Source organism: Cervus canadensis, chromosome 5, assembly GCF_019320065.1.
Source record: "Cervus canadensis isolate Bull #8, Minnesota chromosome 5, ASM1932006v1, whole genome shotgun sequence".
In the NCBI taxonomy this organism is placed as follows: Eukaryota; Metazoa; Chordata; class Mammalia; order Artiodactyla; family Cervidae; genus Cervus; species Cervus canadensis.
In genome coordinates this window covers 68955849-69073516 of record NC_057390.1, presented here as the reverse complement: position 1 = coordinate 69073516, position 117668 = coordinate 68955849, and the positions used below count along the sequence as shown (strand labels likewise).

General features: G+C 44.9%; 1 protein-coding gene, 1 non-coding gene and 1 pseudogene across 2 annotated transcripts; 2 read left to right on the top strand and 1 right to left on the bottom strand.

The window, feature by feature from the left end:
• Positions 1-4291: 4291 nt before the first annotated feature.
• Positions 4292-4398, top strand: LOC122442714. The gene has a single exon (XR_006269710.1). It is a non-coding gene; the product is annotated as a U6 spliceosomal RNA (small nuclear RNA).
• Positions 4399-20081: 15683 nt separating this feature from the next.
• DPYSL5 (dihydropyrimidinase like 5) lies at positions 20082-107262 on the top strand. The gene is made up of 13 exons (XM_043469141.1): positions 20082-20369; positions 56582-56846; positions 82013-82171; positions 84209-84388; positions 85210-85278; positions 87428-87472; positions 89298-89373; positions 90267-90423; positions 94912-95053; positions 96438-96580; positions 98132-98339; positions 102103-102271; positions 104330-107262. The coding sequence occupies exons 2-13, from the start codon at positions 56586-56588 to the stop codon at positions 104413-104415; spliced, it is 1695 nt and encodes a 564-aa protein (XP_043325076.1). The 5' UTR covers positions 20082-20369; positions 56582-56585; the 3' UTR covers positions 104416-107262.
• LOC122442752 lies at positions 67870-67969 on the bottom strand (annotated as a pseudogene).
• Positions 107263-117668: the final 10406 nt, after the last annotated feature.

Genomic DNA, 117668 nt, shown 5'->3' with positions numbered 1-117668 from the left:
CTCAGCACCACAGAGAAACATGTATAGTAACCATACAATAACCTGAGAATATGATGTTACAATTTACTATCAACTTTGAGCACTTACATAGCTGATGCTGGAGTTTTTTGTTTTTTTGTTTTCCCTACTTTCTGGGTGATTTCACCAACATCCTCTTCTAACCTTTCCACTGAGTTATTTATGCTTTCACATAATTTTTTAATATCCAAGAACTCTCTTCATTGCAGTGCGCAGGCTTCTCATTTCAGTGGCTTCTCTTGTTGCAGAGCACAGGCTCTAGGCCCACGGGCTTCAGTAGTTGTAACGCACAGGCTTAGTTGCTCTGTGGCATGTGTGATCTCCCCAGAGCGGAGATTGAACCCATGTCGCCTGCATTGGCCGGCAAATTCTTATCCACTGTACCACCAGGGACCCTAGTTCTAAAATTTTTGATTCTTAAAATTGTCATGTCCCTTTTTATAATTTCTAGCTCCTTGTCGAAAATGTCAAACTTGGCTTTTATATCCTTTAACATAGTAAGTTGCTTTGCAGACTATGTAACTCTCATAGACTCGCTATGAATCTGTTTCTATTTATGGCTTCTGTTGATTCTTGCTCATTTTTTTTTCTCTTTGGTGTTGATTACACATGATTGTATGCCTGACACATCTATATGGGGAAATAATTTGAGGCCTAGAATGGTACCTTCCTCTAGAGAGGATTGGGTTTTTTTCTTTTCTACAGGTGCCTAGAGGCACTAAACATTCAGAACCACCTTCAGTTCAGTTTTAGAGCCCAAGATTTTCTGAACCACCCAGATAATTCAAAGTCAAGGAGCTGTGTAGAAATCGTTTCTCGGGAGGTGGCAGGTGGGATTCAGGATGGGGGGACACATGTATACCTGTGACTGATTCATGTTGATGTATGAAAAAAATCACAAAATTGTATAAAGTGTTTATCTGCCAAGTGAAATTAATTAAAAAAAAGAAATTGTTTCTCATTCACTTTATTCCCAACGTTTAGGCAGCCCTCCAAGGTCAATTTATCACCCTTACCTTAGCAGGCCTGTACTTCAACCTTGTCTCCCTAACCCCACAACGTTACCAAAAGCATAGCTCATTCCTCAGCAACATCCCCACAGGAAAATGTTAGGCAAAATCTGCTATTAAACTCATCTCTAGATCTCCATCCTCTCTTTGATTTTGTATCAATAATTTCTAATAATCACTACCTTGTTAGCAGTTTAATGCTTTTAAGAGCAAAAATATATTTGTCCAACTTTTTCTTTGTCTTCAGTAGGAGAGTGGTCCAAATGACTAGTGGCATAAAGTCCAGATAGACCAATGGAATAGGATGGGGGGCCTACAAGTAAACCCTTGAGTATATGGTCAAATGATTTTTGACAAAGGTGCCAAAGCCATTAAATAGGGAAAAGAGGTTTTCCAACAAATGTTTCTGGGAAAACTGGATATCCCCATGCAAAGAATGAAGTTGAAACCTTACTCACCACCATATAGAAAAGTCAACTCAAAATGGACCAAAAGCTTAAATATAAGAATGACAATTACAAAACTCTCAGAAGAAAACATAGGGAAAAAAAGGTTTTTTTAAGACAAAAAATACTAAGAAAGAAAAAAAAATAGGGCAAATACTTCACATTGGATTTGGCAATAATTTCTTGGATATGACACCAAAGGTACAGGCAATAGAAAAAATGAACATATTTGACTATGAAAATTAAGGATTTTTGTGCAATCAATAGTGAAAAGGCAGAATGAGCAAGTATTTGTTACATATATGCTGTCTCTTCAGTAGTGTCCTACTCTCCTTGACTCTACGGACTATAGCTCACCAGGCTCCTGTCCATGAGATTCTCCAGGAAAGAATACTGGACTGGGTTTATATATATATATGTATATGTATATATATATGTATATGTATATATATAAAGTGAGAATGAGACAACACAGATTGAGAAAAATATTTGCAGATCATATCTGATAAGAGATTAATATCAGAATATATAGAGAACTAAAAACAACAAAAACTTGATTCACAAATGAGAAAAGGACTTGAATAGAGGAATATGTTCCAACAAGAATGTTAGTTTTGTAATTCTAAACATTCAATAAAATATTTTCTCAAATTTTGTAATATGTTTTCCCAATGGGGGAAAAATTTGGACTCCATCCTCAATGTTTATATCCCAGCTGATAATAGCTCTTTTCATTATTGGCTGAACTGTTTAATGGGAATATACAGTCAGTTCCAAATCCCCAACCTGTAGAAGATTCCAGGAAATGGCTCCCAGAGAAAATTAAATGCATCTTGATCCAGGACAGAAACAAGAGATGTGAATTTCAGAGTCTCTGAGTGAGCTGTAGACAACTGGCAGAGTGCCCCTCCCTGGGCATTTGCTAAGTTCTGGTCGGTCCCACTCCACCCCAGCCATATGAGTCATTCTGGACACCCTCTCCAGTCTATCAATTTCAACGGAAGCAGGGTCCTCAGGGTAGGAGGCAGAGGGTCAGATACCGGATGCCAATGAAGACTGTAGAGAGAAATAATTGACATTCAGTCCAAATAATACTAAACCCCTTTGCCTAACACATGTCTCTCCAAGCCTTGTTACTTTGACGTTTCCCTGGTTTACAGTTTGCACAGAGTCAGAACTCACTCTCCTCCCTTTCATCAGATCTCGCTCATACACCCAGAGAACTGAAACCCCAACTCTGCTATTAAATAACAGCATGACTTACCTGCAGCTTTTCTGTAGAAACAGCAGCAAAGAACAGGAGGCAGCCATCAGATTGGACCCAGATGCCACCCCAAGGCTTAAGAGACAGCATAGTTAGTTAGCACACTTGAGATAAAATGAGTTTTTTTCCAAGTCCTTTCACGGAATCAGACTTACAGGTTTGGGAGTAATGGCAATAACCAGCCAGTTTTGAAAGTGAAAGAAAAGTGTGAAAAAGTTGCCTTAAAACTCAACATTCAGAAAACTAAGATCATGGCATCTGGTTCCATCACTTCATGGCAAACAGATGGGCAAACAGTGGAAACAGTGGCAGACTTTGTTTCGGGGGGCTCCAAAATCACTCCAAAATCACAGACTTTATTTTGGGGGGCTCCAAAATCAAAAGTGACTGCAGCCATGAAATTAAAAGACACTTGCTCCCTGGAAGAAAAGTTATGACCAACCTAGACAGCATATTAAAAAGCAGAGTCATTACTTTTCCAACAAAGGTCCATCTAGTCAAAGCTATGGTTTTTCCAGTGATCATATATGGATGTGAGAGTTGGACCATAAAGAAAGCTGAGCGCCAAAGAATTGATGCTTTTGAACTGTGATGTTGGAGAAGACTTGAGAGTCCCTTGGACTGCAAGGAGATCCAACCAGTCCATCCTAAAGGAACTCATTCCTGAATATTCATTGGAAAGAAGGATGTTGAAGCTGAAACTCCAGTACTTTGGCCACCTGATGTGAAGAACTGACTCACTGGAAAAGACCCTGATGCTGGGAAAGATTGAAGGCAGGAGAAGGGGAAGACAGAGGATGAGATGGTTCAATGGCATCACTGACTCAATGGACATGAGTTCAAGTAAACTCCAGGAATTGATGATGGACAGGGAGGCCTGGCGTGCTGCAGTCCATGGGGTCTCAAGAGTCGGACAATGACTGAGTGACTGAACTGAACTAAACTTACACACACATATCCATGCCTGAATCTCCTCTCCAGCAGCCACCTCCCCTCACCTCCCTGTTTTCTCTTTGGACTCCTCTATTGATGGGGAGCTCATCAATTCTCTAGGCAGCCTAGTCCATATCCTGATACCTCTGACTCCAGAAAAGTCAGCGATTTCCTCGTACTATTTCCCAATCCCCCTCATGGGGCCCATATAGGTCGTACCTCACTCCTTAGTGTAACAAGCTTTCCTGCAAGAGGGCAGTCCTGTGACAGTTCAAAGTCACCACTGAACTGACCGTCATGACAGTTAGATCAGATTCCAGCTCCTTGACTTGGAGGCTATTTAAATTTGGTCTTGTTAGTAAATCAAGGAGGAAAGAGAATTTCCAGACAAAGTCCCTCTCAGAGCACCTCTTCCTCTCCCAGGGGAGCCTCTTGACCCCAGGCCGTTGTCAGTCACTCTTAGGTCTCCTGGGGGAGAATGTGGGATGGAGGTATTTTGGGGGATAGGGGGCTGGCTTCCCAGGACCACCCTGGACTTTCGAATTCTCTAAAGAGCTTTACATGCACCCATCTGTTCACAATCTACGTCTAAAGCCAGGCTGCTTACAATCTGGAGAAAGGTGCTCGCTTCGGCAGCACATATACTAAAATTGGAACGATACAGAGAAGATTAGCATGGCCCCTGCGCAAAGATGACATGCAAATTCGTGAAGCGTTCCATATTTTTGACACCTTATCTTTGACAAAGAAGGCAAGGATATACAATGGAAAAAAGACAACCTCTTTAACAAGTGGTGCTGGGAAAACTGGTCAACCACTTGTAAAAGAGTGAAACTAGAACACTTTCTAACACCATACACAAAAATAAACTCAAAATGGATTAAAGATCTAAATGTAAGACCAGAAACTATAAAACTCCTAGAGAGAACATAGGCAAAACACTCTCCGACATAAATCACAGCAAGATCCTCTATGACCCACCTCCCAGAATATTGGAAATAAAAGCAAAACTAAACAAATGGGACCTAATGAAACTTAAAAGCTTTTGCACTACAAAGGAAACTATAAGTAAGGTGAAAAGACAGCCCTCAGATTGGGAGAAAAAATAGCAAATGAAGAAACAGACAAAGGATTAATCTCAAAATTATACAAGCAACTCCTGAGCTCAATTCCAGAAAAATAAATGACCCAATCAAAAAATGGGCCAAAGAACTAAACAGACATTTCTCCAAAGAAGACATACAGATGGCTAACAAACACATGAAAAGATGCTCAACATCACTCATTATAGAGAAATGCAAATCAAAACCACACGAGGTACCATTACACGCCAGTCAGGATGGCTGCTATCCAAAGTCTACAAGCAATAAATGCTGGAGAGGCTGTGGAGAAAAGGGAACCCTCTTACACTGTTGGTGGGAATGCAAACTAGTACAGCCACTATGGAAAACAGTGTGGAGATTTCTTAAAAAACTGGAAATAGAACTGCCATTTGACCCAGCAATCCCACTTCTGGGCATACACACTGAGGAAACCAGATCTGGAAAAGACACGTGCACCCCAATGTTCATCGCAGCACTGTTTATAATAGCCATGACATGGAAGCAACCTAGATGCCCATCAGCAGATGAATGGATAAGGAAGCTATGGTACATATACACCATGGAATATTACTCAGTCATTAAAAAGAATTCTTTTGAATCAGTTCTAATGAGATGGATGAAACTGGAGCCAGTTTCATCTTATACAGAGTGAAGTAAGCCAGAAAGATAAAGAACATTACAGCATACTAACACATATATATGGAATTTAGAAAGATGGTAACGATAACCCTATACGCAAAACAGAAAAAGAGACACAGATGTACAGAACAGACTTTTGGACTCTGTGGGAGAAGGCGAGGGTGGGATGTTTCGAGAGAACAGCATGTATATTATCTATAGGGAAACAGATCACCAGCCCAGGTGGGATGCATGAGACAAGTGCTCGGGCCTGGTGCACTGGGAAGACCAGAGGAATCGGGTGGAGAGGGAGGTGGGAGGGGGGATCAGGATGGTGGAATACGTGTAAATCTATGGCTGATTCATATCAATGTATGACAAAACCCACTGAAATGTTGTGAAGTAATTAGCCTCCAACTAATAAAAAAAAACAAAAACAAAACAAAAAAAAACAATCTGGTGAAAGAGGTGTGGCCTAGCTGAGGGGCAGTGCCTTCATTGCTTGCCCTCCCATGTGAGCACCACCAGGCTCCGCCCACCACCACTCTACCCCTGGCTCCTTTCTGCACTGCAACTGAACCAGTAATTTTTTTACAAAAATTTAAAAGTTGAGTAGATAAAGATACTCTGTAAACTACAAACCTGGTAGACTGAGTATAGAAAAAAACAATTCAACTAAAATTTACCAGGCACATTAATATATGAATGATAGTGAGGAGATGGTCTGGTAAACAGGTGGTGATCAGCAAGCCATACATGCTAACTGATGGTCCCTGGGACCAAGATCATGGCACATCAAAATCCAATTTTTGGGGAAAGTGGAGCAGCTACAAGAACTGATGACGGGTTTGCACCCACTAACCCAAGGGGAAGTAACCAGGCGGTAACCAGGCACCTCTCGTTCCCTCCTGGAGTCTAGACAGATCAGGACAGGACAGCCCCACAGTAATCCCCCATGAGGTTTTGAGGGACTTGCATGGGCCTGGGGCCCCACGGGGCTCTCTCCCTGGAGTCCCTCCCAGCTTCCCTGTTCCACAGTCAAGGAAACGGAAGCCCAGAGACAGTAAGCAGAGAAGCTCCCCTGACTCAAGTTGAGGGGACTTTGCAGGCATGAAGCTAGGGATGGTTCTTAATCCTGCCACAGAGATGGGGACAGATGACCAGCCAGGGAGACCACGGTGGGGACAGAAGGGACACAGAAGAGAGACTCAGCATTGGATTGTGGCAGCAGGCAGCTGAGTCACTCCTAGAATCCCAGGGGGCCCCAAGATCTTTGCTCTCCCCAAACCCATTCCTACCAAAAGCAGAGTCCAGCTCCTCTGGGGCCCTTGGGAGTGTTCCAGGCCCACCTTTCTATGAGGACAGAAACAGCTGAAGCTCCAGTGACCACCAGAGTGAGGCACAACAGACATGGCGGGACTTCAGGGGCCCTTCCTGTCCCCCTTCCTCCCTGCTACCCCCACCCTCACTGGTACAGGATTCTGACTTTGGAGACCCCTCTAAAATCTCCCCTTGGGCCTCTATGGGCTGAATTGTATCCCCCCAAATTCCTTTGCTGAAGTTCTAACCCCAAATATAATGTGTCTGTACTTTGGGGAGGTAATTAGGGTAGAACGAAGTCAGTGGCGTGGGCCTGAATCCAGTGTGGCTGGACTTCTTATAAGAAGAGGAAGTTTGGACCCAGATGTATATAGAAGGAAGACCATGTGGAGAAACAGGGAGAAGATGACTATCCGCAAGACATGGAGAGAGACCTCAGAAGAAACAACCTCACCGGCACCTTGAACTTGGACCTCCAGCCTCTAGCAATGTGAGGAAATAGGTATATATTGTTGTCTAATCGCCCCCCTCCACCTCTCTACTGCTGCCTGTAGTACCTTGTGTGTCAGCAAACGAATACAGCCCTCACCTACCATCTGGATCTCACTGTTACAGCGGCATCCACAGGATGACGGGCTTGTTCGACAATGGAAGTGAGCACTGGGTCCATTACAGACAGTGGGTGTGGCGGGGGGTGGGAGGCAGGGAGAGGAGGTGAAACGTCATAGCAGACCTAGGGCGTGGGCTGTTCAAGGCAGTGGGGTCCATGCAGATGAATGGGAAGCAGAAGGAATGGGTCCCTGTGTGCTTAGGTGCACGTGTGTGTGCTCGGTCATTCAGTCATGTCTGACTTTTTGCAGGCCCGTGTCCACCAGGCTCCTCTGTCCGTGGAATAATCCAGGCAAGAATACTGGAAGTGAAAGTAAAGTCGCTCAGTCATGTCCGCAGACCCCGTGGACCCACCAGGCTCCTCCGTCCATGGGATTCTCCAGGCAAGATACTGGAGTGGGTTGCCATTTCCTTCTCCAGGGGATCTTCCCGACCCAGGGATTGAACCCAGGTCTCCCACATTGCAGGCAGACGCTTTAACCTCTGGGCCACCAGGGAAGCCCCAAGAATACTGGAGCAGGTTGCCATTTCCTACACCAGGGGATCTTCCCAACCCAGGGATCAAACCTATATCTCTTGTGTCTCCTGCATTGGCAGATGGATTCTTTACCACTGAGCCACCTGGGAGTCCCTGATGTGCTTGGGAGGGAGTCCCAGAAACCCTTGGCCTTTTCCACTGGCACCTCTGGGGCAGAGGACATTGATTCAGAAGGAAAACTGTAGAACTCACAGCTGGAAGAGAGCTCTGCAAGTCCCAGGCTCACCTCTGACCTCCTGGCAGGCAAGAACAGCAGGCCTCCGGCCCAGGGAGAAACCCAAAGGGAAAGCAACCCAAGTAGATCATGACATCTGTTCAGGCATTTAAATTAGAAAATGACTGTGAAAAGAGAGGCCAAACACATTGGTAAAGAACCTTCCTATCCTTTCACACAGCTGAGACACACATGTTCTTCCTGACAACTTGGAGGGGGGTTGTTGCACACGAGGTAGTGAGATCACCAGAGTAGGAAGGAACTCAGGCCTGGCATGGACAGTCTGACGCCTGACTCTGACTGTGGCTCCATGACCCAGGCAAGCTACTCATCCCCTGTTAGCCCCACTGCAGGCTCTGGCAGCACCCACCACCCCATGAATGGCAGCAGTGGCTAGTTTCATCGTGGTTCCATAGCAATGCGTTCAGGGAGGCTGAGCAGGCCGTGTGGCAAAAGCTCGCCCACTGTCTTACACCCAAGTCACAGACTTGGACACCCTGGTACCACCAAGGAGTCTTGGCCACATAAACGAGGTATCAGCCTTAAAAATCGCCTTCACAGCCCTATTTCAGGATGGTTACATAAGAAAGGCTCAGAGGGTAGTGGCCTTGGGGTCTAGGACTTGGGTGGGGCTTAGGCGGTTTAAGCAACTCTGAAAGGTTGTCACTAGCTATTGAATAAAATCGGTCACCCTCAGTTCCCAAGCAGAGACACTAATGTACCATAACATCTCGAATTTATTTGGTGTCTTTCTGCCAAGAAGATCAAAGCACTTGAAAATAATTTCCTCTAAACTTTTCAGAGAAAGAAGCCAGTGGGGAGAAAACACATTTCACCTATGAGTTCTGTTTGACATCAATCTCTGAGCCTTCATAATTCTATACGCTCTTTTTGCACATCTCCTCAGTGGCATTCTGAGCAGTAAACAGGTGAGGCTGACCCCATTTTACAGATGGGTAAGTGGGAGCCCAGGGAGCCTAAACTGCCCTTCCTCAGTGAGGACTTTCCCATCGTGCACTGCTGCACATTGGTAACTCCGTACACTGTCATGTTTGCTAGTTTCTCCTTCCAGGGACTCCCCTGAATTCTTCCTGTATTCTCAAAGGCTTCTCCACTCTCTTTGTCCCAGGGCTCACCCTCTGCACCTCTGTCTGCCTTTTGCATTCAGCTTCTTGCTCTTCACATGGCCGTGTCTTTGAACCTGGAAAAACCTTCCCCCAAACCCTGCTGCCCCTCCTCTTAGCCCTGCTGGCCTTTCCTCTCTCTGACAAGTTTCCCCTGGACTGTGGACAGTGGTTGCTTCTATCTTTTCACCACATACTCTTGAGCCCACAGGCAAACTTTCACTTCACTCTTTGCATTGTAGCTGCTCACCAGGCACTATTCTGTCTCCTGAGTCATAATAGCCACCAAACACTGAGGGGCCCACTGCTGCAAGCGCTGTGCCATCCATCCTTAAATGCCCTTGAGAGATGGATAATGTTAGCCCAGGCTACTGATGTGGTAATGCAAACATTCAACCTATAGCAGAGTAGATATTCAGAGCAGCCCCCATACTTCTATAGGTTTTATTTCCAGGAATCCCACTAAAGTTCTCATGGTGAAAACTGGAGAAAATTCCCCTTGGAGAAATTTCTGGCATGGGATGGGAAAAGTAACTATTTTGAAATAAGCCTGGAGGGTTATTCATAATAAGGACCTTCCAAGGGCAATTATCCAGTTTTGGTCCCCTGTAGACTTTCTGTCTCATGTAAGGAAAGAATGGAAAAAAAGCTTGAGAATTGTTTCTGTAGGTCATAACCCAGGAACTCAGTCCTGCTTAAAAAAAAAAAAGTGAATGAGATTTAATCATAGGATTTTAGAACACTTACCAACACATTTCCACCACATCAACAGGCTCCAGGACAATAATGGCAGATCACAACTGAAAAAGCTGCAAGTCACAGGATCTATTTAAGAAAGGGTTCCTAGTTCCCCTTACACTGTTGGTGGGAATGCAAACTAGTACAGTCACTGTGGAGAACAGTGTGGAGATTCCTTAAAAAACTGGAAATAGAACTGCCATTTAACCCAGCAATCCCACTCCTGGGCATATACACTGAGGAAACCAGATCTGAAAGAGACATGTGTACCCCAATGTTCATCGCAGCACTGTTTATAATAGCGAGGACATGGAAGCAACCTAGATACCCATCAGCAGACGAATGGATAAGGAAGCTGTGGTACATATACACAATGGAATATTACTCAGCCATTAAAAAGAATACATTTGAATCAGTTCTAATGAGATGGATGAAACTGGAGCCCAGTATACTAACACATATATATGGAATTTAGAAAGATGGTAATGATAACCCTATATGCAAGACAGAAAAAGAGACACAGATGTACTGAACAGACTTTTGAACTCTGTGGGAGAAGGCGAGGGTGGGATGTTCAGAGAGAACAGCATTGAAACAAGTATACTATCAAGGTTGAAACTGATCACCAGCCCAGGTTGGATGCATGAGACGGGTGCTCAGGGCTGGTGCACTGGGAAGACCCAGAGGGATGGGATGGAGAGGGAGGTGGGAGGGGGGGGATCGGGATGGGGAACACATGTAAATCCATGGCTGATTCATGTCAATGTATGGCAAATACCACTACAATATTGTAAAGTAATTAGCCTCTAAAAATAAAAATAAATGGAAAAAAAAATAAAGGTCACAATGTTTAACTTAAAAAAAATAAATAAAATAATATTAAATTAGAAAAAAGAAAGGGTTCCTAGGGAAACCCAAAGATAACAGGGGAAGACAGAAACAAAGAAATTAGAGGAAACAATCTTTGGCACCCAGAATGATCATTCAACCCAGCCCAGCTTCTACACAGATTACCATAAAGCCTTGTATTGAAAGCTTAACTACCTCAGTTTCTCTCTTTTTTAAAAGATTTATTTATTTATGACTATGCAGAGTCTTCATTGCTGCATGTGGGCTTTCTCCAGTTGTGGTAAGTGGGGACTACTCATGACAGTGCACAGGCTTCTCATTGTAGTGGTTTCTCTTATGGAACACGGGTTCTAGGCATGTGGACTTCAGTATTTGCGGTACATGGGCTCAGTAGCTGTGGATCACAGGCTCTAGGGCACTGGCTCAGTAGTCGTGGTGTATGGGTTTAGTTGTTCCACGGCATATGGGATCTTCCCGATCCAGGGGTTGAACCCATATGTCCTGCGCTGGCAGACAGTTTCTTTACCACTGAGCCTCCAGGGAAGCCCTACCTCAGTTTCTCTTGTCAATGCATCATGTCGGGCTTTCAACAAATATGGTAGATATTAATCCAACTATATCAAGAGTCACTTTAAGTGTGAATGTTCTAAGGATACCAATTAAAAGACAAAAATTGTCAAAGTGAGTTAAAAAAAAAAAGACCTGACTACACGCTGTCTACAAGAAACTCATTTTAAGTATAAAGACAAACACAGATTAAAGGTAAAAAGATAGAAAAGATACACTGTGGTAACACTAATCAAAGTAAAATTGAAGTGACCATGTTAATCTTAGACACAGAGACTTCTGAACAAGGAAAATTATCAGAGATAAAGAGTTTCATTACATACTGATAAAGGGGTCAAGTTTTTTTTTTTAATGTAGCAAGACATGACAAGCAATTGTAACAAATACACTACACTAATGTAAAATGTTAATTATAAGGAAAATTCTGTGGTGTGTGTTTATGTGTTACATGTCTTGGAAGATATATGGAGACTGTACTATCTGCTTAATTTTTCTGTACCTCTAAAACTGCTCTAAAAAACAAGGTTTACTAATTTCTAAAAGGTAATACACATTGATTTTTTTAACTTGGAAGAATCGGAAAAATAGAAAATAAAAATTCTGAAGACTTTATCATCCAAAGACAACTGATATTGACAATTTGATAAAGTGCTACCAGACTTCTTTGTGTAATCTTTTACTAATAGAAATTTCTTTATATCTATATTATACCCTGTACCTTCGTCTATCTTCTATTATAGCTGTCTGTCTCTTCCACAAGGTCTTAAGTTCTCCAAGGGCAAGAACCACATCTTAATTTTCATATTTCACATGGTTCTTGCCATAAAATCTGGACATAGTAGGACTTCAACAAATTTTTATTAAACTGAATTTAATAGAGAAGAATCTTCCCCACACCAAATCTATACTTTCTGGGGAAAAAATTTACAGAATGATTAGGGGAAAAAAAAAATATACATATATATATAATGAGAAACTCTTATTTTAGAGTTTACACATTTGGATAGATAGAGATGGGCTGGAGACCTTAACACAACAGAACCAAGGAAAAAGAAACACACAATTTACCTTTGAAGACTTTTGAAGGTATCTCAACACTGTTACACTTTGGTGCTCACATTGCTCAGAGGGCTAAACCTCTGACCATGCTGTCCAGGAACCAGGCTGGGAGACTTGTAAAGACCATGTGGCTCTTCCAGGCTGGATCTGCAGAGCCCACTGTGAATGTATTTCCTCATGAGAACAAGCACCTGATGGCACTTATAGTGTTAACACCACCTGTCTGTGCTGGCTTCTGGGCAGGGACCCTATTCCTCCTCAGGGACCTACCTAGACTTGAACAAGCACACAAAACCTGTTGAGTGGATAAAACATTCCACATACAAGATTAGGCCTAGTCTTTAGGGTTTTTTCCTTTTCATAGCATGGCAAATTCTGATTTGATTTTCTCCCTTACATACTCAATATGAAGGATCCTCAAACAAGTAAATGAACCTCCTTCTCCATCTTAAGTCAGTTTGAAATTTAAATTTCCATTTTCAGAAAAAGTGGTACATTTGTCTGGAAGAATTTTCTTTGATAAACTTCGTAATTCTTTAATTTATCTGTTCTTGGAATCTAGTGGAATGACAGATTTTACAAATTATACCTGTCATGATTTCTATCAATTCAGGTGATATGTAAGGGCTGCTGACCAACTCCCCCACACACACGCCAAAAAGAGAGCAAAACCAGAGGATTCTTTGGACCTCAGGTCAAATCATAATGACAGTAATAACTGGTGTTGATATAGTGCTTTATATTCAATTCAACAAAAAGTTGGGTAATTTCATAAATGTTCTCACTTGATTAGTGCCCTAAGGTATTGTCTGGTCCCTGGGCACTTTGTCTGGATTCGAATGAGCCCCATTCCCAGAATAAAGAGAGCTCTGCTGACATGTCTCAAAGAATACCTAAATTGTAGCCAGCCTGAGCACAGGCTCCTCCCTAACAGAAAAAAGCTGGAGTGAGTCAAAGGGAAAATCGTGTGTTTGTCCACCTCCTGGTTCTGTTACCCAAGATGTAAAGCACCTACTGGTGGGCTGATGGCCATTGTTCCAATCCTCCTCTTTGGGGAGTCCCTAGCTGTGGTCCCCTGGCTCTCTGCAGGGAGTAGGGCACTGAATGGTAAGCCCAGAAGTCTTGGTACACGGTGTCCTTGCCAGAAAAGGACGGGAGAGGGGGCCAGGGGGTGGTCTGTGCTTGGATAATAATGAGAATAAGTGCTAATAATTTGTGAGCAATTAATAGAGCAGATCTGATTTATTAACTCCTCATAAGCCCTACAGAAGTAGGTAATCTGCTATAACAGTACATTTCAAATGTATGGTGTTTTACACAGCTAATTTTTCACCTGTTAGTTACAAACCATCAAATGAACACTGAACACCGTGTATAATCCATGGCACCTTGTATATTACCGCACTTGCTCCCCACACGCACCCTATCGCTAGGCCCTGAACTGTCCTCCTTGTGCAGCGAAGGGTACTGAGACTTGGAGATGCAGCATCACTTGATCTCACAGCTAAATGAATGATTCAGGCAGGTGTCCAAAAAGTGCCCCACCCTTCCAAAGTCTGGGCCTTCATTCTGCCTCTTTTGACCCTCACAATAACAGAGCAGATAATCACTGCCCTACAGTTAACGAAATTGAAGGTGGGAAGAGAAGGGGACGACAGAGGATGAGACGGTTGGATGGCATCACCAACTCAATGGACATGAGTTTGAGTAAAATCTGGGAGTTGGTGATGGACAGGGAGGCCTGGTGTGCTGTAGTCCATGGGGTTGCAAAGAGTTGGACACGACTGAGCGACTGAACTGAACTGAACAGTTGGGAAGCAGAGTCTCAGCTGAGGCAAGAGACTTATTCTGGGTCACCCAGGCATTTGACCTACTGCCCACACAGACCAAGTCCTTCTTCTACATGCTCCAGAACACTGTCAGATTGAACAGCAGGACACCTGGCTCCCTGGTACCTTACAGAGCCTCCATCGGGGCTCTTCTCCTGAAAGTGAAGAGGCAAACTAATCAAATTCAACAAAATCTCCAAGCTGGGTGGGATGACTGCTACCCTGAATATTACAATGTGAATCCAAATCACCTTTGTAGGTTTGAGAAAAGGGCAAGTGTGAACGTTCAATAACAAAGCAGTGTGGGCTAAAGGAACAAACAGGGATCCTGGAGTCAGACCTGGATCTTGAATTCAGCTCCGCCCCTTTGAGCTATTGGACTCTGGGTGAGCTCCTCGCCTTTGAGATCCTGTTTCCCTCTTCCCTTCCACAAGTGGGCTTCCCACTTCCCTTCCCACTTCCACAAATGGGCTTCCCTTGTGGCTCAGCTGGTAAAGAACGTGCCTGCAATGCAGGAACCTGGTTTGATCCCTGGGTTGGGAAGATCCCCTGGAGAAGGGAAAGGCTACCCACTCCAGTATTCTGGCCCAGAAAATTCCATGGACTATATAGTCCATGGGGTCAAAAGAGTTGGACACAACTGAGAGACTTTCAGTTTTTTCCCTCTTCCATAAAGTGGGTGTCAGGATATCTTTCTCTTAAAGGGATTAAAATATTTACATAAAATATGCAGAAAAGCCTAGATAAATGTTTGCTTTAATTCCTATTGAGAAAGGTTTTGATTAATGCAACTATAGAGGAAAAAATAGCTCAACAGAAGGGCTGGCTTCATAAAAGAGTACCAGAAAAAAAATCAGGTGAAGGCAGTAATGGGTGGTTGGTTTTTTTTTTTAACTGTTGTATTGATATTTCTTTGGACTCATTTGACACATGAAAATCCAACTCTAACTTGGTGGCTAGAGTGAGGGGATTCTTTCCAATATTCTCAGCTCCTCAGGTCTGGTCAAGGATTAATAATGCATTGTGTTGTGGAGGGTCACAGGTGGGAAACAAAAAGATGATTAAAGATCTGACTCTCAGAGTAACTCTTTTGTTCTCTGAAGGTGTTTGTATATATGTGAGTTGTGTTTCTTGTCCTATTAATCTTGCTAATAGATTGAATTTTATTTGTTAAGGGAGAAAATGGCTTAAAACAAAGCCTCCTTATCCTTACCTGTATAATGTTTGTATTGTGAGACTATGAAATTTCTAGTTTCCTTCTGGCTTGAAGAATCTTCATATGAGTGTGAAACAAATACAAATTTAAAACTGTAGATTTCCACAATGGGGCCAGGGTATTTGGAAGCATCCAATGATCCCTTCTTTAGGGTGGTTTACGATCATTCAGTTTCCAAGAGAAGACAAGCTTTTATTTCAAAACTAAACTTTGAAATTTAAAAATAAAGGGAGAGGAGTGGGAGGGGGTGGGAGGTGGGAAGGAGGTTCAAGAGGGAAGGGACATATGTATACCCATGGCGATTCATGTTGATATACGGCAGAAATCAACACAATATTGTAAAGCAATCATCCTCCAATTAAAAGTTAATTAAAAAATAAAAGAAAAGGTTTCCAAGGTCAGAAGGAAAGATTTAAAGTTTTGAAGAGCTCACCAGCATTTCAAGGGTAGTGATAAGCCACAGGAATTTACTTTGCTGTTTTCAGCTCACGCACTGCCACCCCCAGCCTCCCCAGGTCTCCTCTCCCGTGACTCTGTGTCAGGCTGGGTGGCCACAGCTCTGGGGTCTGAAACTTCCAGTCTCATTCTCCTCTGTTCCTGTTTGTTTATCTGATCTTCTTCATGCTTCCTCTGTTTTCTCCCAATGTCCATTTGTCCATCTTGCTGATGCCTTTTTGGCCCCTGCCTGGTGGCGCTGACCTGAATATGGAAATTTGACTGCTGGCTCACAATTTTTTTTTAATGGCTAATGAGTTCTCCAGAGTAGGGTTATCATGGAGTATGAGCCAAGGCAAGAGGTGGAAAGAGAAAGCAGAGGAAGAAATTTAGCATGAAGGTCCTCAGGGATGTTGGAGAACACCCTTCTCAGAGGAACAGGTGAAACTAGGAGGAACCTCTGGGTGCCAGTGACTTGTCTCGGCTTCCCCTGAGAGTCACTCATTCAGAGTCACTACAGTCTGTCACCTTCTGCAAGGAAGGGCAGGCTGGAGCAGGAAGAGCTCAGCTTTGAATCAGGTAGATGGGGCCCAGAATAACACGGTTCTGCTGCTCTGAGTCTTGGGATGCGGATCTCCTTGTCTGCAAGAAAGGAGCAGTGCTACTGCCATATGTGGGGTGGTGGAAAGGCTCAAATGTGTTCTAAAAACACCTACCTAGAGACTTCCCTGGTGATCCAGTGGCTAAGGCTCTGAGCTCCCAATGCAGGGGGCCCAGGTTTAATCCCTGGTCAGAGAAATAGACCCCATATGCTGCAACGGAGAGTTCACTTGCTGCAACTAAAGATCCCAAATGTGGCAACTAAGACCCAGTGCTGCCAAATAAATAAATATTTAAAAACCAAACAAATAACACCTATTAGACTTTCCTCCCTCCCTTTTTATGATAGTCCTTTGCATGCCAATTATTCAGAAGATTACTATAGGAGACTTTCCTGGTGGTTCAGTGGTTTAGACTTTGCCTTCCAATGCCACATGATGGGGGAGGAGTGGCGGGTGGTGTGTTGATCCCTGGTTGGGGAGCTAAGATCCCACATGCCTCAAGGCCAAAAAACCAGGACATAAAACAGAAACAACATTGCAACACATTCAAGAAAGACTTTAGAAAAGGTCGACATTAAAAAAAAAAAAGTTAGAAAAATAAACAAAAAACTCTTAGAAAAAGAAAAAAGCATGCTGTTAAGGCAATTTGGAGCCCCTAACACATTTTCTCATAAAAGCCAGGAGTCCTGAGTTTTGTGAAGGCCCTGACTCCAGCCTACCTTGCCATTCCCCTCTCTTCCCACCTCCATCCACAAACTTGACTTTTAAGCCATGATGGGATCCTCAGCTGTCTTCCCCTCAGCTTCGCTACCCACAGACTTTTACTCCATCCTGGAATCTCAGACTTCTGCTTAGAAGAATCCAGCAAGTCAATATCCGGGTGAAATTCAAATCCAGCTGATGATCTTTCACCTAAGCTGGTCATGGGAGCTTTACAATCAAAGTCACAACATATTTCCTTTTGTGATTGTTATAATGGTAGCACACTGTTCAGTATTCAGTAACCACTTTTTGTTGAATAAATGAACAATAATAGCTAAATTTTTTGAGTGTATGCTATATGTTAGGTAGTATATTATGCCTTTTATATGCATTTCCTCATGTAATTATCACAGCAAGGTTAAAAGAATGTATTATGGTCCCCACACTCAGGGCTTCCCAGGTGGCGCTGATCAGTTAAGAACCCCCCTGACAAAGCAGAGACGTTAAAAGATGCAGGTTCTACCCCTGCATCAGGAAGATCCCCTGGAAAAGGGCACGACAACCCACTCCAGTTTTCTTGCCTGGAAAATCCCATGGACAGAGGAACCTGGCGGGCTGCAGTCTACAGGATCGCACAGAGTCAGACGCGACTGAAGCGATTTAGCACACACACATGGTCCCCACACTCTGGGGAGCTAAGGCTCAGATGGACCAAGCAACTCTCTCAAAGTCAGGTATCCAGAAAGTAGAGCAAATATTCTAACCTAGAAATGTGTGAACCCCAAACCCTGTTTTCCTTCTACTTTCCAAGAGATAGAGCCTAAGTTAAAAATACATAGAACTAAAATCAACAACTAAAATCAATAACCTCATTTTTGGATGTGGCTTTTAGCAATGCCCCAGGCCAACAAATAACCTCTAGGCAGCTCTTTTCTGACCTGGGGGAGCAGGCCCAAGAAAGCAAAGAAAGTAGAAGTCCAAACGTGAGGTCCATTAAATGCTGCAAAGAAAGCTTACTGCCACTAGAGAGCTCCCTCCTCCTTAGGCAAAAAGTGCAGCCTGGCCCTTGCAAGTGGACCCACCTGCCCTGAGCCCGCTCCACTCCACCTCCCTCAAGTTCAACCCATTTTACCCTGGGACAGCAGCAGAAGTTGGCCAGCCTTAGCGGAATCCGTTGGTACTTCCCCAAGCTGGAGCAGTGGGGGAAGAAGGAGCCATTTGCCCCATGTTTTCACAACCACATTCCATCCTCCTCTGGATTAGAGATGCTTTGAGGTCGTCAGTTGAGGCTTCAATACTTTGGCCACCTGATGCGAAGAGTCGACTCATTGGAAAATACCCTGATGCTGGGAAAGATTAAGGGCAAGAGGAGAAGTGGGGGCGACAGAGGATGAGATGGTTGGATGGTATCACCTACTCAATGAACATGAGATTTTGGAAACTCCAGGAGATAGTGATGGTCTGGGAAGCCTGGTGTGCTGCAGTCCATGGAATCGCAAATGGTCGGAAATGACTTGGAGACTGAATAACTAACAACTAACAATGTTCAATGCAGGAGGTTGGGGATAAGGGGGTGGGGTGGGGGTGGGAGTTGGTCTCCCTGCATAAGTTCAGGATGTGAGAAGGAGCAGAAAAGAAAATCTTCCTCCCAGGAGAAGTGGAGGCTGGGTGGTGGTAATCCAGAAGTGAGGCCCAACTCTCAGCCTGGTGGGCTGCAAGCTCTGAGCCAACAGCAAAGGAGGACAGAGCAAGGGACCCAAGGAGACCTCACTCCGATGGGCTCTCTGGAGTCCGGGCACCCTCAGATTTTGCTGAGATGGGGTCGGGGGGTGGGTGGTTGGTGGGAAGGCCTTTGGGTGTAAAGAAGTACAGATTTGTTTGAAAATATCCTGCCGGGAGAAACATCTCTTGGGGCCATGGTTGTGCGGCTACAGTCAGGGAACTCTCCCATCTTCACCACTTCCCAGGGGCCCTGCTGGGGAGGGGCTTCTGCAACAGCCCCTTGGGGTTCCCCGGGTTGGAATGAGGACTCAACGCTACATTTTAACACTGTATCAACAGCAACGCATTAAGTGAAAACAGTCAAATTACTGAACTGTATCTAAGCTATTATTACAACTACAGGAAAGAACAGATAGCTGGGTAAAGGGCTGAGAGGCTATCTGGAAGGAGGTAAAGGCCTGGCCATCCTCCCCTCTTTAGACTTGTTGATTTTGTTAGATTATGTGTGTATGCAAAAGTTGAAGAAAAAGGGTGAAGCGAAGGTAAATTGAGTTACAAAACATTTCCAAAGGCTTCATTCACCACGCCCTGGTAGGAGGTTTAGAAATTGGACGGGCAGCTTGGACCTGAGAGCCCTGGATGGAGAAGCGGTAGCCGAGAGCATGAACTACGGGTTCGAGGCCCCAGAAGGGACAGATGCGAACTGAGGTGACCCCGCGTGGCCGATCACATTGTATATGGGAACATTTTTCTATAACTACATCCCGCCCTCTCCATCCTACAATTCCGCCGGGCGCCCAGGGTAGGACTGGGTCTTGGCGGTAATCAGGCGGCCTTAGCCCGGCCTGCAGAGAAGGGCAGGCCCGGCAGCAGCCAGCAGACAGGGAGAGGCGGCGAGGACATTGTTCCAGCCTCTCGGGTGGGGTCCTGCGGGGGGAGGGGACGCGGTAGCCGTCCCAGGGGACCCGTGCATCAGCGCGTTCAAGCGCCCGGGCTTTGTGAAGTGTCTTGAGTCACCATGGAAATACGAAGGAACGCGGAGAAGGGCGCCCGGGGTCGGCTGGTTCTCGGGCCGCGCCCTTCGTTCCCTCTCGGACCCTGGCCCCGCGGCAGGGCCTGTCGGGAGTTGTAGTCCCCAGGCGGTGGCCGCGCGCGGCGCCGAGGATGCAGGGCGCCGCCGGTCCCCGCCTCCCCCTAACCTGCTAGCGCGAGGTGGGGAGCGCTGGGGAGGAGCTGTCGCTCCCGTGATTGGCGGAGGCCTCCTCCAGCCCCCACCCAAGTCCCCTCCCCCGCTCGCGGCTTCTGACTCCGAAGCCCCCGCGCGCCAAGGCGGCGATCAAGCGAGCGCGCGTGCAGCCGCGCCGCCCAGAGCACCCGCAGCGCCGGCGCCGCGGCGAGACAGGAGGAGAACCCACCCACCGACAGAACCCCGCAGCCGCGGCATCCCGGAGGAGTGGGTGATGGCAGGGAGGGCGATGGGCTTATTCTCCCCGGGCTGGGACGTCCATCTCAGACAGTCTGTTTCTCTGGGAGGAGCACAATAGGGCTGGGGTCGGAGTGCGCCCAGAGAACCGGCTGCTGGGAACGCGGCGGGAGGTGTGGTTTGGAATTCGGGGCAGCCTTCTCGGGCTAAATTGGGACCCTAATCGGTTCCTCTTTGTAAGCCCACAGAGTTCCCGGAGCGCCGAGCGGTACCTTATTCATAGTAGGCGTTTAATAGATGCTCGTGGGATTGCAAAGAACTGGGGTGAGGAGGCTGGCTTGGTGGAAGGCGTTCGCTCCTAGCACACAGTAGACGCCCAGCCTCGTCGAGGTGCAGTGAATGGCTGGAGGGCTGGGCGGGAGCTTCTCTGGCCGTGGGCCCGTCCTACCCGATACCTTAGATCTGCGTGCGGTCCTCTGCCCGCACGGATCACCGCCAGCCCGCCCCCCCCCCGCCCCCGCCCGTAGCATACACACCCACAACCCTCTGTCCCTCTCGCCTCCGGGTTGGAGTTTGCCCAGCCTGGACCGGACCCAGCGGTCCGTCCACCCGTCCGGCTAACGGGTGGACTATTAGCCGGCCGCCTCTGGAGGCACCTGTCTGAACCACAAAGCCCGCCGTTCGCCGCCCAGCCCAGAGCGGGCGCCAAGCTGGGTCCCTTCTCCCGAGCCCAGCGCGGGAGCCCTCCCGGGGGCATCGATCTTGGCGGGAGACGCCCCAGGCCGGGGGAGGAGGCAGGAGTCCGAGTTGAAGAGGAGCTGAGATGGAGAGAGGCGGAGGCGAGGCCTCCGTTTGAGCAAAGATGCGAAAGATGGAAGATAGGGATGGGTGGGAGGAGGGGGCACTGAAGACAGGTTTGAGGAAAGAGAAGGGTCTGAGCAGGGAGGGTCGGAGCTCGGAGCAGGTGGCGCGAGGCGAGGCTGGGGCTGATGAAGAATGTGGAGGGGAGGAGGGATGCGGGAGGGTGGAGACTGCCTGGGTTAGAGAAGAGTAGACGCTGGGGAGGAGGAGACCCACGCGATGAGAGGGAGGGGTCTCCCTGGGGAGGGAGGTCTCCCGGGAAGGGAGGGGCAGGCAGCTGGGGGTGGGGGGAGGCGGGTCTCGGGCCCAAAGACCCTCAGCCCCGGCTAGGGACCCGGCGGTCCTGTGGCTGGCTGGGCGTGGCTCTTGGACCCGGCGACAGACTCGGGATGGCGGATCCGGGGCCGAGCCGGCTGTCCCTACAAGGAGCTTTGTCTCCCGGCTTGACACCAGCCCTTAGGGACTCGTTTAGGGTTTTGTGATAATCCGCAGCGCCACAGGCACACCCTTTTCTTCGCAGAGCTGAAAGGCTTGGTCCAGCGGCAGGTGATGCCAGGGAGGCGGGATGGGGGCCGCCTCCCGCCCGGGAGACCAGGAGAACAATAGCCGGCACTGGTGTCCTCCACACCACGAGCTAGGGCACCCCTAGAGCCCGAGTGTGCGGTTTTCCGGTGCAGAAAACACTCCTGGAGAAATCAAAGGGCACGTGCTCTTCTCTTGGGGTTTGTGTTAGGGCAACAAACCCCGCTGGTAATTCTCTGATGTGAGTCGCGCATCCCCGCCCCCCAGACTGTGGGACCCGCAGACAGACGCCGCCCCTGGCTTTGGTACCTTCTGGTTGCGGCGCCGCCCCCTGCCCCTTGCTGCTGACCAACCACCGAGACGGTCGGGGTGGGGGAAGACCTGTGGAGGTCGCCTCGGTGCTGAGCGGGCTCCCTGAGTAGCCGGCTTTGTCTGACGAGGCGGACGCGTGTGCTGTGCGTTCTGAGAGGGGGCAATCAGGGCTGGTGCGATTTGTGATAGAATGGAGAGAAGCAGTCGAGGAGATCACCCGCCACGGGTGTAGCTCCTGGACTTAAAGCCGGCAGCTAGGGGACCAATGCTTGCCTTTGCCGGTGACCACACCCAAGCCAGTGTATCCATCCTTTGCAAATTTCACTTGTAGTGTCTGCTGACCTAAGAGAGGGACGACTCTGTGATAGGAGGCGTCTTCTTGCCCATGGGAAAGCAGATGGACAGAAATGGAAACACAAAAAGGAGCTCAACAGAGCTTTCCATGCATTCAGTCTTGCTTGCTGTCTAAGCATCTTTCACACCAGGCTAGCAACGTCTTAACATGTGAGATGACAGCCAGAAACCAACATTCAGTTTTACAGGTTTTCTTTGATGATTGTTCAGTTGATATTAAAGGTGACTCTTTAGCATAGACTTATACTTTTAAATGGTCATTCATTTTATTTTTATTTTTTTTAAATGGTCATTCATTTTAAAAAGACAAAACAAACAAAAAGCAAGCCAGAAGCATTTTTATTCCAAGAGTGAAGGAAGAAGCTTGGCTCGATGACAAGCAGACCATCATAGGAAAAATCGCTGTGACATATTTGGCCTGAAGTTGACTGATGAGCCTTTGGGCTCTCATAACCTGGCTTTGAAACCTTAGGATTTTACTCGGGTTGATGTATAAGGTGAGGGACTGATGTGACTGTCGCCTATTGCCCAGCACATATGGTAGCTGCCAATGTGAATTCTTCCTACCTGGGCTGTACCCAGCAGTAGCAACAGTAGGCTCTGTCCTGATGTTTAAAGGATGATGTTTTGCAGATGTGCCTCTCGGAATTTACAAAGGACTAGCTGGAATGTTGTTCATTGGATGTATTTAACTAAAATAATAGACCGATCTATCTCCAGAGTAAGTGAAAACCAGGAATCTCTATATTGGATCCCTGGTGGCTCAAAGAGTAAAGAATCTGTCTGCAATGTGGGAGACTGGGGTTCAATTCCTGGGTCGGGAACATCCCATGGAGAAGAGAATGGCTACCCACTCCAGTATTCTTGCCAAGAGAATTCCATGGACAGAGGAGCCCAGAGTAAGTGAAAACCAAGAATCTCTATATTAGAACACCCAAAATCTGGTACTAAAGTTTTTTTTTCTTATGAAAAAACTCCCAATGAGACATATTTTGTTAGCTTGTTCTTCTTGAGAGAATTTTATGGACTTAAGGGTGTAATCCTATTATTTTAGAGCACTGTGTGAACATCCAATCCAATTTTTTCCTCGTGGGGAGTCAGTTCATAGATAAGGAATATTAGTATGACCTGCCCATTTCTGCAAGGAAGATAGAAAGCAGTATCCTCCTACCTGCCCTGTGAAAATGCCTGGGAGACAGATAAGAGAGGCAGGTGGCTGTAGAAAAGAACCTTATGTCCCTAGAATTCTAGAGTGCCCACATGGGCAGCATGTGAGATCTTAGTATCCTGACCGGGGTTGAACCAACACCTCCTGCAGTGGAGGCGTGGAGTCTTAACCACTGGACCACCAGAGAAGTCCATAGAGTGCCATTCTTAACTCCCATCTCCCTGACTTTGGGAACCTCAGCTAGGTATACAAAAGATGTTTGTGGGACATGAACACTTGGCCGTTTTCAGCATAACCTCTTCAGATTTAAGTCAGGGTAATAGTATTCTAAATACACTGCATGTTTCCACCACTGGAAGCAGTTACCCAGCAAGGCAAGTGTGTACAATTGGCCAAAATCAGGTTTGAGGACTTGGTATAGGCTTCATCTGTGGTACCTCTACCTCTTCCTGTCTTTCTGCCATGGATATCTGAGAATTCTCCCTCTTTGATAACAGCTCCTTTGACAATTCAGCTTCAGGGAATGGAACTGTAAGCCAAAGGCCATCACAACTGTGGATAAATTTCTGGAGTAAATCAGAATTTAGTTTAATATTGAGAGCCAGGGGAGTTGGTACTATTAGAAAAGAGTATGTAAGACCCAGTCTATCTTTCTGGTGTCAAAGCTAACCTAATTCTGATAGAAGCTAATTCTGATAGAATCTAATCCTGTTCACACATTTTTGATTTCTGAGCTATAAGAAAATATTTCAGAAAAGTGTTCTAAAGACTTAATTGACAGTCACCTAGAGAAGAACAATGATACAGGAAACCTTTGTCAATGTGAAAACCTGTAAGGAGAAGTTGGTATAAAATGTAATCAAATGAGAGTAATCAAGTAAGAAGGTATTTGATTTTCTTGTACTGCTAGTGAACAAATAAGAAATAATTTCAAGATCACTTTGTCTTAAATTTTTATATGAAAATGAAAGGTGCAAATACTGTGGTATGACTTTAATGAATGTTGATATTTATGTATAAAAGCAGACACATTATATACTTAAAAGAATTTCATGAAAGAATATTGTATATGTTCTACTTCAATTTTGGAAATTTCTTCCATCTAAAATAAATGGACTTAACCATAGCATCCCCGACCCTCTCATGCCCTCTGATCAATCACAGCCCAGTTCTGTGCTGTTCCTTTGCCTCCTCCCACATGGACTCCCTCTTTACAATCCAGACTCAGAGGCAATGTACACAGGAAGGAGAACCTGGCTCTGAGCCAGAAAGCTGGAAGTTGAGTCCCAGCCCCAACACTTGCTGTCTGTCCATCCTTTTTTTTTTTAAAAGATAGCCCTATGTTTTACTTCATATCTGTGTCATCATAGCTCAGGCATGTCCGACTCTTCGTGACCCCATGGACTGTAGCTTACGAGGCTCCTCCGCCCATGGGATTTTCCTGGCAAGAGTACTGGAGTGGGTTGCCATTTCCTTCTCCATGTCTGTCCATCCTTAAACGACTAATTTTTATCTTAAGGACTCAGTTTCTTCATTTATTCAATGAGGTTTATATGAGTTAACGTATGTATAGCCTGAGAACAGAGTCTGGCCCCTAGTAAGTTCTCAATAAATGTCAGTTACCACCATCAGCACCATCATCATACTCTCACCCCAGAATGTGTGCCCCTAAAAATATTTTGATTCCTTGTTTAATCTTTCATCCCCAGAGGTCAGGGTAAGCTGCTATAGGGTTATCAATAGTGGGAATAGAAAGAATGATTAGGACTCTGTTCTGAAGGTCCCACTCTGTAAATAGTAGGAATAGCTCTGTGTTGACTGTCAGCCTCCTTAAGCACAGCTGTTTTGAGCAGCTGAGGACTTGCAGAGTTAAGAATGTTCCAGAACTGCTCTGACCCAGCTTTGCCAAAACTTTCCTGTGTATAGAGTTGGCCTGGCAACTGCTCCTGCTCCTCCATCATCTAAAGAACAATTAGGCATCCTTAACTGGTTGAGACAGCTGTTCTGAGACTGTTCTGTTGGTGTGGGAAAGAGTGATCATGTTTGGTTGATGGAAAATTCTTGGGAATAAAAATATCTCAAGTTTTCTACCTAAGAAATAAACTCAGCAGCACAGAATTACCCATTTAACAAAAACTTTCAAAGTACTTGCTCTGTGCTAGGGGTTGTTCTAGTTGCTATGAGTTGAGTACAGTACTGTTATTATCCCCATTTTACAGATGAAACAAATGAGAAGTGACAGAGAAAAGCTTTGCACCCACGGGCTCTGCTCAGAGCCTATATGAGTCAGAGTTCTCCAGAGAAACAGACCAATAAGGATTGGCTTATGAGACTGTGGGGGCTGGCAAGTCTGATGTATGTAGGGCAGGCTAGTGGGCTGGAAGTTTTCAGGTGGGAGCTAATGTTGCAAGGACCCCATAATGGTTAGTCTTAAAGCAGAATTTCTTCCTCTTCTGGGAAACCTTGGTTTTTCTCTTAAGGTCCTTCAGCTACATTCGACTACATTGTATGAGGCCCACCTACATTATTGGGGAAAATCATAAAGTCAACTGGCATAACCATACCTATAAAATACCCTCCCAGCAACACATTTAGATGTGTTTGACTGGATGACTGACTACGGTAGCCTAGCCAAGGTGACACACGCACAAAAAAACTATCACAGGGTCCATGCTTTTTTAAACACTACCCCAAGCTAAGAGCCTTATTTGCAATAAACTAAAGAATTAGCAATGGCCTATTTATCCCACTACAAAATGCTGCCCCTTACCTTGTTGAAAATACAATTTGGATCTCTCTTTTTCATCCATGTAGCTTCTAGCACAAATTGTTGCTCACAGCAAGCATTTAAATAGATAATATTTCATTTGACTCAAGTGAGTTTGAGGTTTTACTAATGACTAGATTCTAGATTCTCTTGAATCAAGGCAGGAGAGGTACTTCCCTGGCAGTCCAGTGGATAAGACTCACTTCCCCAGCAGAAGGCACCAGCAGGAGGCACAGGTTCCATCCTTAGTTGGGGAACTAAGATCCTGCATTCAGGACCGGCCAAAAAACAAAACAACAAAACAACAGGAGAATATCTGCATTCTGAATTAGGCATTGTGTCACTCTTCACCTCCCAACATCTGTCCATTTTCATTGGCTCGGCAAAGAGTTTGGGGTCTGTCACTGTCTCCACTCCTCGTGAAAGTGTCTTGTACAGAGTAGCAGTGCCTAGGACTCAGTCACACTACCTTCATGTCCATTCAGTGTCCCCTGACAGGCATTCCCTTTGTTGATTTCAAATCTGCCATGGGCTCCCTCCAGTTTCTCAGGCCTTTCGGTCTTTATTCTCCCTGCCTTTGTCTGGTTCTTTCCTTCCCTTTGTCATCCCCCAGAGCATGACCCACTATTGATGGAGAAGTCGCCTCCTTTCTCATTTTTAGCACTTTATCCAGATTTATGTCTTTGTGGATCGATACATTCATTCTGTTGTAAAATTCAAATGTAGCCCCCGATTTTTTCCTTTACTGCTTTTTTTTGTTCCTTTACTGCTCTTTTTCAACAGATGTGAAACTCAGCTTTAAGGAAGTTACTCAGAATGTTTTAAGTTTGGCATGTTGCCGGATATATGGGCCACACACATACATAAAATGGTAGTTTGGGGGTGCTGAGCGTGTATTTTTAAAGTATTTTCATTTTTTAAACTTTTTAGTAAAGTGTAACAGATATATAAACCTGGAGTGCTGCAGTCCATGGGGTCGCAAAGAGTTGGACACTGAGCAACTGAACTGAACCGAACAGATATACAGAAAAATATACAAATCATAAGTGTATAGCTGACTGAATTTTCACAAACTGAACATGGCCATGTAACCTCACCTGATCAAGAAACAGGTTACTAGCACATACCCCAAAGCCCCCCTTCAGTCGCCTCCTAGTCACTACTCTTCCGGCGTCTCTAACCACTATCAGCATAGATCAGCTTTGCCTATTTTTGAACTTTTTACAGATGGACACTTATACTGGGTACTCTTTCAGAAGGTGGCTTCTTTTGCTCACTGTTACATTTGCTGCATTTCATATGCTCATTTTCATTGCTATATAGCATTCCATTGTGTAAATGTACCGCAATTTACTATGCATTATGTTGTTAATGGGTCTTTGGCTAGTTTTTGTTTGATGCTACTGTGAATAGTTTCATTGTGACTATTCTAGCACACATCTTTTGGTGAACAAACATGTGTTTCTCTTGGGTATATATTTAGGAATAGGATTCGGGTCAAGGATATGCATATGTTATGTTTTAGTAGACTGTGCCAAATAGTAAGACTAATGGTGAACTTTTTAAAAAAAGTCAATCCCAAGGCATGCAATGCTGTGATTAAACTGTTTTTAGAAGCCCTAAATGCTGGCATGATTTTGTGGTTTGATCAGAGATTGGTTTTAAACTCTTACTCTTCAGTAAAAAATAGAACTCTGGCTATGTCTGACTCCACAGTAGCTGAAATGAACATTTAAAAATTAATGGTTGTGCTTGGGCTTGCTACAGCTACTTCCTTACTTCTGTTTCTTAAGGAAAAGCTGAGAATCAGGTTATAGTTGCAGTGTGGGTCCAAAGATCATTTAGGAAATGACTAGTCATATTTGAACAAGATTAACAAGCGATTTTTATTCTGTTAACTTTTCTTGTATTAGGTCAAATTGCAATTTTGAATTGTGTGATTTTGGTGACTTAAAAAATTCCTCAAAAAGTACCAACTTGGAATCAGAAAGTTCAGATATTTTTTTTTATTGTAACTATTTTTTGGTATTTTTCTGTTTTTCTTTTAATTTTATTTATTTATTTATCTTATTTATTTGGCTGTGCTGAGTCTTCATTTCTCTAGTTGTGGCAAGCTAGAGGGGGTTACTCTCTATTTGCTGTGCTCAGGCTTCTCATTGCGGTGGCTTCTCTTGTTGCAGAGCACAGGCTCTATGTGTGCAGGGAGAAAGTTCAGATTTCTTACTTGGAAATAAGAATTATAGCATATATCCCATTTTTGTGCGTTTTTAAAAAAGACTTAAACTGCACAATTTGGGGGAGGGGGATGTTAATCTTATTTAGGGTTTCTCTGGTGACTCAGGTGGTAAAAGAATCTTCCTACAATGCAGGAGACCTGGATTGGATCCTTGGGTTGGGGAGATCCTCTGGAGAAGGGAATGGCTATCCATTCCAGTGTTCCTGCGGGGAGAATTTCATGGATAGAGGAGCCTGGCAGGCTACAGTCCATGGGGTCGCATAGAGTCGGATACAGCTAAGCAACTAACACTTTCACTTTTCACTAATCTTATTTATTTACTTTTTTCTCTCTTTTTAATTCAAGTATAGTTCATTTACAATGCTGCGTTAGTTTAGGTATACAATAAAGTGATTCAGATAGATCTCTATCTGAATATATATATATATAACATACATATATATTCTTTTTCAGATTCTTTTCCTTTATGGGTTATTAAAAAATATTGAATATGGTTCCCAATGCACATTATTTTTACAATAGGATTATAATGGAAGACATGAACAGTAGCCTCCAGATTGTGGATATAGGCAAATCCATCTCTTCTCCATAGCCAGTCTTCACTGTTGGCCCAGGAGAGATGGCAATGATAAATGTGGCCAATGCAGATCAAGGGCAGTAGTTTAGGTACAATTAGAGGATGGTGGTAAGAAACCTTTGCCACCAAAGGAGTGTGACAAGGTGGTCATGAACCCCTAACTTGCCTGGTTTTTTACGACACTCATTCACAGCCCAAGTTGTTCCTGAAAAAGAATTTTCTCTTGCCATGTAGCCTGCCATGTTTGATTGGTCCTCATACAAGCAAGTGAGATCAGATTTATCCACTGCTTTAAATATAGATTTACTGCTTAATCTCTAAGTCCCTTAAAGACATGGATATTTTCATATCTCTTTTAATATAGGATTTAGTTTCACACTTTAAAATGTATACTCCTCCAATATTTAATCAGTTATAAAACCACTTATAGACCATTTTGCTGGTACAGCTAGTGAAATGTTTGCTTGTTTCATCCAACTCTCATCCATATACTCAACATAATTTTCACAGAGTTGTAACCACAACATGAATCCACTATTGTGGATACTGTATTTTGTTCTTTCATTTGACATGAGAAAAAAACTTTTCTGTGTCTCTGCCTAATTTAGAAATGTAAACTTTCAATGACTGCCTATTGTTTCATTGAAATGGGCTATATTTGAGTGTTTACTTATGAATATTTAGATTATGGTCGATTTTTAAATTTTTAGGTAGTGTTTACATCATTGTGAACATCACATACATGATTTTTTATCACCCAGCTGATAATATGTTTTTGAGAATCAAGATTCCCTTTAAAAAAAAAAAAAAAGGAGTGATGTGGGAGATGCAATTTTAGTCATAATACCGGATAGTTTTCACGTGAGGAGAAATGCATAAATGCATGTTAATTCCTTGAAATGCATAATACATGTCACAGAATTCCCTGATCAGAGAATGCCTTCTAATTAGTCTTAGCTGGCAAGTTGTTTATCAAAGAATTTGTGGAAAGGTAGGAATAATGTAAGAATTTGTAGAGATAATCAATCATTTTACAAACAGTACCTGTAATAATAATTTGGAAGACAAAGGACTCCAAGTAAAGCCAATTTTACTAATAAATTCTATAAAATTATATTATCTTTTAATAGCAGATAGCACCAAAAGTTGGCCATTGTGGAAGAAATCAAATGGTCACCAAGTTGATAAGAGATGAAACAGTTGTGAGAGGCATCCAATACTTTGTTAAATTCTAAATATCTGCCAGTAGAGTGCAAATAGCCAGGACCCAGAAATGACTGTTGGAACAGCCTGGCAAGTGAGAGGTTTACTCACAACCCAGTAACTGGACTTAAATTGCACTGAGCTGTTTTGGAGATGGGCTCAAACTTCCTCTCACGTATTTTCGTAGTGCCTGCAAGGAACAGTGCAATTTCCAGGAAGGAGCTTGCACATGGGAGAGAGATGGAGTTTGAGTCCTGACTGCTACTCTCTAGACACGAGAGACCTTAGACAAAGTCACCTGATCTTCCCAAGCCTTGGTTACCTTGTGATTTAAAGATCATAGCTTTATGAGGAGGACTCAGGGGAAAATATGCAAGGAGCCTCGGGGTCACATCGTAAGTACTCAGTAAGTGGAGCTAATGTATTCTCCGGATGCTCAAGTTAGGTGCTTTTAGATACATAAAGATATATAACAATATTGTCAAAGTACATGCTTGTCAAGTGAACAGGCTGGACAACATGATAACTGGTGCAGAGGGAATAGAGAGCACCTGAGAAGTTCAGCCACAAAGGCTCAGTTCCCTCCTCTGTTCAGTGAGGAGGTGGAGACTAGATCCTATCTGGCAGCTCAGATGTTCTGTGCCAGCCATACTGTGCTGCTACTGAGACCTTCGTGATTCCTTCCCAACTCAAACTAGCAGACTTGCAGCACCATCTATTAAAACGAAAACTGCTTACACCCTTTAACACAGCAATACCGCTTCTGGGAATTTATCCTAAAAATGTATAAGTGTATGTGCACAATGAAATATAGGAAAGGATATTGTTGCAGCATTATTAGTACTAGCAAAAAATAACTTAGACCCAACCTAAATTCTCAAAATTGGAGAGCTAGTTAAATACGTCATGATCCACCCTTACAAAGAAATTTTTTGCCCCTCCATATGTGGGATCTTTGTTTCCTGACCAGGGATCAGACCCATGTCCCCTGTGTTGGAAAGGCAGAGTCTGGACTACCAGGAAAGTTCCAAGGCAGATAATTTCTGATCTGATAAAGAACAACCTCTAGTACGTATCACTGAATAGGAAGAAAGCAGGCAGACCAATATTAAATGCATGTTGCCATCTGTGTGAAATGTATGTATATATGGACTTCCCTGTGGCTCAAATGGTAAAGAACCTGCCTGCAATGCAGGAGACCAGGGTTCAATCCCTGGGTTGGGAATTTCCTCTGGAGAAGGGAATGGCAATCCACTCCAGTATTCTTGCCTGGAGAATTCCATAGACAGAGAAGCCTGGCAGGCTACAGTCCATGGGGTCGCAAAGAGTTGGACATGACTGAGCGACTAACACACATGTAAAATATATACATATGGGCTTCCCTGGTAAAGAACGTGCCTGCAAAGGCAGGAGTCATAGGTTCAATCCCTGGGTGGGGAACATTCCCTGGAGGAGGGTGTGGCAACCCACTCCAGTATTCTTGCCTGGAAAATCCCATGAAACAGAAAGAACCTGGTGGGCTACAGTCCATGGGGTTGTGAAAGAGTCAGGGGCAACTTAGAGACTAAAAAACCACCACCACCACAGTGGGCCAGGTGTCAGCATAGGGTATTAGGGCTAAAAAGAACCATAGACAACACTTAATCATTTCACAGAGGAAGAACCTCCAGGGCAATTTAAGTCCAGTGAGCTGTGTCAGTGCAGACAGTTTCTGATACTCTTTGGTCTCCAGTGACAGGCTAAGAGACCACTGGATCCTCCTACGGAATTAGTTCCCTTGTGTAGACTGTTCGTTTCATTCTGCTTTGCATTCTGGTTACCTGTGGTCATGTTTTCTCTGTAAGGACCATAAAGGCAGACTCCTGAATTCACACCTTGGTGTGGTCTCTTCCTGTGACTTGCTTTTGACCAAGAGAACACTGTCAACATGATGGGGATATCATGCCATGACTGTTATATGATTTAAGACCCCATCTTGTGAGCAGACTTGCTCTAGAGACATGACTTAATGAGTAAGTGGCTGTGCTGGGAAGGCCCGCTTGGCAAAAAATTATGTAGCCTCTGGGAGCTGAGTGGCCTCTAGCTAGAAGCCTGTGTCCGTAAGGAAATGAATTCTGTCAACCTGAGTGAGCTTGCAATTGAGTTCTTCCCTGGCAGGCCTCCAGATGAGAGCACAGCCTGTCCAACACCGTGACTGTAGCCTGTGAGGCTCTAAGCCAAGAACTTAGGACTCCTGACCCACAGAAAGTGAGGTAATAAATAGGCGTTGTTTTAAACCACTACGTTTATGGTAATTTTTAAACAGCATAGAAAAATAATTCACAGCTCTCCTGTATCCCTGTTTCTAGTCCATGTTTTCTTCACCCATTTTACCTCCTATGAATCCACTGCTTTTTTATCATTATCTTTCTGAGTCTTTGCTCCCCGCCACCCCACCGCCCCATGCCTCCCTCCCCCACCACATGTGGAATCTTAGTTACCAGACCAAGGATTGAACCCACGCCTCCTGCATTGGAAGGCGGGTTCTTAACCACTGGGCCACCAGGGAAGTCCCTTTTCAGTTTTAATTGTTGACATTTTTTCCTTTCTTTTTTAAAAATTAGACTCTCCCCTCTCCCATTTCCTCTCTCTTCCTCTTCTCCAACTAAATACCACCTCCTCACCCTCACTCATGTTTCATTCCTTATACATTACTGTGTATAAACATATGCGTGCCTGTGTGCTAAGTCATTTCAGTCATGTCCAATCTTTGTGACCCTAGGGACTATAGCCCACCAGGCTCCACTGTCCATGGGATTCTCCGGGAAAGAATACTGAAGCAGGTTGCCATTTCCTTCTCCAGGGGATCTTCCTGAACCAGGGATTAAACCCCGACTTAAGTCTTCTGCAATGGCAGGCAAGTTCTTTACCACTAGTGCCATCCGGGAAGCCCATATTAGTATAATATACCTAGGTATTTTTCACCTTTGTTCATTTTGCAAGAAGAGGATCCTTTTATGTTTATGTTTATGTGTCGATATCATGGATACATAATTTTTATTGGTAAAATATATCATCTATACAACTTGTCTTATTACATCTTGGAAGAACCTTTAAGCCAATTGGTATAGATCTAACTTTAAAAACTGCATTATATTCTATGGTGTGGATAATATGATATTGTGATATAATAAGAATATTTGGTTGTCATTCCTAGCTGGCACAGAGTTCATAAAACTCTTAATTTTCTGAGTGATTGGGGTGAGAGGAGTGTCTTGTTATTCATAATAAGCCCCTTTCAACCTTACCTGAGTTTATGCTAATAAGGTAACTCTGAGGCTGGGAGCTGGTTGTCAAGGGAACCAACTAGGTGATTGATAGCTGGAACTTTCAGTCCCACCCCTCAGCCCTCACCCCACTTCCAGGGAGAGGAAAAGGAGCTAGAGATTGAGTTAATCACCAATGCCCAATGATTTATTCACTCATGCCTTTGTAATGGAACCTCCATAAAAACCCAGAGGAGTTTAGAGAACTCCCGTATGGCTGAATGCATTGAGGTGTTGGGAGGGTAGTACACCAGTGAGGGTATGGGAGCTCCAAGTCCCTTCCCCAGATCTGGCCCTGTGCGTGTCTTCCATTTGGCTGTTCCTAAGTTATATCCAGTGCTCTGCTGTGCTGTGGTTAGTCGCTCAGTCGTGTCTGATTCTTTGTGACCTCATGGGCTTGCAGCCCTAAAGGCTCCTTTGTCCATGGAGATTCTCCAGGCAAGAATATACTTAGTTGTAAGTTAAGTGTTTCTCTGAGGTTTGTGAGCTGTTCTGGTGAATTAACAAGCTCGAGGAGGGCATTGTGGGAACCCCAGATTCATACTGAGATGGTCGGAAGTACAGGTGACAACCCAGGGGACTGGCGTCTGCAGCTGGAGACAATCTGATGGGACTGAGCCCTTAACCTGGGGAGCCTGCACTAACTTCCCGTGGTTAGTGTCAGAAGTGTTATAAGTAGAGACACAGTTTTCCTTTGGAGAGTACCTCAGATTTTTCCTCCATTCCGCACTGGTGGGTATTCAATTTGCTTCTAGTTTTCTAGTTTCACCCTACCAGCCATGCTGCAGTGGACTTTCTGTACATGTCTCCTTGCGTTCTTGTGCTTTTATTTCTGTGGATGGAACCCTATGAGTGAAGTTGCTGAGTCAGAGATCTTTTTAAAACTTTAATAGAGGCTTTCAGACTATTTCCCAAAAGCATGTAATAATTTACATTTCTATCAACAGTGTCTGTCCAAGCTCTCCCAGCCTGCACCCTCTGCCCCGAAGTCATCAGGTATCACCCTGGATTTTTTGCCAGTTCTAATGAATGTGAAATGATGCCTTATTGTGGCTTTTATTTACATCTCCTTGATTACTAGCGAGGTTGAACATCTTTTTATATGTTGTTGGTCATTTAGATTTGCTCTTCTATGTCACTTACCCATATCCTGTGGCTATCTTTCTCTTGGTTGTATTTTGCTTATCAATTTGTAAGACTTATAGTTGTCATATGCATTCCACATGTTTTCTCAGGCTATTTACTGTTTATTGACTTTATTTCTATATCATTTTTATATCAAATTATATCATTTTCTGTAATATCACATTTAAAAATTTTTATAAAGTCAGAAATTGACTTTTATGGCTTCTTGGTTTCTAGATTGATGTAAAAGGTCTCCCCTGCTACTGGGTTGTACATGTATTTTCCTGGCCTTCCTTCTAATATTTTTAATTGCTTAATATTTTACATTTAAATTAAAACCAGATGGATTACAGATTTGGATATATGCTGTAAGGTAAGGGAGCCTGCTTAATTTTCTTCCAGACAAATAGCCAATGATGCCAGCCCCATCTATTATCAAGTAAATCATTTTCCCCCTGCTGAACTGAAATATCTCTTTTGTTGGATTTAATTGAAACCTGCTACCAAGCACCTTACTCTGTTCCATTTATCTGTCTCATCATATGCTGATACCATACAGCTTTAATTACAGTAATTTCATATAGTATCTTTTATTATTCCAGTGAAGTCCTTTATCTACCCCATAGTGTTTCTTTTCACAATTTTTTGACTCTACTCAATTCCATTATCCATTTCAAAATAAACCCTTTGGGAATTCTAATAGGAATGTTGCTACATTTATCTATCATTTTGCAGAGAATTGACATTTTATAATATTAGCTTTTCCTGTCTGAGAATATATTTGTTTCATTTTGTTTAGATCCTATTTTGTGTACTTTGAGAAGTTCTATAGGAGTCTGTGCCTTAGTTTTTTTATTCTTGGTCTCTTTTTGTGTGAATTTGTATTGAGATATAACTTGCATACAATAACATTCACAGATTTTAAGTGTACAATTCACTGATTATTAGTGTATTTAAAGAGTTACGCCACCATCAGGCAGTTTAATTTTAGAAAATTTCTATCACCCCCCAAAAATTCATGCCCATCTGTATTTACTCTCTTTCCCACCCTCAACACTGGGCAGCCTCTGAACAAAATAAATACAAACAAATAAAATACTTTATATTTAGATTTGCCTTTTCTCAACTATTCTCAGTGGTTTTTTTTTTATGCTTAAGGTTTTCCAATGTTTTTCACTACTGTGAACACAACATTTTTTCTTATTTCTGTTTCTAGCTGGCTGGCTACTAGCATAGGAAATAATATTTTACTTTTATTATATTTACCTTGTAATTGGTTATCTTACCAATTTTCTTAGGCTTTCTAGGTGTACAATCATAGTATGTGTGTGAAGTCACATCAGTCGTGTCTGACTCTGTGAACTCTCCAAGCTCCTCTGTCCATGGGATTCTCCAGGCAAGAATACTGGAGTGGGTTGCCATTTCCTTCTCCAGGGGATCTTCCCAACCCAGGGACTGAACCTGCAGCTCTTAAGTCCTGTGCATTGGCAGGCAGATTCTTTATCACTAGCGCCACCTGGGTACCACATAGATTGTATGATTCTAGGTATACAATCATAGCATAGCTTACCTCTTTTTCCATGTTTATCTTGACAGTTTAATTATCTTATTTGCATTTTTTAGGAAATTGCAAACATCATTCAATAATTGTGGTCAGAGAAGGCATCCCTGCTTTTTTCCTGATTGTAATCTATGTGTGTGTTCGTCACTCAGCCATGTCCGACTCTTCAACTCTATGGATTATAGACCACCAGGCTCCTCTGTCTGTAGGATTCTCCAGGCAGGAATAATGAAGTGGGTTTCCATCCCCTCCTCCAGGGGATCTTCCCAACTCAGGGATTGAACCCAGATCTCCCACATTGCAGGCAGATTCTGTACCATCTGAGCCACGAGGATAATGTTCCTTCATTTTGGAACAATAAGCTGAGGGGAGGGAGGTGGGGAGCATGAACTTTGTTTAGGGATGGCTGGGGATGGGATGACCTAACTAGAGGAGCAATATTTAGATATCTTCCTTACCATTATCAGTTGGAGGATGTCCAATATATATTTGTATTCTCTTTTAGTGTAAGTCAGAGCATCAGATGTAAATTTATAATTGGACTATATCACTTTAACCTTCAAAGAAATGTCATTGCTAAGTTAAAATTTAATAGAATTTCCCCAGCCTTTTATTGATGTTTGCTCTATATTAAAAATGGCCATTGGGAAAATATTTCTGCACCTTCTGCAAAACTGCAGTCAAATACCTCTATGCTTATTTTCCTCAGAGTAATCCAATAAATTCCTTCTAGAATTATCTACATAGAGAACAGAACTGCTTTCTCTAAAACATTCTGACTGAAGCCTTCTTTTGACTGTTCCATTAGATAGAGGGGAGCAATAAATTATTGGGGATTCAAAGTGTCTTTCCTGGTGGGTGAATCAGAGCTGCCCTTTTATTCAATAATAAGAGTCTTCACCTTCCCTCCCAAACCATTTCCCCAGTTACTTGAACTGCCAGGAAGCTTGGCATTAAATATAATTCCTACTAAATTACATCTCTTCTTTTTCTGAGTTCCCTTTAGCAGTCCTTTTTTTTTAATGTGTTTTGTTGCTTTTAGGGTAAGTTTGCTGAGGTGTAATTTATATGCAATGGACACAACCATTTTTAACATTCATTTAAGACATATTTATGTACCTGAGTAATCACTACTACAATTGAAATATGAAATATTTCTATTACCACCCAAAGTTTCCTTATGCCTCTTTTATATATATGTATATGTATATATACAACTTTTGTAGCCATACTGCATGGCATGTGGGCTCTTAGTTCCACACCAGGGATTGAACCCATTCCCCCTGCGTTGGAAGCAAGGAGTCTAGTCACTGGTCCTCCAGGCAAGTTCCCCCTTGTGTCTCTTTCTGTTCAATCCCCTTCCCCTTTCCTCCCCAACCAGTGACGTGCTATCATTGTAGATCTGTGTTTCTCTACCATGGGAGTGGAGAAGGAAATGGCAACCCACTCCAGTATTCTTGCCTGGAGAATTCCATGGACAGAGGAGCCAAGCAGGGGGCAGTCCATGGGATCACAAAGAGTCGGACATGACTGAGTGCCTTACTCACACACTCACTCACTCACTACTATGGGAGACTTTGCCCCTTTAGGGGCCATATGGCAGTGTCTGGAGACATTTTTAGTTGTCACAGCTGTGCATGTACCATTGGCATTAGTGGGTAGAGGCCAAGAGTACTGCTAAATATCCTACAATGCACACGGTAGTCCCTATAGCATACAATTAACCAGCCCCAAATTTCAGTTGTGCCAAGACTGAGAAACACTACTAAATCTATAGATTGGGCACACAAATGATAGCCCACTGCTCAAATCTAGTCTCATTGCCTGTGTTCATACAGCCCATAAATTACAAGTGGTTTCTGTATGTACTCCAGTATTAGTACTGCTTTCAATAAGCATGATGTTTTCAAGGTTCACCCATGTCTTATCATGAGTCAATATCTCTTCTCTTTTTATTGCTAAATAATGTTCCATTGCATGGATTTGTGAAAATAACGCTGCTATAAACATTCTTGTGTAAGTTTTTTTGTGTGTGTGTATGTGTAAGTTTTTATGTGGACATATCTTTTCATTTCTCTTGGGTATAAACTGAGAGTGGAGTTTCTGGGTTGTAGGGTGATTCTTTGTAACTTTTTGAAGAATCACCAGATTGTTTTCTAAAGCAGTGTATCACTTTACATTTCTACTGCAGTGTATGAGGGTTCCAACTGCTCTCCACATCCTTGCCAACACTTGTTATTATCTGTCTTTTTTATTATAATCATTCTAGTGGGTGTGAAGTGGTATTGCACTATAGTTTTGATTTGCATAGCCTGATGGCTAAATGAACATCTGTTCATGTGTTTATTGGCCATTCATGTATCTTCTTTGGAGAGATATTGATTCAGATCCTTTCCCCATTTTTAAACTGGGTTATGTCTTTTTATTACAGAGTTGTAGCAATTCTTTATATTCAGAATTTTCTTCCATTCTACATAAAAAATTAGTAGTGTTTTCATGATTTGTTTGTCCATTTACCTCCTAGTAGACACTAGGGTGGTTTCCAGTTTGGGGCTATAATGAAAAAAGTTACTACAAGGATAAGTCTTTGTGTGCACATATCTTTATATCTCTTGGGCAACTACCTACAAAGTGGGCTTGCTAAGCACTGTGTTAACTTTATAAGAAATTGCCAAAATATCTTCCAAAAGAACTGCACCATTTTAAATTTCCACCAGCAATGTACAAGAGCTCCAGTTGTTCCATATCCATTCTAACCTTCATATTATTGGTCTTTATAATGGGCAATGATATTTCATCATGGGCTTCCCTGGTAGCTCAGCTGGTAAAGAATCCGCCTGCAATGTGGGAGACTCCGGTTCAATTCCTGGGTCAGAAAGATCCGCTGGAGAAGGGATAGGCTACCCACTCCAGTATTCTTGGGCTTCCTTGGTGGCTCAGCTGGCAAAGAATCCGCCTGCAATGTGGGAGACCTGGGTTCTATTCCTGGGTTGGGAAGATGCCCTGGAGAAGGGAAAGGCTACCCACTCCAGTATTCTGACCTGGAGAATTTCATGAATTGTATATAGTCCATGGGGTCGCAAAGAGTTGCAAATAATATAAAAACCTTCATGTTATTGGTCTTTTTAATGGGCAATGATATTTCATTATGGTTTTAATTTGCATTTCCCTGATAGTCAATGATGCTGACATCTTTTTATGTGCTTATTTGCCATCTGTACCTTCTTTGTGATGTGTCTTTTCAAACCTTTTGCTCATTAAAAAAAATTTTTTTTTAAATTTATTTGGCCACATTGAGTCTTAGTTGCAGCACATGGGATCTTTGTTGTGGTACACAGACTCAGTTGTGTAGACAGACTTAGTTGTGGCACATGTGCTCTGGAGCATGATAGCTCAGTAGTTCCCTCTGGCTTAGTTACCACTGCTGGCAGGGAACCCAGGCACATGGCAGAAAACAGCAGGTAGAGCACAGTGACCGGAGTGTGGGCATAGGTGGTGAGAGGAGGCAGTTGGTGGCAGGAGTGTACCAACGGGTGGAGGGGCCTCAGATGCAGATGAGCAGGCCCCAACTCCCAGATAAGGTGATAGGCAACAAGAAGGATGAATATGCCAACCTACTGGGAATGAGATAGCGGGCCCTTGACCAAGCCAGACCTGGGCACAGGGCATTGAGTACCTAATGTGGAATCTGGGGTTCTGACCTCCAGCAGCAGAAGAGGTGGAGCACACAGTCAGGGCTTGTCCCGAGCCAGGTGTCCTAACTGGGTGCATTAGCATGTTCAGCTCCAGTCTTTAGTCCCCAGAGGTAGCCAGGGACCGGGAACCTAGGGAATCTGGCCAAGCCTTCTGGGAAGGAAGGGGGGGGGAATAAATTGTGTTTATAAAGGTAATTGGGCATCTATCATCCATTCCAATCCCTCCTCTTTTCTAGTAGGAGCAGGTGAACAAGAAAAAGAGGAAATGCTGTCATTCAGGGTGAATTAGATGGGCAGACAACCAGACTTCTATTACTCCCGTTTATTTGCTTTCAGAGATACAGACTTATTCATCCCTTTTGTTGGCAGTTACTCAGCAGGTGCTCCATAGCCCCAACAAGGGCTGAAGGAAAAGCTCATTACCTCTTTTTGTTTAAGTGAATGAAGGTATCTCTACTTTTTCAGACTCAGCCACCAGGAAAAGCTTTTGAACCCCAAACAATCCATCACGCCCTCTCTCCAACTGTTCATTCAAGAAAGGCAGCAGCCAGATGGGCTGGGTTAGAGAGGGTATTCAGCTCCTATTTTGCAGCCATTTGAAAAGATGCTGTCTTGTCTGGGGCCCAGGTGAAAAGAGTGAAAGAAGGGGGCCATTCGCTACTGCCTGTGGAGGTGGCCCCCATCTGCTCACCTCCCTGAAGATGCTGCCCCTGATGCTGGCTTGTCTTTCAAGATGGGGTGTCTTTCACTGAAATGGGGACACTGGGAGAGGAGCCAGGTGCCAACAAGAGTGTTATGAGTTTTAGATGCGATGAATTTGAAGGGCCAGTGAGACATCTGAGCAGAGCAATCCCATAAGCCACGAGATACTGTACTGATGAATAGTAGTTGAATAAATGTACAAGAGATGTTGACTTGCTCACGGATTGCCTACCCTGGCACAGACTTCCTCTGGTGCTACTGCCCCCTTGACCAGGGCTATCATCGATTCCACAGCTAGTTTTTTATTTCAAAAAATTTATAATCAAATAGTACAAAGAGATTGAGTCCTGATACAATTCTTTTTCTCTAAGACTGCAGCAGTTAATAGTGTTTTATGCAAAAAACTCATGTGTGAGTTTATGTACATATGTGTAAATATTTCATGAGATTTCATATATATATATGAAATTTCATTTACATGTAAATACACAAGTAAATAACGTACCATGGTCCTGTTCTATAGCCTACTTTTCTTCACTTAATGTTGGATCATAGACAACCTCCCCTGTCAGTGTTTAGAGATCTACACAGTCCTTTACAATGGCTGCACAGCCTTCTGTTGTGTGAATATGCCGTTATTCATTTAAACAGCCCTCATATTGACAGACCTTCAGCTTGTTCTTAAAATATTTGCTATTATAAAAACAATGCAATGAAATACCCACATAACACATTTTTGTGCGATGGTCCAATTATTTCCTTAGAAGAAGTTTTTGGATGTGGAATGCACATTTCAAGTTTTCATATAGATGTTCAGATTTCCTTCTGGTAAGATTGTACCAATTTGAACTGCTGTCAGCATGCTTTTCTCATTTGTTCTGGGCATTGTTCTCTCTTATTTATAGTAAGTGAAAAATATGATTTCATTGTTTTAACTCACATTTCTGTGATTATTAATAAAAATTAGCATCATCTGCTTTTTAGCTGTCTGTATTCCCCCCACTCCTGTGGGTTACCTATTCATATCCTTTGCCTATTTTTTTTATACTGGAATATTTGTCTTTCTCTTAAGATTTATAAGTGCTCTTATGTATTATAGTGTATTATAGGTATCCTTGATTATATGTTGCAAACATGACATAACCAGGTTTTATTTGTCTTTATCATGATATCTTTTGCTGAAACACCGTTTTTCATTATTTTAGTCATATCCATATCAATCTTATGTTTTATAGTTTCTGGCTTTGAATTATGCTAAGAAAAGCTTAACCTATCAAAAAATTTATAAAAGTATCTTTCTGTATTTCTTCTATTTTATACTTTTATTTTTTATGTAAAATGCAAATATAATGATGTCACTTCCTTGCTTGCCACATCAGCAAGTCTTCCTGCTGCCCTCAGCATCTAGTCCACCCTCTTGGCATAGCCCACCAGACGGTGGATGATCCGGGCTTTGCCTCTTCTTCATCCTCATACATCACATATATCGACCATCCCAAATGCACCTCTCTCCTGCTGTTTGGAATACGCCTGCTTGTCTTCTCCCCCACCTTGCTGGTGAACTCCTAATTAGCTATCCAGACTCCCCTCAAGGGCACGTCGTCTGAGAAGCAGTCCTTTATCCCAGGCAGTGTTAAGTGCTTCCTGCCCCCCACCACCGCACGGCACTGACACAACTATCATCTTAACTCATATTGAAATTATCCATTTATGAATTTTTTTTCACTACAGACTTGTGAGCTCTGGGATTGGGGGGTGGGGTTCAGCATCTGGCACTTAATACAGTACTATTTAGCAGGTGCTAAGCCTGCCCCTGTGATGTGATTTGCATCTTAGCAAGCTCAGTGCACCAACAGTGTGAAGGCTGGGGGACCAATTAGAAGTATCCTGGTAACAGTGATGTCCTATCCAGGTAGCTGACAAGGGCTTGGACTCAGGGGGTGTGTTTGGAGAAAAGAGGATAAAAAACAGACTTAATGGGTAGAATGGACACTGAGTAGAGTCTTTTGTTTGCCGTGTCTCCTAAAAGTTCAACACACAAGTGATTAAAACTGCTAGCCCATTAGCATGACCCATACCTTTTGACTCTAGTATTTTTCGGTGTAGATTTACCCCTACCCCAATTCCTTTCCATGAAGCTGTGTCATCTAAACTAATCATCCCCTCCAGTCTGTCTAGGGAGGTAGCCTATCATTTCCAAGGGCAAGTGTGACATTGTTTTAATTAAATGCCCTGTGTTAAGAGCCTTCACATCCCCTGACACATAGTACTATTGTTGCCGTTCAGTCACCAAGTCATGTCCGACTCTTCGCAACCCTGTGGATTGCTGCATGCCAGGCTTCCCTGTCCCTCACCATCTCCCAGAATTTGCCCAAGTTCATGTCCATTGAATCGGTGATTCCATCCAACCATCTCATCCTCTGTCACCCTCTTCTCCTTCTGCCTTCAGTCTTTGCCAGCATCAGCACTCAGTAAATACAAACTCACACTCTGGGCTCCTCCACCTCCTTACCTTGGGTGATTGGGTCAGCGGCCATCCTCTGACTGATCTAAGAGATTCCTAGAGAGAGAGGCTGAAATCACTGTTTATTATTGTTTCCACAAAGCACAGGCGTGCCCTGACAGCTGAGCTCCATCTGTCCGCAGCTCTCTGCTCCCTCTGTTTGCCCAGGCTGCCATTCTTACTGTCATCCCCACTCTGTTTTCCTTTTCCTCCAGAGACCCAGCATGTGGTCCTTCCCAAGCTCTGCTCCTGCCTCTTCTATTCTGTGAACATCTTGTAATTAACCTACTGCATCCTCATGCCAAAGTCACCAGCACTGTCACTGTTTTCCTAGCCTCCATTTAGCCTGTGACAGGTAAGAAGCAGGAAGACCAGCCCCCACAAAACATGGTTCTATCCCCCTACTGTATTTGTCATCCTTCTCTGAAGGCTCCAGGGCCCCCCAGACCCCCCAGGGCCCCCAGGTCTCATTCAGAAGCCAGAGCCTCTTGCTCTACACTGTGACTTTACACCCTGGCTCTCCAAGCCGCTTCCTCATCCCTGCCTAACCTCTCGGCCCCAAGGCAGTTCCCCAAGTGCCATTCCCAGCCCATCCTTGCTTGCTTCTGCCTCTTGTCATTTTTTTCACCCCAAAGAATGCCTGCTTTGTTCTTCTGCCCCCAGGCTTGCACCAAACACCCTCACAACCATCACAGAACTCTCTTTTGAGACCCTTCCTTGCCATCGCTAGCAGCTGGTTCCTGTGGCTAACACTTCATACTTGTAAAATGCTTTCCCACCACTATCTCGTATGACCAATCCTCCTGCTTTCCTTCAACTGGCATTTAATGATCCCGCTCTGCGTTCCAAGCCCTGGGAAGGATAAAATAAGGTATAGGCTTTGCTTTCAAGGCGCTCTAGTCTAGTCCATTTGAATTCCAACCCAATTTCCTCCGCCATAAAATGGGGATGATAATGTTTAATGACCTCATAGGATTGTTGTAAGATTTATATGAAATTATGTGTGAGCCTGGCACAAAAAGAGCTTAATAGCGCTGGTGTGGGGGTGGTGCTGATGGCCACTTTACAGCTGGGAAGAGGTTCTTGGAGCAGTGAAGGATGTGCCCACAGTGACACAGCTAGAGGGACAAACCCAAGTTTGGTGCTTGTGGCACTGCTCTACCCCTTCCCCACTCCATCTCTTCTTCATACCCTCCCGGCTTCGTTTGTGTCCCACTCACTCTCAGTTGCTGGTCCCTTAAACAGGTCTCTGAAATGAGGACACAATCAGGTTAATGGGATCACTCCCCCCATCAAGGGGAAGCTGGTCATGTTCACCCCTAGTCCTTTCTTTTACCCCCCTAAGTATGCCCACTTGGCCCAACACGCCTAGTGCACGGTGCTTCCCGCAAGTGCCCAGCTGTTTCACCCATGTGAGCTAGTCTCCAGCAAGGAGTTGGTAAGCTTGCAGTGGCTCACGCACCCTACTGTGCTCATCTCTGCAAAGCTGCGTTCCGTCCACAAACACTGATGAGATTTTCTTCTCAGGCTCCAGGAATTCTGGATCGGGGTAGAAATATCCATTTGCCTCATGATGGTGATGAGTCGAGTCCATGAGAAGGCAGCTGGCAGAAGCAGGCACGGGAGGGGAGAGCTCATTGATTGAGCGGAAGCACTAGAGGTGTAATTCAATGGCTGGTAAAAGCATTGCGTTTGGGAGAGAGGGCTAGAAGCACACTTTATGTTCAAGATGGAATATCTGACTCCTCTTTAAAGGAGTCAGAGAAAAGAAGTGTATGTCCTTCTGAATCTACTTAAGAGTCAAAATAAGGAGGAGACTGGTTTGTCCTAAAGCCTGGTCACTTTAGGCTTTAGGTGGCAGAAGGTGGCAGGTTGATGGCAAGACTTCCTAAAAAGAGGAACTTTTTCACCTTATGTCAATCTTTTTCAAGCAATACAGAGGCTGTTGTTTTAAATTATCATATTTATTTTTCATTATAAAATTAATATGATATTATATAGAAAATTTGAAAAATTAGAAGGGGAAAATCACCTATAATCCCATAACAAACCTTGTTGTTTATTTTCATCTGGTCTATTTTTTGTATGTATATTTTCATCCAGTTGTAATAATGCTTGATATATCATTTTTGTGTACTAGCATGCAGTTCAGTTTTTTTTTTTTAATTTTTAAATTTTTGTGAGATACATCCAGAAGAGCACAGATAATACATGGACAGTTTAAAGAATAATTTAAATTGTCTTAGTTCCCACCCTAGTAAAAGACTAGAGTATTTATAGCTTTCAAGAAACCTTGTGGTTGTCCCCACACATAGCCCCTTCTCCAGGGGATCTTCCCCACCCAGGGTTAGAACCAGCATCTCTTGCATCTCCTGCATTGGCAGGTGGATTCTTCATCACTAGCACTACCTGGGAAGGATTCTACTACTATTTGCCTATAAATCATTTTTGCCTGTTTTTGGATGTCAAGTGACCGTACTTTATGTGTCTTGCATCTTTCCTTCTTTCCTTCAATTATATTGCTTTCAAGACATTGTATGTGGCCGTGGTTAGTAAGAGAGAAAAGCATTTTTATTTTCCTGTTCTATTTCTTTGCAAAATGCAGACTTTATCGGGTAGCCCAGGTCTGTGACGCTTTTACAGTTGGGAAAACTCATTCCTTTCCTCTGTTTGTGTCTTTCCCCTCCGCCGCCTGAGAATCTTGGTCTCAGTGAGAAATGCACTGCCCCCTTCTTCTGGCCATGGACCTGGCCCTCTCTGCCATTTGGCTGGCGTTCTAGGCAGCAGCCACTCTGTGGGCCACTAACTCCCTTAAGCTGCAGCTGCTGTCCTTCCACGGGAGCTGATGGAATTATTTCTGGGGACTGGGGACAGCTGGTGAGAGCATGGACAGCACAGCAGGGCTGAGGAACCTGCCAGAGAGGGGCGACCAGAGCCGGGAGGGTGGTGGTGGCGGTGGTGACTCTACTGTTCGTGAAGAACTAGGTGTTCTCTGGCTAAAGCCTCAATCGGGAGGCAGGAAGTCATGTCTCCAATGTGTGCGCCCCTTCCTCTGCCCTTCTTCCAGGGCCCTGGAGCAGCTGGGCTCATGGAAGGGAGATTTTACATATACTTACTGATGTTTGCTGATGTTTAGCCTCCCAGGATCTCATATGAGCCTCCTGACCTCAGTGAGTCAGTGGGTGCCTAAAAGGAGCTGGGTTTTTGCCCAAATGCAGAGACTGGCCATGCCAGGCCAGGATGCCCACAGCAGGCACACGGAGAAGCCCGTCCTGGATCAGCAATACACACACTCACATGCGCACTCGGCTCTGCCTTCTAACAACTGCTCGATTCTCGTAGCTAATCTCGTTGAACAAGTGGCCTGCGGCTCCATTTCTTACCACCCTCTCATGGCTAATCCTTTGGAATTTCGTTTTTGCCCTCTTATGCTGCTCATGGTGCTTGCTCAGTAAGCCCACCCCTCCGGGCCAGGCTGGGCTGATGAACCCATGGGATTAAAAGCATTTACTTGATCTTAGCTTGTTAAGGACTCACCCCTGTTGGATTCATATATGCCGTCCCAGAAGCCAGTCCCGCCCCTTGGGCTCCACTCATGGTACCTTCCTGGTCTAAGCTGGTAGTTCACACTTTCTCAGGAGCAAGCCCTTCCTCGGTCACCACATTCACCTCCATCACTTGACAGACTGCTTATTGAAGAGGCTGCCCTGGTGCTGGGCTCTCACCTGTAGTCTTGCCCTGTCCTGCCCTACCTGTCCCGTGCCACCTTCTCTACCACATGGTGACCAAGGTGGTGGCAGTATCCCAGATGCAGATGCTTCATGGTCCCCAGTTACAAACATCCTGTTCCAGCTGGCACCTGCCACCCAGAACCTAGATCCTGCTCAGCCCTTGGGTTATAGAGCCCCTGGGGTGTTAGCAACTTCCTGCCTGACCAATTAGATGCAGAAATAGTGTGTTGCTGCTGGATGAAGGATCCAGTGTGTCTCGGGGGTGGGGGTGTAACATCGGCCACAACCACTCTAGCCTCTGCCCTCCCTGTGCTACCCCTCAGACTCACTAGCTCTTCCTCCTGTCCAGGCCTGGAGGACCCAGCCTCCAGGTCCCCACTAGTCTTTGATGAGCCCCAGATGAGAGATGGAGGACCTGCCCTTTTACCTTTCCCAGTTCTTCTCCCCATGGTTGGCTTCTACTTCCAGAATCCCTCAAAATATTTCACACGAGACTCTGAGGTGCACACCAGCCGTTCTGAACACTGGTACTGGCCTAGGTTGGAGAGGAATCCAGAAGTCCCAGATTTCTGGATGGGTGATGGGAACAGTGCAGTTGGTTTTGAAGTGATTGATGCTGCCTTGGGACAACTCAGCAGAATGGTCCAGTGGGCCTTTGGATGATGTTAAAGTGCCCCATGTGTGCATGCTCAGTCACTTCAGGCATGTCCAACTCTTTGTGACCCCATGGACTGCAGCCTGCCAGGCTCCTCTGTCAGTGGAATTTTCTAGGCAGGAATATTCAAGTGGGTTGCTATACCCTCCGGGAATCTTCCTGACCCAGAGATCGAACACACTTCTCCTGAATCTCCTGCATTGCAGGCAGATTCTTTACCCACTGAGCCACCTGGGAAGCCCTAAAATGCCTCACTCCTTTGTTACTAGCATAGTGGAGGTTCTCCGATTTCTGCTTCAAGCAGAGAATTAGGTGGTAAAGGAAGCAGTCAGAAGTAGGTGAAGCGTGACTGCGGGATATGGGAAGAGGTAGTCATAGGGTGGGAACATCTGTGATCTTGTCCTTTTTTTGTTACTTGTCACCTGATTGTTGTTAGTCATTAGTTCATACAAATCCACTAGAGGAGTAGTTACCTCCGAGGAAGGGGATGTGAGCTGGGATGAAGGAGGTACCAGGATGAATGGTAATGATGATGCTGAGTTCACTGGGGTTTGTGTCATTATTATTTATATTAATACCTTACACATAGGTTATAAAATTGTTTAAAATCTACCTAAGAGTTTATAAAGCCAGTTAAGAATTAGTTATAAAATCACACTGCACTTTAAGATTAGTTAAGAATTGTTTAGTGCTTTACTACATAGAAAGCAATTTACTTTTTAAAAAAATCAAACTTATTAATGTAAACACTTAGCTGTTTCCCACTCACCTCAAACTTCCCTTTTTGGTTTTTGTGCTGTGTTGAACCTTTAATTTGTTCTCATTTTTCAACGCCAAGAGAATCCCCTTTCAGAATCATCCCAGGATGCGCTAAGCACAAACACCCCTCCAGGGATGGCTGTCTCATTAGTCTGTTTCTCTTCCCCATGTGCTGATCAGAAGAAGAAAAATAGCTGCATAGTTTTCTTTTATTTTCCAACCCCCTGACTTATATTACCTTTTGATCCTATAACAAATGTTATCAGCTTGGAGCAAGGGACCAGCCATCGCTGTTCAGCATGTCCCCCATGACCTGAGTGGCTTCACCGCCCTTCCAGCTTCCACCCCAGGTTGCTCTTAGGGTCGGCTTAAATGCACAGGACCTTCATGTCACAGGGCAGTTGTGTAACTCTTGCATATTACTGGCTGTCGCAGTGACCAATTGTCTCTAAAGATCACATGGTTTCCTGTGGATTCTACCCAAAGGGGAAATGTGAGTCTTCGACCAATGCCTGTTAAGAGGGAATATACATCTTAAACCAATACCTGTTGGGTTAGTTTCAAGGTCTTCCTGTAAGAAGTGTCCCTTTGCGGTGTGTCTTTTGACTCGGATGTTTGTGCCGAGAGCTGGAGCCACTCATCTTCCACCGGCTGAGCGGCTGGCAGGAGGCAGCTGTGCCGGACAGACTGCCGCTCTCCTCGTCTCACACCTCCCTGCAGGCTCGGGGAACTGTGGAAGGTGTTGACAGAAGCAGGCAATTCCAAACGCAGTGTTGGGGTTGGCATTTCCTTGGCAGGACTTACATTGTGCACGTTCTAGGAGTGTGGGGTGTGTGCATTTCATGAATGAAAAGCAGAACTGCTGTAACCTTGACTGTCCAGTCGGCAAAGTGCCCCCCCACGCCTCACCCAGCCATGCATTTCTTTGCTGGAGCTGTTCAATGACAAAAACTGCAGGAAGGTGGGCAGTGCAGGAAATTCACTGTCATCCCGCAAGATGGTTGTGGGAGAGCAGATAGCAATAATTGTTACTATTTTAAACACGAAGAGGCTTTCTTAAGAAAGACTTGGCTTCCAGCTCACAGCGTTTTTCCCTCCCCACCCGGAAGTCCCTCTTTCCCCAGCCAACATGTCATCTTAACTCTGACCCACTACTGGTTCAAGAACACAAGGACTAGGAAACTGGGAAGATATGAGCTGTGTACACTTGGATAAATCTTTGCATGTTGGAGGTATCCACCGTCATTCTGAGGAAGACATCATTGCTTACCTGAATATACTGTAAGATTCTTAAGATCCCTGATATTTGTAGCAGAACACCACCCCTTTAGTCCTGGACTGGTTCCCTTCGATTCAAGGTCCCTGTAGGTAAAGTCCAGCACTGGAGGGAAAGGCAGGGTCCACTTGATGAATCTGTGTAGCTCTATAATTTTATACCTCTGAATTATTTTTTCTAATAGCATTTAACTATCTGGCATTTTCCCTCATTTCTTCCTGGGAGGACAGAGATGTGATGTGAATGTTTTTGTTTCAATAGAAGAGCTGTATGATCAGTTTTTGGTTAAACCAATGGGAGTGTAGGATATAGCCAGAAGTCTTTAAGGAGGTGTATTTATTTTAAGGCCCAGTTGTTACTTAATGATGATTTGACTATAATGTTTATTACTATCTAATGTGGTATCTTAGTCACCTTGAGCTGCTATAATAAGAATACCATAGACCGAGTGCCTTAAGCAACAGACACTCCTTCCTCATAGCTCTGAAGGCTGAGAAGTCCAAGATCAATGTGCCAGCCAATTCAGTTCCTGGTGAGAGAGTTTCTTGCTTGTGGACAGTCTTTTCTCTGTGTCTTCATATGGCAGAAAGAGAGATCTCTTGTGTTTCTTCTTATTAGGAAACAACAAGATTGTCATGACCTAAGTAGCTTCCAAAGACCCCAGCTCCAAATACCATCACATTGGGATTAAGGCTTCAACATATGAATGTGGGAGAGGTGAGCCTAAACATTCAATCCATAGCGTGTAATAAGCCAGTGGGCCAGACTGGCTCTGTATATAGTTATGGGGCTTCCCAGGTTGGTGCTAGTGGTAAAGAACCCACCTGCCAATGCAGAAGACATAAGAGATGTGGGTTCAATCCCTGGGTCAGGAAGATCCCCTGGAGGAGGGATTGGCAACCCACTCCAGTATTCTTGCCTGGAGAATCCTATGGATAGAGGAGCCTGACAGGCTACAGTCCACAGGGTCGCAAAGAGTCAGGTTTTGGAATAAAATCAGTGACTCAAAGCATCATAAATAAATAAAACCAATCCTGACCTTTTTGACTATGACCACTGATAAGGATGTTCTCTGAATATGCTGCCCCAACTAGAGCAAAGGGAAAGACCATCATGGCCTGTAGTATTTGCACTTTTTAAAAGCATGAGTTTCAACAACTGTGCTCAAATCCTTTCTTTTTGAGGGGACTCTCCTAGGAGGTCCGAGGTATCTCCCCATTCACACACACCCCTTGCTTTGTTATGTACATATACACATAGTACACGCACAGACAGCAGGGACACTATGGGGAAAGATGCCAGTGTGTCTTTCTTTTAGCAAAGACTAGCAGGAAAAACTCTAGGAATGAGGTGCTAATGAGGTTACTGGAGGAGGTGAGAAGCATAATGAACCATCACACAAGTCAACAGCAAGGGGGGACCAGGAGGGATGAGACATCTTGGTGATGCAGACCATTTGGAAATATGGAAATGTGTGGGAGGACACTGGTGTAACAAAAGACACCCCTCCCATCACCAACCTGCTGGTCTCACCCAGTCACAGCTCTGGCATCTGGTACCTGGTGAGAGACACCTAGTCTAAATCAAGTTAGATTTAAGGTCTTTAAGCAAGAAGTGTCCCCTTGACACTTTAAAACTTAGTAATGCAATTATTTGTGTCTCTCTCACTCACTAGACTGAGTTTCTTTTCTTTTCTTTTTTTAATACTTACTATTTATTTATTTGGCTGTGCTGGGTCTTAGTTGTAGCATGTGGGATCTAGTTTCCTGACCAGGGACAGAACTCGAGAGCATGAAGTCTTTGCCACTGGACCACCAGGGAAGTCCCAAGACTGGGTTTCTTGAGAGCAAGTCCTGTGTCCTTTCAGAGTTGTCTCCAGTGCTTGACACTGGGAAGGAATGAAGTTATAGAATATTTCCTGCACACAAATATTCATTTTTAAAAATATAGTCTCCCAAAACACCTTGGGCAGGGAGTTTAAGCAACCATGCTATATTATTATCCAAACACACCCGTCTAGGACTGGAGTGTTCCAAGGCCTTGGTAACCCCCAAAACACTGAAGATTTTCAGGTAGCTGTGATGACAACACCCCCCAATCTGAAGCTGTAAGTCTGCCAGAGGGTTGGAGGGAGCTGATGATTCTATGTCAATCAGACCCATCAGTCGGGCCACTATTTACACTGAAGCCGTTATTTACAGGATTGGTTTCTGGTGGGGACTCTTTCTGGCTGGTAGCTGGCTGCCTTCTCTCTGTGTCCTCACATGACCTTTCTTCTGGGCATAAGCACGGTTCACGGGGGTGAGAGTGGGTAGGGGAGAGAGGGAGAGCTCTCTGATATTTCATCTTATGAGGACACTAATCCTATTTGATCAGGGCCCCACCCTTATGACTTCGTTTATCATTAAAAACTTCCCAAAAGGCCCCATCTTCTAATATAGCCACTCTGGAAGTTAGAACTTCAGCACATGAATTTTGGGAGGACACAAACATTCAATTCATAACTACTCTAAACAGGATGGTCTGGCTTTCAAGCCCCACTCTGTTATAAGCCAGCTGTATGACCTTGAAGAAGTTCCTTTAACTTTTCTAAGCATCAGTTTCTTTATGGTAAAACTGGGGGCAATAATAGTATCTATCTCAGGGCATTGTAAGGATCAAAGAAGATAATGTATATGGTGGGCATTGGGAAGGGTCCAGAATATAGTAGATGTTTGCTAATTGTTAAGATCATTATTAGAATCCTCTAAATTCTGAGAAAGAGCTTCCTCTAAGGTAGTCCTAGGAGTCTAGTCCAGTCCGGACTTCCAGGACTAAAGCAGGTTTCTGTGAATGGGATCCCCCAAGCAGAGAGGCTGCAGGACTCCGCGGATTTGTGGGAGCCCAGCCTCTTCAGAGCCTGGTTAGCCTTCAGGGATTTCCAACGAAGAAGTGGAAAACAATAAGGTGAGTCATGGTGGCAGTCCAAGTGTTCTAGAGAAGGATTCAGTGTTACAGCTGTCGGGAGCAGGCCTTTTTTTCATCTCCTTACATAGAGGATGGCAGAAGGAGGGACTGAGCCCACTGGACATTAGTGAAGGGTCATGTTGGATTCTTCCTGGCTTCTTGTAGCTTAAAAAACCTTCTTAACACAACTTTTTAGATTTTAAAAGGTAATACAAGTTTACTGTATAAAATCTGAAAAATATAAAAAAACTGTCAAGAACATAAAAATCATCTGACACCCTTCTACCCAGAGTAACTCTGATAACCTTCCCTGTAAGTCCCAGACCCTGGAGTTGTATGACCTCTGATGGGTTACCTGTTATTTCAAAACCTCTATTTCCTTCTCTTAAAATAGGTCTAATACTTCCCGCCTTGTTCTTACTTCTTGGGGTTGCTGTGTGAATTAAATTCCAGGCACAAAGTGTTAGCTTACTAAGAGCCTTGTTACTATTGAAGAAGACACCCTTGGCTTATGATGATTCCAGCATCACAGCTCAGACAAGAAAGCCTGGTAAATCATTTTCACATCATTCTTCCAGGGTCTCCACCCTCCAGGTGTGTGCTATGAGTATGTGTTGTGGATTAATAAGCAAATCAATATTCTCATTTACCATGCTGACATAATGACTGTGCAGCAATTTCCCAGCATAAATATTCCTATTTTCCATCTTACTTAAAGTTCTTTTCAAAGGTGAGGATTACATATTTGCACAGAGGGTTGTGCGTGTCTTATCACCATTATCTCTTGCTGAGAACTTGCATCTCTCCTTTTGTGGCCACTTCTGGCCTTGGAAGGAAGAGATTGCATCTCTGAAGGCTTTTGAGGCTTCCTTTGGCCAGAAAGATTTTGTTCATCACCTAAGAACCAAATTCATTTCCTGATTATTGTGTATTAAATTAAAATTCTAGCTTTCAGATTTTAGGACAAAAGTTCTCCTGACATATGTCAGCTTTATTCCAGCTTCAAACAACGGGCTTATTGCTGTGACAGTCCTGGTCTCCCCGTCCCTCTGGCCTCTCCAGTTCCTCCCCACTGCCTCTACCCAGTTCCTTCCACACTAGGGGAGGGATCCCTTCTCCCCAAAGGTCAGAATGATGCCTGGCAGGGACCAGATGTTCATGGGAGACAATGTAAGGAAAGGAGGCTTACTCCCAGCCACCTGTCTTATTTTCCAGCATCTCCCAGCAGCAGACCCCAATGGACCAGCCTCTCCTAACAGCAAGAGGACCTGACAGTCTAAGCTGAATTCAGACTGTAAACTTTCTTGGTGTGGAGATTCCATGCACTCCAGCCTGGTCAATTTGACAAAAAAACAAAACAAACAAACAAAAAATAACTGCCTAACCAAGTGAGTTCAGGAGAGCAGGCTAAGCTCTCCAACTGGCTGGCTTATTTCCTTACAAGAGTTATTCCTTCAACAGATTGTAAGACCTTTTCATGCTGGGACACAGGCTTCCTGTACTTTGGCTGGTGGCAGGCAAAATAAAATGATGAGGATGAGAGATAAGAGTGTCGCTTTCTTTGCTCTGTTCACAGTGATGTGCTGTATTGGAAGAGGGATGAAAGTTGAGCATTATCCTATATACAGAGTTGCCAAATGTCCCAGACAACACATGTGGAATTGGCCTACTGCTTTAAGCCATTTGATTGTGGGTGCACAAGTATCAATAGAGGCGGCCATTCATTCATTTTTTTTTCACAGTTTGAATTTCCTGTACTGGATGCTGGGGGTGAGGACTGGGCTGATACAGTGCTCACTACTATGCCTTTAACTTTGAAGACTTAGTCCAGAGGTGGAGACAGATTCCAGTGCCATGAAGTCAGTGAAGGTACAGAGGGAATCAGGGAAGGCTTCTCAGAAGAGGGGACAATTGATTGGATCCTTAAGAATAAGTTTACTGAGTAAAAATGTTGGCTTTCTTTGAGCCCACAATGACTTTGCAGTGTCATTGTGGGAGGGAGGTATATCTCCCTCTGCTTGGTCAGATTTATATTTTCTAAATCTAAATGAAAATCATTTCTATTCAGATATGGAATGGTCAAGAGAGTTGCCAAAATCGACCTGCATTAAACATGTGTATCAATTAGGGGAGAACTGACATCTTTACTGTGTTAAGTCTTCCGATCCATGAACATGGAATGTCTCTCCACTTATTTAGATCTTTGATTTCTTTCACCAGCATTTTGTACTTTTCAGCATACAAATCCTATATGTATTCTTAGATTTATGCCTAAGTATTGCAATTTTCTTGAGCATCTATGTGTTCATTGCTAGTATATAGAAAAACAATAGCTTTATGTATGTTGATCTTATACCTTGTGACCCTGCTGAATTCACTTGTTTGTTCTAGGAGATTTTTTTGTAGATTCTTTGCGATTTTCTGCATAGCCCCTGTCACATCACCTGCAAATAAGAACAACTTTTATATTCAATTGATACATCTTTCATTTCATTTTCTTTTGCCATAGTGCTAGCTAGGACTTTCTCTATTGAATAATAGTGGTAAGAGTAGACATCCTTGGCTTATTCCCAGTTTAGTGGGGAAAATGTTCAGACTTTTGTCATTAATTCTGATATTAGCTACAGGTTTTTTGTTGATGTTCTTTATCAACTTGAGGAAGTTAACTTCTATTCCTACTTTCCTGAGAGTCTTCATCATGAATGGGTGATGTATTTTGTCAAGTGCTTTTTCTGCATCAATTGATATGATTGTGTGATTTTTCTTCTTTAGCCTGTTAGTACGGTGGATTACACTGACTGATTTTCAAAAATTGAGCAAGCTTTGCATCCCTTGGAGGTAATCCCATTTACATGGGTGGGGTTTTTTAATTCTTTTACATACTGCTAAATTCTGTTTGCTGAGGTTTGTTAGAAATTTTTGTATCTACATTCGTGAGAGATATCACTTTAGAGGTTTTATTTATTTATTTATTTTTGATACTGTCTTTGTCTATCTTTGGTATCAGGGTAATACTGACTTCATAAAATGACTTGGGAAGGTTTCCTTCTCTATTTTCTGGAAGGGATTGGTGTTAATTCTTAAAGTGTATGGTAGAGGTCTGTGGCTTTTGAAAAACAGATTCTGGGGGCACAGCCTGAACCAAATAAAGCTGAGTCTTAAGGGGTGGAGCTTGAGCATGGATGCTTTTCAAAAGCTCCTCGGATGAGTTTATCAATATGCAGTCAGCTAGGGAGCTTCAGTGTAGTAGTGGACTTCTTGATGCAAACACAGGAGGGTGAACTGCCACAGAATCCATCTGAAGAATGGCATGAATTAAACAGCTGTGAGGCTTGGAGAATTTGGCCCTCTGAGACACGCCCCAGGAGCCTCCGATATCTCCAGAACCATATATGGTTTAGTGGGGACATTCCTCATGTAAGACCTCTGGGTTTGACTTGGCTAGTTAGTAGCCATAAATTGCTTAATAGCAATTTCAGTTTTCTCATCTGTGAAATGCCACTTCTTGGACTGTTGTAGTAATAAAATGAGAACCCAGGTCTCCCACATTGGGGGTGGATTCTTTACAGTCTGAGCCACCAAGGAAGCCCAAAATGAGACAAGATATATGAAAATTCTTTACAACCCCCACAACATCTTGAGAAGCTGAAAACTGATGTTTCTTTGGGTTCTCAGCTCAGTTCAGTTCAGTTCAGTCGCTCAGTTGCGTCCGATTCTTTGTGACCCCATGAGTCGCGTTTGGGTTCTAGCTTTACCTTAATTGCTGCAGTGTCCTGATTCCCAAGTAGTCCTGCTGTGAGGTTAGTGAGAGGCCTGTGACCCCAGCTGGCTGTAGGACCCGTGTCCTCAGGCTATGGAGAAATTTCTTCCCCATCCCTGCTCCCTCAACTCTGCCCATTGATTTTGGGCTCTCACAGGAAGGGGTGGGACCTTGGTGACTATGAAAAGGGACTTTGACCAATGCCCCCCTCTCACCTTTCACAGGAACATGCTTGCCAATTCAGCCAGTGTGCGGATTCTCATCAAGGGAGGCAAGGTTGTGAATGATGACTGCACCCACGAGGCTGATGTCTACATCGAGAATGGCATCATCCAGCAGGTGGGCCGTGAACTCATGATCCCTGGAGGGGCCAAGGTGATTGATGCCACGGGGAAGCTGGTGATCCCTGGAGGCATTGACACCAGCACCCACTTCCACCAGACCTTCATGAATGCCACGTGCGTGGACGACTTCTACCATGGGACCAAGGTAATGCTTCTGGGTGCTGAACTCCTCGGTGGCTTCCTCTGTTTCTGGGCCTGCTCTAGGCTAGATTCTCATGAACAGGGTGCTCCCACTGTATTGCTCAAAGAAGAAATTTGGCCTTGAAAGGGGCCACTGTGGCAACTAAAACAGGAAATTTTGGGCTAAATGTCATAGATTTCCATGATTATGGAAAAAGGAGGCATTTAGGCCCATTTTGCCAATCTTATCACTTAAGTGAGGTACCGAGGCCAGGAACTGATTTTATTTTTATGTTCTTATGTCGTGTAGTGCTGATCTAGAGGAAGAGAATTAGTTTTGTTTGTTATTGTGCATGTATGTGGGTGGTGGGGGGAAGGGGGTTGGTCTAATGGAGTCCTTTATGTATGATAAGCTAAATTAATTTCCCCCAAGTTGTGAAAAATAGATATGCTTCTTCTAGATGATTTTAATGGTAGAAATTATGAAACAGACATAGTTAGCTATCTTTCCTAGCTTGTTATTTTTAAAAACAGCTTGGAAACCACTGGTGGTGGGCCCTCTTTCCAGAGTGAATTATCATGGACAATATTTAAGATTTACTGAGCTGGGCTGGAGCTACTTCAATGCAAAATACAACAATTCAGACCAGTGAAACAAATAAATCAGGACAAATTAACGTTTTCTCAAAAGCATCACAAATATGTTTTTTTCATCACTTGTCTGTGCTCCAGAATCCTGTCATTGCTGTCATCTCTGCATTGTAATTATCTGTCACATGCAAGCTTCTTTCTGAAGCTCAGACTATGGGCTCCTTAAGGGCAAGGCCTGACCATATTCTTCTGTGTTTCTAGAGCCTGACCCTGACCTAGAATTAGAGTAGCTGACCAGTAAATGTTGTTGAATGAATAAGTGATTGATATTTATCCACGTGGGTCTCTACATCCAACTGTGCGTCAGATTCACCTATGAAGATTTTTTTCAAATGCAGAATTGAATCAGAATGTCAAGGGCCAGAAGTCCCTGGCCTTGGCAGCAGCCCTTTGTACAGTCTGATCTATAAAGGACTTAGCCACTAATGCTCCCTGGATAAAAGGAGTCCACTGGCCACTGGCCCAGGGGCTACGGCCCTATGTCCTACTTTGGCCCACTGCCACAAATCCCCAGTGGCCCTGTACCCTAAAATCTCACCTCTGTTCTCTCCGGGGTCTTCAGGGAGCCCCTCTCCCATGCTCAGTGCTCTCTCTGGGATCCATATTCCTGGGGCCTTCAGTGCTCCTGCTGGAGCTCCCCAAACCCACCCTGAAGAGCCAGGTTGGGGCAGGCAGAGGCTGGCCTTGGAGTTGCAACATTGCAGACTAGCCCCACCTCAGGCAGGTGGCCCTGAAGATCTCCCTGAGTATATGCCTCCTTCCCCATCCTGGAACAGCAGATCAGACCCCTGAAGGCTGAGATGTGACGAGTCACAGTGACCATGGCCCAGCCTGTGCTGAGGCGAGGATGATATCCCAGGCCACAGCTGCCCACTGGAGCCAAGCCCAGGAAAGAGAGGTGTTTTGTGAACCCTCCCTAGTTTCTCCTCTGAGAATTACTCTGGCCCTGCAGGTGATGCCTGACTCGTGAAATGGGGAGCCCCATCCTCATACACACTAGCAGGGTCCTCTCAAGGGTACCCAGGTGGCAGACAGGGCCTTTCTGAAGTGAGTGAGCACTTTCAACTCATCATGTCCATGCACTTGAGCCCTGCCAGGCCAGGCCTGCTTTGTTTGTGGTAAATTTTTAAAATTTTTTAAGTTTTTTTTGCTGCACTGAGTCTTTGTTGCTGTGTGTGGGCTTTCTCTGTTTTGGCAAGTGGGGGCTACTCTCTGGTTGTGGTGCCCAGGCTTCTCGTTGTGGTGGCTTCTCTTGTTGGGGAGCACGGGGTCTAGGTGCACAGCTTTCAGGAGTTATGGCACGTGGGCTCAGCAGTTGTGGTGCATCGGCTTAGTTGCCCTGCAGCATGTGGAATCCTCCCGGACCAGGGATCGAACTCATATCCCCTGCATTGGCAGGCAGGTTCTTAACCACTGGACCACCAGAAAGCCCTCCAGATATTTTTATTGAAGTATAGCAGACATATAGAGAAGTGCACAGATTCTAAGTACAAAGAATTGTCACAACTGAACACACCCTTGTGAACAGCACCCAAATCAAGAAACCAAACATTGCCAGCACCCAGAATTCCCCCTTGTGTCTCCTCCCCAGTCACTACTCCTCACCAAGGAGAACCACTATCCTGACTTCTAATACCATAGTCTTTTTGTTTTGTAAATAACAGCTTAATTGAGATATACACGCCATACAATTCACCTGTTTAAAGGGCAGATGTCAGTGGTCTTCTGTGTATTCACCATAGGTTGCTTTTGACTGTGCTTTATGTAAATGAACTCAGGCAGTCTGTCCCCTTGTGTTAGCTTCCTTTGCTCAGTATTATTTTTGTGAAATTAACCCATGTTGTTGCATATCATACTTACTTCACTTTCATTGCTTACTAGTATTCTACTGTACAAAAGCCCATGTAGTACCCAACCATCCCACCATCAACAAGGTCATTAGTTTGGGGCTATTACAAATGCTGTGGCTGTGAATGTTGCGTACATGTCATTTAGCAAACGTATGTACATTTCTGCTAGGCATGTTCCTGGGGGTTGAGAGTGCCGGGTCATAGAAGACACACATGTTTAGCTTTAGGAGATGCTGCCAAGTCACTTTCCAATCTGGTTGTAACAATTGATACTCCCAGCAGGATTCTAAGAGTGGCCCCAGTACTTATCATCAGTATAACTCTGATCACCACATCAGTGCATGCCAGGGTCTATTCCGCAGTGTGTACCAAAAATTGTGTGCAGGGTGCAGCCTTGCTCCAAAATTGTGGCTTGCTGGTTACTGTCCCCCCTCCCCCTCCTTGAGAAATCTTTACTCCAGAGTCAGATGCCATGCTGTCACTGCACTGCCTACCAGCCTCTGGGAGGGCAGGCTGGCCTTCTTTGTCTTCTTTGCCTCATTGTCATCTGCCAGGGCCTCATTAGCCAGGAGTGATGAGTTTTCCTCTGAGAGCCTGCAGCTCTTTATGGCCGGTGAAGACCTTTGCACGTGCATCTTTGCACAAGGCAGTGGGTAACTTTTGATCTTTTCCAAGCTTCTCATCCATGGAAGCAGCTGCCTCTGGAAAAACATATAAAAGCCCCTGTGTGATTTAAAGGTCCCACTTCTCCCAGTTCCTGCAGGTTCAGGCACCCCCAATCCATGCCAGGTGTTAGTTATAGGAAATGTAAGGCCCGTAGACCCCAAGCCAGTCTGACTGCTTGTGTCACCTAAACTGGGCCTTTGTTATAACCACCCCCTAAGCAAGATCAGACTTTTTGCATGTTTCTCCTTGTGCCCCAGCTCATATTAAGTGTCTGTTTCATAACACAGCCCCTGACCCAGTCCTCCCCAGACCCCTTCAGGAGACCCTGCCCAGAGTCCTTCCTCAGACATCCCAGCCTCTTAAGACCTGGCTTCCTGCCCTGGTCCTCACTCCCCTCCACTCTTGGATTGCTCCTCCCTTTTGGTACACCTGCAGCTGGATTTTTTGGCTTCCTCTTACCTCTAATTCCTGGCAGTTTCCTAGGGCAAGAAGTGCTCTCAGAGGCAATGCTGATCTCTGGATGTGTAGGTTTAATTATTCATATAGCCTGTGGCACTCAAGCCGAGCCTGTGCACCCTGGTAGATCGTCACTGACCTACTTCGTACCTTCTGAGAAAGGTAGCAGTTGATTCGCTGTAAGCAGCTGGGTTTATAATAGAATAATAGCCCCAAGGAAAAGCTCTCCTGTGTGATTAGCCTATAGAGAAAGAGAGATCAAGTTGCACCTTTTTGTTCTTATCCGACAGATCTGCAGGGCCTTGAACTCTGCACCCCCTGAGCTATTGCATGCTTGTCAATTTGGCGGCAGCAGCCAGGGCTGGGAAAACAAAACAGTTGAAAGGCTGGCTTTTCTGCGAGCATCTGGGACTCCATTGTACTAGGTCTGAAGGGATTTCTCTAGCACTTCTTTAACAAATGCTTTGCCCGCCTCTGCTTCTGTTAGAGGCTGTGGCAGGCTCTGCCTGGCTCCCCAGCCTCTGCCCCCCCTTGCTCACAGCCCGGTCACTTGATCCTCTTGATCCTCCTGTCCGCCTCCTCCACACCCTCCCCACCTGCAGGCCCCGCCCTCTCAGAGGCCCAGGACCCCCTGCTTGTTAAAAATGCCCCCTCTGAAGAAGGAGGTTATCTCCTTGGGGAGCCCAGGACAGGAGGGGAGGGAGGAGAGCCAGTGACACCAATTGTGTTAACAAAGGTGTAGGATTTCACTTGGGTCATGGGGGTCTTTTATTATTATTCTGCTTAGCCTACTTATACATTATATTTACTCTTTTGTGTGAATTTAATATTACATAAGAAGAATGTTAATGCAGGCCATTGGGCTCCACCCCACCAATGGCTCTCCATGGTCTGGTGGGAATATCAGAATCAGGCTTTTTCAATTACAGGCACAGCCCCTTCACTAAGACAGTGATAAAGGGGGCAGCCATGGACAATTGGAAAAAGCTTCCTGGATGCCTTTTCTGCCTCTCACTCCTCCAAAGATACATTAAGAACTCCTGTCCAGGCCAATGGTTTTCAACCTTTGAAAGCAAATGACAGTAAAACTACTTGGGGAATTTTTTTTTTAAATATATGTCCAGGCCCCTCCCCTCTGCTGTCCCCCACCCTTCACCCCAGACTAATGAAATCAATGTCTTTAGGTCTGCCTCTTCCCCCATCAGTATGTTTTTTGAAGCATCCTTGATGATTCTAACACTCATGTGTGGATTATTAAGGAACTTTCTCGACTGTTTTGAATGGCATGTTGTCCTGGTTGTTAGCCCTGTTGCCCATCTAACCCTCACCTTATGTGTCAGGCTGATACCTGAATCACCATGGAAAGCCTGAGCCTGCCTCGCCTCACCCTTCCCAGTATTATTTATTTGTTTCTCTCCTTCTAGTTACATTATAGGGTCCCATGATTAGGCTCCCAAACCCTAGCCTGGGGCCTAGAACCCCTGTACTTGCTAAGCATCCCTGTGCTGTGTTCTGCCCTCCTGTCTGTACCCCAGGAGGCAGCATCAGTGAGCTGGGAGCTGGCCATGGTCAAGTATTATCACTGGAAGTCCAGCTGGGCCTGTCCCTTTTCTTTGAGGACCCAGAATCTCCCTCTTGTCTGTGCCAGAGCCATCTGGTCACAGAGACTGCCTCCCACAAACTAAAAATCTGCAGCAGCAGGGTATCTATTCTTGTAGTCAAACCACAAGGGGAGCCAAGTCCTAACTGGACAAGTGCTGGGCCAGCATGGACTCAGCCTAGCTGATGTTCAGTGGCACAGGCTAGAACGGCCTCTCACGTCCTGCCCCCAGTGTGGGGTCCTGACCCTCTCCCCTCCTCCCACTGCAGAGGACTAAACCTGTCAGAGTCCTGAGATATGACATGCTAGAACATAAATAAATTCCCTTTGACGTCCAGCCTGCCAGCATTCTTACCAAGCAGCCCAGTTATCTATTGGGCAGACTGTTTTTACTATTATGCCATTGAAGCTTGCTCCTTTGGAATTAAACCTTTACATGCTGCTCACTTCCTTTCTTCTTGACTCCAGTATTCTGTCCTTTTCTGTTTAATTCTAGCTAAAATGTCTTTCCAGTCTTTTAGCTTTGCAGTAATAGTTCCTGTTTATTGAGATCCAGACTCATACGGTATTGCTTATTAATTGATGTTCCAAGTTCACTTTATTCCTCTAAAAAGCTGGAGAGACCTTAGAAATCTACCTTAGAAATCTTAGAAGTCTCCCACCCTGGTATTATAGGGAGAGAGAATGAAGGAGTTGCCCCAAGTCCAAGACGTAGTTGGACCAGGATGTAAGTTTCTTAGTCTGAGGCCCTTTTTACCCTATCAATCAGGGACTCCTGAAACCCCAGATCTAGTCAGTCACCCCTTTCAGACAGCCTAGGACCTCTCTGTGGGCTGCATGCAAATAGTTAACTTGACAGTGTATGGCTCCAAACTTGCCTGGACCAGATAAAGGCATCACAGAACCGACGCATCAGGCAGACCGTGGAGTGAGATTTCTGCCTCTCTGAGATGGTGGCTTTATTAACATGCCACTGTCCCTAGAGGAGTAACATTGATGCCAATGCCTTAGAGCTGACTGTTTTTACCATCTGCAAACAGTCATTTTGAGGATTAAACAATATGATGCATGAAAAACACCTCACCCAGTCTCTGGCTCAGAGGACATGCACGATAAATGTCGGTCCCCAGGCTGTGACTACCTGCTTCCACCCTAGGCCTGGCCTTGGCTCTCTCTGGTCTCTTGGGTTAGTTGCTCCAACCACTTGGGCTTTGCAGTGAGACTGTTCTACTGTCCATGTAGTGCCCATGCTGCCTGTGTCCCCGGTTTAGCCAACAGTGTCATGTCCTGCTTGAGAGCTTGCAGTGGTTCCCTGCTATCTAGTCTGGAATCCTGGATCTTCACCCTGGACGGCTTCCCCATCTGACCTTCCTCTCCATTCAGTCCTCACTCCCAGCATGTGCCCATTCACCGGGAAAGGGGTTTTCTTAGCCCTCTCCCCTATGGACATCCCATGCTCCCTGCTGCTACCCTTTCCCGCCGATCCACAGATAAACCTTCACCACCTACCAAGCTCATGTCACGTCTTTCCTCCAGCTAATTCAGCTCCAGGAATCCACTTTTTTCTCCCCAGCTGAAATAATGGGTTATCCTGGGGCTTTCTAATTGCTTCCCATGTAATGTTTGTCTCTTAACTGATTTGAAAACTTTGAGGGGCAGAGACCACAATTTATATCTAACTTGTGACTCACCACAGACAAATTTAGCTTTAAACATGGAGTAGATGCTCAAGAAATAGATGAATGTCAGCATAGAGTGGCAGTTGTGAGCACAGACTCAGATAGACACACCGGAGTCTGAGTTTGAATTTCAGCTCCACATTTACTGGCTGTGTGATTTGGACAAGTTAATCTGTGTCTCTGTTTCCTGGAAAGTGGAGATTATGATAATATTTTATGGGTGTTACTACTGGTAAAAAATTTAAAATAGTACTTCATAGTTCCCTGGTGGTCCAGTGTTTAGGACTCAGCGCTTTCACTGCCGTGGCCTGGATTCAGTCCCTGGTCGGGGAACTGAGATCCCACAAGCTGCCTGGCCAAAAATAAAAAATGAACAGAATAAAAAATATATTTAAAAGATAGTACTTGGTGCTTACTAAGCACTATATGACTGTTTGTTAGATAGATTCTGCCGATTGAGGACCAACCCCTGGAAAATCCATTTGTACAGTCTCCTCAGGAGCTGTTAGACATCAACTAGGAACTTAAGAAAAACTGGTTCCCATCTCTATAGTCAGGGTTGACTCTGTGTTGTGGATTTCAAATGCAGCCTATATAGTACTGGTAATGACTTTTAGATCATTTTCTCTCTCGTTTCTTTCTCTTAGAAACAGAGACAGCCACTCATAAACTCAGCAGGTAGCAGACGCTATTTAAAGATGTCCTGCTTCCAATCAGGTATCTCCTGTTAGGAAAATTAGCTGATGACTTTCATTCTAACATCTACATTAACTGGCAGGCCAACATGTAGGCCAGGTGACCCTTCTTAGAACAAATATGGGAGAGGAGATCTATCGTTTCTTACACATTTTTACATCTAGTTTGGGAAGAAATCTCCTATGGTGACCAAGCAGCTCCTCAATTCCTAGAATAAGAGTATTTGCAAAGAATTGATCTATACAGAGAGATTGTTGCTTTTTAAAATCTTTGGCTCAAGAATAGAGATAAATGTATCCTTTGTTATTAAACCCACACATCTTGGAAACCTTTCATACCTCATACAGATTCTGCTTTTATACTCTCATCCTCTGGGGTTTAAAAAAAGATCAAGAAAAATACATCATGTATGTATACTTTGGTGATGCTATAGTACATGAATGCTGTCTTTTTCTTCTTCCTTTTTTCTTTTCTTAAAGCTTGCATATTTTGTAATATTTTAAGAAATATTTGAATATGGTCTTATAGAATGGTTCAAAAATCTCAGTGGGAAATATCTCTTCTCCCAACCCTCACTGAGGTTGCCTCCAATCTGAAGTTGCCATATGTCTATGTTGAAGGTCAGGTGCATGTCTTAGAATGGTCCATTGGCAGGTGGAAATATGTGTAGACACCACATTTTTCTCCTTGGTTGTTTCTGCCTCATTTTTCTGTAAGCCTATCCCTGCCGCCAATACCTTTTCCTCTCCTTCAGATCCTTTTTTATTTCTTGTTAATTAAAAGTTAGGAGCTATAAGATCCCTAATTAGTGACTATATGAGGATAAATCTGTAGGCCAACTATTATTAAGAACTTTCTCACTTACCAATGTTTATCTCTTACACTATACACACACTCACACACTTAGACACTCTCACATACTCTCTCACAGTATCACACTCACATACTCACTGTCACGTACACACATATGAACTCACTCGTACACACTTTTAGAGTTGGAAGTGCCATTGCAGATTAATGAATTCATCGTCTAATCTATAAATAACTTTCTGCTTTAGATTTCATCTCTCTACAGTGGTCTCAATATTTAAAAATAAAATTAAACTTTATATATGTTGGTGAACTTTGTTCTTGGGAAGAGTATGTATAGAATGAAGAAGATCATGATTGGGTAACCCAGGAAGCCACTTTAAAAAAAAAAAGGCAGGGAGACACAGATTCGATTCCCTATCCAAGAAGAACCCACCTGCCACAGGGCAACTAAGCTTACTGGCTACAACGATTGAGCCTGTGCTCCAGATCCTGGAAGCCATAACTGCTAAGCCCACGTGCCGCAACTACTGAAACCCGTGTGCCCAAGAGCCCCTGCTCTGCAACAAGAGAAGCCACCACAATGAGAAGCCCTCGCACTGCAACTATAGAAAGTCCCTGCTCACTGCAACTAGAGAAAAGCCCACCCAGCAACAAACACCCAGCAACAAATACCCAGCACAGCCATAAATAAATAAATAAAAATTTTAAAAAGAGAACTAATGGAGAATATGCCTTGATTCCTTTCCCACTTAAAAAAATATCCGATAGAAAAATTCTTTTTAAAAATTAAAAAAAATTTTTTTTTATATTTTAAAAGTGTTTAACATTTTTTTCTCCAACAACTTGATTAAGGTATAGTTGACATACAGTAAGTCACATATGTGTTTTTGGCCATGCCTCGAAGCATGATGGATCTTATTTCCCCAACCAGGGATAGAACCCATTCCCCTTGCATTGGAACCTCAGAGTCTTAACCACTGGACCACCAGGGAAGTCCCCACACATTTTTTAAATGTATACTTTGATATGTTTTGACATATGTATATACTGTAAAGCCATCACTATTAATATAATAAACATATCCATCACCCCCCAAAAGTTTCTTCGTGTCTTTTATAATCCTTTCCTGCTCCAAGTAACTACTGATCTGTTTTTTGTCTCTATAGATTAATTTGCGTTTTTAATATTTATATATAAATGGAATACTACAGTATGTATTTCTTTTTTGGTCTGGTTTCTTTGACTTAGCATTAAGTTTTTGGCTATTACAGATAAAGCTACTGTGAATATCTGTATCCGTATGTTTGTGTCGACACTGGGGCTTCCCTGGTGGCTCAGAGGGTAAAGTGTCTGCCTGCAATGCCGGAAACTCGGGTTCGATTCCTGGGTCAGGAAGATCCCCTGGAGAAGGAAATAGCAACCCATTCCAGTACCCTTGCCAGGAAAATCCCGTGGATGGAGAAGCCTGGTAGGCTACAGTCCATGGGGTCGCAGAGTCGGACACGACTGAGCGACTTCACTTTCACGTTATGCTTACTATTCCTTGTGTAATTACCTAGAAGTGGGATGCCTAGAATATATGGTCAGTGTACATTTAGCTTTTTAAGAATTGCCAAACTGGTTTCCAAACTAGCTGTAACATTTTCTGTTCCTTCCGCATTTTGTCATCACTGAGTTATGGTCAGTCTTTCTCGTTTTAGCCTTTCTAACAGATGTGTCAGTGGTAGTTCACTGTAGTTTTAAATTGCATTTCCCTAGTGTTGCTTGTCTTTACATGTGCTTGTTTACCCTCTGTCTGTCTTTGGCGAAGCATTTGCGTATTTTCCCTGTTTTGAGTCATTGGGTCTTTTTTTTATGAAATGTAAAGAATAGGTAAATATTTTTTTTCTTTCTGAGTTTAGTTGCTCAGTCATGTCCTACTCTTTGTGACCCTATGGACACTAGCCCACCAGGCTCTTGTGTCCATGAGGGATTCTCCAGAAAAGAATACTTGAGTTGCCATTTCCTCCTCCAGGGGATCTTCCCAATTCAGGGATTGAACCCAGGTCTCCCACATTGCAGGTGGATTCTTTACTGTCTGAGCTACCAGGGAAGCCCAAATATTTTTTCTTTCTAGTTTTATTGAAATATAGTTGATATAAGCACTGTATGAGTTTAAGATGTATAGAATAATGATTTGATTTATATATGGCATGAAATGATTACCCCCAATAAGTTTTGTAAATATCCATCATCCCATATGTTAATAAATACAAAATAAAAGAAAAATTTTCTTCCTTGTGATGAGAATTCTCAGGATTTACTCTCTTAACAGCTTTCACTTATAATATTCAGCAGGGTTAGTTATATTTATCATGTTGGACATTACATCCCTGGGCTTCCCAGGTGATGCAGTGGTAAAGAATCCACCTGCCGATGAAGGAGACTCAAGAGATGTGAGTTGGCTCCCTAGGTCAGGAAGATACCCTGGAGGAGGAAATGGCAACCCACTCCAGTGGGTTGCCTGGGAAATCCCATGGACAGAGAAGCATGGAGGGCTACAGTTCATGGGGTCACAAAGAGTTGGACACCACTGAGCGACTGAGCACAAATATTTGCACAACATTACAACCCTAGTACTTATTTACCTTATAACTAAAAAATATTGCATGCTTCACAAGTCCGTGTGTCATCCTTGTGTGGGGACCATGCTAATCTCTGTATTGTTCCAAGTTTACTGTTGCTGAAGTGAGCACTGTGTGGCTTCTTTTTTTGTTTGTTTTTAATTGGAGGATAGCTGTTTTACAGACCGTTTCTGCCATACATTAACATGAATCAGCCGCAGGTGTACATATGACCCCTCCCTCTTGAACCACCACCACTCCACCTCCCACCTCATGTTTGTCTTCTTTTTATTGGGTTGTCAGAGTTGTTTAAACATTCTAGCTACAAGTCGTTTGTTGGGTATATTTTTTGCAAATATCTTCTCTCAGGCTTTCCTCTTGATTTTCTTAACACTGCCATTGGAAGAGCAAATGTTTTCGTTTTGAAGTCAGTTTATAGATTTTTTTCTTTCATGGTTTGATTTTTGTGTTGTAACTGAGAAATTTTTTGCAAAATCCAAGGTCATTAAGATTTCCTTCTATGTTTTCTTTTGGAAGTTTTATAATACTAGCTTTTACATTTAGGTCTGTGATTCATTTTAAGCTAGTTTTTAAATATGATATTCAGTTTTTCACATATGGCTATCCAATTTTTCCAGCATCATTTGTTGAAAAGATCATCCCATGTCAAAAATCAGTTGACCATATAAGTGTGGGTCTATTTTAGCACTCTTTTTTCTATTCTTCTGATCTATTAATCCATCTTTATACCAATATGACATATTATAGTTTTACAAGTCTTGAAAGCCAGTAGTACATTTTCCAACTTGCCCTTTATTATTATTATTGCTTTATTACTTTATTGCCCTTTATAATTATTATTATTACTAATATTTAAACATTTTATTTATTTATTTGGCTGTGTCCAGTCTTCATTACAGTGCACAGGATCCTCAAACTTCCTGTGACATGTGGAATCTTTTAGTTGCAGCAGTCGAACTGTTAGTTGGGGCATGTAGGATCTATTTCCCCGAGCAGCAACCAAACCCTTAGGTCTTCTGCATTGAGAATGCGGAGTCTTAGCCACTGGACCACCAGGGAAGTCCCTGTCCTTTTTCAAAGTTGTTTTGAAGCAACTATCTCCTTGGAAGCAAACTTTTTTGGTGCCAGCTGTAAACTAAAAACTTAAGAGAACTGTAAAACTGAGTGCATTAACCACGCACTTGATAAACATTTTCAGCCCTTAGCATGGTCCCTTTCTAAAAGTAAAGAATTTTCTCTAAATTTTTCTAGTTGTTTGGAGAGAAAAAAATCTGTGGTGTGTGTGTGTGTGTGTGTGTGTGTGTGTGTGTGTGTGCTGAAAGAAACTTAATTGGGTGCTGGGGGTTCAGATGAGGTTCATAAGGATGTTGTCTTCTGTGGTACTTGGCTACATATTGATCTTGATATATTATCTTCATAAGATCCAGATCTTTTTGTACAATAAATTGTGATGATGTCATAGGGAAGAGTTTGCTCTGCTCCTTCTTGCTCCCTCTTTGTCTTACATTTAGAGTCAGCAGAGAAGAGACACAGACTAGACTAGGCTAAAACTTCCACGGGCTGAAGCTCTATCCATTTAGCTGTTGCCACTCTCAACCTTTCTCTCTGTCAGGTTTCCAAGCTGTTTGGTACCCTTGTTATCACCAGACCTAGGCTGTAGCTCTTTCCTGGTGTGCTGCCCTGACTCTCACTTTGCCAGTCTTAAGAAGCTGCATTTTATTTTATTTTTTATTATTTTTTGGCTGCACTGTGCAGCCCGTGGGATCTTTGTTCCCCAACCAAGGATTGAACCCACACCCCCTGCGTTGGAAGCATGGAGTCTTAACCACTGGACCACCAGGGAAGTCTCCTACCAGGCTTAAGATAACTAGAGCACATATTTGGGCAAGCAGTCAAGCTCTGAATCTCTAAGTCCCAGACTTAGCAGCCCATCAAAGAGTCTATTTTTCCTGCTGTGTGGAAAATACAATGTTCAGAATGGAGCCTGTGGAGCCTCTGGTGGGTTTGGGGCTCCCAGACCCCCAGCTGGCCCCTGGCAGTGCCTGGCTGTCCGTGGGACCTGCAGCTAAGCTTCCAGGCCGTCCCCTCCAGTAGGGCTAGTCTGAGCTGTCAGTTCAGCAGTTCCGCATTCCTTACACCCTTTTCATGATCTTTAAAGTCTCCCACAGGCAGGCTTTCTTTTCCTTCCTTTCCAGGTAGGGAAGCTGAGTCTCAGGGAGTGAAATACCATGCCAAGTACAGCCATGGGCCTTGGTACCTCCCCAGCCTTGACCCCAGCCCACACTCCCCAACATCAGTGACCAGGGTGGGCACTGGGCAGCCTCCCTCAGCAGTTTGACACTGTTATCACTGAAATTTGGGACCAAAATGAAGACTCGCCAACATTGGAGTAAATGAGGGAAGAAGAGCAAATGGGGTTACATGTGGTTTATTTCTGGACTGATGATAAACCCCTCCTCTCCGGCATCTGTGGGCAACCTGGGCTTTTAATAAAGATGGTCATGCCCTGCTTGCCTGTAAACTTCCCCTCTTTGGGTTCGGAAGGGGCTTTGCTAAGGAAGAGGATGACAAAAGGCGTCTCTGGGCTCTATTTTAGAATGGTTTTCCGAGGCCCCTTGCCTTCTCAGAAGCTGGCAGCCACTTTCTCTCTGCCACATAACTCCCTCTGAGAATCGTCTCCGGTCTCCATGGTAACTGCATGTCGGGAGACAGCCTGCTCTGTTCTGTGGCTTTGTATTAAACACAATGAATTTAAATCGGGTGCTCGGCAGTGAAGATAATCATTCTGGATTAGAGAGATGCCTGGAGCTCCTCATTTCATAATTTTAGAAGTTGGCACAATTCTCAGCTTTCGGCCTTGTAATTCAAGCCCAAGCCCCACCTACCCCTGTTTCTAAACTGCAGTTAGATCCAATTTCACTTGGGCTTTCCTCCATCCTTTGACAGAGGAATCTTGGAGCCTGGGAGCCCCGCAGTCATGTGGGGATCGTGTGAAGGAGACGTGGGACTCCAGAGACAGATGGACACTCATTCCATCTGGCTGCGTGATTTCCTCTGAGCCCGTTTTTCTTACCTATATAATGAGAAGAGTAAGCTCTACCCTACAGAATAATATATTTTTAAAAAATTTTTATTGTGATAAGATATATATATATGGGGCTTCCCTGGTGGCACTAGTGATGAAGAATCCGCTTGCAGTGCAGGAGATGCAGAAGACTCAGGTTTGATCCCTGGGTCAGGAAGATCCTCTGGAGGAGGAAATGGCAAGCCACTTCAATATTCCTGCCTGGAGAACTCCATGGACAGAGGAGCCTGGCAGGTCACAGTTCATGAAGCCACAAAGAGTTGGTCTCGACTAAGCACACACACAAGATACATATAAGATTTCTCATTTTAACAATTTTAAGTGTATAATTCAGTGACATTAAGTACATCCACAATGTTGTCACCACAATAATCCATCTCCAGAACTTTTCCATCGTTTCCAACTGAAACTCTGTACTCAGTAAATACTAATTTCCATTCTCCCCACTCCTCCCAGTCCCTGGAAAACACCATTTTACTTTCTATCTCTATGAAGTTGATTACTCCAACTTCATAAAAGTGGGATCGTACAGTTTTTGTCCATTTGTGAATGGCTTATTTCACGGAGCATAATGTCCTCAAGATTGAACCATGTTGTAGCATGAGTCATGATTTCCTTCTTTTTTAAGGCTGGATAACATCCACTTCCACTTTATGTACATACCACATTTTGTTTATCCATTCATCTGTCGATTGACACTTGGTTGCTTCCGCGTTTTGGCTATTATGAAAAATACTGCTACGAACATGGGTATACAGATATCTGAGTCCTTGCTTTCAATTATAGAGTCATTTTGAGGACCAAATAAGATAATAAATATTAAGAACATTGCACAAAGCAGGCTGTCAGTAAATGTTCATTTCACTCCTGAAAGTGAGTTCAGCCTGGGTGCTACCTGCCACAGGGGTCCAATGGCTTCTGTGGGAGGGGAGTCACCTTGTGCTAGCAGGCTGCTTCTCTGTGCCTGGGACCTGTGAATCTGTTGAGCCTGGGGAATTAATATAATTCATTTCAGGATTTAAAGGGCCTGTCTTACCTATGAAAATGTGTGTCGTTTCGTGATGAAAACCATACATGTTTTTACATTTCTCCCACCATTTGGTATTCATGTATTCCTGATTACAAAGTGAGAAAATGTTATGGCTGATGTATATAATTCCCTATCTCTGGTCTATTTTAAGTATAGCCTCTGGGAGACCCTGAATCTGCGGTGGGATTGCCGCAGGCTATGAGGCTTTGCCCTTAGTTACTATTGGTTGGTATCAGATCTATTCTCCATGTTACCCAAGAGTATGAGATTTGGACTAAAAATACCTAGATCCCAGTCTTGTTTCATCTCTCAAAAACTGAGATGGTGGAAACATCTGAACAACCCAGTGTTTGTGAAGATTAGGTGAGGGCAGCCTTCGCTGTGCAGGTGACTCTCCTAGTGCACTTCTTGGGGGCCAGGTTGCTATCTTGGTCTGCATCCCTCCAGGAGAGTTTCTCTGCTGGGGATTCCTCTCTTGCTGCCTGGGGCCCCTCCAGGAATGAGAATCCCAGAGCCGAGGAAGCATCTTTCTCTGCCGGGTCCTCTGAAGTTAGCCTTTCCAGATTCGGCAGGAGCTTCTGCCACCAGCCCTGGAGAGGGCCGGCACCTCTTTGTCTTCAGGAATTTGCAACAGAAGGGAAGGGGGAGCGATGCACAGCCTCCTGACCGGTGCCTGACCCAACTGTTCCCCGCAGCTCAGCGACGGGTCTGCTCTCTATTGATGGGGCTGAAGGGGGAGGGGATGTGGGATTTCACACTGAATCTTGGAACTTTCTCTCAGCAGGCCTGTTCTTGCTTGCAGCTGGTTGTTTTGTGAGCCCAGGGCCTACCTGTGGAGCAGGAGCCAGGCCGGCTTAAATCGGGCTTCCCGAGCGGATATGCCCACTGTCCTTGAGACCTACAGGTTACCCTGCTCTGCTCACCCCTGAGAGCCTGAGTTTCCTGCGAGGGCGTCTTAACTTATAGGGCAGCTCACCTCTGCTTGAAGCCAGTGAGCCAGAAAGATGCTTGCTTTGGTGACAGGGTTTTCTTGGCTTCCTAACCCCATAACTGCCCTTCCTCCTTCCTCTTGGCTCTCCTCCCCGTGGTCTTGTCTTTGTCTAACTCCTCTCCTCCGTGGTCACCTCTCGGGATCCTATCCCAGATTGCGTTCTCCTCTTCCCCACCTTCTCTCCCCAGGTGATCTGTTACTGATGACTCCCACGTCTGCAGCTACATCTTAGGCACCTCTGCGCACCTGCCCGAAACTCAGCACATCCACCACAACCCAACTCCTCTACTGGGGACCCCTCCTCCTGGGAATGGCACCCTCATCGTCCCAACCCAGAGCCCACTTGCTCAAAACCACAGGACTCCTCAGACCCAGGTCCGCCAGGCTCCAGAGTTCAGGTCACTTCCACCAGAGCCTCCTGCCTCCACACACTATCAGCCAATAGAAACGTATCTTGAACAAATGCAAAAATTCAAATGTCACTCTCAGCCCCAACCTGACTCTGCTCTGGGACCCTCCCTGGTTTTGGCCATGCTGGACCTCACCTGGACCCCTTTGTCGGCCGTCCCTGGCCCCTGGGTGCCCACTCCCTTGGCAATCCCAGCCTGCTTTCTCTGTCCCTGCTCCTGACTTCACAGAACTGGCCCCCGAACATGGCATGTTCAGTTCAGCCCTCTCTTGTTGATTCTGTAGTGCATTTCCCATATGCTTTTCTTTTCCTCCATCTTGGCTCAGACCAATACTTCTAATTTTCCCAGAACTTTCCCTCCATTTTACTAAGAAGTCTGGGACCAAGGGCCTGGGCACCCTCAGCTCCCCTCCATGTCACCTTGGATCACCTCCTCGTCTATCGACCTCCCTCTAGAACAGATGGGGAGAGACGTCCTTCCCAGTCTAATAGAAGCGCAACCCTGTTTCCTCATCTGAATAATGGGGATAATACATGGATTTCACAGGACTGTTGTGAAAAACAAGCATAGAGCATGTGCTCAGTGGATATTGGTTATAATTAGCGATTTTCACTTCTGCTCCAGTGTCTCAGTCAGCTCTACCTTAAGATGTCTAAAAACTCTCTTCTTGGAGAAGGAAATGGCAACCCACTCCACTCCAGTACTCTTGCCTGGAGAATCCCGTGGACAGAGGAGCCTGGTAGGCTACAGTTCGTGGGGTGGCAAAGAGTCGGATACAACTGAGCGACTTCACTTTCTTTCTTTCTTTCCCATTTGAAGTCCTGGCAGTCCAACACATACTTTGCTTACAGCATTTCTTAATCCGATCACTAAATTTTCAGCGAAATACTTGATCTGTATTTTGATTTCATAAAATTTACAATAGAAAAAGTAGATCCATATACCCAAATTGTTCCAAACACACTTGAAAGTTTTCCCATAGCTGAATGAGGATGGCTTTTAAATTTCAATTAATTTAAAGGAAATAAAATGAAAAATTTTGTTCACTAGGTAAAAAAAATAAAAAAATAAAAACTCTCTTCTGTCCTAAATTTGGAGGCTCCTCTCCTGATACTGTTTTTTCAGCCATACAGTCATAAAACCTCCCCTGTTATTTACATCACATCCTCTTCTGTCATTAAACCTAGCTGCCGCTTCTTCCTAGAAATGGGTTTCACATATGACCTTCATCCCAATCCCCAAGTTGAGGTTCATCATCTAAGCCCTGCAGTTGAGTTTGCACTGCATAGTCGGAGTCATGTTATGGAGTCTGATTTCGTGTTCTGTCTCTTCCCAGAAGCCTGCCGTGACTACAGACATGTCCAAGGATGGGGGTGACCAGAGTCCTTTCTGTAAATGTGCTCCTAAACCCCCACAGTCCCGAAGCCCCTCATCACCACCACCTCCACAACACACTTTGCTGACCGATGGAGTCCAAGGTCACCAAGGTCCACCCACTTTGGTCATAATCAGTCCTGCCTCAACCAAACCAGCCAGGTGTTTTTTCTGTCTTCCAGCAGTGTCCCCGGCTCTGCCCACATCATTTCCTGCCCCAGAGGGTCACCTCCTGCCCGCTTCCAGCCTTCAGCCTGCCCATCCTACTGTGTGCTTCCCCTCCCCTTGTCTTTTGTTGAACTTGATGATGCTGTCACCATTGAGGAAAGTTATCTTGTGCTGTTTTGTACTCTCATTATTTTGAAGTCATTTCTATTAGAAATGAACCTTTTTGTCTTATTTGGTTTGTTAACTGTACTTGTTATTTCTCACATAAGCATCTTAAGGTAGTCATATTTCTCACTTCTGGAGCATCTGATACACTTAACATGGTGTACACATTTGTGTTACCCAGAAATTATGCTTAGTGATCATTAACTATAATAGTTATAATAGTAGTGTAAATCACTTGTATTTACTGGGCTCCTACTATGTGCAGGTACCGTCCTTGGTGCTTTACACACATTATCTCATTTAATTCTCATAGTAACCCCACATGCGGTGTATTATTACTCCATTTTACCAATGAGGAAAATGAAGCTCAAAGAGATTAAATAACTTGCCCAAGATTTTATAACCATAAGTGATGGAGCTAAGATATCTGTCTGGTTCTTGTCACTCTACCATTTTGCCTCTTAATACAGCATTAATGTGCTTTTTAAATGGCAGGCAGATTAAGTGTGGGAAAATGTTCTTTTCCCAAAGTATATTGCAGGTTGAATGTTGCCTGTTTCCTCTGCTGAAAATTCAGAGAATGAAGGGTGAGTTTTAGATATGGTAATGCCAGGATAATGCATTTAGATAGATATGCATTTAGATATGGTAATGCCGGGTAATGGGTATGGTCGGGAAGTGGGACCGTGCCCTGGACGAGGCAATAGAGGCTGCAACCCAGAAGGTAGGAGTAAAAAGTGAAAGGAAGTTTAGAAGTGCAATTCATTATAAATGTGCAATTTAGAGAAAACCATTCAGCTGCAGAGTGAACTCAACAGGTCAATTAAAAGGCCTGGGAGCTGTGTGCAGCCGAGGAACAGTGGGTGGCCCCAAGGAGCAATCATGCATTCCTTGGTATCTGGGAGAAAAGGTGTTTCAGGGGAGGGTTTGTGTTGTCTTGTTTGTTTTTCAGAGAAAAGGAGCATTTAATAAAAAGTGTTGGGGAGACTCTAAAAGAAAACAGAAGGGGACGTCCTTAGTGGTCCAGTGGTTAAGGCTCTGCGCTTCCACTGTAAAGCACATGGGTTCGATCTCTGGTTGGGAATAGGGTACAACCAAAAAAGGTAAAAATAAATTAAAAAAAAAAAGAGGGTGGAGCAGTGGTCAGCATTCCAGTGGCCTGGCAGGGAATTATGGCAGAAAGAGTCATGGTCCTGAGCCCTCAACGTGAGCTGGATGAATTGACAGTAAAGCCAACATAAACTTGTTAAAAGCATGATCTCCCTAGATCAGGTCAGTGTAGCTGATAAAAATGTGGGACTCCTCATTTAAAAATTATTAAGAATTTCAACATGACAGCAGGGATTAAACCAGGACAGAGCCTGCACAAGCTATATATCCATGGAGTTGGCTTTGGCTGGTGGGTGTATGTTTCAGGATGAAAAATGTGTTTACTGAGTGCCAGGCATGGTCCTAAGTACCATCATACATCATCTCATTTGACAAAATGCTCAGGTCCTTCTTTTGAGCGTCTCTTGAATCCCAAGGAGCACTGCTGCTTAAGAGCTGGCTTTCCAGAGGGCCCGTAAGCAGCCAACAGATATCTGAAGATGAAGGAAGTAATTCAGCACAAGGGAGAAACTACTGAGCTGGTTATTTCTTTTCTCTGTACTTAAAGCAAATATGAGTAAAAGACGGAAGATAATTTCAATGTGAAAAGAAAAGGAAACGGTTCAGCAATTCCAAGAGAAGCAGATCCATTCGAACAAGTGATGACTTTCTCAGTCATGTTAAGAAATGTTAAAATGTTTGCATTGGTCTTAGTTTACGGAGCACATACAAACACTTGTTATTTGAGGGACTTCCCTGGTGGTCCAGTGGTTGAGAATCCCCCTAGCAATGCAGGGGATACAGGTTTGATCCCTGGTCAGGAAGCTAAGATCCCACATGTCTTGGAGCAAGTAAGACCATGCAGCCAAAAAAAAAAAAAAATTGTTATTTGATTCTCAGTGCAGGATTGTTCCCTCTGTGAAATTTGAGTTGCCCTTAATCTGTCCATCTAGATAGTAGCAGATCTAGCTCTTCTGATTCCAATAACCTCCCCCAAATACCCCCCTTTTCTGAGCATTAGTATGAAAATATGATCCAGGAAGTCCTTCCCTCATCCCTAATGAAAAACCCCACAGATAAGCTCAGGCCCAAGTGCCTTCTCAACACCAGGGTACCAAGTATGTGTCTTGACCTATTGGTTCTTGGCCTTGGAGTTAGAGAATGAGACTTTTTCCTTTGGGGTGCAGAGTGGAGGGGTAGAGAAAAAAAAAAGAAAAACATTGTTACTGGGAACTCAGCAATATGTGATCATACCTGCAGCAATGTAGGAGATGGGAACTCAGCAATAAGTGATTACACCTGCATCAATGTAGGAGCTGCTAGAGAGTGACCCTCCAGATTTGTCCTGACAAAATCAGGAAAAGTCAAGGCACTATTCTATCCAACTCTGTGATATCAGCAAATAAATTACATATGAAATTTCTTTTCAACTTGCTGAGCAGGTCCATGGTCAGTACAAAGACCCCCGAATGCCCACAGTGGTCTGCCCACAGTGGGCTGTAACTTCTGAAGCATAAAGATGACATTTATAACCACAGGTTTAGGTTGAGTTCAGTATGAGTTCCTGCCAAGTGTATGCCTGGAAACTGTGTCATAAAATGGATCACTATTACGTTGACTGGTTTTCCTTAGGGGCAAGTGGAAGTGACATGACTGGGCATCAAATCAATCCAGATTTACCCAGCAGTATGTCATCAATATCAAAAATAAAATAATGGCAACCCTCTGAAGTAGTAAAATTCTGTTTCATATCCTGCCAAATGGATGTAATGATGCTGTGTCTGCTGGTTAAACAAATGGTCCTAAAGTCCATATTAACTCAGTAGTGAGAGATGTCATGTCTACATTCACAATAGAAATGAATGCCACATGCACAGTGGGGAATGCTTGGCTGGAAAGTAGTTTATGTCAAAAAAAAAAAAAAATAAGGGCTTGGGTTGATAAGTGGGCCATTCTGGTTAGCCACCAGGTTCCAGGAGGCCCTGCTGAGTTAGCTGTTCCATGGTCAAGTCTGGCATGATTGGAGATGCTCATGTGTTGGGAAGCAGCAGTTCCACTTCCTGGCAGCGTATACCCTGAATGCGGGGACTACCCTGGTGTGGGTGAGGATGCGCCAGGACCGTGCATAGCAATGTCCCTGAACTCAGTAATGAATACATGCCCAGAGGAGTTTTCATACAGTGAATTAATTAAAGTAAATGAAATATCTGTACTTAAATGAATCTTAAAGATGTCAAATTAAAAAAGCAAGTTGCAAAAGAACACGGAAGTTATAAAACCATTTGTGTACCTTTTTTTAATTTGCAAAGCAAATACAGTGAAAGCGTAAAACATGGATGGGAGAAGTTTATATCAACCTCAGGGTTGAGGGATGGAAATTTTAAGATGAAGAGCTCCTATTATATTGAAAATATTTTCTTTCATTTTTTTAATTAAAAAATATGTAAGGTAAATACAGTAAAAAGTTAGCATCTGTTAAATCTGAGTAATGGGTTCATGGGTATGTGTTGTATTATGTTCTGTACTTTTACTATATGGTTGAAATGTTTCATAACTTTAAAAGAAAGTATTTTAAGCACATAAACATGGCTGACTAAATTTTAAATAGCTTTAGTTTCCCTCAAATTTATTTTTATGTATATTATGAAAGTAATATAGTCTAAGAGAGAAATTTCAGAAAATTAGAAAAAAAATAAATTACTCAGAATCGCATCACCCAAAAATAGTCATTGTTAATGTGTTGGTATATTTCCTTCCATTTTGTTTCTTTGTGTGTGTGTGTGTGTATTTAAACACACTTCTAAAGCATCTTGGGTACACATATTGAATGCTGCCTTTTTCACTCATTATAGCATCACCCCTGTTCCCTGTTGAGACTTAGCCTCACTGAACATCATTTCTACCGATTTCTAAAGATCTTTCACAGCTTCCTTTTCTTGCATAAACACAGTTCTGAACATTCAGCAGTCACACAGTCACATTTCCTTTTGATTATCGTAAACATCATCCTTCTGAAAGCCTCCGGAACAGGATTGGGTCACGCTCTGCTCTTGATTTCTATAAGGGCTGTTTTGTGTGGGATGACAGTAAAAAGGTTTGTCACATCTGTGATACCACATTCCCGTGAAGACTGAGCTTGTCGGCATTCATCCTGTGGGTGGAAGCTGTGCATATTTTAGAAGTCAGCTCTGTGTGTATCTTGCCTGGGAGGAAACGAGTGCTCATGCATCCAGCATCTGCTCTGGGCTCCAAACCTGCACTTGGAGGAATGTTTACTCCTGTTAAACTTGCTTTGAGGCCTGGGGTAACAGCAGTAATGACTGTTCCAGCTATTTATATGCCCTTTGCAGCTGATAGATGCTCTCACATCCATTGCCACCTGACCTTCTCTGAGCAGAGGTAAGGCGCAGAGCAGAGCAGACACACAGGATTACAACCAGTAAATGTGATAGTCAGGACCACTGTTGGATGCTTCTGACTCCTTCCAGAACACTTTTCAGTTACTATCCTTGGACCCAGGCAAGAGGAGTTTCTGCCGTGAGCTCTGGACTCCAGGTGACCTCCAGGCCCAGAGCCCACTGTCCCAAAATCCTGGACCCTCTGGGGCCCTGGAATCCACTGACAAAGGGTCTCAGCACTGCCAGGGCCTATGTTAGCCTATATCTGTCTGCTTGGGAGCCAGACCCCTGCTGTGTCCAAGTCCCAGGGCAGCATCTTGCAGGGGTGAGCAGAGCTTAGATCTGCAGCTGCAGGACGGATCCAGGGTTGGGGGTGTGGGCTGGAGGCAGACACAGAGGCTGGAGGCCAACATCTCCTGCAGTGTATCTCAGAACTGCAAGGACTCTGAGAATTGCGAACTCAAGCCTGGCCTTCTCAGTCATTATGAAGTTGTATCGGTTAGAGTAGGTGCCTAGAATATATTCTATGTAACAGTTTGTTAGCTTGATCTGAGCCAATCTAAAGATTCAGCAGGTAGATCTGTTCTACTCTCAGAAACCCACAGATATTAAGAACTGTCTTGGCTCTCTTATTCCACTGTGCTGTTTCCAGGTTCCCTTCTTTTTGATGCAAGGCCACAGATGGACGAGGGAGTGCAAAGGAAAACAATCTAGAACCCCAGAAGAAGTAAAACAATTTAGTGTGTAAAATCCCAATATACCAGACACCCCCGTGTCCACACATAAAAGCAAGAAATGCATTTCAGGACAAAATAGACTACAACCACCTGCTACAAGGGTGAATCAGCCTGGCACCATCCAGCCAAATCCGAAATAGAAGCCAGCTAGTAAAGCTACAATCTGGTGCTCTTCCCCTTCCTCTATCTCTCTGCCTCCCACATCAGGGTTCCTATGTGTGAACCAAAGAACTAGCACCCTCTGTTGGTTACTTCAAGCTATGAAAGAAGTCAGGCCCCTGCGTCTCCCAGGACAACAGGGGGACAAGTCTCACCCACCCAGCCAGGGTCAGCATGGAAAATCAGTGTTGCAAGAGCTTTCATTTTAATTGTTTGTTGGCCACTGAACTAATATTTTTCAGTTCCTTATTCCCCAGCAATATTTCTGATTTGTGATGAAGGATTTAACTGAAGAGAGAAGCATGAAATCGTCAAGACAGTCTCATTGGGCTGATTCCCTCCCACACAGAAAACAGGGACAAACAACTAAATTCTGAATACTTACATACACATATTAGGACAAAACGTTACAAAGTGATGCTCCTCTTGACTTTCACAGCCATCCAATGAGGAAGCTATTCCTATGGTACAGGTAAAGACTCTGCATCAAAATATTTTTAAAATTATAGGGATAATGTTAGCCACTCAGTCATGTCCAACTCTTTGCAACCCCATGGACTGTAACCCTCCAGACTCCTCTGTCCGTGGGATTCTCAAGGCAAGAATACTGGAATGGATTACCATTCCCTTCTCCAGGGGATCTTCCTGACCCAGGGATCACACCTGGGTAATTTTTCACTGATAAATCATACAGGGACCTAAAATGCTATCTCAAACAAATAAATGGAGATAAAGTTAATGTTCTTGGAAAAACTGAAAACAAAGATAACGATTTGAAATGTCTATAAAAACTTTGACCAGAATTGCTTAATGAAATGTCAGAGAATAAAACAAAACAATATATTCAAATTAATATTTTTTTCATTATGGTTTACATATATATCTGTAACTAAAATAATATTATTATAATTTCATTATGGTTTACATGTATATCTGTAACTAGGTAATACTACAAATAATATTATACAATTACCTCATCTATATATTCAGGGCTTCCTTTGTGGCTCAGCTGGTAAAGAATCCACCCACAATGCAGGAGACCTGGGTTCGATCCCTGGGTTGGGAAGATCCCCTGGAGAAGGGAAAGACTACCCACTCCAGTATTCTGGCCTGGAGAATTCCATGGACAGTATAGTCCATGGGGCCGCAAAGAGTCGGACACAACTGAGCAACTTTCACTTGACTTCACTCATGTATTCAAGTTGGTCAGAAATCATCTGGGGGGAATTGTCTCATTGGCAAATAGAGGCTGAGGAAACACACTAAGTGGTTTTTCCAAAGCACCGAGCCACAACCTAAGATGAGGAAGAAGAAGGTTTGTGTGTTGGATCCACAGTAATGATGTAGGTTATACATTGGCTCCTGTGTGCAACCCAGGAACTCCAGCTCCTCGCAGTTTCCCGAACACTGCTGCACTTGGGCCTCCCTGCCTCCTGTGTGGGAGAGTCAGTGGTTGTCCTGAATGTCCACCTGAGGACCCAGTGTCTTCCCATGCAGCGACTCAGATGGGGGTAGAGATGTAACCAGATGGCTTTTCCCGTCTCCCTCAGGCAGCACTCGTTGGAGGCACCACCATGATCATTGGCCATGTCCTGCCTGACAAGGAGACCTCCCTTGTGGAAGCCTACGAGAAGTGCCGGGGTCTGGCCGACCCCAAGGTTTGCTGTGACTATGCCCTGCACGTGGGGATCACCTGGTGGGCTCCCAAGGTAACAGTGCTGGGTGGAACCCTGAAAGGAGAACCAGTGCTCTTGTTGGTGGAGGGGCCATTTGATGGGAGACAGCTGTGGGTGACACTCTCCTACAGTGAGGAATGCCCCTCCCACCAGCATCCTAACTCCCCCAAATGCTAAAACAAAAAACACTTAAGATTCTCTGTGGCAGGGGCTGTCTTGCTTAATTTAAAAAGCCAGTTTTCCAGCACATACACAGGGAGCACCAGCTCCTTGCTCTGACCACCAGGCTGTCAGCGTGTCCTGACGCTTTACATTAGGTACCACTGACACCAAAGGGGTTGCTGCTGAGTAGTGGGGTCAGCCCCCAGGGTTGAATCATTTTGTGCTGGAAGTAACAGCACTGAGGTCTCAGAACAGAGGGTCCTGTCCTGGCTCAGTGCTACCTGTTAAGAATGGATCTTACCATCTTACCCAGAAAGAATGGGTGCTTCTTTCCTGCTGGGCCCCAGCTCCTGCTCTAAGCGCCCTGAGGCCACCTCCCACTGGGCCCTGTGTCAGTTCAGCCTCTGTGCCCCTGGCTATCCTGACCTCCGGTTGCCCAGGCCCCAGGGCCAGAGTCCAAGCCCCGCTCCTTGGCTTCCCACTTCCTTGTTCTTCCTGAAAACAGATTCACAGGCATTTAGATTTTGCTTCACTTCTGGAGTTTTTTCTGCTTATTGCCCCCGGGGACGCAGACCGAATATTCATTCTTTCATCAAGTGTTCATTAATCACCATGAGCCAGTACTTGAGTTGGTGCCCTGGGATCTTAAAAATAAACAAGTATTAAGAGATTTTACAAAGTTCTCCAGCTGGGGACTCTGACCTAAAGAGCCTGATTCCCTTCTGAGCTGGTAACTAAAAGCCTGACTGCACTTCTGCCCTTGAGTATAAGCCTTGATCGTGAGATTCAGCCAGTCTCGCCCATTACTTCCAAAAGGGTGCTCATGAAAGGCTGCAGAGCCACCCACCTCCCACATGAAGACTCCCCTCCTGGTACCGGGCAGAAGATGCCATCTATACTGAATGTCAGCCATCCCTTATCTTAGATGGAGGTTTTGTCCAATTCAGATACCCTCCTGGGTGGGTGATCCCTCCTACGTGAGCCTCTCTCCCTTCCCTCCCCCAGCAAGGGACTGGAATCAAGGATCCACTCAGATCCTCAACATTGAGGCCAAGCCAGTCATCCCTAAGTCCCCAAAGACTGTGGGGATTTTCATGTATCTAGAATTTTAAATTCTTTTCTATGGTAATCAAAAAAATTTTTTTAATTACAGATTTTAAAAACAGAAAAGAAAGGAAGTTCATAATCCAGTCACCCCCAGTATAATGACTATTGCTATTCTAGCTCATTTCTTTCTGGTCTTTTTTCATACCTGCTTTTTACATAGTAACTCTTTTGCTTTCAGTATGAGCATTTTCCATTTGGCTGCATGGTCTTCATGACCATCAATGCCATGGCCACCTAGTGTTCTGTCAAGTAGATGAATCACAATTTATTTACGTATTGTCAGACCAATGTTTCTTCCATTTTTTCCCCTAGTATAAATAGTATTGGGATCAATCTCCTTATTCACATAGCTTTATTTCATGTTTGGCTTTGTCCCTAAATTATATTTTTCCCTAGGTCTCTGGATTTTTAGTATTAGTATGCCTTCTCTGTAACACCCCTTCCATTATGGTGATAGAGGGAACTGACCAAGGTATGAAAGTCATTAGTGCATTTACCAACAAGGCTGATTTGGAGACAGAAACATAGACAAGCTCATGTGATATGAGAAACATGCCCAGATAGCGTTTCTATATTTGTAGCATGCTGGACAATTTTCAAAGCACTTCCGCATCCATTTGCTCACGTGACCTCACAGCAGCCTGTGGAGTGGGAGGAGAGTGACATACTATGAGGTTACGGGTGGTCATGCGACAACTCCATCCACTGAGCTACCTCTGCTCCACGCTGGGCCAGCATCCGCCAGCCAACCTCTTGATAACCTGTACTCACACGACATTGCCTTTGCGTTTTGCTCTCCAGGTGAAAGTGGAAATGGAGACCCTGGTGAGGGAGAAGGGAGTCAACTCGTTTCAGATGTTCATGACCTACAAGGACTTGTATATGCTTCGGGACAGCGAACTGTACCAAGTGTTTCATGCTTGCAAGGATATTGGAGCCATCGCCCGAGTCCATGCTGAAAATGGGGAGCTCGTGGCTGAGGCAAGGCAATAGAGAATATTGGGCAAGAGGGGGCGGGGCACCAATTCTCAGGGGAATTCCTGACCACCCATGACCCATCCTACAGGGTTCAGATAAAACAAATTCTATAAGAAATTCTAAAAGAAAGTGTGAGATGTTAACACCCCAGATGACAGCTCTTTGCCCAAAAATCCAAACTTTTCTAGCGTCTATAAAAAAACAAATCTTCCTTTGTAGTTCAAAAAGGTTTCTAAGTCTTGAATGATAATGTCTTCATTCTAATATGATATTTAAATTTGGTTACCACAAAGGAATGTGGAGCATCTCTAAGAAGTATTTTTAATGAGATGTGACATACAGAATAAATAAGAGTCAGCCTTCCACTTTCCTGGACCTCCTCAGAGGAGCAGAGGTATTAGAGAGATCTTCTCACTGGGACCAAGACAGACAAGCCCCGTTTTACTCCTGGATCTTAAGTAGGACACTTGGGGTGAAAGCTAATCTAGGCATTTCTAGAAGCTGGAGATTTAACTAGATTTCCAGTGAGGAAATTCTGATTTTTCAGATCAATAAAGAGTGCTTGTCTTTAGTGTACCAGGCCTGCTGGCTGATGACTGAACTGTATTTCTAAGAGGAAAAAAATATTTTCAGTCATTATGAAGTGAGTCTCAGGGGAGCCCTGTATTAATCCTGCCCTTTTTAGAAGATGAGGATTATAGAAGTGAGAAAAGCAGCAAGCTTATTGACATGGGCTGAGCTGAGCATATTGTATAGTCCCTTGGATTATATTTTTTGTATCTCTCTGATTCTCTCTCAATTTTCTTTCTTTTGCTCTTATTCAGGGAGCAAAGGAAGCACTAGATTTGGGTATCACAGGCCCAGAAGGCATTGAGATCAGCCGTCCAGAGGAGGTGAGAAAGACGTCTGCGTTCTTTGTCAACGTCCTTCCTATAGATTTATAGAATCTTTAGGATGCACGAGACATCAGTGAATACAGGTTGTATGGTATTGCTTTCTCCATGGGTGAAATTCCCATCTGGAAGCTTCCCAAGGAGCAGCCTCCTCCATGCTACAGCTGGGACTTCACTGGTGGCTCAGATGGTAAATAATCTGCCTGCAATGTGGGAGACCTGGGTTCGATCCCTGGGTCAGGAAGATCCCCTGGAGAAGGCAATGGCAACTCACTCCAGTATTCTTGCCTGGAGAATTCCATGGACAGAGGAGCCTACCAGGCTTCAGTCCATGGGGTCGCCAAGAGTCGGACAGGAGTGTGCAGCTAATACTACTACTACGCTGCTGCTATGCTACAGCTGACCAGGCCTCGAGCTTCCCTGGGGAAGACCACTTTGGGGAACAGACCCACCTGGGTTGGGTTCTGATGTCAAGGGTCTGGGAGAGGCCGTGTGAGCATGCCAGGGGTTGCAGTGGCCAAAATCAAATCGGGAGAGAAAAGACAGACTGAAAGAGCCTTCGGCTGCTAGAAGAAACTCCAGGCTATAAGCCAGTGAATCAGCATTTGGGGGCTGAGATCCCTTTGAGTGTCTGAGGAAAACTCTGGACTGTTCCCACTAGAAACAAGAGGCACATGTGTGTGCTCTCTCCCTCTTTTCCTATTTGTTGCTGAGAATGGTAACTAAGGCCTGCCCTTCCTCTGCCCTCTGATTTTACCCTTGCATGGTTTTGCAGGATGTTGACACAAATGCCCTCCAGTTCCCATTTTCTGAAGAATTTGACTCTGGAGGATCACATTAGATAAATAATGCATTCTTGCCCTATGGCCCTGTTCAGATATCCCCCAGCGCTGGTGAGGGGAAAGCTATTTTCTGTTTCTTCAAAGCCTTAAATGCATAGTGGTGGTTGGATGCCCATGAAGGATTGATGGGGAAGCCTTGAGGGATGAAGAGCTGGAGACAGGATGTGATGGTTCTACCATCTGACAGGAACTAAGTCAGCTTATACTTGATCAGCCCACCTGGGTCTGTCCCTGTCTGTCCGAGCCCTTGAATGTAGCTCCAATCTGGGCACCTCAGAGTTGGTAAAGACACACCAACTTCAATAAAGGCAATGCACTGAGAGTGCCTGTGAAACAGGGGTGGGCGGGTGATGGGCACAGGACTGCACTTTGTGGAGTTCTGCCAGGAGAGGAGCAAGGCACTGACTGTAGTGGTAATAAAAGCAAGAATTACCACCATCTTCATCTACTGATTAAAGGGGAGCACCTGGGGAGATTTTGCTCCCCAGGGACATTCGGTGATGTCTAGAGATAATTTGTTATTCAGTCACTCAGTCATGTCCGACTCTTTGCGACCCCATGGACCGCAGCATGCCACAGTTTCCTGTCCTACACCATCTCCCAGAGCTTGCTCAAACTTATGTCCATTGAGTCAGTGATGCCATCCAACCATCTTGACCTCTGTCATTCCCTTCTCCTCCTGCCTTCACTCTTTCCCGGCCTCAGGGTCTTTTCCAGTGAGTCGGCTCTTTGCATCAGATGGCTAAAGTATTGGAGCTTCAGATATTTTGGGTTATCCCAACTCAGGGGGAGGATGTTACTGGCATCTAGTAGGTAGAGGTAGGGGCTGCTGCTGAAGAGCCCACAATGTCCATTCAGCCTCCACCACAAAGAATTATCTCACCCAAAATGTCAATAGTGTCAAGGTTCAGAAATCCTGATCTAGGCTAATTTCCAGCTTAAAATCAATCAGTGTTGCTCCTTGGCTACAGTTCTGAGATGGCTGTGGAGAGAAGGCACCAGAAACCAATGGAGATGTTTTTGTTTGCCCTTGTTTTGTTGCCTTTGAATTAAGCCCTGAGTAGCATCCAGCGAAGGCACGCCTGGAACACTAAGTCCTGGGGTGCTCTTGGTTTGAACAGAGGTGGCTGGAGCTTGATGCCCCTGCTCAGGGCTTCCTCCCAGGCCACTGCCTGTGGGTTCAGTTAGCCCCTCCGGCTCTGAGTCAGACATTCCAGCACTTTCTACAAGGTGGGGTATCACGCAGAGGTAAGCTTGCTTGAGGAGATGATGAAGTTTGTTTTATTCCTTTCCTCTGTTCCTAACAGCTGGAAGCAGAAGCTACTCACCGAGTTATCACCATTGCAAACAGAGTAAGTAGACCCCAGCTCACTCTCAGCCCATTCTCAACTGTGGGGTCAGAAACCAACCTGGACAGTGGAGTCCCAGTCTGCTCTGGGTGCTACCACCAGGTCTGGCTCACAGGACCCCAAATGGACATCGTTTGCTAATCAAACGTTGTTATTCCCATAGCCGTGACAGGAGTGCTCCTTGCCACTGGCTCTCTCTTCCACCCCACTGAGTTTACTGGCACCTGGTTCATTGCTTAAGTGGAAATGACTCCCAAGGGAGGTGGGGACCACAGAGCCTCATGGCAACTGGAACCTCTTGCTTCTAGAGGAACAAAGTTATTTACTTAGAGATTCACGATTCAGACCTCTAGCTCTCGGCCATTCATGACTTTTTTCTTGGTACAGTTCAGGGTGAGGGGGCACTGATGCAGTGTGGTGGTGGGAACCAGCAAGAGACGTGGGGCCTTGACCAAAGACAAGCTTCCAGTCACATGCCAGTCAATCAACCATTCCAATAGACTATTTCATTGGAGTGATGTTATCACCCACTCCTTATAGGAGGGTTGTGAGGATCAAAGGAATCATGGAAGGAAAAGCACTTTATACCCAGTAGAACACTGTATCAAGGTCATTTCCTCTCCTGAACTGTTAGCGGGTTCCCTTTCTTTGCTCGGACAATCTGAATTACCTTCTCTAAAACACTAGTTTTCTAAGTGCGGTCTCTGGACTAGCTGCATCCACATTGTTTATTAGAAATAGGAACTCAGAAACGCAAATGTTCAGGCTTGTCCAGACCTGCTGAATCAGAAACTGGGGGTGATGCCCAGCAATCCATGTTTTAACAAGCCCACTAATGATTTTAATGGGCACTCACACTTGAGAACTTCTCTGGAAAGGCCTGAGCTACCTCGAAGGCTGTGAGCAGAGAGTGAAGGGTGTGGTGTTAGGGACACCAGGGGAACACAAAAGTCAGAGGTTCAGTTGGTCCCAGAATTAGTTGGGAAACTTGTACCAAGCACCTCAAATGTCAGGCCAGTTCCTAAATTCTCTATCCTCCTAATTTGATAAGAAGGCACTAGAATAACATTTGGGGAAAGTTTTCCATTAGCCCTTTTCAAGTCTAGAAGCTGGACAAGGACATCATTTTACTGTTATAACAATAATTATGCTAGCAATTACTTCCTGATGGAAACTTACCCCAGAATAAGGAAAGATCTGAACAACAAAAGGGCAATTCCTCATTTTTTTAGCTCAGACATATTCCCAGAGAAGTGAGACGGTAGACCATGGTTGCACAGTTCAGTAGAGGAAAAGCTAATCAGTGTTATAATCCAGGTGTCCATTTGTAAGACTGGTCCTGTCTGATGTAGACTGAATCCTGAACCTCTTGTGTAACATTCTTCTCCAGGGTAGGGTACATTCTGTCTGCTGATAAAGCAGCCTTCAGATGGCAGGCATCATAATTTTAGATATGGGACATAATACACAACTGTGTCTAGGTCTTCACGTTCATGAACAGGACATTAGAAGTCCCTCATTTTAAATTGTAAATAGTCTTGGTGTTGGCTGGTAGAATATGTGAGGTTCAGCACTCGACATCTTACCCAGATTTTCCCCTTGTGGGCTCTGGTGCCAGGAACCACCTGTCCCCTCCTTGTTTTGGGGGGGTTTCTCAAGCCTGCAGCCACCCGGCCCACATTCTGTGCAGAAGACCATCAGCCTAAGAGGGTGCTGAGTGATGCGGGGGGGAGTGCCGGGGCCAGGACTAATCTGATCTGGTCATCTTGATGTCTGTTAAGTTATGGGGTTGATGCTCTCTCCTTCCCACCATGTTTCCTGTGTTTAGACTCACTGTCCCATCTATCTGGTCAACGTGTCCAGCATCTCAGCCGGTGATGTTATTGCAGCTGCTAAGATGCAAGGTGAGTCAGTAGGGTGCGCTGTGCTGTTAGCCCTTGTGTGAGGGGCGCCCAGCAGCTCCATGCACTTTCCCTCCCAGCTCCTGAGGCCAGGCCCTGAGCCTGCCCTGCCCTTCTCTCCCCTGCTGTCTTCCTGCACAGGCCTGGGGTCGGTCCTTTAGAATCAGTGTTTTCCTCTTCACATGTATGCATAACAGCTTTACAGAAGTGTCTGTCACCTGTCCTCAGACTGGTAAAATTTTCCAAGTGTTTTAATTCACTCATTAGTTGGTTTTTTGTTTTTTGTGTTTTTTTTTTTTTTTTTGGTCTCTTGGGTTTTGCTAGTGGTTGCCTTAGTAGCCAACATAAAATCCTGGATGAGTTCCAGCGAACATTTCAAGGGGAAATGCCTGGGAAGTCCTTGGGGAAATGACAGTGTTGGAGCTGGACATCCCCTTCAGGGACCCAGTGTACCAGCCCTGGGACACCTGTGTGTCTGAGCACCTGGCCACACCTAAAGGCTTTGTCCATGCTTGTACTCTCGGCCCAGCTCAGGGTGCCGATGAGGGGCTGATAACAGGTGTAAAAGATCACAGTCACGGACCTGGGGATATAAATCAGAGCCTTCCAGCCCTCCCGCCACACTGCCTTCCGCATCCCACCTCCTACCTCTCCTCTAGCTAGACCTCCTCCAGGGTCTCACCTGCACTGTGGACCCAGCCTTCCACCTCTGTCTCCTGCGACCAGGGAGCACTCTGGCCTTGACCCCAGCTGAGGTCTCCAACGCCCAGCCGAGCTCAGGCTAGTCCCTTCCTTTCTGACTTCAGCTCCTTTTCCTGCCCAGGGAGAGGCTCAGACCAATGCTCCCCCAGGTTCACTAGCCTCCTGGTGATGGTCGGACTCCCCTCTTCTTCCAGGGAAGGTCGTGCTGGCTGAGACCACCACCGCACACGCCACGCTCACGGGCTTACACTACTACCACCAGGACTGGTCCCACGCGGCCGCCTACGTCACGGTGCCTCCCCTGAGACTGGACACCAACACGTCAACCTACCTCATGAGCCTGCTGGCCAAGTAAGGCACCTCGGCTGGACCATGATGCAGCCTTGTGTCATAATTCAGGCCATGCTGGGCACTTGTAGACCTTTAAGGTGATATCGTAGAGGCCCCAAATCCAACCTAAGTTTGGTTTCCTTGTGTCCAGAGGATGAGTTTTGCTTTTGTTACCTTCTCCAAAGCCTCTACCATACCATGGTGCTCCTATGACCATTTGACTGGGAGTGAGAGCTTCTGAGGTGACAAGTAAAGAGTGCATGTAAAACTGTGAACAGTGGCTATTCAGAATTTCAAAGGACCTTGCTATCATACACTGAAGACCACTGGGGAGCTATAGGATGTAGACTCTGACTTATCTGAGAATATTTGTGGATCTTTCTCTTCTTTTTTCCTTCACCTCCCCCTCTCATTGTTTCCTACGTGGTTTACTCTCATTGTGTGTCCCTCCCTTCTTCTGTATTGCTCCCTCCCTTCTTTCCTCTTTTCCTTTTTCTTCCACACCTTCTCCCTCTTTCTCCTTAACCTCTTCCTCCAGATCTTCTTTTCTCCAGTTCCTGTTTTTCCAAAACTGCTTTTCCCATTCAATCTGAATCTAGATAATATGCTTCAATGGATGGTCTGATTTTGGTGGGACACAAATATAGAAAGATTTTGTTTGATTCCAGTACTGGCTTGCAAATTCTTTCTTGCCTCTAGTAACCCTTAGGTAATGGTAAAAACCATTGCTTTTTCTTCCCTTTTGGTTATTAAAGTCCAGTTCAGTTTAAAAGTCAGTCTCCTCTCCTCCTGACTCTCAGCTTGGGGAATTTGGTGGGGATTAGGATTAAAGGAATGGGGGACACTGCTCCACACCCAAGCATGGCCTGTACCCCTGTACTAACTGATGCTGCTTCTTCTCTGGAAGAAGGTGATTGGCTTCTGGGGCCCTCCTTGTGCAGGGTATGTGCCCAGATAAGGGCTCTCTTGAGCCACTCTCATGCCGTCCTCTGACACAGAAGATGGAATCCAGCTTGACTTCTTTTAAAAAAGAAATTATTTCTTTGGCTTTGCTGGGTCTTAGTTGCAGCACTTGGTATCTTTGATCTTCCTTATGGCATGTGGCATCTTTAGTGGGACCTAGTACCCTGGCCAGGGATTGAACCCAGGGCCCCTGCTGTGGAAATGCAATGTTTTAGTCACTGGACCACCAGGGGAGTCCCCAGCTTTACCTCCTCTAACCTGCCCCTTCCCAGCTTCCCTGTGAACAAGAACTTGGGCCGGCAGCTTAAGCCCCATCACCTTCTGCAGAGTCTGGGCCTAGAGAAGGCTCACGCAGCTTTGCCGCTCCCTCTGATGGGATTACAGGCTGCCCGACCCCCATGACCTGGCTCTCCTCACTCAGAGGCTCAGGCAGGCCCAACCACCTATCTTCCAAGCAGGGGCCTGCTCCTGTCGCCTCTGTTCTTCACAGGTGAACCTCTTCAAATGTCCCCTCTTGACTCTGAGGTAGGCTAGTTGGGGGAGAGGGAAAGTACCATTCAACTCATGAAAACAGAAAGAAGGGCAAGACCACAGGACTCTCCATTCTACCAAACACCTCAGTTGCTCTCCCTGTCTTCTGCTTTTAAAGACATGGGGGTGGTGATACACTTCTGCTAGAATGATGTTGGGGGTGTTGAGGGAAGTGACTAGCCCCAGTTGGAGGTGGCTGTCGTTAGCTAATGGGGTATTTATGTCATCCATGTCCTTAGTTTCCAGTCCTGGTTGGTTGACTAACAACTAAAAATTTTCCACTCAACATCTTGCTCTGTTAAGAACCTAAAGAGCACTGTGGGGCTTTCCAAATATACCTGGAGTGCAGGTGGTAGGGTTCTGGGGCCACAGTGGCCCCTGGAGGGGTAGGATATGCTGTGGCACAGTGGCAGTAATTATAGTCTGTCCCATAAATTGCTAAGATTCTGAGCAGTGGCAGCTCTGAGAGTTTTAACCAATTTGAGAAAGTAAAGGGAGAAATGCTAGATCAGCTCTTACTTTTAAAAATGCTTGTTTGGGGGAAAAACCAGCCTCCTTTTCACTATTATCAACACAACAAAAACAAACCAGTATTAAGAACCCATGATAATAGTTTGGGCTCCGTTCCAAGGTCAAAGAATCTTTCGAAATACCTCGCAAGCAAATTTACGGAAAGAACAAAAAGGTAATGAATTCCCCAACTCACCCAAATTAGAGTGCCCAAACCCACACAAATTTAAATAGGCAGAGGAAGAAAAGTATTATTAATTGAATAATTTCAAGTTTTTATTTCTAGCTTATTTTGTCAAGTGTATTTAAATTATTCAACTAAATTCTATTCATTTAAAAAGAATTATAAGTTCATGTGAATAATTATGAGAATAGTTTGAATCCCTTTTTTAATCAGTGCATATTGTAAACTTGTATAATTTTATAGAATTTGGAGCATATTTTTAACATTTTTAGGAATTCATGATTACTATAATTTTGCTTTAATGACATTTTAGTGATAACTGGTATTATGCAAAGTACTTGATAGAAAACCCACGCACTAATTAACGTATTTCTATAAGAAAATATGAGCTGCTTTATAATGATCTATTTTAGGATATGATCTCTTCAGGTATATCAGGGTAAAAAGTACAATCTGTAGATGTCAGGATTTGTCCTTTATTTAAAATCTGACTTCTTAAAGAGACCAGAAATTCTTTCATTTGAACTTACATATTTTTAAAGTGGGCTTCCCTGGTGGCTCAGACGGTAAAGAGTCCACCTGCAATGTGGGAGACCTGGGTTCGATCCCTGGATTGGAAGATCCCCTGGAGGAGGACATGGCAACCCACTCCAATATTCTTGCCTGGAGAACCCCCATGGGCAGAGGAGCCTGGCAGGCTTTAGTCCATCAGGTCACAAAGAGTCAGATACGACTCAAAGAGTCGGAGCGACTAAGCACAGGTCAGCACGTTTTTAACAAAAGTTAGTGATGTTTTAAAGAGTAGGGATGGGTGTGTCATATCTCCCAGATTCCTGGCAGCACTGGGGGGTCCCCAAAAGCCCTTCTGGAATGTGCCCCCCTCATTCACTCCTGCCTAGCAAACACTTAGTCGTGTATGGGTCTTTTATGAAAGGCGAGGGCTCAGTTAGACTTGTCAGTTAAAGCATGGGGTCCATAGGTCCTCAGCCCCTGACTCTGATGAGCATTTTCGGATCTGAGCCCCACCCAGGGGTCTGGAGAACACCGGAGAGAAAGTGAAAACTGAAGATTCTGTTCATTGCTGGCAGGTTCTGTGGGTCTGGGAGAGGTGGGGGTCTCTGGGAACACTAAAAGAAACCATCTGCTCAGTGGAGGAGGCCCTCCTGCAGTCTCTCAGGGGGGCCACAGCAGCATCTTTGGCGCCGGAAGCTGCGAGCCCCTGCCACGGAGGAGCTAAGTCATGTCACTGGATTTTGCCAAGGATAGTAGTCATTTGGGGAAAGCCCTGCCAGGCCCCTAGTGGAGGCAGCCCCATGGGCAGCCTGACCCTGAATTTCTGAGAGCCTTAAGAATATGCCTCCTCACCAAGCCAAATAATGCCTTCTGCTCAAAGATTCCCCTCTGAGGATGGCATCTTGGTTGGCCCACATGCACACACAAGGCTTGGTAACTCCTGCAAGTTAAACTAGACTCCAGGCAGGGCCCCGGCTGTGCCGTCCCCTCTCCCACCAGGTCCCCAGGTTCGAGCTAGACCCCTCCCTGCCCTCTTAGCATGTTTCCTCCTGAGCCTGTCCTGGTCTGGGCAATGGAGGCGTTGCCCCACTCCCCCTCACCACCTCTGAGGCCTACAGAGACTCTGAACACGGGCCAGCCATCTGCCTGCCTCCTCAGGCAGAGGGTCTGCCACCGTGTGAACTCTCACCGACATAAGTCTCTGCCCCGAGTTCTGAGCTGGCCCAGGAGGCCCTCAAGAGCCCGGCCATGCCTCACCCACCACAGCCTCAGCAACCATCTGAGGACCATGGTCACGGATGGCAACGGTGATGATCCACTGCCGTGTCATCGCTGGCTCATCAAGCCAGACTTCTCTTCTATCTTGTCCATCCTCTTCCCACAAAGCTTAACATAGAACTTGAGTATTTCACCAAGCACGTGCTTGTTGCCAGCAGGGCCTGGTGGGGGTTGAGCAGGGAGATGAGAGGGACTTGGTATATGTTTCTGGGGAAGTAAAACTTCTTCCACCCTCACTTTAAACTCTTAAGTTCAATTTTTCTCTGTTCGTTCTCTTAACTCTTAAAGTCAACATCTCAAAGACTACTCTCGGCATTCTGTGCCATGGTCAGCACATATTCCCATTCTGCAGATGTGTAAACTGAGGTTCTCACCTCTCATTAGAGGTCATACAGCTCTGAAGTATCAGAGCGGAGACTGAAACCAGCTTTGCCAGGTTCCCAAGCGAAGGCTTTTTCCCATCACTGTCCTCACCCTCTGGGACCCTGGCCTCCCCTCCCCTTACTGGTCATGTCCTTCTCTTTACCCAGTGATACTTTGAACATTGTGGCGTCAGATCACCGGCCTTTCACCACGAAGCAGAAAGCTATGGGCAAGGAGGACTTCACCAAGATCCCACACGGTGTGACCGGGGTTCAGGACCGCATGAGCGTCATCTGGGAGAGAGGCGTGGTACGTTCCCAGGACCCCACCCGGCACTGGGCCACAGAAGAATTTTCACACTTAGGAGGGCTGGGTCAACCACAGCTCCTGTTTCACTCAAAAACAAAACAGAAAAGGTCTTTTTTATTTTCCCAATCAGAAAAGTAAGAAGTCCTAGCATGACAATTTGGAAAATACAGAAAAGTACTAGGAAAAAAACATAATTCCATACTGAGAAATCATTAATATTTTGGTATATTTCTTCCCAAGCTCTATGCATGCAGCATACATTATTTTAGTTACTGGGTTTATCTTGTTTTTTTCATATGACAGTGTATTTTGACTGTCTTCCTATATCAGTAAAAGTTCTTTAAAAACATCTTTGTTAATAACTAAACAAGATTTCCTTCCATGGAAGCACCGTATTCAGTTACGGCTTCCCTGATGTTTGGAACTTTCAACTGCTTCAAATTTTCGCACTTACCAATAACACTGCACAGAATTTCTTTGTTCATGAGTGTATGTCAGCATTTCTAATTGTTTCCTGAGGACATATTGCTAGAAATGGATTTCTGGGCCAGGGGATATGAACTTTCTTTAAGGATCTTGGTATCTTTCGTCCAATAGTAAAGACAGAGACTAGGGCTTCATTTGAATACTACCTGTTCTGCCCCTGAAGAATAAGTAGTTTGGTCTTGACCTATCACAGATTACATGCAGTTTTAGGGGATGAGCCCGAAGAAATTTGAAATACACAAGGCTAAGCCACCAGCTCAAGGAAGACCCTGAGGCAGCTCAGGAATCCCTTTTTAAAATTTATTTATTTATTTGGCTTTGCCGAGTCTTGGATGAGGCACTTGGGATCTTTCATTGTGGCTCACAGGTTTCTCTTTAGTTGGGGTGGACAGGTTTATTTGCTCAGCAGCATGTGGGATATTAGTTCCCCAACCAAGGATCAAACTCATGTCCCCTGCATTGGAGGCAATTCTTAACACCTAGACCACCAGGGAATTTCTAGGAATCCCCTTTGAAGAATGTCCGTGGTGCACTCGTGGGTGGGGCTACAAGATGCCTTTCCAGCACAGAATATATGTCCCTTCGTGGATCTAGGAAAGCTCCCAATTTATCCATAGTGAGCACATGAGTAGATCTGATTTTATAAACAGGAGGTAGATTTGCCCCAAGAAAGCCACTATTTGGAAGAAGGGCCCACCCACCACTGTTACTAGCAGGAGAGAGGAGGAAATGAGCACGTGGGAACCAAGCCATGCAGATTGTCTCATTCGAGATGATGTCCATGGCATTGTCCTTCTCAGCACCATTGTTCGGACCAACTAAAAGTGCACAATGGTGACAGGGGTGTGAGGCACACACATAGGACCTTGGTTGACCTGACACTTTGGCCATGTTTCAGGTTGGAGGAAAGATGGATGAGAACCGTTTTGTGGCCGTTACCAGTTCCAATGCAGCCAAGATTCTCAACCTGTATCCCCGAAAGGGCCGCATCATCCCTGGAGCTGATGCCGACGTGGTGGTGTGGGACCCCGAAGCCACCAAGTAAAGCCTGCTGCTTGTCTCCAGGGCTGGAGGATGGGGTTTTAAAGGACCTCGTGTTATAGAACTCCAAAGCATCATCTTTGCCCTACTTCTAGCATAGAGCAGGATGTCCCTGAGATGTGTTCAATTCAACAAATACTTGAAGGTTTCTCATGGTCCAAGCACTAGGGATGCGATAGTGAACAAGAAGGTCTGAAGACTTGCTACAGGGCAAGCTCCATGTGCAGAGCAGTTTACAGTTTCTCACAGCTGCATCACATCAATGATCTTATTTGCTAATCTCACAGCCCTGAGAAGCACTCAAGGCTGGAGTTCTTGCTTCCATTTTACTATGGAAAAAACTTGGAGAAGGAAATGGCAACCCACTCTAGTATTCTTGCCTGGAGAATTCCATGAACAGAGGAGCCTGGCAGGCTACAGTCCATGGGATCACAAAGAGTCAGACACAATTGAGCAAGTATCACTCACTGAAGAAACCAAGAGCAGAGAGTAGAGGGACTCCCCATATCACATAGCTAATAAGAGGCTGAACCAGACAGATGTCCTGACACTCAGTTCCAGACTCTTTCCCAACTCTCTGCTTCCCTCGTTGAGGGTGTGTGTGCATTCTCTCAAGCACACAGCACTTGACACCCATAGCATTTATGAACACAACTTGAGTGAACAAATGAAATGCATCAGGAATTATCAAGCTGCAGGATACAGGGCATCATCTTTACTCAGAGATTTGACCAGTTTTTTAATACTAAACTTCATTCAGTCACTCAACAAATATCTGTTAAGTGCTACCATTTGCCAAGCACTTTTCTAGATGCACAAGCTAACAGGGAACAAGACAAAAATGTGCTGGGATTTTGAAGGTAAAAAGTTGAATGGCAGAAAAAGTTCTCCCTGTGTGCCACCGCCCAGCCCCTTCCCCAGATCCCTGCCCTGCTTCTCCATTAGGGCACTTGAGAAGTCAGATTCTGCATCCAGCCTGGGGCTGGTCCCTGTTGCTCTTGTGGGTCTGGCTGTTAGTGATTGCTGTTGGCAGAAAGACCCTTAGAGTGTAGCGCAGTACGTTAGTCAGCTAGGGTGCTCCCATAACAAAATACCACAGACAGGAGGCTTGAACAATAGAAATTCATTTTCTCACAGTCCTGAAGGCAAGATCAAGGTGTCAGCAGAGCTGATTTCATTCTGAGGCCCTTGGTTTGTAGAGGTCATCTCTTCCCTGTGTCTCTACATGGCACTTCCTCTGTGTATGCACTTCTGACGTCTCGATTTCCTCTTATAAAGACACCCATTTGATTGGATTAGGGCCCACCTGTATGACCTCACTTTAATTAGTTCTTTAAAGGCCTTATCTCTGAATATAATCACCTTCTGAGGTACTGGGGACTGGGACTTCAACAGATAAATTTGTGGTGACGTAATTCATTCTAGCCTTTGGGAGTCCTTCCTTTGCACTGAGCATCATCACCTCTTCCCCTGAGCACCTTCCCTTCCGTTGAGCTGTGACATCTTTACCTCCTCTCATAGCGTTCTCTCCCGCCACTGCCTTCCCACCAGGACCATCTCCGCCAGCACCCAGGTGCAGGGAGGAGACTTCAACCTATACGAGAACATGCGTTGCCACGGCGTCCCGCTGGTCACCATCAGCCGAGGCCGGGTCGTGTATGAGAACGGCGTCTTCATGTGTGCTGAGGGCACCGGCAAGTTCTGTCCGCTGCGATCCTTCCCAGACACTGTCTACAAGAAGCTGGTCCAGAGAGAAAAGGTATGGTGAGGGAGAGGAGAGAATACATGTGGGAAGGGGTTGAAGACCCCTGTTGGTGACTTCTTATATGACTATTGTAAATCTCAAAGATGTTCTCACTCTGTTTTTTCCACCAGAATCCTATTGCCTGAATAGTCACTTTGGGAACAATCAAAATAGTAGAAAAGGATCACCTGTAACAGAGTAAAATTTATTGGGAAGGGTCCCCAAGTCCCTTGGAGCTGGGGACACTATGAGGTGCTCACAGCTACTCCTGACACCCAGGCTTCTTGTGGTCCCTCAGGGCAGGGGGCTCCTGGCTTAGCCAGGGTTAGCATATTTGCACTGGAAATCCTGTTTCCCAAAACTCCCCACAATTGCCCTGTGTCTGCTGTGGAGGGGGTGGGCTTTGCTGAGTCTCCAACATTGAAGGGGTCAGGGCAGGTCTGGAATAGCTCACTGCCATGTGGGGGTAGCCTGAGGTCTTATCTTGAGAATTTCACCCAGTCCTTGGATTCTATTAGCACCCTAGCTGTTCAGTGAAGCTTGAGGCTCCTTCCTCATCTCCAGGGATTCCGATCGCTGGGGAGAGTTTCACCCAAAAGAACTGGCTCTTCCCTCACTGCTCCAGGATTGACTATCCAGCCTTATCTTTAAGGGCTGCCCTGGCCTTCCTGATAACTCCAGGTGCTGGGAACCAATAGCAGCCCTGGCCTCATGGTGGAGGACCCATATCATCAGAAAAGAACAAGTCTGACAAACTGACAGGTGGAAGCATCATGGAGTTTCCCCTCTGGCAGAAAGTACTATCATCATGGTTCAAAATGCTGCTGCCTAGCTATCTCCAGATTCTGTCCAGAAATGGTGGGTGTTCTTAGAAACACCATGACCAATGGCCTAGGAGTCCCAGCCCCAATCCAGGTCTTCTGTCAGGGAGCAGACTTGGACTACCCAAACAAAGCATGGCTGTAGTTATCCCAGTATTCAATCTGAAGGCAAACTCAGGATCTCTCAGATAGGTGAAGGGTCCCATCTCCACTATGCTTCCCAGATAGGGACAGTGGCAGGAGGCTTCAGCCCCACCTCTGGAGGACGTGCCAGAAAGAGGTGCAAAAGCGATCCATTCACACACAAGATTATCTGACAGAGGGTGGCAATGACTTCAAATAAGAAAATGGAAAACATGTCAGTGATGATGTAGAGAAATTGGAACACTCATTCACTGTAAAATCAATGTAAAATGGTGCAGCCCCTTTGGAAAACAGTTTGGCAATTCCCTAAAAGTTATAGAGTTGCCAAAATGACTCAGCAATTCCTTTCTTGGGTATGGACATACTCAAGAGAAATGAAAATATATGTCTGCAAAAAATCTTATCCATGAATGTTGATAGCAGGATTTTTTTCATAATAGCCAAAAAATGGGAACAACTCAAATGCCCATCAACTATTGAATAAACAAAATGTGATGTTAATATAGCCATACAATGGAATATTATTCAGCCATGAAATGGAATGGAGTGCTAATATCTGTATACAACATGCATGAACCTTAAAAACATTACGCTAAGTGAAAGAATCCAGTCACAAAAGACCACATATTATATGGTTCCATTTGTTGGAAATGTCCAGAAGAAGCAAATCCATAGACAGAAAATAAACTAGCGGTTGCTTAGGGCTGGTCAGAGAGAATGGGAGTGACTGCTCATGGGTATCGGGATTTTTGAGGGGTGATGAGATATTTTGAATTTACACAGTGGTGATGGTGGCACAATCTTGTGAATTACACTAGACACAAACTATACTGTATACTTTTAAATGGTGAGTTTTATGGTATGTGAATTATATCTCAATTCAAAAAAAAAATCTGTCAACAGTTCTGTGACTTTCCCAAAAAAAGGACATTTTAGTCAGGAAATAGGGTCAAAAGAGGGCAGAGAGAGTGTTTGAAGCCCTTCACAAAGCCAACCTCACAAAAATGTCAGACAGATACCAGTTTGTGCTGCTCTGAGGGCCAGCCACAGTGAAAGAGCCCAGCAGAATTCTAGGGCTGACATAAATTTAACTCAGAGTCCCTTTATCCAAAGCACTTATTATAATGACAAAGTAAGGTCCTCAAGAAAAAGCCATCTCTATTTCCTATTCTCCGGTATAGCCCTTATGTAACAGAATGCAGGGCTTCCCCAATGGCTCAGCAGTAAAGAATCCACCAAAATGCAGGAGATGCAAGAGACACAAGTTCGCTCTCTGGGTGGAGAAGATTCCCTGCAGGAGGCAATGACAACTCACTTTGGTATTCTTGCCTGGGACACCTCCATGGGGTCGCAGAGTCGGACACAAGTGAGTGACTGAGCAGGCAATAGAATACAGGTATGTGAAAAACCTCATTTCCCCCAAATTATAAATAAGCAGTCCCCATAGAGCAGGGTCCTCGGGGAGAAAGCAGCCCTGGGGTTGGGACTAGGTCACTCACCCAGGGTTCACCGAGTCCATATTCCCACCTACACCACCTAGACCCCAAAATGCAGCCTGGTAAAGGCTAAAACACTCCAAACCAGCTTTGACATTCTGAGGGCTGAGCTCAACTACAGATCTGTTGGAGAATACAAAGGAATATGTAAGCTGAGGAGCATTCCAGAAATCACCCATATCTATTGTTTCTCTCTACAAGGTTTTCAATAAGCATTGAGCAGCAAGGAGATTGAGGTTCTGTCTCTGATGAGTGCCTGGGGTGTAGATTATGTATGCTGCTCCTTCAGATCTTATGCACACACTCCAACACACTTACTCTCACAATACCACTTTAAAATGATAAAGCCCCATAAATGACCTATGCAATAATAACAACTGCTGGTACTTTTGTGTCACTCACCATATGCCAGAGCTTTACGTGTTCTATTTCATTTGATCTCATAACAACTCTGTAGTCTTACAAATCAGAAAACAGGCACAGAAAGTTTACTTAACTTGGATAAGGTCATAGAGCTTCCAAGTAACAAAGCTGGGAGTGAAACATAGGCAGTCTGGTTGCAGAATATAGGCTCTTAATTCTACTGCCTTTGTGAGTACAAAATTAACCACTATTGCTAGTGGGGAATTTTAATCTTCAAATCAGCTGTATTTAGCCTCTATTCCTACAAAGTTATCAAATCGATCCAAGTAAAAGCTCCAGTACTTTGTCCACCTGATGCAAAACCAACTCATTGGAAAAGACCCAGAGGCTGGGAAAGACTGAAGGCAAAAGGAGAAGGGGGAGACAGAGGATGAGATGGTTAGATAGCACTACCAACTCAATGGAAATGAATTTGAGCAAACTCCAGAAGAGAGCAGAGGACAGGAAAGCCTGGCATGCTGCAGTCCATGGGGTCGTCAAGAGTCAGACATGACTTAGCGACTGAACAACAACAGCTTGAGAACCTGGCAAGTGAAGGGGTCACTGCTCCATGTGAGGGATGCTCTCTAAAGCTGAATATCTCCGAAGCCTACCTACTGCCTTGGAAAGCAGTGTCAAGGGGGAGCCAGTGGATATCTCCTTTATGCACATACCTGCACATGCTCACACATATGCCCTGTTTAGGAAGTACAAGAGGATTCTTTACCCTTGGGCTCAAGATGTAGGAAGGCTTTGTCACGTGCAGTAATTTGGGTTCTGAACAGAGTGGCAGTGTCTAGACTCTCATCAGCCATCAGGCAAGCTCTGGTGGTGGTGGTTTTTGGCCCTGATGGTTGATCGTGTCCATGCTCTGATGGTATCTTTTCCCTTTTTCTCCTTCTCTGCCATCACTAGACCTTAAAGGTGAGGGGAGTGGACCGCACGCCCTACCTGGGGGATGTAGCTGTCATTGTGCATCCTGGGAAAAAAGAGATGGGAACGCCGCTGGCAGATACTCCAACCCGGCCTGTCACCCGACATGGGGGCATGAGGGACCTTCATGAATCCAGCTTCAGCCTTTCTGGTAAGAGCAAGGGCCACTTGGCCTAGCACTTAGGTCTCCACCACAGTGGGGTGTAGGGAGACGGGCGGAGGGGCCAGGAGTCCCACCCAGGTGGGGGGCTTACTCCACCTCCTCCCTCCGTCTCCAATCCCCTGCCTGGTGATGAGTGCTGGGTCCCCTGTTAGAGACACACAAATACAGGGGATGGGAAAGGAGGGCTCTCCCAGTCCACAGGTACATGCCACTCCACCCGGCCACGGCTCTTCTGGGGCTTGCCCCAAGGTTACTAAGTTCAAATGTTTTCATCTCTTGAAACATCTTGAGGGCCCGGCACTTAGGGTGCCCCTAGAGATGATCAGAGCTCAGAAGGGTTAACTGTGCCACATCGGTCTGCACCCCTGTTTCCCACCCCATCCTCACCAGCCTCTCTGAAAGACATGGTGTTTCCCTTATACCCTTTCCTCCCTCATCTTAGCCTGTTTGCTTCTCTGCCACCTTCTTTTCTTGCCAGGAGTTGTCCTGTATAGAATATACCAAACAGAAATGTATGGCTGTGTCTATGCTTAGAGACTTTATTGATGATGGCTGCATGTCTCCCAGGTGCTCAGTGATAGTTAAAGGTGGGGGTCATTGCGGGCATAAGCCGCAAGCCTCGCTGGAGAACAGGCAGAGAGGCCCGTAAGATGCCCTGGACCTGCAAGCAGCTTTGCTAGAAAGCGTGCTGCTGCTGCTGCTGCTAAGTCGCTTAAGTCGTGTCCGACTCTGTGCGACCCCATAGACGGCAGCCCACCAGGTTCCCCCGTCCCTGGGACTCTCCAGGCAAGAACACTGGAGTGGGGTGCCATTTCCTTCTCCACTGGAAAGCGTGAGCCCCACGTAAAATGGGTCAGGGCCGGGTCTTGCTGAGTGGCCTCCAGGACTGGCCCGCGTGCAGACCGAGCCTATGCTCTGCAGGCTCTGTGCTGGGGCCAGAGGGTGAGAAGACCTAGATCCACATGCCTCCGCACAGAGCATAGCGTCTCCTGGGGCCGGGGAGACACCGCCGCAAACCGGCCTAACCTGAGAGGCAAAGAGCTAAACCCAGGGCTGCCAAGGGGCACAGCTGGGTGGCCGCTGAGCTGCTTTTGTGCCCAACCGTGTGTGTGAGCAGCTCAGGCGGCTCCTGTCTGAGTTGCTGACCGGCCTTTTTTTTTTTTTTTTTTTTTTGGGGGGGGGGTCCTCTCCCCACCCCTCCCCCATCATCTCAGAGCCAATCTCACTACAGAGATAACTTCTCCCTCCCTGAGGGCCACTGTTAAAACTCCCACCAGTGACGGGAGTGCAGTCAGAAAGAGGTCCGCCGTGTGGAGTGTCCGTGGGCGCCCCCGCCTGGCCAATCCAGGAGGTGTCGCTCCCCACGGCTGCCTGGGCCTGGCCCCTCCTGCAGGGGTCAGCACCAAGAGAAGCGGCCAGGCCCCAGAGGCGCCAGTCCCCTCGAGCCCCTGGCTTCTGCTCCCACCCAAGTCCGGGTAGAGCCAAGACTGGACAGAACCGCTCTCGGGTGCAGCAGATACCAGGCAGCCTCTCACCTTCCCTCGCCTCAAACCCTGTCTGCTGTGAGACAGGCGGAAGAATGTTCCATGGCACTCCCTGGGGCACCAGGACTTCTTTTCTAAGCCTCGAGATTTCAAGACGTGGGGGCCTTTGAGGGTGCTGTTCTATGTTTTTCCAAGACAACGGCGCCCCCTCCTCCCTCTCTTGTTCACTGAGTCATATGTACAAAGGCCCACTTGCTAACAGGCGGCTCCATGGTCTGTGTGCTTGACAAGAGACGATACCTCCAGGGCTGGGAGTGGTGAAGGCAGGTGTAGCAAGGCAGTGAGTTAACTGTGGAGGCTCTCAATCAGGAAGACCTGGGTTCAAGTCCAGGCTCTACATATTCATACACTATGGGACAGGGGGCAAGTTAACTTCCCTGAGCCTCAGTCTTCCCACCTGTAAAATGGGATGGCGTTGTGTTGAGGGTTAAATTAAATCTAAGCTTGGGAGGACCTGGTTTTATTACCCAGGGGAACTCACCCTCTGCTTCCTTCCTTCCAGGTTCTCAGATCGATGACCATGTTCCAAAGCGAGCCTCAGCTCGGATCCTCGCTCCCCCCGGAGGCAGGTCAAGCGGCATTTGGTAAAGACACTGCCCAGCCCCCCAAGTGAAGATGCACCAACGCCACCAGCCCCACGCCCTCCGGCCGCAGCTGCAGGGGTGGGGCGGGAGAGGCCGCGCTGGACAGCTCACCACCCGAGGGGCCCCGGGACCCCGGGGCCCTCCCCATGTCTGACACGTGATTCACTGTGCTTCGAGCCAACCCTAACAGGCACTTTGAGATGTGTTCCTCCTGCTGCAGTCCTTTCCTGCCTCGGCCCCCGCGGGCTTCCCTGGGGCCCAGGAAACCCATACTATGCACAGAGCCCACTTGCATAGAGCCTGGCCCCGCCCCTCCCTCGCACCCGCCCCCTGCTGGCCTTGGGCAACCCCGCCCTTAGTGCCCTGCCCCTGGCTGACCCGCCAGTTGTCCAGAGCACTTTAGCAGATGTGTTTTAAAAGAAAAGGACCCCCTCCCCATCCCCTTCGGCCCCGTGGTCGTTTTCCCCAAGTCAGACAGGTGTTCGCATCCCAGCCGTGCCCCAGGACCTCCCGTTTCTCCCAATTCAACTCCTGCCCCTGTTTGGGAGTGGCTGGGACACGCTGCGCCCTTTGCTGGCTGCCTCCTCCCCGAATCCCGGCAGTCCCAGGCTCAGAAGGGCTGGCCGGCGGGCATGAGGCTGGTGCCAGGCGCGTGTATATGATTTCGTTTTGCACGTTTGGTTTGCGCAGTGGTTTGGTTTGACTTGTTCGTGCATCCTGTGAAAACTGACGGTGCTTTGTGTCACTAGCATAGCATAGAAACAGGAATAGATGTGGACCTAAGAGATGCTGCTTCGCCACCAACCAGACAGCCTAGGGCACCAAGGACAGGGGCCAGAGGGGGATACTGGACTCTCCGGGGCCCTTCTCTCTATCTGGAGTCTTCCTGTCCCCCCCCCCTCCCCTCCTGGTTTCCTGCATCCTGAGAGGGTGCCCGGAATGCTGGCCCTAGAGACCTTCAGGAAGCAAGGTGGCCTTTCCCATGTGTGGTCCTGGTCACTCCCAGCACTAACCACCCCCCCGACACACACAACTGCCTGTAGGTATCCCCCTGCTGTACAGAGGCCCAGTTGCTCCTCCTGTGTGATTGGCAAGAGGCCTCATGCCTGCTAAGGGGGGGGCAGGGGGTGGCGTGATAGGGGGAGCAGGCTGGCTGTATGCCAGGTAGGAGGCCAGGCCAGTAGGACCTACCTGTAGCCAACAGTGCTACACAGGGTCTGCGGGCTCCTGTGGTCAGCACCTTGCCTTCACCTGCTTGTGGTCTCCATCTCCTCTCAGCTGGGCCTTCCCTGCCTCCAAAACTCCTGGAGGTTTCCATGGAAACACTGGAGGCTGCCCTTGCTAAGCCTTGTTCCCCCTTGGGGAGTGACGTCACATTGCACCTGGACTGACACGCGACTCCTAGACTCTTGGGCTGGTGGTCATACCCTGTACATTTCTGCAGTGCTCTTCATGTTTTCAAAGCCCTTTCATGTATGAGCTCTCAATTGCTCCTCACAACCACAAAGCATGCATTATTCTCCCCATTTCTCAGATGTGGCCCAGAAAGCTCAGGCCTTCTGACTCCAGAATGGTCCAGACTGCCCTTTTTAGAACTTGTCTGTCTACCCCAGCGGTGGACAGAAGGAGTGGAGTGACATCTCTTGCAGATCCCCCCTGAGAGTTTAACCAGCTAGATGACTTACTCCCTCAGTAGGCATTCTGCTTTGTTTTGCACAGGTAGATAGATTTTTCTTGTAAACAAACTAATGCATATTCACTATTTGAGCCAGAACTAGTTACATGCTGGAGGCTTGCCATGTGGTTTGAGCTGCCTCCGCATCCTCACCCCTCCCTTCACGCTCCCCTTCCTCACTTAGGGGCTGAGAGGACCCAGACGGTCACCCAGGAAGCAGAGGCAGCAAAGGCACTCATGGAGAGTGGTAGCCATGGGGACAGTCAGCAGGGATCTGAGCCTGGGAAACCGTGACACTGATCCCTTGGTACAGTGCACATCATCTTTATCCCTTTCAGCCCTTGCTGGGTCATGGGCCTTGGGCAGATGCCAAAGAGCCAAGCAGTGGTGATAGCCAGCGGGCAGAGCATCCCTGCTTGGGCCAGGAAAGCTTTACCTTCTCTGAGTGCCTCCGCCCGAGAGATGCGTGGTCCGTGGCTCTGGGAGACCACCTGTTGGTGTGGTCCGTCAAAGGCCTTCCACTTCATTCACCCCCAACCCTTACATAGGCTCACCCTTACCCAGGAGCATCTAGATGAAAATCAGAGGGAGGTTCAAGGAACCGAATGAAAGGTCAGCCCTGTCACCCATTCCCTGCCCCTGTGCTGAGTTCCAGCCAGCCCCATCACCAGCCCCACTGGCTCCTGGTTGGAATGAAAAGGGTCTCTGGTTGCACTGAATGCAGCTCTCAAACTTGGTCTTGTACTTGCTGAATAAATACTGTTGTTCTTGCCTTAGCTGCTCTCTAGGTTTGTGGGGTTAAGTTACCAGAAAATTGTGCTACCGTGTGTGCGTGTGTATGTGTGCGTGTGTGTAGTGCTAGGAGTCCACAGTAGGTCTCGGTCAAGGCAATGCCGAGATGAGGGCTTTTCCAATACTGACCCAAAAACCACTCAGAAACCCAAACCCCCTCCAGCTACCCAGGCGGCGGGCACAGCCTGGGGTCGGGATGGAGCCTCGAACACCCCAGCACCCAAGTGACTTCCTCACTCCTCTGTAAACGTCATGGTGCTAAGATTGTGTCAACCCCAGGACGGCACATGGTCTTGTGCTTTGGCCACCCGATTGAGGCAAACACAAAACAGCCCGACTCGTTGTGTTCTGGTGCAGGTTTGTATTAAACTATAGCTACTTCTCGCTTGGTCTCAGTTGTGTTTCTTCAAAGAAGAGGGAGTTTGGTGGGAGGACCTCTTCTTCCATAGTGGCTGGGGTGAGGCTTGAGCCACTAAAAAAATGGCAAAAAAAACTCAGCTTTTGTTCTTTACTTGTGTTGCATGGCAGATGGCAGTTCACTGGGAGGCCTGAACAGAGTTTGAAGATTAAAAAAACGCTGAAAGCTTCCCTGGTGGTCCAGTGGTTAAGACTGTGCACTTCCACTGCAAGAGTCACAGGTTTGACCCCTGGTCAGAGAAGTTCCACATGCCTTGCAGTCTGGTCAAAAAAAAAAAAAACATGTTGAGAGATGGGAGCCTCAGTATCCCATCAGTCCTTTCTCCTGGTGGGAACAAAACAAAGTTTTTTAGTGCCAAATTTCCCAAGACAAGGTTGGGTTGAGTTATCTGAAACAGGAATAATTAGATGAAGATGTTAGATACAAAAGGACGGCAGGAGAAGGGGTTGGACTAGACTTTCCCCACCCACCATTGGTCACTTATTTTCTTGGCTACCATTTTGGAACACCATAGCCTACTCTTCACATTGGAACCCTTGGCTGTTGGAACCATGGACTCACAAAATCACATTTCAAAGGACTGTATGAGGCCAATGTGTCTCTGAGGAGTTCTCAAGCTGCTCTCCGGCTCCACTGAGCCCACTGTGCCTTCAAACCCTTCCCTCTGCATCAGGGCTAACTCGGGCAGAGCTTGGGGGTTCTCTGATCAAATACTTTCACACTAAAGAGTGAGTGAAATTATTGCTACCAGTACTATGGGGTCTGGGGTGCGTGCTGTCACTTCTTCAGTCATGCCTGACTCTTTGTGACCCTATGGACTGTAGCCCGCCAGTCCTCTGTCCATGGGATTCTCCGGGCAAGAATACTGGAGTGGGTTGCCATGCCCTCCTCCAGGGGATCTTCCCGACCCAGGGACCAAACCCACATCTCATATCTCCCGCATTGGCAGGCGGGTTCTTTACCACTACTGCCACCTGGGAAGCCCACTATGGGGTCGCTTGTACTTATTTCTTAGCCTCCAAAATAAAGCCTTAATGAGGGAATTTTAGGTAGAATGGGGAAATAGTTGGCTACAGGGGCACTTTCACAGCTCTCCTGCAAATAAGGCAGCCCATGACCTAAAGAAACACCCAGAGCACTACAGTTAATAATGAAGTGATCTGTGCGTAAAAGTTCTACTGGGGCTTCTGAGCCAGATGGAAACACCATTGTCTGATTTGTGAAGGATGCTGAGTTGCTGGGATGGTACTAAGCCAAAACATCTGTTTCCCCATAACATGGGAGCACACCAGAATGTGATTAAATGCCAAAAATCACTTGTGTAAGTGTTTGAATGAAAAATGGCATGGCTGCACATTTGGCAGACCATGTGCATGGTATCAGGAAGTTCATACAGGAAAAAAATAAAACAAGATACCAGGAAGACACTGGTCTTCTTTGCAGTTGTGGATAAAAAAAGACCACAGATTCAGACTTTAAAATAAGGCTTGGTGCTTTATAGGAATCTGCACTTGAAACCTGAACCAGCCAGCAGTCAAGCAACAGTCACCCTCAAATTCTTAACTCCAATTACAGGCTGACTTTTAGATACAGGTACAACTTAACACTCAGAGCTGCCTTGCAGTTAGTGATGGAGGAAGAGTCTCATGACACCTGACACAAAGAAGAAACCTCACAATACACCGGGAGGGTAGATATTGTTCTAAGTTAATAAAAGGTTATTTGATAGTTGCTAATAACACACTTGAAAGCGTTCTTAGTGCTTTTCCAGTAAAACATTAAAGGATCTAACATTTGTTGATACTTGATACATCTTACAAAGATGGAAGCTGAGTTCTTCACTTGCTTGCCTTCATATGTTTACAAACCACACATTTATACCTAGAGGGATCTGTCTAGGTTTGCCCAAACAATCCTGTTTTAAGTCTGTTGCCCCCAGAATAATTCTTAACAGTGCCCTCTTTCACTTTCAAATATGTCTTGGTTTGGACAATAAATTGTATGGTCACCTTACATATACCTATACATTAGGCTATTAAAATGCTTGTCATGAGTCAAATGTTTTTCCATCACCGAAAGATGGGGGACAGGGCAAGGAAAATAGGTCCTTTTTCATGAGTGAGGACCAGAGTTTTCCATGACAAGCCCTGAGGCTCCACACAGCCTTGGAGACCTCATGACACCTCAGTGGCTGTGGATATAGCAGAGGGTGAAGGCTTGGGGGCACCTTCCTAAGCTTTTCAGTTTAGCTTATAGACTTTATTATTCCATCAAAGGCTGTAAGCCTACCAAATTTTATCATTTACTTTTAAGGGGGCTTTGATTCAATTCATAAACTTAAATACTTTACTTTACTATATTTTAAACTACATTTAAAATTCTACTTCCTTTCTAAGTACCTTTCCCAAGTATTAATTGATTATTACCAATTTAATATACTGATAAATACAATGAGCTTAGAGGTTTATTAGATATTTCTCTGCCAAGCATAAACATAGTAAGATTTCAACATAACTCATAAGTCTTTAAGTTACACATTTTAAGTTAGTTCTGGGGCGCTCACCCTAATAAGCCAAAATTTCTCTTACAAGTACATAAACTACCCAAATATGTGCAGATTCTCTCTCTTTTTTTTAATTGAAGTATAGTTGATTTACAAAGCTGTTTTAGTTTCAGGTGCACACCACAGTGATGTATGAGTGTCTAGACATCATCAAGACATTTCTAAAGAATGGAACTTCTTCCATTCTAAAGAATGCTTCAAGAGCTAGCAAGAGAAAGGCACTAGCTGCGCACAAGGAATTGGACATTGAATGTCTGTCACCTGGTTTGTCAACAAAATGCTAGAAGATGGAAGATCCTGGAGTATGTTTTCTAACTTTTGAGGGAAAATAATTTCCAACCTAGAATTCTGCACCCAGTCAATCTGTCAACCAAGTATCTGTGAAAAGTCATTTTCAGTTCAGTCGCTCAGTCGTGTCTGATTCTTTGTGACCCCATGGACAGCAGTATGCCAGGCCTCCCTGTTCATCACCAACTCCCGGAGTTTACTCAAACTCATGTCCATTGAGTCGGTAATGCCATCCAACCATCTCATCCTCTGTCATCCCCTTTTCCTCCTGTCTTCAATCATTCCCAGCATCAGGGTCTTTTGAAATGAGTCAGCTCTTCACATCAGGTGGCCAAAATATTGGAGTTTCAGCTTCAACATCACTCCTTCCAATGAACACACAGGACTGATCTGCTTTAAGATGGACTGGTTGGATCTCCTTGCAGTACAAGGGACTCTTAAGAGCCTTCTCCAACACCACAGTTCAAAAGCATCAATTCTACTGTGCTCAGCTTTCTTTATAGTCCAACTCTCACATCCATACATGTCTACTGGAAAAACCATAGCCTTGACTAGATGGACCTTTGTTGGCAAAGTAATATCTCTGCTTTTTAATATGCTGTCTAGGTTGGTCATAACTTTCCTTCCGAGGAGTAAGCGTCTTTTTATTTCATGGCTGCAGTCACCATCTGCAGTGATTTTGGAGCCCAAAAAAATAAAGTCTGCCACTGTTCCACTGTTTCTCCATCTATTTGCCATGAAGTGATGGGACCAGATGCCATGATCTTCGTTTTCTGAATGTTGAGCTTTAAGCCAACTTTCTCACTCTCCTCTTTCACTTTCAACAAGAGGCTCTTTAGTTCTTCACTTTCTGCCATAAGGGTGGTGTCATTTGCCTATCTGAGATTATTGCTATTTCTCCCAGCAATTTTGATTCCAGCTTGTGCTTCATCCAGCCCAGCGTTTCTCATGATGTACTCTGCATATGTTAAATAAGCACGGTGACAATATACAGCCTTGACATACTCCTTTTCCTATTTGGAACCAATCTGTTGTTCAATGTCCAGTGCTAACTATTGCTTCCTGACCTGCATACAGATTTCTCAAGAGGCAGGTCAGGGACTTCCCTGGTGGTCCAATGGCTGAGACTCCGAGCTTCCAATACAGAGGGCCCAGGTTCATTCCCTGGTCAGGGAACTAGATCCCACATGCAGCAACTAAGACTTGGTGCACTCAAATAAATAAATTAAATTATCTTTTTAAACAAAAGAGGCAGGTCAGGTGGTCTTGTATTCCCATCTCTTTCAGAATTTTCCACAGTTTATTGTGATCCACACAGTCAAAGGCTTTGGCATAGTCAATAAAGCAGAAATAGATGTTTTTCTGGAACTCTCTTGCTTTTTCAATGATCCAGAGGATGTTGGCAATTTGACCTCTGGTTCCTCTGCCTTTTCTCTTTTTTTAATGTAATTTTAATTTTTATTTATTTATTTTTTCATTTATTTTTATTAGTTGGAGGCTAATTACTTTACAATATTGTAGTGGGTTTTGCCATACACTGACATGAATCAGCCATGGATTTACATGTGTTCCCTATTCTGATTCCCCCTCCCTCCTCCCTCCCCATCTCATCCCTCTGCCTTTTCTAAAACCAGCTTGAATATCTAGAAGTTCATGGTTCACGTATTGCTGAAGCCTGGCTTGGAGAATTTTGAGCATTAATTTGCTAGCGTGTGAGATGAGTGCAATTGTGTGGTAGTCTGAGCATTCTTTGTCATTGCCTTTCTTAGGCATTTTCAGACAGGCAAGATTGAAAAATTTTACCTTCTTTGTGCCCCTTTTTTTGGAATCTATTTGAGGGTATGTCCCAACATACTAAACTGCAAAAAAAAAAAAAAAATCAGAAAGACATGGGATAAAGGGAATAGGAGATTCAGCATAAGTAAGAGTATCAGAAATGGTGTAGAGGGAAACCCCTGGAAGACAGCTGGGCAGCAGCCTGGAGGACAGTTGGACCTGAGGAAGCAGTCCTGAGTTAAATCCTGACCAGGAAGCTAGAAAAGCCACTGGGGAGACTTCCCTGGTGGTCCAGTGGCTAAGGCTACACGCTCCCAAGGCAGGAGGCCCAGGGATTGATGACTGGCCAGGGAACTATATCTGACATGCCACAACCAAGATCCAGTGCAGCCAAATAAAATAAATAAACTTTTTTTTAAAAAAGAAAAGCCATTTAGTCCTTTATTTGCTCTTTTGTAATAATATGGTATAAATACTTAGCTGAAAGAGGTTCTCAAAACGACCAGAAATATTGCCTTACTCTTGATAAAAGAGAACTGAAAAAGGAAAGATGATTTGCAAAAAATGAATGGATTATGGATTCTCTGAGTTTAGGGATTCTTTACACACATCTAATTTAACCTCTGCAGAAATTTCTACCACATCCATGACAAATCATCTAGCCTAGGAACCAGGACATTTAGTCCAGGGACAGAGACCTACCTTCCCCAAGCATCCTCTCCTAGTCCCCCAGAGCTCTGTTTATTCAGTATGACTTCCTTAATTGAAACTGAATTCTGTCTCTTGGCAACTCATGACTTTTGCCCTAGCTCTTGCCTCTGGAGGCACAGAGAACAAATAGCCACCTCATTCACATACCAGCTCTTTCTCTATGTGCCCTGCAACATGGGCTGCATCCTGCTCACCCACTCGTGTTTCCTCTAAGCCGGTAGTTCTCCAGCTTAAGCTTTGCATCAAAGTCACCTAAGTGGGGACTTCCCTGGAGGTTCAGAGGCTAAGACTCCATGTTTCCAAAGCAGGAGGCCCAGGTTTGATCCTTGGTGGGGAAATTACATCCCTCATGCTTCACCTAAGAGTTTGCATGCTGAAACAAACGTCTAAGATCCCATGTACCACAATTAAGACCCAGCACAGGGGAACACATGTAAATCCATGGCTGATTCATGTAAATGTATGGCAAAAACCACTACAATATTGTAAAGTAAATTAGCCTCCAACTAATAAAAATAAATGGAAAAAAAAAAAAAGACCCAGCACAGACAGATTAATAATTTTTAGAAACTAATACAATTTTTAAAAAAGAATCACCTGGAGGACTTATTTAAATGCAGCCCACTGGAACCCACCCCCACAGCTTCTGACTCAGTAGGTCTGCTGTGGGGACAAAGAATTTGTCTTATAAGACAAAGACTCCCTGGAGACTGCAAGGAACAGCCTGGGAGGCAGAGGGCCCTGGAGAAGTACAGCCCTAAGAAGTGATCTCCTTTGGAGAGTGAGTGCCTTCAGTTCCTGGGGGGCCAGAGCAGCAGCCATACACTGAAAATGCAGGAAGATATTTGTTACCCTGCTCCTTGATGGACTGGCCTCCTCTTCTACCCTGTCTCTGCCTCGTTTGGCCTTTCTCTGCTTCCCAAGGTTCTGGATCCAAGAGATGGCCCCTGGCCACAGTACTACCCACAACGGCCTCCAGGTGGCGCTTTAAGCTTATCAGTGCCTGCTTCTTTGGTTTCAAGTGCCAAGGCTGACCTAACGTAATACGCAGAGAAGGGTCTGTACATCATGCAAAATGCTGGGCTGGATGAATCACAAGCTGGAGTCAAGATTGCCAGGAAAAATATCAACAACCTCAGATATGCAGATGATACCACTCTAATGGCAGAAAGTGAAGAGGAGCTAAAGAGGTTCTTGATGAGGGTGAAAGAGGAGAGTGAAAAAGCTGGCTTAAAACTCAACATTCAAAAAACTAAGATCATGGCATTTAACCCCATCACTTCATGGCAAATAGAAGGGGGAAAAGTACAAGCAGTGACAGATTTTTAATTTGGGGGGCTCCAAAATCACTGCAGATGGTGACAGCTATGAAATTAAAAGACGTTTGCTCCTTGGAAGGAAAGCTATGACAAAACTAGACAGCGTATTAAAAGCAGAGATATCACTTTGCTGACAAAGGTCCGTATAGTCAAAGCTGTGGTTTTTCCAGTAGTCAAGTATGGGTGTGAGAGTTGGATTATAAAGAAGGCTGAGCACCGAAGAATTGATGCTTTTGAATTGTGGTGCTGGAGAAGACTCTTGAGAGTCCCTTGTACTTCAGGGAGAACAAACCAGTCATTCCTAAAGGAAATTAACCCTGAATATTCATTGAAAGGACCAACGCTGAAGCTGAAGCTCCAATAATTTAGCCACCTGATGTGAAGAGCCAACTTATTGGAAAAGACCCTGACGCTGGGAAAGACAGAAGGAGAAAGGAGAAAGGGGCAGAAGAGGATGAGATGGTTAGATAGCATTACCAATTCAATGGACATGAATTTGAGCTCTGAGAAATAACGAAAGACAGGGGAGCCTGGATTGCTGCAGTCTATGGCGTCTCAAAGAGTCAGACATGACTTAGCGACTGAACAACAACAATAAACCTAAGAAAGGCCAATATGTCCACATCACTGTGGCCTCAACCTCAGCCCCCAGAGCAGCCCGGGACTAGGTCAACCTTGAGTGTGAGTGAGGGGCCACAGCAGCCCTTCTGCTATCAGGAGAACCCCTGGGGAAGTTGTCCCTTTCAAAACCAATCTCAAGGTTTAGGTTAAAGTTGCAAGTTTTAACAAACAAAAATAAAGGATGCTCAGTTAAATCTGAATTTCAGATAGCAAATCATTTTTAGAAATTTTGCATATAGATATGTCTCAAATAGTGTCTGTGGCATACTTATACTGAAAAATTATTTGCTGTTTGTCTGAAATTCAAATTTAGCTAGGCATCTTATATTCATCTGGCAAGTCTAGGTTTACTTTCATGAGTTTTAGATTTTTTATGTAATACAGGCTTATGGAGTATCTGCCAGGCATGTGCTAGATACAAAAATGAATCAAGTGCAGCTTCTGCATTTAGAGATTAATTTGAGGAAAATATATACTGATAAATAATTATAGTACAGTAGACTTAGGAAGCATGGGATAATAGCCATTTGGGTTTTAGTGTTGGCTTTAGTTCAAGCTCTGCTTCTGATGTTCACTAGCTGTGTGATCTTAGGCAAGTTAGTTAACTTCTCTGGGTCTCTACTGTTTATTGTAAAAATGGAAATGATACCAACCTCAGGGGATGACCAGGGCAGTTATAGGAAATGGTACACATCTCATGCCTGGCTATAGTAGCAGCTAAATAAATGTTAATTTCCCCTTTATAAAAAAGAAATGCTGTGTGAGAGAGACAAATAAAAGTACCAACAAAGAGCTTTACTTGTTTTGGGAAGGTCTTTACAAAGAATATAACAATTTTTTTTTTTTTTGGCTGCACTGAATGTTTGTTGCTGCATGCAGGCTGTCTCTAGTTGCCATGAACAGGGGCTACTCTCTAGTTACGGTGCACGGACTTCTCATCGCGGTGGCTTCTCTTGTTGCAGATCAAGGTCTCTAGGGTGTGCGGGCTTCAGTAGATGTGGCACACGGGCTTAGTTGCTTGGAGGCATGTGGAATCCTGCCAGACCAGGGACCAAACTGGTGTCCCCTGTATTGGCAGGCAGATTTTCAACCACTGGACTACCAGGGAAGTCCACCCTTCATTTTTTATATAAAAATAATAACAGATACTGTTTATTGAATGCCCACAACATGGCAAGTACTGTACCAAGCACCGGATAAACAAGATCCTGTTGAATCCTTATGTTAAGTCTCTGAGGTTTTTACTGTTATTATCCCTACTTTACAGATGAAGAAACTGAGTTAAATAGCTTGCCATAGAGTTAGTGAGTGATAGATTTAGTATTTCATCAACTCAAGTTCTTGTAGCTTCCAAAGAATGCCCTAATCCCTGTCTAATGCTGCCTTTCCACAACTTGGCCTTTGATATTTGAGGAGGGGATCTCTACAAGGAGAAGCCCAATTTGTATCCATCGAGCTGCAGAAACAGGGGATGCAGATGCAAATGTTGGGGCAGACAAAAGAGTGAGTCCTGGGAGACACATGCAGTTCTATGTTCATTGCAGCACTGTTTACAATAGCCAGGACATGGAAGCAACCTGTTAATAAATGCCCATCAACAGATGAATGGATAAAGAAGATGTAACACATATGTGTATATATATATACACACACATATATGTATATGTGTATATATATACACACACATATTGAATAGGAAATGGCAACCCACCCCACTATTCTTGCCTGGACAATTCCACAGACAGAGGATACTGGCAGGTTATAGTCCAAGGGATTGCAAAGAGTCAGACACAACTGAGTGTGCACACACACACACACACACACACACACACACACACACACAATATATTACTCAGCCATAGAAAAGAATGAAATAATGCCATTTGCGGCTACATGGATGGACCTAGAGATTATCATACTGAGTGAAGTAAGTCAGACAGAGAAAGAGAAATATCATATGATATTGGTTATATGTGGAATCTAACATATGACACAAATGAACTTCTCTACAACACAGAAATAGAGTTACAGATATAGACAACAAACTTATTGTAACCAGGGGGTAAGTGAGGGAAGGGATAAATTGGGAGATTGGATTGACATATATACACTACTATACACAAAGCGGATAACTAATAAGGATCTACTGTATAGCATAGCGTACTCTACTCAACATTCTGTAATGGTCTATATGGGAAAAGAATGGTCTATGTGGGAAATGAGTGGATATGTGTACATGTAGAACTGATTCACTCTGCCGTACACTTGAAAGTAACACAATGTCGTGAATCAACTACACTCCAATAAAAAAAATTAAGAAAAAAAATTAAAAAAAAGAAAAAAACTGTTGGGGCCTGGAGGCCACCTCAGACACATCAAAGTTAATCCAAGCCTTTATCACCCACCTGATCTTCATGGTGGCATTTTCCACAAAAGCAAGGTGACATCTTGCAATCTAAGCCACTGGTCTAAAGGTGCTGTTTATTCTGGATACAGTGGGTCATTAATGTTCACACAAGGTTTGTCTTAAGACCTTTGCAAATTCTAAATTTGTATATTTGACCTTATATGATATAACAGGATATAACTGAGGGGGAGAATCAAATGACCTTTTGAACTGAATAAGAGTTTGGTTACTATTGATAGTTACCATTTATTGGGTATTTACTGTATTTTGAGTACTGCCAGGCATTTTTTATATGTTATCTCATTTAACCATCACAACTACAAATGAGGAAAACCATGGCCCAAGCTCACATCAAAAAGGAATTATTGGACCCAAGGCTTGTGCAGCTTCAGCAGGGAGAAGGATTAGAGTCGCTCTCTAAATAAGGTCACTTCAAGTCTTGTGATTAAAATTCATTCCTTAACAAAATTACATGCTGCTTCCACAAGCCCATGTACATTTTAAAGCCATGTCAAGGGTATCATATATCTGGGCATCAGTCCTATTTGAATGCCCTATTCCACTTTTGTGTGCTAAGTCACAGTCATGTCCGACTCTTTGCAACCCCATGGACTGTAGCTCCTCTGTCCCTGGGATTCTCCAGGCAAGAATACTGGAGTGGGTTGCCATTTCCTTCTCCAGGGGACC

Bases quoted from the DNA above. Each gene is read 5' to 3' on its own strand.
- DPYSL5 (XM_043469141.1), top strand. From the start codon at position 56,586: ATGCTTGCCAATTCAGCCAGTGTGCGGATTCTCATCAAGGGAGGCAAG. The intron at 56,847-82,012 runs GTAATGCTTCTG...CGTCTCCCTCAG, and splicing joins ACTTCTACCATGGGACCAAG to GCAGCACTCGTTGGAGGCAC. The intron at 90,424-94,911 runs GTAAGGCACCTC...CTCTTTACCCAG, and splicing joins CTCATGAGCCTGCTGGCCAA to TGATACTTTGAACATTGTGG.